The sequence below is a fragment of the Megalobrama amblycephala genome, linkage group LG12, assembly GCF_018812025.1.
Source record: "Megalobrama amblycephala isolate DHTTF-2021 linkage group LG12, ASM1881202v1, whole genome shotgun sequence".
In the NCBI taxonomy this organism is placed as follows: domain Eukaryota; kingdom Metazoa; phylum Chordata; class Actinopteri; order Cypriniformes; family Xenocyprididae; genus Megalobrama; species Megalobrama amblycephala.
Genome location: NC_063055.1, coordinates 37,810,986 through 37,921,271, shown reverse-complemented (window position 1 = coordinate 37,921,271; position 110,286 = coordinate 37,810,986). Strand labels below are relative to the sequence as shown.

The 110,286-nt window shown below is 38.6% G+C and overlaps 5 protein-coding genes and 1 long non-coding RNA gene across 10 annotated transcripts in view; 2 read left to right on the top strand and 4 right to left on the bottom strand.

Annotated features, from left to right (window-relative positions):
* Positions 1–2,562: 2,562 nt before the first annotated feature.
* LOC125280465 (cytosolic sulfotransferase 3-like) lies at positions 2,563–60,529 on the bottom strand. 2 transcript variants are annotated; one of them, XM_048211021.1, is made up of 8 exons: positions 60,406–60,529; positions 7,670–7,808; positions 6,726–6,845; positions 5,797–5,903; positions 3,952–4,078; positions 3,665–3,762; positions 3,415–3,589; positions 2,563–3,322 (listed from the first exon to the last, which is right to left on the bottom strand). In XM_048211021.1, exons 1-8 carry the CDS (start codon positions 60,427–60,429, stop codon positions 3,210–3,212), a joined length of 903 nt encoding a protein of 300 aa, XP_048066978.1. In that variant the 5' UTR covers positions 60,430–60,529; the 3' UTR covers positions 2,563–3,209. The 2 variants fall into 2 exon arrangements, with proteins under 2 accessions (XP_048066978.1, XP_048066979.1); XM_048211022.1 differs by lacking the exon at positions 60,406–60,529 and adding an exon at positions 8,331–9,145.
* On the top strand, positions 10,125–11,216 carry LOC125280467. Its single transcript, XR_007187615.1, has 2 exons — positions 10,125–10,530; positions 10,752–11,216. It is a non-coding gene; the product is annotated as an uncharacterized LOC125280467 (long non-coding RNA).
* Positions 33,387–46,464, bottom strand: LOC125280466. Of its 2 annotated transcripts, none has more exons than XM_048211023.1 (6): positions 44,929–46,464; positions 44,398–44,438; positions 34,446–34,733; positions 34,037–34,300; positions 33,882–33,926; positions 33,387–33,795 (listed from the first exon to the last, which is right to left on the bottom strand). In XM_048211023.1, coding segments are annotated over exons 1-6 (741 nt in total). In that variant the 5' UTR covers positions 44,931–46,464; the 3' UTR covers positions 33,387–33,694. The 2 variants fall into 2 exon arrangements, with proteins under 2 accessions (XP_048066980.1, XP_048066981.1); XM_048211024.1 differs by having other exon boundaries at positions 34,446–34,574.
* Positions 54,280–60,544, bottom strand: LOC125280464 (cytosolic sulfotransferase 3-like). The gene is made up of 8 exons (XM_048211020.1): positions 60,406–60,544; positions 59,857–59,995; positions 59,552–59,677; positions 56,189–56,295; positions 55,673–55,799; positions 55,388–55,485; positions 55,138–55,312; positions 54,280–55,045 (listed from the first exon to the last, which is right to left on the bottom strand). Exons 1-8 carry the CDS (start codon positions 60,427–60,429, stop codon positions 54,933–54,935), a joined length of 909 nt encoding a protein of 302 aa, XP_048066977.1. The 5' UTR covers positions 60,430–60,544; the 3' UTR covers positions 54,280–54,932.
* An 11,809-nt stretch (positions 60,545–72,353) lies between these two features.
* On the bottom strand, positions 72,354–88,289 carry gabrd (gamma-aminobutyric acid type A receptor subunit delta). The gene is made up of 9 exons (XM_048211018.1): positions 87,933–88,289; positions 85,886–86,001; positions 82,272–82,339; positions 79,230–79,450; positions 78,673–78,755; positions 77,433–77,570; positions 77,114–77,269; positions 76,284–76,492; positions 72,354–73,641 (listed from the first exon to the last, which is right to left on the bottom strand). Exons 1-9 carry the CDS (start codon positions 87,998–88,000, stop codon positions 73,330–73,332), a joined length of 1,371 nt encoding a protein of 456 aa, XP_048066975.1. The 5' UTR covers positions 88,001–88,289; the 3' UTR covers positions 72,354–73,329.
* Positions 88,290–92,167: 3,878 nt separating this feature from the next.
* LOC125280460 (cilia- and flagella-associated protein 74-like) overlaps positions 92,168–110,286 on the top strand; it is a 34,309-nt gene continuing 16,190 nt past the window's right edge. For 2 of the 3 annotated variants that reach the window (XR_007187614.1, XM_048211014.1), the window contains exons 1-12: positions 92,168–92,265; positions 93,121–93,204; positions 95,375–95,453; positions 95,992–96,135; positions 100,290–100,388; positions 100,464–100,568; positions 102,948–103,121; positions 103,859–103,969; positions 104,104–104,206; positions 106,747–106,904; positions 107,004–107,175; positions 109,246–109,440. Coding sequence is in view for 2 of the 3 variants with exons in the window: in XM_048211014.1 (XP_048066971.1) it covers positions 93,132–93,204; positions 95,375–95,453; positions 95,992–96,135; positions 100,290–100,388; positions 100,464–100,568; positions 102,948–103,121; positions 103,859–103,969; positions 104,104–104,206; positions 106,747–106,904; positions 107,004–107,175; positions 109,246–109,440 (1,413 nt within the window). In the remaining variant the exon portion in view is untranslated. The remainder of the gene's footprint in view (positions 92,266–93,120; positions 93,205–95,374; positions 95,454–95,991; positions 96,136–100,289; positions 100,389–100,463; positions 100,569–102,947; positions 103,122–103,858; positions 103,970–104,103; positions 104,207–106,746; positions 106,905–107,003; positions 107,176–109,245; positions 109,441–110,286) is intronic. The other variant, XM_048211015.1, reaches the window with a different exon arrangement.

Sequence of the window (110,286 nt, the reverse complement as noted above, 5' to 3'; positions counted from 1 at the left end):
TTGGGAAGTTCTTTTTGTAACAGTAATAATTATTTTTGTTTTACATTAAGCAAAGATATAAATGTTTCTTACACATACTGTATAGCCTGGTAATCAGAATCAGGCTATTGATCCCTGTTGGGAAAGTCCTGTTACATAAAGCAAAGATGTGATTGTTTCTGTCCTTGCTTTTATTTGTATCTGCCAGTATCTGCTTCCCCAGTAACTGTTTTGTTTGCAATAAATGTACACCTTATGCCAAATATAATTGCAAAATTAAACAGAATTGTTGTGCAACTCAAAATGTTAACTGTACTGTTATTAGTCTATGCACATTATATAATTAGTAACATTAAATATAAGTCTTTCTGATAGTTTTCTACAGGCCGGTTTACTACACCAGTAGAATAAAATTCTGAAATTATGGTTTCTAGTTTTGGTGTGCCACCCCAAGATTTTAAGTGGCCCCATCTGGCCACCCCTATGAAAAATTTCTGGAGGCGCCACTGTTCCCTTCTCAGAGACATCATCTTCCAAGAAGTCACTATTACCCCCTTTACACCAGCACGAACCGGGTGCTAGTTCAGGACTAGTGCTAGTGCCGGTTCGGAGTTGGTTCAACTGACGAGCCTTCTAAGAACCGGTTTGCCTTTCCACGGGCTAGAGAGCAGCACAGAGCCAGGTCTTACGTCACTGTATACGTCTTATATTTCACAGCAAAGCTAGCGCCGCAGCGCCAAATTCAACCACACCAGGCTCGTTTGAGATGCATCGGCTTCCCGCAGAGCGATCGGCGCATGACATCAAAGCTCCGCGAGAACGATCCAAAAGCACAAGGAGTCGTATGCTCTACAAACGCTCCCGTGGATCCGCGGCACCCGCCGAATCGGCCCGCGCTAGCTGCTCCGATGCATCTCAAACAAGCTTTTATCAACAATCGCGGATGTTTCACTACTGTTGATGCTCATGGCTTTGCGAACCTACATCGTCATAGACGGAGATTACAATCGAGCTGCATTAGCTCGATTAGCTGCTACTTCAAAAATGGTGGTCATAAGTTTCTTGTTGTTCACGGTAACCCCGCCCGCAGCCCCTGACGCAAGCGGTTCTTACTTCTAGCCCAGCAATGTTTTGGTGCTACTTACGAACCACTTTTCCTGTTTCGGAGCTGGTGCTTTGTGTGTGGAAAGACAAAGAACTGGTTTGAAACTAGGCTCTGGCTCCGAACCAGCACTCAAACCGCCTTGGTGGAAAAGGGGTATATGGTGTCTTTATTCCTGATAAGACTCTTCAAATTAGTGAGACTGCACTCTCTTGCTGGCATGTGCCATGTGTTGCAAGCAAAATCATTCAGTAGTGCCTAAAATCAGCAAGGGCATCATCAAGGAGACAATCTTGCAACCTGTACTTAATTGTCATGTTTATGACAATAAAAGCCTGATGATGCTAAATGTGTTCAGTTTTCTGATAATATAATTAACATATTAAAGTGTGGCAATAAATTAAATGAAATAACAACAAAGATCACATTACTCATAAATATTTTTTAATTTGGCTTTTGAGTAACCATAACTCATTGGGCATACTTTTTTGTGGTGGTGATCTATTAAACTTAAACTTTTAATAAATTTCATTGATTTCACAGCTTTAAATTGTACATGTACAAAATTGAGTACATCATAGCTTAAGTTTTCACAGTGTTTGTGTGCAAAAACATCTTAAATATCCTCTATATGAAAACAGAAGAGCAGCAATTAAGCTTATTCCAGACAACTGTGTGACCAGCAGGGCGGGCGAGAGCCATGAGGGAACGGCGCGAGGCCGGTGACGCGAGTGTTAATGATCTTCACCTGTGAGGCGCACCGGCCTTGAGTCTCTCATGGAGGAGCTCCGGGAGCATAAAGGAGGAGCGACGACCGTGAAGGACGAGAGAGGACCAGGCCTGGATATTATTTTATGTTTTATTATGTTTGTGTGGCCGGTAGACGTCAGCGAGGGTCTGCCGGCATTACTTTTGTTTTGTTCTTTGTTTATTTTATATTAAAGTTTTGTTGAATGTTCACCGGTTCCCGCCTCCTCCTTCCCGTACATACGAACTGTGTTACATTGGTGCCGAAACCCGGGAGGAAGGAGGGACATGCTGTCGGAGAGCCCTCGCTGCTGAGGGGGATCGCGGTGCTGCGGAGGTCGGGCAGTGCGGGAGTGTGAAGACCGCGAGAGGCTGCCCAAGGCGGTGGTGCTTGAGCGTAGTGACAGGTGGGACGGAGAGCTCGAGGCCGTGCCCCTGGGACGAGGTGGGGTGGCTGCCGTCCAAGAGGGAGCGGAGGAGTCACCGGCGTTCGCCGTGGGCCAGAGCCTGCTGCCGTCCGCCATAAAGGGGAGGAGCAGGGAACGGGGAACTCGCTTTCAGCTGCCCTCAGTCGGAGGAGCCATCGCCGGCCGCCAGGAGGCGGTCGAGGATCGGGCCGTCCACCGAGCGTCCAGTGCCATCGCATGGCACCGCGAGAAAGAGCCTCTCGGCTGGCTGAGGACCGAGCGGCAGTGTGTCTGGGAACCGGACCAATAATTTTTTTTCTCTCTTTTTTTCCTCTCTCCCCTCTATCATTCTATCGCTCCCCTTGCTTCCGTCTCCTTTCTCTCGTCTCGTCTCGTCTGTCCTTACCCCCAGGTGCTGCGGCCGCCGAGACAGGCCCCGGGGGGGAGTAAGCGCAGTCGCGGGAGTACCCCCTGGCCTGCGAGGGGAGATGGGGGTATGTGACGAGCAGGGCGGGCGAGAGCCGCGAGGCCGGTGACACGAGTGTTAATGATCTTCACCTGTGAGGTGCATCGGCCTTGAGTCTCTCACGGAGGAGCTCCGGGAGCTTGAAAGGAGGAGCGACGACAGTGAAGGATGAGAGAGGACCAGGCCTGGATATTATTTTATGTTTTATTATGTTTGTGTGGCCGGCAGACGTCCGCAAGGGTCTGCCGGCATTACTTTTGTTTTGTTCTTTGTTTATTTTATATTAAAGTTATGTTGAATGTTTGCCGGTTCCCGCCTCCTTCTTCCCATATTTACGAACTACGTTACAGCAGACGTCTGCGAGGGTCTGCCGGCATTACTTTCGTTTTGTATTTGTTTATTTTGGTATTAAAGTTATGTTGAATGTTCTCCGGTTCCCGCCTCCTTCTTCCCGTACATACGAACTGTGTTAAATACTGATTCTGGTGTAAGATCTAGAACTGTAATATTAAATCTCAGTGCGGAACTTGACAGTAGTATTCTTCATCTTCTCTTTGTAGACCTCATCAAACTCTTCATTTTGTGCCACTGTGAAGTGACATTTCCAGTCTCCAACTTTACCTTTTGGAACACAAATAACAAGAAGATAATAAAATCAAGTGAAAGGACAGATCTCAGAAGGACATCATTAGATGATTCAGCGGTTTATTAACCTTTCCGCATGAAGGGTGAGATCTTGAAGTCCATGAAAGGGACTGTGATATAGTTGGTCATGTTGTTCTGTTTCATGGCATCAAACTGAACCCCTTTGGTTATTTTCTCCCTTTCTTCGACTGAGGTGGACAAACCCAAGAAGGAGCACAAACGTTCAACCTCACGTCCAGTGTCCTGAAGATAAGGAAAACACACACTTTAGACACATTTTACACTTTATCAAATGGTTACTTAGTGAATTTAACTTACTTCAACCAAATCCTCATAGAACAAGTACAGTAGGTTAGAATACGTCTGTTTTTTCTCCCACCATCCACTGACATGATCGTACCAAGGACCGAACACATCTGGCGAGAAATTGCTGATGTTAAAACGAAACCTCCATACCAAAGTTCTTGATTGATAACGTAGGGATTTGTGATTGAGAAATGAATTATATTTACATTCTCAGTGTTTTAATATCTATAAAATCCCTTTTAAATCATGACATTAAAATTATGGATTGCACCCAAGCTGTGATTGATAAATCGACTTACTTTTCCCTTTCATAAATTTCTCTAAGAAGTTGTTCCAATCTCCGGGTTCAGGCTGTACCTTGTTCATTCGGTCAAAATGAAAATAGGAAACGGCATTGTCCTTTGCATTACGTGCTACATACACAATCTGCAAAAAGTGAAAATAAAAAAAAATTACGACATAATAAAGGACTTGCTATGTTATATGATTATGTTATATGAATCATGCAATATTATTCAGAGTTACAATTTCATTATTTTTTTCAGAACTATAGTAGAATAATTCACTTTTATTAAAGCGGCACTGCACAGTTTCTGTTCTACTAGCAGGACCATAATTCTATGCATAGTGACTATTTCCAAACAGGCTTCGCAAACATGTCCCACACCTGCCAATTGAATTTAGGGTAGGTAGTATTTAAAGTGGCCTATTGGTTAAGCCTATGTTGACACTCAACAAAACAGAGCATTTACACTTTTCAAATTTTTAAACTCGTTTCAAATTAGTTGCTTGTTGTCTTTGAACATTAAACTGGGATATGATAAAGTATTTTAATATTAATTTCCTGTAGGAAATTGTTAGCAACCTCAAGATGCAAACAAGGCTCTCATACCCCTTTTCCACTAAGGCAGTGCTGGTTCAGAGAGCCTAGTTTCAAATTATTTTTGTCTTTCGACAGCCAAAGGACCAGCTCTGAACCAGGAAATGTGGTTCGTAAGTAGCACCAAAACATTGCTGGTCTAGAGGTAAGAACCACTTACTTCAGGGGCTGGGGGCGGGTGACCAAAAGAAACCATTTTTGAAATAGCAGCTAATAAAGCTAATAGCAGCTCGATTGTAATCTCCATCTATACAAATTGGATTCACTGTGTTTGGATGCCGATGTAGTTTGCAAAGCCATGAGCATCAATAGTAATGCAGTATCCGCCATTGTTGATAGAAGGCTTGTTCGAGATGAATCTGAGCTGCGTGGACTGATCAGCATGTGACATCAGAGGTCTGCGGGAGCATTTGTAAAGCATGCAACATACGACTCCTTGTGCTTTTGGATCGCTCTTACAGTGCTTTGTTGTCGTGCACTGATCAGACCGATTGTGGCTTGGATGCATCTCGAACAAGCTTGGTGTGTTTGTGTTTGGCGCTGCCGCGGTAGCGTTGCTGTGAAAGATGAGGTGTATACAGTGACATAAGACCTGGCTTTGTGCTGGCTCTCTAGCCCGTGGAAAGGCAAACTGGTTCTTAAGGCAGGAACACACCAAGCTGACGGTCGGCCGACTAAGTTTTCTCAGTGTGTTCCGCACCGTCTGGCGAAGTTGGCCTGCTCGTCTTTTTTTCTGGCCGATTCAACATGTTGAATCAGCGTTGGAGCTCGTCGGTTCGCCGGGCCATCTGATCAATCTGATTGGCTGTTCAGCTACTGCCACCTGCTGGTTCGGAAAGGCATTTCATCTTGCGCAGGCGCAAAACGGACGTGCTACTTGGCCGTCAGCTGTCGACCGTTGGTTTGGTGTGTCAGGACAACGTTGGACACAGATGCTGCCAATGTTAGCCAACCCCACAGTCTGCTTTCGTCGCCACTAGTTCATCGGCGTCTGCTTGGTGTGTTCCTGCCTTTAGAAGGCTTGTCAGTTGAACCAACTCAAAACTGGCAATAGCACTAGCTCTGAACTAGCACCCAGTTCGTACTGGTGGAAAAGGGGTATGATTGATAATTGATCACATTTATTGAAAAGGCAGTTTCAAAAGCTTATCCTTTAAATATAAATTAGCAAACAGTGAAGTCAATATCCAAATAGAATGTTAGACTTTGGCAAATTTGATTACATTTTATCATCACACAGTCAAAAGAATCCGCAGTACTTTACCCTTGAGTTCTGCTCCCAGAAGGACTTTGGTATAAGCTGAACAGGTAAATGAGTTTTGATGAGACGAGGAGAGGTGGGCAGATGATTAGCCATTTCTGTCCCTGTAACTGATAATTAGAATGTTGTGTAAAGCGTCCCTTTTCTAGCTTTACAAATTTTGCCTTACAAAAAAGGCAAAAGTTCTGAAAATTAATAAAAAAAAAATAAATAAATTAAAAAAACTGGAATAACATGGTTGGAAAAGTCATCGGTCCCCTGATTTAATACTTCATAGAGCCACCTTTGCTTTAATTACAGCCATTAATCTCTTTGGATATGTCTGTACTAGCTTTTGCACCCCATTCAGACGGGATTAGTTTTACGTGGGGAGGTGGGGGTAAAGTAATTATTACCAGAGCTTCTCAGTGATTTTAGTCCCGTCCAAATGTGCCATCTCAGTAATCATTACGGACAATGTCAGTAAAGATTACAGCGACTTTTACCTTCTGTAAAAAGTTCTGGAAAAATTACCTCAGGTAATACTAATCACGTTCGAATAGACCTGCTGTAAATATGTACGGTAAAATTCTGTCATTTCCTGTTTAAATGTAGTTTTCTGCACATTTTTCAAGCATGGAAGCACTTTAAGAAACATTCATTTGTGTTGTAGGTGGTGGGACAAGTCTGTGGCAAACCTCAAGTATTTTCCACATACCATTAAGAGCAAAAAGAAGATCGAAGCAATTGTCAGAGGCGCAAAACAAATTTTATCTTTAGCTAAGTGACTATCACAATCCAATCAGAATTTAATTAATAAATTGTTTGACTAGACCTAACTGTTATATATATATACTAACTATATATATAGATTATATATTTAGATTATATGTGTTTGCGCCAGGTTTGCGCACATGGTATCAGAAAGTTAACTTGATTTGTAAGTCACTGACCTGTTGAAAAGCATGCTTCCAGGCATGGGATTCGTGTATATATTGGCTTGGAAGTCTGACGCTCTAGATCATCCTTACCAAAATACAGAAGGTCCAGTATATAAGAAATCCATGTGCTACCTAGCAAAATAATGGAAAGGAAATTTTAAAATGCATTTTTGAAAGGTAAGTTTAGAAAGACAATACATGGTCCTGTTTCATAGTGGGTTAGTGGGTTAGTAATGGTTAACTTAGCAGTATGCAATTAAGAGTGTACTCAGACTAGGTGCTCTGAACCATGCCCAAGCGCATTTGACCCCTAAAGCCCGGTTCGTCTGACAAGTGTGATCACATTTCGTGCCTGGGCACGGTTCGTTTAGCCAGCCCTGGGCCGCTTGGAAGAGGTGGGCCAGAACGCGGTTCTGTTGGACTCGAGCGCGGTTCGCATGCAGTGTGAGTGCTAACCATGCCGGAGCACGGAAAAGCTACTACTTTTGTGAGTGCTACTGTTATCATTACGACGGCATTACATCTATATTACTACTTTGATAGTACACTTTTCAATTCTTGTAATTCAAGTGTATTTGGGTTTGCAACAGGTCTGATTCTCATCTTATTGATTCCTCCATTAACATCAGCTGCCTTCATGATAATCCTCTGATACGTGTTTTGAAAATTGCTGCGCGGCATAAATTATAATTAGCCTACGTATTAGGCAGTATCTTAGTGAAAGTGCATTTCTTCCTGTTTTCTTTCATTCAAAAAGTTGCATCGTATATAAAGTAAACATGCTCCGGCCTGGAATGTTAGTTGTAGTGTGAGTGCAGGCCACCGGGGGAGTGGAGAGGGGGGACAATCGCGCTCGGGCTCGGTTCATGGCAACCATGCCTAGTGTGAGTACACCTTAAGAGTAAAGTCAGCATGTTTGCAAATTTGAATTAAACAAAAATTTCATGCAGTCTCACCTGCTTTTGGATAAGTGGCGATAAGAATGTCATCAGGTCTTGCTTGAAAGTTTTTCACCTTTTCCCAGTTGTCAGTGAAAAAGTGAGTCATAGAAATACCCTCAAAATCAAACATCTCTGGCCGACTGTGTAGTTTCAGCTGCAGTATAGAAAAGTTTCAGTTTAACGCTAAAGTCTCACTGCACTGAACAATCATTAGAGATTCATCACTGACAGTAAACAAACATTGTCAAATACTGTTAATAGCAAGATTTCAGAAACATTTGCATTACCAGTGACAATATTATTTCAACTATGTAGAGAGTATGTACATACTGTAGTGTATTCACTTTTAGGAATAAATTTTTATTTAATGCAAAACATATAATGTTGAATATTGGTAAGGGTATTCCACAGATAAGCCATAATAATTGGAGAAATTTGCAAATACGTGTGGTCTACTTTGTCACAGCGCACTTGCAATTGTGTATCAAGACCTCACAGTTGTTCTTTAAAAAGTACAATACATTAATGTTTATGAATTTTAATTTACTGTATAACTTGCCAATCCTCATTCCTAACTGTTCACATCTTTAACTGGTATTAAACATTCATTATATTATATCATAGATATTCATTTTTATACTATTGTAAAACACTTCAAAGAGAATTATTTACTCACTGAAGGCATGTCAGGGATTGCCATTATGACGAAAAAGTGTTTTAATTTTCTGTCTTCTCTTCCACTGTCCTAGAATGTTTCTGGTAGCTCTCTTGTGTTCCTCAAAATGCAAAAAGGATATTTAGTGCTGTCTCTGATATTCTGTTCACAGCTTAGCCCCACCCTTTTCTCTGTGCTTTTCACTCAGCTGTAAAACATTACACATGTTCAAACCGCCCTCCTCAAATGAAAGAAATGTTCCTGAGGGGGAAAAACTCTCTGAAGTAATATCACATGTGTCTTTAGCATTCCAGAAGAGATCTCAACATTGCCCCAAACCCTGTTTGGTCATTTTGTTGATTATTTTTTAACTGTGACAGGAGCTATTATGTTACTATAACTTGATGTTGATTTATCTGTGTGATTAAAACTGGATTGGTTTGTCAGTGTACACTTTGTCTTTACTGAGGGAACATCTTGAATGCTGTGGTAACACTGTGTTCTTATGACAGGGATGTCTAATCCTGCTCTTGGTGGGTCAATGTCTTGCCTTAAACACACTTGCCTGGAAGTTTCTAGCGAAGCCTGCAAGGTTAGCAAAACAAGCATAATGCTTCAGTACAGGGAAGGAGACCAGAGTTTTTTGTTTGTTTGTTTTTGTTTTTTGAGAATGGATGTCAGTGGAGGAGAGGCTTAGTGATGCAAAAACTTGGGAAAATGAGATCCAGGCAGTAGATAAAGTTGATGAAAAATTATTTATTCATTACAATTAAATTTAGCCTCACACGCAAACTTTAATCGATAATGAAAATACTTAATAAAACCAAAAGGTAAAATAACCATCAGAAAGTATTAGTCAATAGTTAATAATAAATTTAGAGTATTGTAAAATCCAGAGTATTGTATCTAATAGATGAAAATCAAAAAGAATTAAAACATTACGACATTTGCAGATAAGAGAGAAGAAGCAGAAGCCCAGGAGAGCAAAAGGAGGGAAAAAGCTCTATTATCAACAACTCAGTCCATATTATACCATAAGCATACAGGGAGATTCCCAACCCACTCAAACTGATGTTTTTGTTAAAATGAAAAAGGTTAATTTCACCCATTACGTCGTCCACTGGTTCTGTGCAAAAGGCCATGTTCAAGTTAAATTTATGTTATTATAATAGTTGCACAGTGCTCTGTTTTAGTACTGCATCCGCTGAGTAGGCGGGGTTTAATTGAAAGTCTTGCGAGTTTGGCGAATCATAGCGCGAGATCAGATACACGGCAATAGAGTGCCTCAGGGATGACGCATTTTTGTAGGCAAAACCCGGAAACGAGTTAGCATTTTTGGACTTCCGGTTCCAACGCCGTAAAGTCTATGGGTTTTTTGAATGGGTTTTTGCTAAATCGCCTGAAATAAGGTCTGTGGTTAACAAAGCCTCTAAATACTTTCACGTTTTGATCTATGAAATAAAACACACCAGTTATAACCCACTTGTAATTTTTTAAACTTTTACTGTGTCTTAAAATCGGCGGTTGCTAACAAATTGCTAAAAGGGACTACTTCCTTTGGCGGGGACTTTAGACGTCATCATTAAAAACGGGACATTTGGACAGCATTTCTCAAGAAAAAGTGGATAAGTATTCATACACAGCGCATATAATCAGCTAGCATGTTTGTAAATAAAGTTGTTTTTTAAATACAGTTTGAGGAAGCTTGGTGGTGACGACGTTGATCCGCGACCATGGTGTGCTGTAGTCCGTTTATAGCCTACTGTTAGCCTTTTATATCTGACGACTTTATTTAGGCTTCAAAATCTATAAATGTTGAGTTAACTTGTAAAGATTATCTTGATAGACAAAACGTGTAAGTGTCATAACCCTTTGTTAAACACAGAGCTTATTTTCTGTGATTTTCCAAAAGTCTATGGGAAAAATGAATAGGCTTTCAGTCGAGGGAACCTGTGCGCTGCTAACTTCCGGGTTGGCCTACAAAAACGCGTCATCCCTGGGGCACTCTATGGAGAACGAGATGGAAGAAATGCTGTGCGTGTTAATACTGTAAATAAATGATTTAGTGCGGATTATAGACATTGTGATAAATCATCTATAGAGCACTCATATTGTGAGCAGTTTAGTATTCTCAGATGTGATGGGCGGCCGATGTTGTGTGATCGCTTCAGAGATATGTGGAATTGTATGGTGAATACCATTGCGTGCGTCATTGCAGACTGTAAGTGTTTGTGTCATTATTCAGTTTAATACTCGTTGTCTTGACGTGATATTAGTTGCATCAGTAAGATATTCAGTTGAAAAGGATCAGCTGCTATATTGTACATTTATCACACGTTTGTGATGTCGTGTATGTTCACTCGTGTGAAACGATAATGACGCAGCACTTTGATGTTAATATCATATCGGAAAACTAATTGAGTTTTTATTGTTTATTTGTAGAACCACGTTCATCCACGTTTGTCCAGCTGACGGCGCTTTGTACATATCACACACACCCATCACGCACACAGAACACCGCAGCACACGAAGCCTCTGTTAATATTGCATCACATTAAGCCTCGTAGGACCAGATGAGGATACATACTGAAATATAACCACCTGTTCGGGCACCAATGTGATGGCATCACGTGTGAGGATCGACGATTGAGAAGATCTGCACCCTCCTTTCATTAAGTGGACTTTCTGGAACACTTGGGACTTGCAGAGACTGAGTACTCCTATTTTCACAACTTCATTGCCTGATCTCACCATCATAATTGTATCTTTTGAGTCAAAGCACATTGTTATATTGTTTGGCTAATTTGCGTAGGCCTACGCTGTTTGATTTGAGACATATTTATGTTTGTTAACATTTTGAATCATTCATTCTTTTATTTGATCAATCAATACAATCAGTGAATCTGATTCATGACTCTGGCGTCTTTACTCCTCTCCTAGTCCCTGGACATTAATTGGTAAATAATCATCTAAGGTGATTTAGAACCGTAATAGTATCCAGTGCATAACACAGTCTTCAATACAGACTGTTCAGTGTCAAAAATAGTTGTTTTAACCCCTAGGGAATTTTGCAAATGTCAGCAGACATATTTTGATCAGATTCAAATGAGCAATAACTCTGAAAAACATCACTTCTGCAGTACTTGGCAGGCGTCCAATATCTAACCACAAACGTTTCAGTGTGACCTGTCACACTGGAACACTTGAAGAACAACTGAACATAACAAGCATACTCTTAAATATAAAATACGAATAACCATAAGGGTACAACAACAAGTAAATACTTGAAAATATAATAAGAATTAATATATGAGTACATAAATATATGAAATCAAAAGTAAAACTGATAAATCATAAGCCATAAACGATTAACATAAATATTAATAAAAGTGCATGAATATGAATATTGACCATTGGATGCATCACTTAGGTATGCTGAATAAATGTTTTGGTTACGACTATAACCATGGTTCCCTGAGAAGGGAATGAGACGCTGCATCTGAGGATGACGCTGTGGAAGGGGTTTCCAAACTCGATCCTGGAGGGCCACTGTCCTTCAAAGTTTAGCTCCAACTTGCCTCAACACACCTGCCTGGAAGGAGCCTTATTCTCTGAGTTCTAGATCCTTTTTATTCTTATGTTACATGATTCTTCCTTTACATGTTATTGATTTCTTTGAGTGTATTTTCCTTCAGACTTGATTGCATGATGTGCCATGGTACCAAAGTGTGTGTATCTGCAGACATGAGATTATGCAAGATCTGCTATAATACAAGAACATGGTGACCTAATCAGATCTGCTAGGTACATCTTGTCTTAATTTTTTTTTTTTTTACGAATATTAAATTTGTACCAAAGGGGCGTTTCCTACAGGTGATGTAAAATGCCCCCACTCTTAAAATAAAAAAAAATAAAAATACAGTAGATAAATATGAATGCTTATTTATAAACATGCTGAAAATCAGTCATTATTGTTAGCTGAGGCTAACTGTATAACTAGCTACTGTATAACTAAAAGTCATTATTAAAATATAATTATATTTTCCTTTAAATAAAATGTACTACCTAACTACAGGCCTTATTCTCTTATCATATATAACCGTGATGTTCTGCAAAACAACAAGCTTTAAAATGCTTACATTTCTGTTTTCTCTCAGGTACATTACCAATGTAAGCTTCATAGTGAATACTTCTACATTACTCTTGTCAACATATTCCATAGCAACAACAAAAATATATCTTGACACCATGTAGTGGTTAATTTTGCAAAAAAAACTGTTATTTTGAGCAGTAGGATTACACAAAATACTTAATATAAATTTTAATTAGGAAATTAACATTCATCAATCAGTACTTTTTACTTAAGTACATTAAAAAGCAAGTACTTTTGTACTTTTACTCAAGTAAAATTGAAAAGTACTTCATACTTTTACTGGAGTAATATTTTATTATACATATATGTACTTATACTCAAGTTCTTGATTTGTGTACTTCATCCACCACTGCCACTACACAGTACCATATAGAAATTCATAATATAAATATCTCTAATATATGCATATATACTAATTTTACATTAGGTATTTCATATGTGGTCTAAAACTATAAACATCGATATAAAATCCTATATAATCAAACTGAACATTTGCATATATTTTGTTTAAATAAACTTGCATATTGTATATAAATTTAATATAACATATGCTTAATATGCTTTTACTGAGTGCACTGCTCGTTGGAATGTGTTAGGTGTATTGTCATGCAGGCATTTTCGCAGCCTCTTTGCTGCTGTTGAAGTTCCTGTCTGCCCCAAATGGCAAGACAGATATTCAGAGTGGCCCCTCAAGGCCACTTTCTGAGTGTACTTCTGTTTCACACATTGCTACTATCATACTGTAGGCGCCCCTTCGGCCTCCATGAGTATGTGCCCATTGCATGGTCCACCTGTTAGGTGAGCTTTGTACTTCCCTTTTGGGGTTATGTACGTAATAGTGCTTAGCTCCCTAAGCTGATCATAGTGGTAGGCCTTAATCAGGCCTCCTCCTTAGATTCAGCCCTAGGCTTGTTTGTGCTCTCCTGTAGAAACAGGTGTTTAGCGCACAGCCTCCTCAGTGCGTTAATTAAGCACTGAGTAGATCCTAGGTTGAGCGGATTATACTCCCCTCGATAATGAGGGTTCAAGCTGAGTTCTGCTCTCCAGGATGCCCGTCTCTAGGCGTGGGTTTGAGCTGCTCCTGCCTTTCTGCAGTCACTCTTACCTGCTCTCTTCTTTGAAGAATGCGTTTTGGAGATTCTGTATTCAGACAAGGTTGGTCAAGACTAAGTTTGTCTTGTGACAGGACAGGTCGGCCTCCCTGGTGGCTTTGGGGGTGACTTCGTTCCCCTCTTCATTCCCTTCGGTTCCCTGGCCTCATTCCCTTAAAGGCACAATAATAATAATATAATAATAAGTTTTATTTATATAGCGCCTTTCCAGAGCTCAAGGATGCTTTACAGTGAACAATTAACAGGGAAGAGATAATACAAATAGACAATGATGAGAAACAATAATGGAAGTATACAGAAAAGAGTCAAAATTACAAAACAGGACTTGAGACATAACATTCAGAGAAATATTAGCAATAATGCAGAGTAATCAATTAATCAAATCAAGAGGTATAACATTCAGAAAATAGGTGAGTTTTGAGTAATGATTTAAATTCAGAGATATTATTGACACAACAGAGTGAGCGTGTGAGAGAATTCCAGAGTTTGGGTGCAATAATACTGAATGATCTGCCCCCCATTGAAGAGAGGCGATACCGAGGGACAACGAGAAGGCCAGAGTCAGAGGAACGTAGTGAGCGAGTCGGAATGTAGAGGACGAGCATATTACAGAGATAAGGGGGAGCCAAACCATGCAATGATTTAAAAGTGAGCAGAAGAATTTTGAATTTAATACGGTAGGCAACTGGAAGCCAGTGGAGATCATACAAAATTGGGATGATGTGCGCAGAATGCATGGTATGTAGGGGTGGGACAGAATATCGATATGGCGATATATCGTCATCCTTCTCTGTGCGATACGAGAATCGTATCGCTGCGCCAAATATCGATATTTTAATTAAAAAAAAAATAAAGCGACACATGAATGAGGGAAACGTGAACTTAAGTTAACTAGCCTAAGAAAAAGAGGTTATTAACAGGATGGCGGACAGCAGTGTGAGTAAAATAGATGCCCCAGCCACGTTTAAGTTCAAAGTCTTGACGCACTTTTATACCATTGATGTGACAGTCGTAGACATCTTTGACGTTCTTCACCGAGCGCTTAGATATACACGGGAACATTTGAAAGCATATATTAGGGATCCTCTGATAGACGCCTGCTTTCGAACGCTCCCGTGTATATCTAAGCGCTTGAAGAACATCAAAGGGTCTGTTTGCACCTGGTGACTTCATGCATTTTCTCTGATCGGATAGCTATCCGATCGTGAAAAGACCAGGTCTAAATGCCTAAATACGCATTTGAGACGGATTTAAATCCGATCGCTCAAACCACTTCAGGAGATGGTCTGTGACGCATTCCAGTCAAAACTGTCTATGCTCAGTCTAAATGCATCTGGTTGTTGAAACTACGTATGTAAATTTTACTTCTCCCAAAAATACTAAAACTGAAACATGTGAGAGTCAGATATGACAACGCTACTGCATCACACATCGCCGCAGATCTCTTCAGCAAGCTGACGCGCAAACGGCCGCATATGAAAGTGAAAGTAAGTCGCAGACGCATAACACACAATTATCTTCATTAAAAGTAATGAGACCTTATACCAGTGCTGTTGCCGCTCTCTCCTATTGCAGTCTTTGATTTTGAAATTAACTGATGGTCAATAAAATGCACCTCATATTTCTTGCTTTCGGTGACGTGAACTCTATTAAATGTACATATAAGATCGTATTTATCCGTTAACCTGCACTTAACCTTTTCACGTGCATTTTGTTTCCATATTAAGACCAATATCGCGATGTATCATTATAGGATTGTCTAGCGATATATCGATTATCGCAGAATCGCTGACTCACGATATTATCGTTATCGTGAGCCATTTATCGTGATCGTATCGTATTGTGAGGTACCCTCCGATTCCCACCCCTAATGGTATGTGTGAGTATTCTAGCAGCAGAGTTTTGAATGTATTGTAATCTGGAAATGGAGCTGGCAGGCAGACCAATGAAAAGGGCAGTAATCAAGGCATGATGAGACAAATGCATGGATGACAGTTTCAGCGTCTTTGGTACTGATGAAGGGACGGAGATGGGCAATGCGACGTAGGTGAAAGAATGCAGATTTGGTTACAGAGGAAATATGAGACTGAAAGGAAAGGGTGGAGTCATTGATTACACCTAAATTTTTAACAGTATTGGATGTTTTGATATGAGAACCATCTATTTCACAGGTGAGATTTGTAGAAATATGGCTAGTAAGTGAGGGAGTTCCAATGAAAATAATCTCAGTTTTGTCCATGTTGAGTTGTAGAAAATTTGAATTAAGCCAATTTTTTATTTCTTTAACACAAGCAGAGATTTTGTCTGTTTGGGGAGGTAGAGTAGGTATGCAGATTGAGTATAATTGAATGTCATCAGCGTAAAAATGATAGTTAAGACCGTGACTTTGTAAAATCTGACCAAGTGGTATGATGTAAATTATGAATAATAAAGGCCCGAGAACGGATCCCTGGGGAACACCTCTCTTCAGGGGGAGAGTCGGTGATCGAAAATCCTTAACTGAGATGTAAAATTGTCTGTCAGAGAGATAGGAAGAAAACCAAGAAAGAGCAGAACCAGAAATACCCAAATCAGAGAGACGAGAAACAAGTAATTCATGGGAGATGGTGTCAAATGCAGAGCTGAGATCAAGTAGCAGAAGTATAGACAGAAAACCAGAATAAGCAGAAAGCAGTAGATCATTCACAACCTTTATAAGTGTAGTTTCAGTACTATGGAGGGGGCGAAAACCAGATTGAAAGGGATCAAAGAGATTATTTTCAACTAGAAAAGACTGGAGTTGGGAGGCAACAGTGCTTTCCAGTAATTTTGCTATGAAGGGTAAATTTGAAATAGGACGGTAATTAGATAGAACAGAGGGTCAAGGCTGGGTTTCTTGAGAACAGGGGTAACTGCAGCAGTTTTGAGTGGCAGAGGAAATGAAGCAGAGGTAAGAGATGTATTGATGAAGTGAGAGATGGGTGCAGAGATGGAAGAATGGCAAAGTTTCAGGAGAGAAGTAGGAGCAGGATCAAGTTGACAGGAAGAAGAGTTGGATTTCAAGATTAACTTAAAGACAGAAGATGGGGTTGTCAAAGAAAAACAAGACAGAGTTTGACTGGATAGATTTGGTGGATAGTTGAGCTTTGTATCAGTAGAGAAGCATTGGTGGACGGCATCTGTCTTTTCAAGCAAATAGTCCAGAAAAGAACAGCAAAGCTCATTAGAAGCTAGGGAATCTTGAGGTGGAGGTTTAGTGAGCTTATTTATTGTATTGAATAATGCTTTTGGCCGGTTACTTGATTTATTAATTGTGGCAGAGACAAAACTAGAGCGAGCTGAGATAAGAGCAGATTTGTATATTTTGAGATGATCGAGAAAGACTAAATAATGTACAGTAAGAGCAGTTTTTCTATTCAAGCCGTCTACCAGTAGCTTTGAGAATACGGAGCTCAAGGGTATACCAAGGAGAAGAGTGTGTGGAAGGGACACATCTGGTCTTAATAGGAGCATGCTGCTGTAAGATTTCAAAAATTATGGAGTGATAGTTAGATAGTATCATGGAGGGAGAAGAAATATCAAAGACATCTGAGAGGTTTGAAGAAACGATAGAGGTACAGAATGATGCAGTATCAATAGCTTTCAGATTGCGGTATGAAATAACAGTTTTAAGGCTTTTCTTACGCATAGGCAGACTTAAGCTAAAAATCAAGAAGTTTGTGATCAGAGATACCAGTATCAAAAGAAGAGATGGAACAGATATCAACCCTTGATGTACATATCAGATCAAGGATATGACCACGAGTATGGCTAGGAAAATGAACTTGCTGAGTCAGATTAAAACATTCAAAAACAGACATTAATTGATTAGTGTTAGAGCAAACAGTATTGACATGAATATTGAAGTCACCAAGCAGGAGAATGGGAAATGACAATGAACAGGCAAGGGTTAACAGTTCACTGAGTTCAGAAAAAAAGTTGGACAGGGCTTTAGAAGGACGATAAAGCAGGATAATTATGAGAGAGTCAGCTTTTAATACCATATATTCAAATGAATTGGTATCATGAAAATGAAGTTGCGTGAGACGGAGATTGTCCCGGTAAATGACAGCGAGACCACCCCCTTTACCATGAAGTCGAGGTCTGGACAGATATTTATATCCTTCAGGTGCGAGAAGATTCAGCTGCAGAAAATGATCCGGAACTTGCCAAATTTCAGTGAGAAGAAAAATGTCAAGCTTATTGTCAGTGATAATTTCATTGAGATAAGGGGCTTTGTCCGATATTGATCGACTGTTCAGAAGTGCAAAATGACGATGCAGGGAATTCAAGTTAGCGGTACGTTGTTGGGCATCAGTGAGATAAATTAAAGAGCGATGTGTAGTATTGCCGGCGGGTACTTGTCTGGGCATGGACGACGATCTATGATTAGTCCAAATGCATGGAGGGGTATCAGGCTTAGAGAAGTAGGTACTCCTGAAGACACGCCGCAAGCGGTGTATGTATCGTGGGCGCCGGAGAATCCCTAGACTCCGACAGCATTCATACGTCAAAGAATCGAGACGCGGGTGGCAATTCAAGGCCCTTAGCTGCGATGGTAAATATCCAATATCCATTTTGGAAGTGAAAAAAATGAGGCAGATAAGAGAAGAAAAAAGAAAAAGTTTTGCCCGAGGCATGTTAGTACTAAGCAAATGCGAGCCGATCACAGGCAAAAACCACGTTAGCCAGACCCTGAACGCCAGTTCACCAAAAACAGCAAACTAAATAGGAGATAACACACCCAGATAGCAAGCGATTAAACGAACAGCGCAACCGACTGAGAGAGCGGTGACTCACCCAACAGAAGAGCCAAACGTGGTGGAGACGTTAGCAGGTAGAGGGCTCGCAGCAGCCCGGCGGCAAGCTCACGGACAACAGGAGTTTGATAATGACAATAGTCCAGTTTAAAGATCAGCAGTGAGAAATTGAGTAATCCAATACTGACAAAAATAATCTGAACAGAACAGTGGAAAAACATGTAGCAAAAACATACAAACAGTCCAGGTGCAAAGCGGCAGCACAGACGCGCACAGCGTTCTCGACCCGGAAGGGGTCCACTTTGTCTGCGGAAAAGTTGGTCTCAGATGCCTATAGCAGTCTTGGTAGGCCTTTTCTCTCTAAAAGGCCTTCTGTAGGCTCAGCTTGGGCTGTTGGTGTCACGGATGGCACAGAGACGAGAAGGTAAGATCCATTTGCAGCTTTAATGGGGTAATCCAGAAATGTAATCCAAACAGGCAAGGGTCAAAATCCACAGAAACAGTCCATACAAAAACAAGAAAAACACAAGGAAAACCAAAATGGAGAAAGCAGAAACCATACATGAAAACACCATAACAAAAGCAGAAACAAACCAGGTATAAATAGACAGACACTAATGAACAAACACAAAACAGCTGGGTGCAATGAAACGGGATAATGAGTCCGGGAAGTGTGTTATGGGAAATGAAGTCCAAGAGTGAAAACAAGAGTCTGGGTTGGAGTGCCCTCTAGTGGCTGATTAGGGCACTCCCACTAGTGATCATGACAGTTGGCCATAGGGAATGCTGTCACTGACAGCCTGGTGTGACCTGAGGGGGAGTTGCTATGCAGTTTCTACGAGAACTGCTTTTCTTGTCTCAGCCATTCATTTGGCATGCACTCTCCTCAAGCATGGCGGCGTGCGTATATCGTTCCCCATTGCGTAATCAACGCAGAGTTGAAGTTCCCTTTCGAAAGAGAACATCTCAGGTTACATATGTAACCATAGTTCCCTGAGAACCAGGGAACGAGACTTTGTGTTTCCTTGCCATGCTTCAGGCTGCCTGCGGAACAGTCCCTCAAGACGATGGATGTTGATTGCTTCCCTAGGTGCTCCTTTTATATGTCCGGGTCGCGCCATATGACGTCATAGGCTGTTGCCGGCCAATAACGATTGGAGTTATTGGATAGTTGGCTTTCGAACACCGAGTCACGTGAATGTTCCCCATTGCGTAATCAATGGGGAACTTCTCAGGGAACTATGGTTAAATACGTAATCTGAGACATTTTCCAAATAGTCATCTGGTCCAAAAAGCTTTGAGCAAACACGCCATTTCTTGATTGATTCTACCGGTGTTTTGAGATCTATGTTCAGAGCAGCCAGCCATTGATTCTTTCGTTCCTTGTTTTTCATTGGAATTTTATGAAACATGATGGTAGAGTACACCTTCGACTTACTATCACAGCCCTGTACAACGCACATAACCATGGTTAATCGCACACAGGTAAACTAGTACCCAATTTGCCGGCTGCAACTCTGCAACTACACAAACTTAGCTGGTCATGTTGGGACTATTTTCAGGCACTGCGTAATCATTGCACCTGCTGCACCCATGGTACGGCAGCAAAGTTCCTTGATTATTACGCCGGAATGAGAGTCCCAGTCATATCGGCCTAGAAAATCACAACTTTTCATTTTCCGTCGGTCTTAGTACATGATGTAACTACATAAGAATCTAGTTTTAAATAGGAAAAATATCGAAACTCTTTGGTCATTTTTTAGTAAGGTGCTAACGGTCTAATCAGATTCAATGAACCCGCATATCGGCTGAATGGATTCGAAAACAGTAAAACTCAACTGTTTAACTCTAGGGGAGTTGGAAAATGAGCCTATTTTCAAAAATAGTGGCATGTTCCTTTTAAGAGAAAACACCAAATTATCAAGAAATGGGATAAATAGCTTCTCTTCCCTGCAAATGATAGCATGAGGAATGTGAATATTTAACCAAGTCAAAAAACAAAAAAGCTAAGCAGGTATCCATATTCATTTCAGTATCAGCAGATGCAAACCGCTATTAAAGGCGACAACTTTTAAAGTTAAAAACGATAAAAGTTACGTAAATGATAAAAGCTCCTTGTGGTTTCTCGGTTTGATTGATTTAAGCAACCATAAATAATGCAAAACATATGAATTTTGAGTTTGCACTGCCAACCCGGTGGCTTCAGGGAAACTGTGCACAGTGGGCAATATGCATTTAAAGGGTTAGTTCACCCAAAAATGAAAATTATGTCATTAATGACTCACCCTCATGTCGTTCCACACCTGTAAGACCTCCATTCATCTTCGGAACACAGTTTAAGATATTTTAGATTTAGTCCGACAGCTTTCTGTCCCTCAATTGAAAGTATAGGTACGGTGCACTGTCCATGTCCAGAAAGGTAATAAAAACATCATCAAAGTAGTCCATGTGACATCAGTGGGTTAGTTAGAAGTTTTTGAAGCATCTAAAATACATTTTGGTCCAAAAATAACAAAAAATACGACTTTATTCAGCATTGTCTTCTCTTCCGGGTGTGTATATCCACAGTGACGCTGCTTCTTCTTCTACGGAGGTTGGCATCCAGCTTATTGGTGCTTATTCCTTCTGCTCTGGACTGTGACGCGATTAGGACATCTGCGACATGCACACCTACGCACCATTTTAAAAAATATAGCAATACCAAAATACAAACAATGTAGAATAGCTTGAATACAGCGTGCGTCTCCCTCAGACTGTAAACGAAGCTCGGGCGCACTACATAACACGTCATCAGCGTCACTGTCCGGAGCAGAAGGGGGCGGAGCAGAAGGGGAGGCCCCCCCTGCCATGCCCGGGTCCCATCCTTTGTGGCATCCTAATGGCCGCAGATTCCAATGTGTGTGCCAATTTTCAAGAGTTTTTGAGCATGTTAAGGCCCCCAAAAAGCCCCGGATGACGGAAAAAAAATAATTCTCCTTAGAAAAACAAAAGGGCCCTGTGCCTGAGTGGCTTGGGCCCTAATAAGATATGTACAGAATGCAAAGAGGAAGAAGAGAAGCAGCAGCAACATTTTATATGTTGTGCCTATGTAACATGGAAGAGACTATGGGCCCTATTTTAACGATCTGAAACGCAAGTGTCAAAGCGCGAAGCGCAAGTAACTTTGTGGGCGGGTCTCGGCGCTGTTGCTATTTTCCCGGCGGGATAAATGGCTCTTGCGCCCGGCGCAAATCTAAAATGGGTTGGTCTGAAGTAGCTTCATTATTCATAGGTGTGGTTTGGGCGTAACGTGAAATAAACCAATCAGAGTGTCATCTCCCATTCCCTTTAAGAGCGAGATGCGCTCGCGCCATGGCGGATTGCTATTTACATGGCGTACACGCGATGAGTCAGTTAATATATATGTGTGTGTGTGTATTGGCACGATTGTTCAATTAATTAGCCAATTTCGTTCATCATTATAAGTAGTAATAGGCTGAATTGAAAATAGGTAGCCTAATTCTAATACACGCAATGACTATTTATCATTACATTTTTATATTTATGTACACAATAATATTCTTTTACACTGTAATCCTTTTGTTTTTAATATTTGGCATGTTTGTGTGATGCACATCCCTGTGTGTAATAAGCAAAGTCAACGCGCACTGTGGACGCGCCCAGAGGTGCAATTTCTACCAACGCGCTCTAACAAAAAAATATTGCGCCATTGACTTTAGACCAGGTTTGAGTTGGTCTATGGCGCAGTCTATTTTCAGCTCCTTAAAATAGCAATGCGCGGGCAATGCGCCTGAACACACCTCCTTTTTTGCGCTGAACCACCCAGGGAGCGCAAGTTCATTCACTAGTTTAGCGACGTGCTTCTGTGGAGGGAAAAGCGCGCTTTGCGCGGGTGCAAAATAGGAATGACACATGCGTCGGTGTACAAAGTCAATTGCGCTGGGTGCAAGATAGGGCCCTATTAGTACTTGAATTGAATATTCTTTGTAATTCTCTTGCAACCATTTAAAGGTGGTGTATGTATTTTTTCAACAACACTGTTTGGAAGTTGGTCAGGCCGACACCAACAACAAACGTCTAGCATTAGTGGGTGTATGACGGTGGAGACAGAACGAGCAAGAGGGAGATTTGAAAAAAAAGAAAAAAAATGCAGAAAGACAGATGATGAAACACAATACAAAACAGCTAAAATATGTATTTATGTAATATAATTTTGTAATGCGTCACTCCCATCACTCCCAACACTGAAGTCTCAGTACATGAAAGAGCTCACAGTCTCACCATTCCCATTTCACACATTTTCTGTAAATTCCATAATGGGTGGCATAATGTGTGTGTGAAGATGAACTGTAATTTCTTTTTTTTCTCTCTCTCTGTCTTTTCACAACTATGTGTGTTTGTAGTAATGAAGAAATGAAGAAAACTGGTTCACCTGTGTAGGTGTTTTACAGAGACCAACATTTATTTTCATTTACGTGACATTTTCCTTTCTTAAATATAGTAAAATATATTTGAACCAGTTTTTGTGAGAAGGGAAACTCAGCAGACTGCATATTGTGAAAGGAAGAATATGAACAAAATCAGGAGAAAAGCTGTTTGTGAATCAGTTTGAGATGCTGTCATATATAAACTGAATGAAGATTGTTTTTGATGTTCTTCATTGTTGAGACAGGTAGGTTTAAACAAACACATTTCTAGATTCATTCTCATGCACTGTTAAACTCATATGGATTTGCAGGTGTAAATACAATGTAAGAGTATTTTCAGTGTATTTTGAGATGCTTTAGTCTCTACTGAGGGTTTTTCTTACTTTTAACAGCCTTTAAACAAAGTCCCAGCTTTCAAACTGTGTATTTTTTTAAGAAATTCGAACAATAAAAACTGTTTTGTGGCTTTTAATGTGTTGTAACAGATCGCTGTAGCGCCTCATTTTGTGAACCGATCATCTCTTCCTACTAGTTCATTTATAGCATCAAATAAACATAAATGAACACCAGAAGGAATGTTGTTTCAAATGCTGAAAGACGTCAGTACCATAGACTGTAAAAAAATATGGATGTCGTCACCACACGTCACTCCCAGATAACTGAAAATGGGCAAAGAGGCAGGACGTAGTTAGAGCCCATGCGACTTGTTGCTGAAACCACGCCTGCCTGGCATATCTGTCTTAGATACTATCTAAAATATTAATAAAGATAACAATATCATTAGAAAGTACTAAAGGTTTACTGTCAATCTACGGTGTTTTTTTAAGATAACGTTATAGATGCTCTAACACCAGTAACGTTAGGCTAATTAATTTGTGTGGGGTGTGCAAATAACACAAAAAAATCAAATGGGACTTCATACCTTTAATAAAATAGAGATCGCGAGATGAATCCAATCCTTTGCACTTGGGTAAAATGTCCATTTCAAAACATAAAAAAACCTACTTTTTGTTCATGAAATCATTGTTCATTTAAATCCATGAAATCTTTATATATTATCCATCGTTTGCATTATGGAATGATTTGCTCTCCATCATCGTTCTTCAAGAAAGGATGCAATATGAGCATCGTTTATAATGTAAAACTCTATACGTACATATAGGTACAGTACCAGATATCTGTATAACTCTCAAATGTTCTCTCAAACTAATGAGCACGTATCCAAAGTATAATTTTTCAAAATAGTGCAGCAGTTTTAGTTATATCCAAGCAGTGCTGTCGGAGTTGTATATCCTCCTGGTATTGTCATTGTAGTAAATCTCAGGAACAAAACTTTTAGCCAATGCCACGACGATCCAACAACGTGTGTTCCACATGCGAGCACATGTACACACACTGACATGTCTCGAGTATGCAGCAAGCCATATATTGTATAAAATAATCCAGAAAAAAGGCACAAATACGGCTGAGATGCCAAATTCAGTGTCTGAAATGAGCTGCTGAGGTAACATGACAGCTCACAGACAGCAGTGCCAATCCACCTGTCACTCAAGTGACCACGCCCTTAATTATGCAGAACTTTCAGGCTTAATATAATTTAAACGGATGAGTTATAAAAAAATTCACCCCCCTCTGAATTGTCATGAAGGGCAAAATTATGGCGGCATTTTAATGCCATTAATGATCGAGCGCACAACTGATGCTTGCGCGCGCAGTAAATCACTTCCGCGAGAGGATAACAGATCTGCACGCGAGGAAACGGGAGCCCGCGAGCTCATTTTAAACCCGCGCGCGCGCATGACATCTCTTCTGCGCGCAGATCAAGCCCTCGCGTGCTCGGACAAGACTCGCAGCACGCGCGTCATCATTCCCTACACTCGCGCTCAATCTTCTATTTTGCTCGCGCGAACACTTTTGATTTTTGTCAGTCGTGGGGCGGGACTTTACTTATTTCAGTGTAACCTCAAATGTCATTGGTCAATTCAGTTTTTCGGAAGTCTGTTGTGATTGGACGCCTGTTGTAAAACGATTAGACATGGCTTGGACCAGATGAAAAAATACTATAGTAATTTATAGTAAATACTATAGTGTTTTTGAACCATACTAAAGTAAAGTACTTTAATTTGCTGTGGTAATTCTGTAGTTGTTGAGGGTAATATAAACAAATTTAATTTACCCAAATACTGTAGTTTTCTACAACTATAGGGTATATTACCACAATATACACTAGGGTTTACTGTAGTAAAAACTAAAGTAGGATACAGTATTTATTACAGTTTATCAGTTCATCATAGTTAATACACTGTATACTGAAGCATTCATTAACAAAGTGTTGTAAATTATATAATGTATACAGTATACTACACTTTACTATAGTATGGTCCAAAACACTATAGTATTTACTATTATTATGCAAGTGAGTTAAACTTTATTTATTGACTGATTGATTGCTTTATTATTATATGTCCTTATTAGATACTATATTAACTTGATTTATTATTTTTATGGAGCTGTAGCTGCTGGGGTAAAATGAGAACACATAGTAGTTCACCGCTACATTATCATTATACTTCCACTAAACAGTATCTGTTTACCCATAATAGTATAAAAAAACAACAACAAAAAAACTAAATATGTCTTAGATATAAAGATTTCTAAATTGGGTTTCGGGGGTATGATCATTCATACTGTGTACTGTATCTTAACTTTAGCTGCAACCTTTCAACAGAGTGAAATGCTGAAACCATTTTATACTGTATTTAATGGAAAATATATTAACCTGATAATATATTCAACTGACAAAGAATGATAACAAAAAGCTTACACAACAACTCTTGCTGATATGAACAAGTGATTTCTCTTTCATCCAAAGCCACATGAAGCAATTCTGGATTTAGAATCATAGTTACAACTATTTAATGGACACTTTTGACATTTCTGTAGTTCTCAGAACTGATATAATTTTGGCTGGGTAAACAGATACTGTTTAGTGGAAGTATAGTGGTAATGTAGCAGTGAACTACAGCAAATATAATGTGTTCTCTTATTTCCCCAGCAGCTACACCTCCATAAAAATAATAATAAATCAAGTTAATGTATCTAGTAAGGCCATATTATAATAACAATGCAATCAATCAGTTATTAAATAAAGTTTAACTCACTTGCATCTGGTCCATTGATGAAGCCATGGATCGTTTTACAACAGGCGTCCAATCAAAACAGACTTCTGGAAAAACTGAATTGACCAATGACATTTGAGGTTACACTGAAATAAGTAAAGTCCCGCCCCACGACTGACAAAAATCAAAAGTGTTCGCGCGAGCAAAATAGAAGATTGAGCGCGAGTGTGGGGAATGATGACGCGCGTGCTGCGAGTCTTGTCCGAGCACGCGAGGGCTTGATCTGCGCGCAGAAGAGATGTCATGCGCGCGCGCGGGTTTAAAATGAGCTCGCGGGCTCCCGTTTCCTCGCGTGCAGATCTGTTATCCTCTCGCGGAAGTGATTTACTGCGCGCGCAAGCATCAATTGTGCGCTCGGTCATTAATGGCATTAAAATGCCGCCATACAAAATTAGCAGTATAGACCAAAACACAATTTGAACCAGAGTGTAACCATGTTTTTTTCTGCTGTAAACTTGGCTGTTTTAACATTATGGTCAATGAGATTCTGCTCTCTTTTGGAGCCTGTCCCTAGTGGCCAGTCAATGAATCGCAGTTAAAGTTACTTCCGTATTGGCTTCACGAGAAACTGGGGGAGGTTGCCGCTTGGTCAGTACACACCATTTTTCAAGTTCAAGTCCACCGAGGTTAATCTTCTAACTCCTGACTGCTTTGTCGGACAAAATGGCAAATTCTGCATTATGATTGGTTAGATCACGAAGACACGAGAGGTATCTAATCTTTCTGTAGAACAGACGTGATAAATGTGAGGTGACAAAAGAAAGAACGACTTGGATCGGGAGGTGAGGTGAGGTGAACTAACAGACTGCATAGCCTGAAGATTCAAAGATCCGAGTCAGTATAATGATCCGAACTTCCTGCTACTAGTCCAGATGTTGCAGGTGTCACTGCATCTTTTTGATGATAGCAGCAATCAGAACTGGCAGAGAAAACACAACCAACATAAACAGTCCCGTTGACCAGAACAAACCCCAGTGATCTAAAGCAGCAGGGGCGGATCTACCGGGGTTGCACGGGGTGGCAACTGCCACCCTAAGAAAAAGCTTTGCCACCCCATCTGCCACCCCAAAATGATCAGAGAATAAAATATAAATGTTAGCAGTGTTTCAAGTACTACTGCTTTTCAGCAGCGGCGCTTCAATGTGATGACATAAAAAAGGCAAGAAATAATGGCAAGAAAACACGTCTTTCAATAAGCTGCATGACGGTTGCACGCGCACGCAGCGCGCCCAATGTAGTCATTAACAAATGACTCTTATGGACCGGTTCTTTGGGAGTCAAAAACACAGCGCAGCCAAATTCACTTTTCGTTCGTGAATCGGAAAATTACTGCTTCTCGGCTAACTCAGAAGTCCTCGAATTTTCGTAATTTTTTAAAAGCTGATTCACCGACCGCCCACTCCACTTTCATCATGGATAAAGGTCTTTTTGCCATCCAACGAAACGGTAACATGAAATCAATAAGAAGATCCCAATCACAGAAACTAGTTAGGTAAGAATCTAAATGTATTTTAGCTTTTCTCGATTGCTAACACATTATAAGTGATTCAGTTGGCCCAGTTTCCCAAACCATTCGTTCAGTTCTCAAAACAAAGACACATTTCTCAAAACGTTTAACAATGACTACATTAGGTAGCAAAACTGATGACACACACCAGTCAATATCTGAGAGAGCTGAATGAATAATTTACAGGGGTTTTAAACTTACACATTACCAGTACTTTAGATGAGGGAAATTTCACTATGTACAGTAAACTGTAGAACGCTGTACACCCTCAAACTTGTGATTGTCAGCTCTCTCTGTAGCCATTTGTTATAATGTATTTTGCAGAAATGAGAAATGACTGTCTTGTGTCAGAAGACCAATACACTGCTATAGTACCTTTTATTCTGTAATAAAATTTGGCCAAATGTGCAGAGGATGCTGAGTTTAGTTTTACTGTAATTTACAGTATACTGTATTGTGGTGCATACCAAGTTCATACATATCTACTGCCAGATCAATTTACAATAGTAAAATGAAAAAAAGAAAGAAAAAAATCATTGCTGTATTTTACTGTATCTGTAAATTTATTTGTGTAGTAGAAAGTGAGCTGCAAAATAATTTCTGAATCCCAGTAAGCAGTATTTTTGTTACAGTGTTATATGAATTGATCTCACTAGTGTTCACTGGGCAGTGCAGTAGTCTGTGTATTTAAGTTTTGTGTGTCATCTGAGGCCAAAGTTTGATTTTGTCAGACAAGAATAAGTTTTTGACTAAAACATTTTATTTTGACCTGGAAGTTTGAGGTTTGTACAAGTTGCATAGTTTTGAGATTGTGTTTATAGTTGTGAGAAAATGTTGAATTGATTAATTTCAAGATTAAAAGTTTGAAAGACACATTTATGTTGGCTTGTCATAAAGCCAACTTAAAGTCTTGTTTAAAAAACATAAATAGTTTGGTCAGTTAGGCCAGAATATAGATGTTCTGGGTGATTGCTAAAGTGTTGCTAGGTGGTTGCTAGGAGATTCTGGGTGGTTGCTAGGCTCTTGCTGCAATTGCTGGGGTGTTGCTAGAGTATGTAGTTGATAGGGTGTTCTGGGTGAACACACACAGACATTCCCACCTCTGTTAATAACAGAAACTCAAAAATTGTTTGCAAAAAACAAGTTTTGGTTGTTCTTTAACTTGCACTAAAACATGTGATTTATGCCATCGAAGTAACCTGTGTAATATTAATAAAACTGCTACAAGCTCAGACTCATTTTAAATCTGTTGATGTTTTTCATATAGTGCCTTTACTTGGTGCCATGATGGATATTGAAATCTTGTTATTTATTTTGGTAATGCAATGTTTGTGAACACAATTGTGTATGTCAGGCCATAAATCTCCAAAAACTATGCATGGGCGCTTGCTTTGGTGTTGCCACCCCTCATAGACCTCATGCCACCCTATAAATAATTTTCTAGATCCGCCCCTGGTGTGACATCTCGTCAGGTGATCAAGCTGTACAATAAACTGTTTAAAACTTACAGTCACCCGATCAATACTGAGATTTCATATGTTGTTGTTGTTTTTTTATTTTTTATTTAAAAAGTCTAAAAAGAGGCGCTTATTAACTCAGGCTGCTTTAAGAGCCATGGCTGCCTCGCCTCCTATGTGTGTGCGCGCGTACAAGTGTGTGACATCTCGTCAGGTGATCAAGCTGCACAATAAACTGTTTAAAACATACAGTCACCCGATCAATACTGAGATTTCATGTTTTTTTTTTTTTTGTTTTTTTTTTTCATTTTTTTATTTAAAATGTCTTAAAAGAGGCGCTTATTAACTCGGGCTGCTTTAAGAGCCATGGCTGCCTCGCCTCCTATGTGTGTGCGCGCGTACAAGTGTGTGACATCTCGTCAGGTGATCAAGCTGTTCAATAAACTGTTTAAAACTTACAGTCACCCGATCAATACTGAGATTTCATGTTTTTTTTTTTTTGTTTGTTTTTTTTCATTTTTTTATTTAAAATGTCTTAAAAGAGGCGCTTATTAACTCGGGCTGCTTTAAGAGCCATGGCTGCCTCGCCTCCTATGTGTGTGCGCGCGTACAAGTGTGTGACATCTCGTCAGGTGATCAAGCTGTTCAATAAACTGTTTAAAACATACAGTCACCCGATCAATATTGAGATTCCATATGTTTTTTTAATTTAAAATGGCTAAAAAGAGGCGCTTATTAACTCAAGCTGCTTTAAGATGAAGTTCTCAAAGTGAACATGTACCTTCACTCTAGGGGTCAAACAACTAAAAATCAAGTCAGGAATCTTGGTGTGATTTTGGAGTCAGACCTGAGTTTCAGTAGCCATGTAAAGACAATAACTAAATCAGCATATTATCATCTCAAAAATATTGCAAGAGTTAGATGCTTTGTCTCCAGTCAAGACTTAGAGAAACTTGTTCATGCTTTCATCACCAGCCGGGTGGATTACTGTAATGGGCTCCTCACTGGTCTTCCCAAAAAGACCATAAGACAACTGCAGCTCGTACAGAACGCTGCTGCCAGGATTCTGAGCAGAACCCGAAAACATGAACACATCACACCAGTCCTCAGGTCCTTGCACTGGCTTCCAGTTGCATTTAGAATTGATTTTAAAGTACTGTTACTCGTTTATAAATCACTCAATGGCCTAGGACCCCAAGACATTGCAGATATGCTCATAGAATATAAACCTAACAGATCACTCAGATCATCAGGATCAAGTCATTTAGAAATACCAAGGGTTCACTCAAAGCAAGGAGAGTCTGCTTTTTGCTGTTATACCAGCTGCAGGGGGAAATTTCCAAAGGGGAAATTTGAACTGCGTTGCATAGATAAGATATCTCCAGAAGGGGGATTAGGGCTGTGTGGTGCAGTTTGAGGTGTCTTGGCAAAAGGGGAGATTGAAACTGTGTTTATCAGTTTGAAGTACCTTAACAGGTAGCAGTCCTGTCGTGTGAGGAAGATCCATTCTGATCCGCTCTGATGGATAGATCCGTTTAGATCCACTCTGATGGACAACAACAACAACAACAACAAACTCCCTAAGACTTCCTAGCTCTTCCATCCAGAGAGCAAAATTCTCTGTTTTTACTGTTATTTCTATTCCTTATGTTCTATTTTTATTATTCTTTTTTATATAAGGCACTTTGAATTACCATTGTGTATGAAATGAGCTATACAAATAAAATTGCCTTGCCTTGCCTAAGAGCCATGGCTGCCTCGCCTCCTATGTGTGTGCGTGCGCGTACAAGTGTGTGACATCTCGTCAGGTGATCAAGCTGTACAATAATCTGTTTAAAACATACAGTCACCCGATCAATACTAAGATTCCATATGTTTTTTTATTTAAAATGGCTAAAAAGAGGCGCTTATTAACTCGGGCTGCTTTAAGAGCCATGGCTGCCTCGCCTCCTATGTGTGTGCGTGCGCGTACAAGTGTGTGACATCACGTCAGGTGATCAAGCTGTACCAGGCGCGCCGTTGACACGGGGGACAGGGGGCTCAGGACCCCAGCTGTTTTGAAAAGACAGAAATCGACCCCCGCACTTTTGATAAGGGCTGCTTCAATCAGTCACACTATTTCATCTTTTAGCTTAGGATTTTCTTTCAAATGAGACCCTTTTCACGTTTCTGTGAGCTTTCGTTCGTAAATAATCAACTGTTTTGTCGCGGATGTGAACAGGAAATGCGCTCTCGAACGGAGAAACACGCGATCTCCAAACAATCGATCAAAGCGTGCTAACGTTTTAGGACAGGTTGATGGTATATAAATCTTGCCCAAAAGTTAGCGGGAACATGTCAATCAAGCCAAACCGTCCATTCAGAAACCGAGAAATTTAACAGGAGGCTGATCTCTCAGGTTGACGCGAGAGCTGGCTTGACTGAAGTTTTCGTGAGGATTTATAATTTATGGACTGTTTTGATTTCGGTAATTACATCTAAAAAGGTAAAAGCATTGATGGCATCTATAAAAGAGATATCTGAAAGCGAAACGAAAGTGATTATTGCCTCGACCAGCGACGCAGTGGGGAGGAAGCACGAGAGGAGCGTTTAATTGGTATGTGTATAGGCTACTGTAATACTGCAATGCTTATCAGCGGCATGCACTTTGATCGCGAAAGTGAAAGTGCCCATCGCAGTGCCCCCGTGTTCCCATTTCTCCCGATGTGAACCGTGAGTCCGATGTGCCCATGAGCACGGAAAGATGCACCGCCCGTGGTCATAACAAGCTGTACAATAAACTGTTTAAAACATACAGTCACCCGATCAATACTGAGATTCCATGTTTTTTTATTTAAAATGGCTAAAAAGAGGCGCTTATTAACTCGGGCTGCTTTAAGAGCCATGGCTGCCTCGCCTCCTATGTGTGTGCGCGCGTACAAGTGTGTGACATCTCGTCAGGTGATCAAGCTGTTCAATAAACTGCTTAAAACATACAGTCACCCGATCAATACTGAGATTCCATATGTTTTTTAATTTAAAATGGCTAAAAAGAGGCGCTTATTAACTCAGGCGCTTATTAAATGGCTGCCTCACCTCATGTTTAAAAAAAAAAAAAAGATCTATCTCATTCAAAAGATTATAATAAAGTCCCAAGTATTGTGTCTAATAGATGAAGCTTGTGAAGATCAGAATATATAGAAAGAAAAGCCAAAAAGAAATAAGAAGAGAAGCAGCAGCAGCAGCGAGTCTTCTAAAACTAAACATTTTATATGTTGTGCCTATGTAACATGGAAGTGACTATTAGTACTTATATTGAATATTCTTTGTTCTTCTCTTGCAACCATTTAAAGGTGGGGTATGTATTTTTTCAACAACACTGTTTGGAAGTTGGTCAGGCCGACACCAACAACAAACGTCTAGTTTCACAGTCTCACCATTCCCATTTCACACATTTTCTGTAAATTCCATAATGGGTGGCATAATGTGTGTGTGAGGATGAACTATAATTTCTTTTTTTCTCTCTCTCCCTGTCTTTTCACAACTATGTGTGTTTGTAGATGAGTTTTCTTCAGAAATGAAGAAAACTGGTTCACCTGTGTAGGTGTTTTACAAAGACCAACATTTATTTTCATTTACATGACATTTTCCTTTCTTACAAGTAAAATATATTTGAACCAGTTTTTGTGAGAAGTGAAACTCAGCAGACTGCATTTTGTGAAAGACAGGCAAGGGTCAAAATCCAGATAACAGTCCATACAAAATAAAGAAAACAAAAACAGTAGCCAGTGACATAAAAGGAAGCCGGTAACATGAAATGAAACCACGATAACAAAAGCAGAAACAAACCAAGTATAAATAGACAGACACTGATGAGCAAACACAAAACAGCTGGGTGCAATGAAACAGGATAATGAGTCCGGGAAGTGAGTTATGGGAAATGCAGTCCAAGGGGTGAAAACAAGAGTCCGGGTAGGAGTGCCCTCTAGTGGCCGATTAGGGCACTCTCACTACTAGTAATCATGACAAATATGAACAAAATCAGTAGAAAAGCTGTTTGTGAATCAGTTTGAGATGCTGTCATATATAAACTGAATGAAGATTGTTTTTGATGTTCTTCATTGTTGAGACAGGTAGGTTTAAACAAACACATTTCTAGATTCATTCTCATGCACTGTTAAACTCATATGAATTTGCAGGTGTAAATACATTTACTGCAATGTAAGAGTATTTTCAGTGTATTTTGAGATGCTTTAGTCTCTACTGAGAGTTTTTCTTACTTTAAACAGCCTTTAAACAAAGTCCCAGCTTTTAAACTGTGTATTTTTTAAAGAAATTCAAACAATAAAAACTGTTTTGTGGCTCTTTAATATGTTGTGACAGATCGCTGTAGCGCCTCAGTTTGTGAACCGATCATCTCTTCCTACTAGTTAATTTATAGCATCAAATAAACATGAATGAACATCAGAAGGAATGTTGTTTAAAACACATGAAGATGTAAATACACACCATGTTTCAAGTTCAAGTCCACCGAGGTTAATCTTCTAACTCCTGACTGCTTTGTCGGACAAAATGGCAAATTCTGCATTATGATTGGTTAGATCACGAAGACACGAGAGGTATCTAATCTTTCTGTAGAACAGACGTGATAAATGTGAGGTGACAAAAGAAAGAACGACTTGGATCGGGAGGTGAGGTGAGGTGAACTAACAGACTGCATAGCCTGAAGATTCAAAGATCCGAGTCAGTATAATGATCTGAACTTCCTGCTACTAGTCCAGATGTTGCAGGTGTCACTGCATCTTTTTGATGATAGCAGCAATCAGAATCAGAACTGGCAGAGAAAACACAACCAACACAAACAGTCCCGCAGACCAGAACAAACCCCAATGATCTATAGCAGGAAGGAGGAAGAAACATTTGTTAATTTATTTTTAAGCTCACAGTTTAAAGATTTTATAAAGTTCCTGCTTTCCTTACTATTTTTTTTGTTATCATCCGTATTCTTCAGTTTTCCTTTTGATTCTGTAAAAGATATTGAATGGTTTAGCGTTTGCTGTTCAAAACATGATGAATAAACCTCAACTGTCTACTTCAAAAATAATATTTCTAAGCCTCTACTGAGTTTCTCTCACCTGTGACTGTCACTGTAATCAAGATTTCACCATCAAAGTCCAGAACTCTGTATGTTCCTTCATCATCGGACGTAAACTCTTTAATGGTCAGAGTCCCATAACGGTTATTAGGTCGATCGTGGTTTACATTAACTCTTGACTTGCTTTCTCTTATCCATACCTCCTTCCATTCTGTGCTGCTTTTGTTTTGATGCATAACTTGATGAGCATCTGGCAACAGAACATCCAACTTTAGCCTTTCACCTATTTTCACAGAAATATCACCTGAGGAAAAACAGAGTTATAGTGAATCATTGTTATAATAGTATTGTAATGATTGGAAAAAGATTTAAAGATTAAGCCTGTCCCATTCAGTGTCTCTGCAGGTTACATGCAATATCACACAGTTATTACTAAAGGAAAACTTTACCATAAATATGAAGTTGGTATGTCCTGATTTGTGGCTCCAGCACTGACTTGGCATTAATGTCATAAACATTCAAAATGTATTTCCCAGCGTCACTCAGTCTCAGATCCTTGATGATGACGTCACATGCTCCTTTTAAACATACTCGTTTATTACAGTATTTCCTTTGATGAACAAGGATGTTTTTTGACCGTCTGCTTAAATTAATATGAAAAAGCTCATCGGCCTTATATTCACATGGCAGGATGACGTTGCCTCCCTTTTTTCCCATCACATATATAGGGATAGTTCCTGCTTATACAGACAATAGTCAATTAATACAGAGCATGGATATTAAAAATAGTTATTTCTGGACTCCATTTCCTAGAACTGTCTGCTCATTATTAGTTAAAGGTGCCCTAGAATAAAAAATTGAATTTATCTTGGCATAGTTGAATAACAAGAGTTCAGTACATGGAAAAGACATACGTTGAGTTTCAAACTCCATTGTTTCCTCCTTCTTATATAAATCTCATTTGTTTAAAAGACCTCCGAAGAACAGGCGAATCTCAACATAACACCGGCTGTTACGTAACAGTCGGGATCATTAATATGTATGCCCCCAATATTTGCATATGCCAGCCCATGATCAAGGCATTAGACAAGGGCAGCCAGTATTAACGTCTGGATCTGTGCACAGCTGAATCATCAGACTAGGTAAGCAAGCAAGGACAAAAGCGAAAAATGGCAGATGGAGCAATAATAACACATGATCAATGATAACATGATATTTTTAGTGATATTTGTAAATTGTCTTTCTAAATGTTTCGTTAGCATGTTGCTAATGTACTGTTAAATGTGGTTAAATTTACCATCGTTTCTTACTGTATTCACGGAGACAAGAGCCGTCGCTATTTTCATTATTAAACACTTGCAGTCTGTATAATTCATAAACACAACTTCATTCTTTATAAATCTCTCCAACAGTGTAGCATTAGCCGTTAGCCATGGAGCACAGCCTCAAACTCATTCAGAATCAAATGTAAACATCCAAATAAATACTATACTCACATGATCTGATGCATGCATGCAGCATGCATGACGAACATCTTGTAAAGATCCATTTGAGGGTTATATTAGCTGTGTGAACTTTGTTTATGCACTGTATAACTGCACTTATAGTCGAGAGCTCGGGGGACAGGGAGCGAGAGATTTAAAGGGGCCGCGCAGCCTGAATCGGTGCATAGTTAATGATGCCCCAAAATAGGCAGTTAAAAAAATTAATTAAAAAAAATCTATGGGGTATTTTGAGCTGAAACTTCACAGACACATTCAGGGGACACCTTAGACTTATATTACTTTGAAAAGACGTTCTACGGCACCTTTAACTTGTTACAGCTGTTTACTGTTTCAACATGTCATTACCTCTGTCTATTTGTACGCCTTTTGGCTTCGTATATTGAGGAAGTCTTGTTCTGTGCTACTAACAGATTTTCTGAGCAGTCTCGTTGTGCATGGTGTTTATCTTTGCCTTGTCTTGGATGTTCTTGCACACGTCTCGCCAATGGAGTTTTATGTTTGTTTGGACTGATAACTTGTGCTCTGACCCTCTGCCTGGTTCTGGACAATGACTTTGGATTGTATTTTTCACGGGATCGGAAAAAGTCCACGAGCGGGGACTCGAACTCAGGACGCCCGAAGTACAACTGCATTATATGTCGGTGCACTTCCCACAAGGCTATTGGCATCGATATGTTTTTCAGTTTGTTCCCATGAGAGCACCTGGAATTTTGGTTTGGTGTGACCCATTAAATACAACTATAAAAAAAATTAAATAATAGAATTATTGCACTTTACGAAGAAAATAATCAATTTTGATAATACTATTATATTTTAAAATTAAAAGTAAAAAAAAAATGCAATTATTTTATAGTACACAAAATAGAATGCTAATATTTATATTTTAAATTTATTATATTTCTTTTTTACATTTTATATAAATTTTCATCATTTTCAAACCTAAAATCAGCAAGCTTTATTTTGTCAGGTTGCTGGCAAGTAAGTCTATGCGCTGACGGTTTTAGCATTGCCAAGTGAAACGTGTCAGTGAATAAAAGTGTTTTGCTCTTGCAGCATGTAGCCTAGACTTATACGTTCAGTTTGAATGGAAATCTTTCAACCTGTATGAATTGGATTTCAACCTGTATGAAAAGGATGAATTTCCTGCTTCGCTACTGTTCGGACGCTCTTGCTTCTTGCTTACAGCTCCGCGCTTTGCTCTATTGCTTTTATATTTTATCTCCTAATTTTAACTACAGCAAATCGGCACAGTGCTCAAACGACAAATCTTGGCAACAACAATCTTTTTAACTGGAAGAATTGCTACAAAAAAAGGGGAATTTTTATCCAACCAGCCTCCCACTGACCGCCATCAGCTTACATTCCGGAGAAGGGAAAACACAGCTGCCTACATCCAAAAGGATTATAAATAATATGCCTCTTCTGGTTGAAGAATCTACCTGCTGCACAAACTGCCACAGTCTTCTACAAAGGATTGCAGTTCTTGAAACAAAGTTACTTGCGGGACTACCAAACCAGATGGAACACACAACAGAGCTTCGTCATGGACGTCCTCAGCACAAAGCCAGTGAGTCCCATGAATCTAATGCCCCTAAACAGACCGTACTGAGTGCCGGAACTGATCAGCACATTAATCGATGGCACACACAGGGAGCGAGACCCAAAGGCACTCGAGACATTAGATTGTCACAAGTATCACATATTAATGCAGTAGCATCCTCTACCCCAAACACTAGCTCCCTACCACCGCCAATACATCTGGAGAACAGATTTGAAGTGTTAATGAATGTGGGTGAGGAATCTCCAGACTTGATGAATGTGGGTGAGGAATCCCCAAACATGATCGGACACAGATCAAATCAGCCAGCAGCTAACACCGATGCTAACTGCCGCTCAAGGTTGAACAGTCAGCGGCACTCAGCTCTTAGAGCAGCCGAGCCCAGGACTCTGATAGTGGGTGACTCTATTATCAGAAACATTAGCAGCAGGGATACAACTACATGCTGCCTTCCACAAGCAACAGTTTCTGATGTAAACAGGGAACTTAAGAGCATTCTGATGAAATATAAGACTGCAAATCGACTAATCATTCATGTGGGGAAGAATGATATTCAGAAGGAGCAGTCAGAACTCCTTAAGAGGGATTTCAATGAACTTTTTGAAATGCTTAAAAGACTAAAAGTTCAGTCGTTCATCAGTGGACCACTCCCAGCAAGAGGAACAAATAGATTTACACGGTTGCTTGGACTTAACACATGGCTGCAAAAAACCTGCAACTTAAAAGGACTGAACTTCATCGACAACTTCAATCTGTTCTGGAGTCAGAGACAATTGTTCACTCATGATGGCCTGCACCCAAACAAACTGGGCTCAAGAGTGCTAAAGGACAATATCTACTTCTGCCTCCATCATCCTTCAGCAGTGTGTGCAAATCCACTCAACCTGAATGGCACAAACACACCTGGACAGAGTACAACTGACCACAGGACTTCACTTCAGCAGCTGAATGGACATGCGGTTGACACTTCCCACAAGGTCAACTGCTCCAAGATTCAGCACCCAAGGACGACTTTTGGGAAAACAGCCAGGGAAGCCAGGACAGCATATTACAGCCTCCGGTAACACCAGAGCAACAGCCCCTCTTACCGGACATGTTATCTCTCTCTCCAGCATCCCCTCTTCTGTGCTTTTCAGAGAAGATGGAGGAACTGGTGTATGCTGGAACCAAACTCTCCCACTCTTTTGCTGCGAGTCCCCAGATATCAACAAAAAAGCGTCAAGCCCCGAAACCACCAAAGCCTGTGGGCCCAGCTCGGCCACCCCCTCCTCCTGCGAGAGCTCTTCGGCCCCTGCCACAACGCCAGGGCCCTCACCCTCCTCCATCTGTTCTAGGTGAATCAAAAACAACCGATAACAGCTCTCAGTGATGTGTGTCGGGTCCCCGCTACGATAACAGTGACTTTATCAATTGTTTACAGAACAAGCGGGAACCCAGTGTGCCTGTAGCTTTCTCTATTTCTGTTTTATTACGTTATAGAAAGCCTAAGGCCTTTTCAAACCGTTTGGCAAACCCATTTAATCTGCTACCTATTACACGTCAAACTAAGATTACTGTAGAGACAGAAAGTAAGACTGTTAAGTTAGCACTTTTAAACATCCGCTCACTTAAAAATAAATCACTTCTAGTCAATGACTTAATAACCACAAACAACCTAGATTTTATGCTTCTAAATGAAACATGGCTTGAAGACAGCTGCAGTGCAACAATCCTGAAACAGCCCCTCCTAACTTTACTTTTATGAGTGTCTGCAGAGCTGTTAGGAGAGGTGGAGGTGTTGCTGCTCTATTTAAAGATGTCTATCAATGCAAGCAAGTGTCATTTGGGGATTACTTGTCTTTCGAATATTTAGGTATTGTGTTAAAAGGTGCTCCTCGCATTCTACTTATAGTTATTTACAGGCCTCCAAAATACTCTCCAGCCTTTGTGGAGGATTTTACAGAACTGTTATCAGCAATTTCCTCAGAGTTTGACTGTTTTGTTATTACTGGGGACTTTAACATCCACATAGAAAATGCAGAATCCAGTATGACAAAAGAAATCATAACTGTTCTGAATACTTTTGATCTGACTCAGCATGTACATGGACCTACACACAATCATGGACACACTCTAGATTTAATTATTAGTAAGGGTCTAAACATTTCATCCATTGTCATTAAGGATGTAGCGCTATCTGATCATTTCTGTATTTTCTTTGAAATATTGATCTGTCCGACTGTTGAAGCTAGATCTGTCTCGGGCAAAAAGCGATGCTTAAATGAGAATACTAGTGCACTGTTTATGAAGGCTATATCTTTAACACCAAGCATATCTGCAGACTCTGTTGATTTTCTCCTTGATTCTTTTAACTCAAAAGTACAGAATATTATTGATAACATTGCTCCTGTGAAAGTCAGGAAGAAAAGTGGCAGACAAAAAGCACCGTGGAGAAACTCAACAGCAGTGCAAAATATGAAAAGACAATGCAGAAAAGCTGAGTGCATGTGGTGAAAGACAAAACTTGAAATTCATTATAACATCTATAAAGATATTCTTCATGCTTTCAATGTGGAATTAGGCAAAGCTAGACAGACCTTCTTCTCAAATATAATAAACAGAAACTTAAACAACACCCGCACTCTTTTTGCTACTGTAGAGAGACTAACAAACCCCCCAAGTCAGATTCCTAGTGAAATGCTCTCAGACAGCAAATGTTGTGAGTTTGCTTCCTTCTTCTCTGAGAAAATTAATAATATCAGAAAGGCGATCAGCACATCCTTGAGCTGCACTGGGGTAAAACAGATCAGATCACAACCTCAGAAAGTAGCTATTATGTCTGATTTCGAAGCAATTGATGGTAAAATTTTGGAAGAAACAGTACAGCACCTTAAAACATCAACCTGCGCCCTTGACACACTTCCCACATCTTTTTTCAAAAGAGTGTTTAACTGTTTAGAAGCAGATCTCCTAGAAGTGGTAAATGCCTCACTTCTCTCTGGGACTTTTCCAAAAATCCCTGAAAACTGCAGTTGTTAAGCCCCTCCTGAAAAAGAGCAATCTGGATAACACCATATTGAGCAACTACAGGCCAATCTCAAATCTTCCTTTCATAGGCTAGATCATTGAAAAAGTTGTTTTCAATCAGCTGAACAAGTTCTTAAGCTTGAATGGATACTTTGACAACTTTCAATCTGGTTTCCGACCGCATCACAGCACAGAGACAGCACTCATAAAGATAATAAATGATATTCGCCTAAACACAGATTCAGGTAAATTATCAGTGCTGGTTCTACTCGACCTCAGTGCTGCGTTTGACACTGTTGATCACAACATTCTTCTTGACAGGCTCAAAAACTGGGTTGGGCTTTCTGGGATGGTCCTTAAATGGTTCAGGTCATACTTAGAAGGGAGAGGTTATTATGTGAGTATCGGTGACTATAAGTCTGAGTGGACATCCATGACATGCGGAGTCCCTCAAGGTTCAATACTTGCACCCCTCCTGTTCAACCTATATATGCTGCCACTGAGCCAAATAATGAGAAAGAACCAAATTGCATACCACAGCTATGCAGATGACACCCAGATTTACCTAGCCCTCTCACCTAACGACTACAGCCCCATTGACTCCCTGTGCCAATGCATTGATGAAATTAAAAATTGGATGTGCCTAAACTTCCTTCAGTTAAACAAAGACAAAACTGAAGTCATTGCTTTTGGAAACAAAGATGAAGTTCTCAAAGTGAACACGTACCTTCACTCTAGGGGTCAAACAACTAAAAATCAAGTCAGGAATCTTGGTGTGATTCTGGAGTCAGACCTGAGTTTCAGTAGCCATGTAAAGACAATAACTAAATCAGCATATTATCATCTCAAAAATATTGCAAGAATTAGATGCTTTGTCTCCAGTCAAGACTTAGAGAAACTTGTTCATGCTTTCATCACCAGCAGGGTGGATTACTGTAATGGGCTCCTCACTGGCCTTCCCAAAAAGACCATAAGACAACTGCAGCTCGTACAGAACGCTGCTGCCAGGATACTGAGCAGAACCCGAAAACATGAACACATCACACCAGTCCTCAGGTCCTTGCACTGGCTTCCAGTTGCATTTAGAATTGATTTTAAAGTACTGTTACTCGTTTATAAATCACTCAATGGCCTAGGACCCCAAGACATTGCAGATATGCTCATAGAATATAAACCTAACAGATCACTCAGATCATCAGGATCAACACACTTAAAAATACCAAGGGTTCACTCAAAGCAGGGAGAGTCTGCTTTTAGCTGTTACGCCAGCCGCAGCTGGAACCAGCTTCCAGAAGAGATCAGGTGTGCTCCTACAGTAGCCACATTCAAATCCAGACTCAAAACACATCTTTTTATCTATGCATTTGCTGATTGAGCACTGTGCTATGTCCGAACTGTTTGCACTTTATTTTATACGTATTATCTTTTTATTCTTTAAATTCCTTTTCCTGTTTTTATTTCATTTTTAATGTATTTTATATCTTTTATGTATCATCTTGATTCTGACTTTTAAAGCATTTTAAATATTGCGGTAAAATTCTCTGTTTTTACTGTTATTTCTATTCCTTATGTTCTATTTTTATTATTATTCTTTATGTAAAGCACTTTGAATTACCATTGTGTATGAAATGTGCTATACAAATAAAATTGCCTTGCCTTGCCTTGCCTGTACTGTAATACAGGAAGTATTACAGTTAGTTGACCTTGTCGGTCAACCATGTCGGTAAACAAATGAGCAGTCTGAATTTATTTACCCAGCACATGTTTTTATGTTGGCCGCACTTGTGCACCGGCGCACCACATATGCATCACTGGTGAAGACAACATTCTGGAGAAGGGGTGGGCGATATGACCAAAATCTTATATCACAATATGAGTAATTTATTTCAAAAAAGCTTCAAAGATTCACTGATGCTCCAGAAGAAAACACGATGCATTAAGAGTCGGGGGTGAAAACTTTTGAATTTGAAGATCAATGTAAATTGTACTTATTTTTTCTTCCGGGAAACATGCAAGTATCTTCTGTTGCTTCCGGAGGGCAGTACTAAATAAAAAGCAATGATATTTAAACAAAATAAGAAACATTTGGACATCTTCACCCTGTTCAAAAGTTTTCAAAAAGTTTTCTCGTCTCCTATGTGTGTGCGCGCGTACAAGTGTGTGACATCACGTCAGGTGATCAAGCTGTTCAATAAACTGTTTTAAATTCCATATGTTGTTGTTTTTTTTTTTTTAATTTATAATGGCTATATATTTTTTTAATTTATAATGGCACACAGGCAATGAGACAGAGTACAAAGCTGCAAAGTATGGACTGAGAAAAGCCATTACAGCGGCCAAGAGGCAGTACAGAGAGAAGCTGGACAGCCTCTATTCTACTGCTGACTCGGAGCGGATGTGGCAAGGCCTACAGCATATCACAGACTACAGGACCACCATCAACAACATCACCTCGACAGACAGCCTGCCGGACGACCTTAACACATTTTAAACCCGCTTTGAGGCCTCCAGCTATGCTGCAGAGAGGAGGCTCACACACACCTGGACCACCTGGCCTACCGGTCTAACAGGTCCACTTCAGATGCCATTGCTGCTGCCATTCACTATTCCCTCTCTCACCTGGAAAATAAAGACTCATACCTTACGATACTTTTCATCGACTACAGCTCCGCCTTTAACACGGTCATTCCCCATAAACTCACCCACAAACTGTCTATACTTGGTCTGCATCCTATTCTCTGTGACTGGCTCCTAGACTTCCTGACTGGCAGGCCTCAGTCTGTCAGGATTGGTAATAGGACTTCAGCCAGTATCATCACAAACATCGGCACTCCACAGGGTTGTGTACTCAGTCCCATTCTCTACACCCTGTTCACCTACGACTGTGTCGCATCCCACAAGGATAACATCATCCTGAAGTTCGCGGACGACACCGCAGTGACAGGACGCATCACTGGCGGGGACGAGGCAGCCTACAGGAAGGAGGTGGCCAGTCTGGTGTCATGGTGTGGAGACAACAACCTCACCCTTAACATGGACAAGACAAAGGAGATGATAGTGGACATGAGAAAGGAGAGGAGAACGCATCAACCACTATTCATCCGCGAGCTTGAAGTGGAGAGGGTGAGCAACTTTAAATACCTGGGTGTCCACATTAGTGAGGACTTTACTTGGACACCTTACATCACGCAGCTGGTCAAAAAGGCCCAACAGCGGCTGTATTTTCTCAGGAGGCTGAGGAAGTTTGGCATGTCGCCCAAGATCCTCAGCAACTTCTACATCTGCGTCGTTGAGAGTGTCCTGACCAATTGCATCACTGTGTGGTACGGCAGCACTACTGTCATGGACCGAAAACGCCTGCAGAGAGTGGTTAAGACTGCGCAGAAGATCACTAGGACTCCACTGCCCTCTCTGCAGAGCATCTACCATCGTAGAGTATACAGGAGAGCTGCTTCCATCCTTAAAGACCCCTCCCACCCCCAGCACGGACTGGTTACACTCCTGCCCTCAGGACGGAGGTACAGAAGTGTGAAATGTAGGACTTCAAGACTAAAGAACTCTTTCTTCCCCTCTGCTATCAGACTCCTAAACAGCTGATAGGAGTTTGCAATCATGGACATTACTGTTTACATGGACATAATTGTTTATATTGATTTATACTTGTTTTTGCACATTTATTATTTTTAGAACTGCACTACCTCTTTTTAATTGTTATTTAGGAATGCACTACCTCACTTTTATGCTTTTATGCAGAATTGCACTTTTTTACTTGTATTGCTTTTAAATTTTATTATTATTTTTTTTTAATTTATTTTATTTTTTATACGGCATTTATTGTGGACGGCAAGTAAGAATTTCATTGTGCAGGGAAACATGCTTTCTGTCTGTGCATATGACAATAATCACTTTGACTTGACTTTGACTACAAAGAGGCGCTTATTAACTCGGGCTGCTTTAAGAGCCATGGCTGCTTCGCCTCCTATGTGTGTGTGTGCGCGTACAAGTGTGTGACATCTCGTCAGGTGATCAAGCTGTACAATAAACTGTTTAAAACATACAGTCACCCGATCAATACTGAGATTCCATATGTTTTTTTTTTAAATATAAAATGGCTAAAAAGAGGCGCTTATTAACTCGGGCTGCTTTAAGAGCCATGGCTGCCTCGCCTCCTATGTGTGTGCGCGCGTACAAGTGTGTGCGTCCCTTTAGGGGCTCCGTAAAATACAGTCACTTGGCTGTGGTTCAACAGAAAAGCAATCAACTAGAATAACTCTACCTGGAACTGAAATCAAAATTTGTTACAACTTATAAACAAAAAAATACTATACTGACCACTGTAATTGAAAACCGATAACAGCAGCAGAAGTTTCAACCTGATGGGAACACAGAAGAGCTGGTTATGGTACAGCCTACTGTAGACAGTGTTACACAAAATACATTTATAAGAATAAATGCTTTCCTTTCCTGAGATAATAATAATAATAATAATAATAATAATAATAATAATAATAAAAACTTTCGCTTTCGTTTTGCCTGAATATTTAACACATGGATGTTGCATGATAAAAATGTCCGATTAAAAAATATATGTCTAACTATAATTAGCCTATTAAATTATTCCAGTGTAATCCTCTGTCTCAAATGTTCATTCAAACCCACAAACAACAGGTTTGCTACCACCAATGTCACAATCTAACAGACAAACCACGAATGAAAACCTTTCATAATCATCGCTGATCATAACCACATTAATGTATACCTTAGCAGGTTTATTTTTTTCCACAAAACGAAACAAAACTATTGGTAGGCTATAATAACACAAAATTGAATGAGATTGATCTATATTCAAAAATGAGAACTTACATGGTAAAACGTATGTTGTTGAAGCAAGCGTCACATGTTTAACAGATTATGCTCCTTTCACGTGCTCTCGGAATTATCATATGGGTTTAAAAAAAATGCACATGAACGCACTCACATACCGAAATCTGAATGCGATGAGCTCATAATCACAACTTCAGAAGTGGGAATTATCATATTTCCAATAGCACGTGAAGGCAGCATTAAACACACACTCACTGATTTGAATAATAACTTTAACTGACTTTGTTTTTGAAAGAACGTCAGCTCCTGTAGCAAAGCCTGTATTTCAGGCTGGTTGAGCTTATACTAAACAAATACATGAAAACGAGAGTTGCGGTTCTTCTGGGTAAAACACAAACGTGTACATTTATCAACTCATTTCAGTGGTTTGTGCAACAGTGAGTACAAAAAAATAAAAAAAATAAAATCTGTCTTCAGTTAGGCTTAAAATCGGACACTTTAACAATATCAATAAACATTTTCATAAATTTTTAATTTATTTATTTTTTGTTAATTTATAAGTTTTTTGCCTCAAGGCAACATTGTACCACAATGGAAAATTTAAACATTTGGCATTTTCATGTAGAAAAAATAAATATATTTATTGAAAACATAAATTTCTTCTAGACAACTAGACACTTGAACAAACAAATTAATCCAGTTTTTAATGTATTAAACGTTTTATATTTAATAAAAAGTAAATATCCTCAGGCAACATTGTACCATAGTGGAACACAAGTATTACCAAACCATCATATTATTATGTTATTATATCAAGTTATCATATTCATCTTCATCCTCATCTCCATCTTCTCTCTCACCCTCACTCTTTCCCTGACGGATTGTCACTATGATTTCATCTTCCTCATCACAGTATGACCCCTCATTAACTCCTCATCATCATCTTCATCAGCTGCCAGTGTTACCTGTGTTTTATACCTTTCTGAAGTGCTATAGAAAATGTGCAGATCATAATGTATGCAGATATAGTATGTGAATTAGTATTCTGATAAGTGCATTACAAAATCATGTGAAAATGCAAATATAACTCTTTTCCTTACAAATATAATACATTTGCATTCAAACCTTTTATGCTTGAATGGCCTTATGCAATTCCATTATGGTACTGTCACGATCACCATCTGTTCCTGTTACAATCCTGTCAGTTCCCGGACTACATTTCCCATCATCCCCCCCCTGTCAATCACATGCACTCACTCCACCAATCACCTGTTGCCACATACAGCCATGCACACTCCACACTAATCACCACACCCAGCTGATACGCATTACCTGGACTATAAAGGACTGTCACATACACCACCTCAGGGCGAAGTCTTGATTACCCAGTGTGTCATTTCCGAGCGTTTCCCTGTGTTTATTGTCTGCCTGTTTATTGTTACCGATCCTGCCTGTTTCCTGTTTATTGACCCGTTGCTGCCTGTCCTGACCCTTGCTTTGTATACCGACCTGTGAGTGATATCTGCCTGTCCTGATCTTTGCCTGTTCCTTGACCACGATTCTGCCTGTCCCTTGCTGTTCCTGTTTGCTCCTGTTTGACCCTGCCTGTACGACCACTCTCACTTTAATAAAAGCTGCAAATGGATCTCTGCCTCAGTCCCGCTCCGTTACAGAAGACTTCGCCTCCACTACGATCCAGCAGCTTCCCCGGAGAGCATCTGCACGGTATGGACATTACGCAATTGTTATTGTGGAGCTCGCAGGGCACACGCTCATTAGAGGAATATGTGAAGGAATACTTGGACATTGCTTACCTCTCTGATCTGCCTGACTGTGCACTGATTGACTTTTTTTGTGATGGCGTCAACCAACCTCTCCAGACTAAATTAAGACGAGAGGGACCGCGTTCTTCACTTAGCAGCTTTATGGACTTTGCTTTGTTATCTGTTGGTTCTCTGTTTACTGTGGGGGTTGCGGAGGAATGCGACACCGTGGTAGAACACGTAATGGCCGCCGCGCCAAAGGACATACACAAAATGGCGGCTACCACCATAACAGCACCGAGCCATGTCACCGCTGATCGCCCAGAGTCAAGTCACGTCTTCGTTGATCGCCCAGAGTCAAGTTATGTCTCCGCTGATCACCCAGAGCATCGTCACGTCCCTGCTGAGCGCCCAGAATCACGGCACGCCTCTGGATCTGTCCGAGTACGGAGAGGATTGCTTTCCAGTGTGGCTGATCCACCGCTGATTTCAGCACGAGCGGCTGGCATTCCCAAGCATCAGCCGGCCGCTTCACACTCCAGCCCGCCGGCCGCTACGCTCTCAAACCCGCCGGCCGCTACGCTCTCAAGCCAGCCGGCCGCTTCGCACTCAAGCCAGTCTGCCGCTTCGCTCTCAAGCCTGCCGGACGCTTCGCACGCAAGTTCGTCTGTTGCAACGCTCTCAGGTTCGCCGGTTGCAACGCTCTCAGGTTCGCCGGTTGCAACGCTCTCAGGTTCACCGGTTGCAACGCCCTCAAGTTCGCCGGTTGCAACGCTCTCTAATTCACCGGTTGCAACGCACTCAAGCGCCCTGGACGCGATGGACAAGATGGCCGCTCCAGCCAGTGAGTCCGCTCCAGAGCCTGCTCCAGCCAGTGAGTCCGCTCCAGAGCCTGCTCCAGCCAGTGAGTCCGCTCCAGAGCCTGCTCCAGCCAGTGAGTCCGCTCCAGAGCCTGCTCCAGCCAGTGAGTCCGCTCCAGAATCCGCTCCAGCCAGTGAGTCTGCTCCAGCCCCGCATGCGCTTCCTGTCAGTCCCGTCATGGCCAGAAGGGCTGTGCTCACATTCTATGTTCTGGCTGTTTTGCGGGCCTGGAGGATGCAATCAGGCTTCTTTGACCATGGACCAGTTTGCCAGCCTGAGCCCGCTGCCATCCCGGAGCAGCCCGAACCCGCTGCAGTCCCGGAGCAGCCCGAGCCCGCTGCAGTCCCGGAGCAGCCCGAGCCCGCTGCAGTCCCGGAGCAGCCCGAGCCCGCTGCAGTCCCGGAGCAGCCCGAGCCCGCTGCAGTCCCGGAGCAGCCCGAGCCCGCTGCCGTCCCGGAGCAGCCCGAGCCCGCTGCCGTCCCAGAGCTGTCTACTCTCCCTGATACGGCCATGGAGGCCATCACCGAACTGCCCGCTCTCCCTGATACGGCCACAGAGCAGCCTTGGTCGGCCATGCCACCACCGCCTGGACCATTTGCTCTACCGCTGCCGCTCAGGCCATCTGCCCTGCTGGCGCCACCCGAGCTCCTTGCCCATGAACCCGCCAATGCCTCTCTTGATTTCCCCAAGAACTTTTTTGGGGGGGGCAGTATACCTAGGGGTGGGGAGTTTATGGTTGGGAACCCTGCACGGCCGCGGTCATCAGCGGCCTCCGAACTGCCTGTGGCTCCTGACCAGCCGTGGCGGCCCAAGCCACCTGACCTGCCGTGGTTGCCCGAACCACCTGACCTGCCGTGGTTGCCCGAACCACCTGACCTGCCGTGGCTGCCTGAGCCACCTGACCCGCCGTGGTCGCCAGAGACTCTTGACCTGCCGTGGCCACCTGTGGCACCTGACCCGCCGTGGCTGCCCAGGCTACCTGACCCACCATGGCTATCTTGGAACTTGCATTGGAGACCCTGCTCCCGTCCAGACTCCAATGCACCCACCCCCCCTCCCTATTTGTGCCATTTACGGCGCGAGGACGCGCCTTCCGGGAGGGGGACATTCTGTCACGATCACCATCTGTTCCTGTTACAATCCTGTCAGTTCCCGGACTACATTTCCCATCATCCCCCCCCTGTCAATCACATGCACTCACTCCACCAATCACCTGTTGCCACATACAGCCATGCACACTCCACACTAATCACCACACCCAGCTGATACGCATTACCTGGACTATAAAGGACTGTCACATACACCACCTCAGGGCGAAGTCTTGATTACCCAGTGTGTCATTTCCGAGCGTTTCCCTGTGTTTATTGTCTGCCTGTTTATTGTTACCGATCCTGCCTGTTTCCTGTTTATTGACCCGTTGCTGCCTGTCCTGACCCTTGCTTTGTATACCGACCTGTGAGTGATATCTGCCTGTCCTGATCTTTGCCTGTTCCTTGACCACGATTCTGCCTGTCCCTTGCTGTTCCTGTTTGCTCCTGTTTGACCCTGCCTGTACGACCACTCTCACTTTAATAAAAGCTGCAAATGGATCTCTGCCTCAGTCCCGCTCCGTTACAGGTACAATGTTTTGAGGAAACACAGTTTTTTGTTATTTTCTCTAAAACATTTGATGATATATAATGTAAAGTTCTTAAAAATACTTCTTTACTTGCCAGTGAAGGTGACTCATATTTTTTGTGGGTGATTAAATGGATACAAACAAGTGAAAAAAGCACTTTTCATTGGAGAAAATATGTGACGTGCTGAAACAGGACACAAAATGGACCCCTGTTGGTCATGTTATGGTCTTTTTTGCACTTTTATTGATTAGTATTTGAGTTATTCTGTCCTGAGATATGCTTGATCAATCAATTGGTGCCTTATTTTATTAAAAACAAACTAAAATAGACCATGTTGCCTGGAGGCAACACCTTACCATAGAGGGTTAAATGCAAATGAACTCGTGCTCCCAAGCTCGCTCCTCATTTCAATATACTGAGGCATACATAATACAGAAGCTAACAGCAAATATAACTTGCAAAATGGATCATTACAAACTGTTCTTGATGCAGCATATATGCCATGCATTTTCTGGATGTTTGCTAAAATTCGATTCTGAATGATTATGATAGTGCTGCACGGCTAATGTGGCTAAAGCTACACTGTTGGAGAATTATACAGACCACTTGCGTTTTTGGGTTAAAAATGAAAATAATGACATGGGTCTGGTCTTTGTGAATACAGTAAGAAACAATGGTAACTTTAGCCACATTTAAAGGATTAGTTCATTTCAAATAAAACGTTCTGATAATTTACTCACCCCCATGTAATTCAAGATGTCCATGTCCTATATAAACAAATGATCGCCTTACAAGTGCTTCTGCCAAAACCGCACTTTCGTATTCTTCAAGAAGCTTACGCTGTATGTCTTACACCTTCCCTATTAAATGGCGCTGCGTTCATTCCGTAAGTTGAATAGGGAAGGTGTAGGACATACAGCGTAAGCTTTTTGAAGAATACGAAAGTGTGGTTTTGGCGGAAGCATGTGCAAGGCGATCATTTGTGTTTATAAAGCATATACAGTTATATTTTTTAGAAAATGACTGATTGTTTCTCTAGATAAGACTCTTATTCCTCGTCTGGTATCTAAAAGTTTTAAAAGGTTTTTGAAGCTTTCTTTCCATCAATTATCTTTTTAGATAAAAACAAGGGCTGTGAAAAGATTGCGATTAATTTACATTTTTAACTGTAGCACAAACAGTTTAATATAGGTAGCCCTTTTTACCCGTAGTAAAATACGTTTTCTGTTGTTAGATGAGACAGATTTATGCAACAGATGCTCTTTACTCGTCTCACTTGAACTAAATAAATGCAGTAATTAAAGGGGCTCTATGTAATAATGACACCCAGTGTTCAAAATAGGTACTGCAGTCCAAATTCAAAATATTGTTTGGCCCGCCCCCTCGTTCAAAGACGCGGGTTGCCAGCTTTTACAGCATAAGGTTGCCAGCAACAATAGGGAGTGCAATTGACAATGAAAGCTGAGGAGACTTACACACTGTAAGCTGATGAGTTGATTTATCTGTTTTGATATGCTGTTGTTCATAGAGATATTTAGATGGATTCAGAGGCTTTTTAGTAGAGATGCACCGATTGCAATTTTCTTGGCCGATTCCGATTTCCGATTGTTTTGTTAGTGTGATCGGCCGATACCTATTTTTTGCTGATTCTGATTTTCTTTCTAAGAACTATAAATTACAACATATATAAACAAAAAATCTGCTTTTCTTCAATGCAGAGTTTTATTTTCATAAAAAAAAAAAAAACAAGTAAAAGTCAGTAATAAAATATAAACAGCTCAAATAAATGCAATAGAATAAAGAGAGCTATGAAACTAAGTTTTTCGGGTTAACTGGGTTTTTATTCAGGTAAGAAATACTACAGAAATTAAAGTAATCAAATGTAAAATAACACATTGTGTTATTTTGCATTGGTTACCTTAATTTCTGTAGTCTTTATTGCAAATAATTCTTAGTATTAAAGTTATACAACATATTCAGTCAAGAGCAGAAAGTGATTTTCTTTGTCTTTTGTTCTTTGATTAACATGACAGACAGCAGCAGGAATATTGGACTGCTGTCCCTTTAAGAGTTTATGAATGGTGTTCAATGGACCCAATATTGTTACACACAACATGAGTTCACTTTCTTAGCTATTTAACGATTAAAAACTGACTGTGTTTATCTGAATACTCGCCCAGATTGCCTGTGCCGCTGGTTTTGACATACTTTTGTATGTATTTGACAGTTTAAGCGCAGGAATGCGCTTATTTTGGTACTTGTGACTCTGTTTGACTTCTGTCTCTGAAGACTGTGCGTGGCTTGTTCGCTTCACTTATATAGATCAGTGGTGCGCGCACTTTCGGTGTGAGCGCGAGACCTGCGGGAATGACTAAAATTATGCGCAATACAAGCACTATTTAACCGGAGTGAATGAGACGAGAGAGAGAGAGGAGGCGCCCGCGCGGGTGTGTGTCACTTCACCGTGACAGAGAAGAGAGTGAGAACGCGCAGCTGACGTTATTGCCTGGTTCTCTGACCCCGTTTGTTTGCTGGTTTCCATGGCTGCAGTATGCGGTGTTTTCCGCCAACTGGCAACCTGTGATGTCGAAATACTATTGGATAAACTGCAGCACGAGGTTTCGCACAGACCAAAACAAAAACAGACATTCCGACACGGAACGCACATCTTCAAAGTAGAATATCTGGCTGTAGCATTGTTTTACTGAGAAACAAGTAGGTGAACTTAGAATGTTTCTTAAATATCTGCAAACATATTGGGGTATTTTTATGATTTATTAAAGTAAAAATCTTACATAGAGCCCCTTTAATAGAAACGCACAGGGGAAATACAAACACTGAAAATTATGCATTTAAATTACATTGGCTACTAATAATACAGTTAGCGATAATAATGTTATCAAATAAAGTTACTAAAGCATGCACTGAGTCCATATCATATTCCCATGTTTATTTATATCTCTGATGAGGATTGGTGCTTCGGTTGACAATAGCAAACATTAGATCTTCATGAAGGTCCAGTGTTGTTCCATGCAGAAAGAGAAGGCAGTTTTTGAGCCATTTAGCCCCCCAGCTGTCAGAACAATATCAGGATATATTACATACTTGAGTGTTTTGTATGGATAAAGAGATCCCTGTGGATCACCGCTGAGCCTGAACCGCAGAATCAACAGGAGAAAGATTAAAAGTCAAAGATCACGTATCTCTGTGTATCTCGTTGAATTTCCACACAGAGGTTACGTTAAACAATAATATAACAAGAATTTATTTTGTCTCTGATAGACCACCATCTTCTCTTTAATAAAAAAAAAATCTATTATATCTAGCCAAGTTTCATATTTAAGTTTCTTCCAGCACCAAATGCAAGCGTCGCTAAAGATTTTAGCCCCCATTTTGGCTCGCCGAAAGGTTTTGAGAAATCGCCGACAAATGCCCGAAATCACAGGCAAATCGGAGCTCGTTCACGCGAGTGACAATCACGCAGTGTGAATGAGCAAAGACACGTGAGATATTTGGCATGCTAAATATCTGGACCTGTCGGCGGTTCAAAATCCTGCTGTGTGAAAAGTGTTCTGACTGAAAACTACATCGGCGATGACCGACAGCCAATGAGAGAGCAAGATACAGAGCAGCGGGGAGTTATAGACCACAATATCAGCAAGCATGGCTTCATTTCAGAAAAAGGCTTCTTCTCGGTCTATTTGGACCCAAGAAATGGAAGAAAAATTAGTAGAAATTTAGAAATCAGCGCACAGGCAATTCGTATTGCAAGCTTCTTGCGGGCTACCATTTTTAATAATAATCCCAGTCTCGCGTGAGAACTCCGGACTTGCACGCGTTGTTTCCTTGTCACATCTCGCGTGTGTTTGGTTGTGAAACATAGTTTGCTGCGTGCCAGACAGAGTTGTCGGCGATTCTTCCTATTGTAAAGTCATGCAGTGTGAAACCTTCTGTCGCCAAACCATCGTTCAGTTTGAACACTGCAGCGACTGAATGCTGGCCAAGATAGTCATGCAGTGTGAAAAGAACAGTGACCCGACTACTTTGAAAATTGTGCAGTCTGAACTCGGCTTACAGGGTTAGTTCACCCAAAAATGAAAATTATGTCATTAATGACTCACCCTCATGTCGTTCCACACCCGTAAGACCTCTGTTCATCTTCAGAACACAGTTTAAGATATTTTAGATTTAGTCCGAGAGATTTCTGTCCCTCCATTGAAAATGTATGTACGGTATACTGTCCATGTCCAGAAAGGTAATAAAAACATCATCAAAGTAGTCCATGTGACATCAGTGGGTTAGTTAGAAGTTTTTGAAGCATCTAAAATACATTTTGGTCCAAAAATAACAAAAACTACGACTTTATTCAGTATTGTATTCTCTTCCGGGTCTGTTGTTCATCCGGGTTCACGACTCTCTCAGTGACGCTGCTGACGTGTTATCCGGTGCGCCCGAGCTTCATTTACAGTCTGAGGGAGACGCACGCTGTATTCAAGCTATTCTACATTGTTTGTATTTTGGTATTGCTTTATTTTTTAAAATGGTGCGTAAGTGTGCATGTCGCGGATGTCCTAATCGCCAAAAACAACGACGTATAAGAGCATTACCAATGCCGACAGATGAAAGGATTCAATGGAATCAATTCAATGGAATCAATTCAATGGAAATGATTCCAGAAGAGAATACAATGCTGAATAAAGTCGTAGTTTTTGTTATTTTTGGACCAAAATGTATTTTTGATGCTTCAAAAACTTCAATTCCATAAATGCGCCGATGGGAGTGGTAACTTTTGCGCTTGATCTACTGTTGACGCACAAATTAAAGAACACAGACACAGTCAAATCATTTACATAATGACCAACACAATCTACCAAGAGCAGCGCAAATTAGCTTTGAGTCGCAAATAAGCAGAGCTGATGCTCATCAGGTGCGGGTCGACACAAGGGCAACTTGTCACATGTAATATATGGATAACATCTTCCTCTGGCATTCAAAAAAAAATAATACGAGGGGAAAATATTTTCCTCCTTCTACCACATGCTCTCTGTTCTCTGCGGTGTCTCCTCTTAGCAGCAACCATTGCAGCCATGTTGCAAAATGGGTTAAGACATGTGTTAGGAAGAGGTAGGAATGACTCCGTTAACTGGTTGTAAGTTGCATTCACTACAGAGATTTACTGAAGTAATTAGGATTCAGAATTAGCAATCGGCACGGTATGGCATACAGGGATTTCTTTCTTGTTTCCAAACTACACAATATGCGTTACAGGTGTGAAGGTGTGATTATGTTGTCACTGATGCACACCAACTAAAACCGCTCAGGTTGTAGCACTGAATTGATTGTTTGAATTGGACATCCAAAAATGTACATCTATTATTTAAGTTTTTTCATGAAAAGAAATTAGCATTTGACTTACAAATGATATTTTTACCATATATACCAGAAAGATATTTTGAATAATGTTTGTAACCGAACAGTTGATGAGCTCCATTGACTTCCACAGTATGGAGGGGGAAAAAATACTATGGAAGTCAATAGTGCCCCAAATTCATTTGGTTACAAACATTCTTCAAAATATCTTCATTTGTTTTCAGCAGAGCAAAGAAATTTCTACAGGTTTGGAACAACTTGAGGGTGAGTAATTGATGAACATTTTCATTTTTGGGGTGAACTATGTCTTTAAGTTTTCACAGTGTTTGTGTACAAAAACATCTTAAATATCCTCTATGTGAAAACAGAAGAGCAACAATTAACCTTCTGCCAGACAACTGATTCTGGTGTAAGATCTAGAACTGTAATATTAAATCTCAGTGCGGAACTTGACAGTAGTATTCTTCATCTTCTCTTTGTAGACCTCATCAAACTCTTCATTTTGTGCCACTGTGAAGTGACATTTCCAGTCTCCAACTTTACCTTTTGGAACACAAAAAACAAGAAGATAATAAAATCAAGTGAAAGGACAGAACTCAGAAGGACATCATTAGATGATTCAGCAGTTTATTAACCTTTCCGCATGAAGGGTGAGATCTTGAAGTCCATGACAGGGACTGTGACATGGTTGGTCATGTTGTTCTGTTTCATGGCATCAAACTGAACCTCTTTTGTTATTTTCTCCCTTTCTTCGACTGAGGTGGACAAACCCAAGAAAGAGCACAAACGTTCCACCTCACGTCCAGTGTCCTGAAGATAAGGAAAACACACATTTTAGACACATTTTACACTTGATTAAATGGTCACTTAGTGAATTTAACTTACTTCAACCAAATCCTCATAGAACAAGTACAGTAGGTTAGAATACGTCTGTTTTTTCTCCCACCATCCACTGACATGATCATACCAAGGACCAAACACATCTGATGGGAAATTGCTAATGTTAAAACGAAACCTCCATACCAAAGTTCTTGATTGATAATGTAGGGGTGGTAATTGGGAAATGAAATATATTTACATTCTCAGTGTTTTTATATTTATAACATACTTTTTAAATCATAACATTAAAATTATGGATTGCACCAAGCTGTGATTGATAAATCTACTTACTTTTCCCTTTCATAAATTTCTCTAAGAAGTTGTTCCAGTCTCCGGGTTCAGGCTGTACCTTGTTCATTCGGTCAAAATGAAAATAGGAAACAGCATTGTCTTTTGCATTACGTCCTACATACACAACCTGGAATAAGTGGAAGAAAAATAATATGACAATAAAAGCTTATGCAATATTATTCAGAGAGTTTCATTATTTATTTCAGAACTACAATAGAGTACTTCACTTTTATTAATGCTGCACTGTGCAATTTCTGGTCCATTAGCGGAACCAAACTTAATTCCATGCATAGTGACTATGTCCAAACAGGTTTCACAAACATGTCCCACACCTGCCAGAATTTAAAGTGGCCCATTTGTTAAGGCTATGTTGACAGTTGGATCACATTTACTTTTTCAAAAGCTCATCTTTTAAATATAAATTAGAAAATGTCAGTATTTAAATAGAATGTCAAACTTTATCAGATTTGATTATATTTTATCACCACACAGTCAAAAGGATCCGCAGTACTTTACCCTTGAGTTCTGCTCCCAGAAGGACTTGGGTACCAGCTGAACAGGTAAATGAGTTTTGATGAGACGAGGAGAGGTGGGCAGATGATCAGCCATTTCTGTCCCTATAACTGATAATTATGATGTTTTTTAAAGCATCATTATTAGCATTATTCTTATGCCAAAAGCCCATTTGAGGCCTTGGAATAATTAACAATTTACATTCCAACAATGCAGGAAAAGATGAATAGGAGAAATGTTTATATATATATATATATATATATATATATATATATATATATATATATATATATATATATATATAAAACCCCGTCCCTAAACTAACTCATCACTGGGGTCTAAACAAATCGTACAAAAACGTACAAGTGAGGATGAGCAAATTAGTATGAATTAGCCACCTTATAAAATTACTTACGAATTGGCGAAAATCTAACTTGGGGGCCAAGAGGCAAGGCATTGATGTAGGGTCATTGAAACTCACTACACATTAGTTAAAGCCTTTAAGGGTTAGCTCACCCAAAAATGAAAATTTGGTCATCATTTGCTCATACCTATGTGTGTCGAAACAAACATGAAGATATTTTTAATGAAACCTGAAAGATTTCTGACTTCCACTGAAAGTCCATTGCACCACAACTTTCAATCTGCAAAAATTCATAAAAACACTTTAAAATTAGTCTATGAAACAAGCGTTTTAATCCAAGTCTTCTAAAGAGACTCAATCACTTTATATGAACAGATTTAATTTAGGATTTTATTCACATATATATTGGATTTTGGTGGAATGAAAGGAATGAAATCACCACCCAAATCCATGAAGTAGCCACAAATGTGCTGGGAAAGACAAAGTCGGGAAGGTGATTCATCAATACGGCGACTTGGTGGTGGACAGAAGAAGTCCAAGTGGCAATTAAGGTCAAGAAGATGGCCTATAAGGCCTGGTTCCAATCATATCTGGCCACTGATCTCCAGCAATATAAGAGTCTCAAATCAGTGGCAGTAGCAATAGCTAAGGTGAGACACTACAATGACCTTTATGACCAACTGGATATGCTGGAAGGGGTGAACAAGATCTATTGCCTTGCCAGCTCTCGCCACAACACCTCCCAAGACATTATCCAGGTGATGCATGCCAAAGATGCAAACCATCAGCTCCTCATTGACATGCCAGTCATCCTCCAATGATGGTGCAACTACTTCTCGCAGATCTCCAATGAAGATCTGAAATTACCAGCCCTGAACCTGTATCTGGACCCGTCCTGACAATCACTGTAGCCGAAGTACTGGCATGAAGAATGGTAATCAGATGATTGCAGAAAACAAGCCACCCCGAGCCTGGGCGAGCTCTGGAAGGGAAAGGGCAACGTAAGTAAATGTACCAAATACAGACCAATACATCTCCTGTGCCATAAAATGAAGATCTTTAAAAGGATTCTCGACAGGCACCTCTGAAGCACCACCCCAAATTAATGCATTTTTTCCAAGGGATGCGGATTAACCAATGCTATCCACTCTGCGCAGCTACTCATGGAGAAACATCGAGAGAAAAACAAGAAAGTCCACATGGCGTTCCTGGACCTGGAGAATGCATTTGACCAGGTCCCCCATGAACTGATCTAAAGTGCCCTTCGATCGCACCAGGTCCCTGAGGCCTATGTCCGACGGCCCCAACTCCTCTACCAGGATACTACCAGCATAGTCCACTGCCTGGCAGGAATCTCGCCAGCTTTCAGCGTTAGCATTGGAGTTCACCAAGGATCGGCCCTCTCACCCCTTCTATTCATCATATGCATCGATACGGCAATGGTTGAGATCCAATCGCCAAGCCTGCGGACACTCCTGAACGCTGACAACATTCTACTCGCCAACGGAGAGCGCCAGACCCTCAATGACCAAGTGCAACAGTGGAAAGATCGGCTGAAAGAGAATGGACTGTGGCTCAATCTCATGAAGACGAAGTAAATGGAATGCGGCCCACAATCCATAGGCACCATCAATGTAGATAGTTAAGACCTGAAGAAAATGGATTGCTTTAAATACCTTGGCTCCACTCTCTTGGTAGACGGCGACAGCCTCCCAGACGCACGTTTGTGTGCTGACACTGCCTGGTTAAAGTGGCGCCAAGTCATGGGATTCCTATGTGATCTGCGATTACCCATCCATCTCAAGACGAAGATCTATAAGACCGTCATGTGGCCAGTCGCACTCTACGGATCATGTTGGCTTGCATCCACCAAACACCAGCAGGTCCTCTACACCAGTGGTTCCCAAACCTGTCCTGGAGGACCCCTAGCCCCGCACATTTTGTATGTCGCCCTCATATAACACACCTGATTCAACTCATGTGCTCATTAGTAGAGACAGCAAAACCTGAAATGGGTGTGTCAGAAATAGGGAGACATACAAAATGTGCAGGGCTGGGGGTCAGGTTTGGGAACCTGCGTATGCGTATGCGTATGCTCCAATGGTGGCTTTGGCTGACCCGACTGGACCAAGTCATGAATAAGGACGTGCAAAAAGTATTGGGAGTGGCCCCAATCATAGAGAAAATGAGGGAAGCATGTCTCCATTGGTACAACTATGTCATTCGCAGAGGAGAAGAATTAGTTGCCAGACGAGCATTGCGCCTTAGCCCTGATGGACGGCAGCCACGTGGTTGACCGAAGAATACATGGATGGACCAGATCAAAGAAGATATGAAACAAGTCAATGCTGCCCCCAAGGACGCCCTGGACCAGAAGAAGTGGAGAGTGAGGAAAGTGGGAAGAGAAAGCAGGAAAGTGAAACTCGCATATAAACATTTATCAGTGAACATACATAGAGCACATCAAACATGGTCAACGGCAGCTCAATCATACTTGCACAAGAACAAACCGAATTGGTTCTCGCTCAAATGTGCTGGTGTGACACACGAGAACAAATCTCATGTTTGAGCTTCTGTTTATATTATTCATTTTCAATGTGCTTTATGTGTTTATGTGTGTTTATATTTGAATAAAAGCTTAAATTAAAGCTGTTTATCTTAAAAAGCAATAATTTATCTTCAGAAGACTTGGATGATTCATATGGATTCATTTTACAATGTCTTTATGAACTGAAGCTTGAAAGGTTCAGAAATCTGTCAGATTTCATAAAAATAACTTCATTTGTGTTTCAGGAATGACATTAGGGTGAGAAATTGACAGCAGAGTTTTCATTTTTGGATGAACCCTTGTGTTTTCATTTTTTAACCTTTTAAAAGTCTGTAAAGTAGATGCATGCCAGTTTTGGCAGTTTTTGAGGAGTACCTTTGAAACCATAAAACCTTTGTTTTATGTACTGAATAGCAATAAAATGGTTGATTTTACTGAATTGTAAGTATCTGACCTTTCAAGTCTTGAAAGCATGACTCCAGGAATGGGACTCTCTCATAGATTGGCTGGGAAGTCTGACGCTCTAGATCATCCTTACCAAAATACAGAAGGTCCAGTATATAAGAAACCCATGTGGTACCTAGCAAAATAATGGAAAGGGAGATTTAAAATAAATGTTTTAAAGGTCAGCTTGGAAAGACAATACATGGTCCTGTTTTATAGTGTTATCTAATGGTTAACTTAGCAGTATGCAATTAAGAGTCAAGTCAGCATGCTGGCCAAATTGAATTAAACAAAAACTCCATGCAGTAGTCTCACCTGCTTTGGGATAAGTGGCGATAAGAATGTCATCAGGTCTTGCTTGAAAGTTTTTCACCTTTTCCCAGTTGTCAGTGAAAAAGTGGGTCATAGAAATACCCTCAAAATCAAACATCTCTGGCCGACTGTGTAGTTGCAGCTGCAGTACAGAAAAGTTTCAGTTTAATGCTGAAGTCTCACTGCATTACCAGTAACAATATTATTGTATTATGTATAGAATATGTTTTTATTTTCATCTACTGTATTCACTTTTAGGAATAAAAAATGTTATTTAATGCATTACATATAATGTTGAATATTGGTAAGGGTATTCCACAGATAAGCCATAATAATTGGAGAAATTTGCAAATACTTGTTGCGTGTGGTCTACTGTATGTCACAGTGCACCTGCAATTGTGTATCAAGACCTCACAATTGTTCTTTAAAAACTACAATATTTTAATGTTTATGAATTCTAATGTATAACTGTTCATATCTTTAATACATAACTGGAATGAAACAGACAAATTATACTATCGTAAAACACTTCAAAGAGAATTATTTACTCACTGAAGACATGTCAGGGATTTCCATTATGACGAAAAAGTCTTTTAATTATCTGTCTTCTCTTCCACTGTCCTAGAATGTTTCTGGTGGCTCTCTTGTGTTCCTCAAAATGCAAAACGGGCCTCTACTCAGTGCAATTCAGTGCTGTCATTGCTATTCTGTTCACCCTTTTCTCTGTGCTTTGCACTCAGCTTTAAAGCAACATGTTACGCAAGTTCAAACAGCCCTCCCCACAGCAAAGAACTGAGAAAAAAAACAACTTAGTTTTACATGTGTCTTCTTTAGCATTCCAGAAGAGATCCCAACATTGCCTCAAACCCTGTTTGGTCATTTTGTTGAGTTTTTTTTAAACTGTGTTAGAAGCTATCATGCTACTATACATTTTCTGTTAATTTATCTGTCAAACTTCATAAAACTGTTTGTCAGTGTGCACTTTGCCTTTACTAAAGGGAAATCTTCATAAATGCTGTGGTAACACTGTTCCTGGGTCAAAGTCCAGAGTTTATCTATACAACCCTGCTTAAACACACACGCCTAGAAGTTTCTAATTATCTGAAAACCTTGATTAGCTTGTTCAGGTGTTTTTAATTAGGATTAGACCTAACCTTTATAGGATATATGCATTCACTCCCTGTCGTAGTTACCATAAATATGAGATTCCTACTTGTAAAAAGCATTCATGTCCTTGTGGAACTTGTAATTACAATTTATAAACTCAGAATTTTCCAAGAGCTCCAACTTGTACCACCTGACCACTGCAGATTCATTTTGACATTGATATTGTTGCCATAGAAAGTTTTGAGTTTTGTTTGAGATGTGTTCTTGTTAGTTTTGTCTTTGTTCATCAGTTGCCATGGTTTTTGATTTTGAGTTTTGTTTTCAATAAAAACTGTTTTCAAAGAGAAATATCCTTTATTTTCCACCTTTTATTTCAAATTCTTGCTGACACTATTACATTATATAGTTATAATATCTTTATATACGATAGGTAGAGGAACGTTATAAGGTGTGCAATTATTTTCCTGTAAACGCACAGCTAAAGTATAGTTCAAGGCAGGTCTTGACTGCATTAAAGTTCCATATCACTTCACCAAATGATTTCAGTTATTTCAAAGGTGCTATTAAAGTATTATAGTTACACTTAAGTATGGGGAACAATTCTCACTTTTAACTAGTTGCTGATTAGCTTGCATAGTAAATATTAATATTAATTATGAATGAATTAAAAGTGTTTATTAATTAATTAGTCAATATTAATTAATAGTGAATATGTTTTCCCCATACCAAAGTGTTACCACAATTTTCATGTTTTTTCTACAAAATTATTTATTTTTGTTATTTTAATTTATCTTTACAAATTCTTACTTAAAATAGAATTCAAGTAAGAAACAATACAGAAACTGAATGATCAAATGTAAATATAAAACACTGCAAAGTCTTCACATGAAATAAATATACACTGATTCATAATAATGCTACAAAAGTTATTCAGTCAAGAGCAGTGAGTGAATTTCTCTTTATCTTTTGTTGTTTGACAGACAGCAGCAGGTTTACTTTAATAGGCTGCTGTCCCTTTAAGACCTGATGCACGGACACAGATCCTACTGAAATGCATCCGATTTCTTTCCCAACTGATAATGTTCACTTAAGACTGTTTAGATGAATACTCACCAAGACAGATATTTTGACATAACAGTGTGTGCATTTGACCGTTCAAGTGCAATAAGGCGCAAATGTTTTGTAGTAGTCTAATAAAATCATTCATATAGCTATTGCATACCGTTGCGATATGCATATCGCGATATGAACATTTGTGATGTTTTCGATATATGACTAATCATATTCGATAATTTCAATATATCTTTCAGCCCTAAGTCAGGGTACCAACAGACACAAAGAAATGTAGAAAAGCACTGGTGAAGATTCATTCATTAGTGACACTGATGGTTGTGTCATCCAGCGATCATTCCATAAAAAAGGCCACTGCCACAAGGGACTCAGCTTTGGTCATTTTGGTCTTTTTCATACCCTGAAGCAAGTGCTTCAAACTCCTCATGCCAAGAAAATGCTTTCAGAAAGTGGAAGCCCTGCAAAGAAAGAACTTCCTGCTGGTGAAACAAAACAATTGACAAAACAATAAGAAAGCTAATTAAACTATCTTATTATTATTATATTTTTCATTTTTATAAATATATACCTGTTTTTCCTACATTTACTGAAAAGCTGTAGAATAAATTGCAAAGAGTTTGAAGTTATCATCATCTACAGTGGGTAATATCATCCAAAGATTCAGAGAATCTGGAACAATCTCTGTGCGTAAGGGTCAAAGCCGGAAAACCATACTGGATGCCCGTGATCTTCAGGCCCTTCGGGACGGCACTGCATCACATACAGGAATGCTACTGTAATGGAAATCACATAATTAAAATCAACATCATAAAGGACAAAAGTAATAATTACCATTAGCAGACAGAGCTGGATATCCAATCCACTTAAAGCTCGTCCCATGTTCTGTATCGTCTTTTCATAAGATTCAATCCGAAATATCGGCTTGTCAAAATTTGTCATTTCACTTAACCCATCTGTAATGATAAAACACTAATTCCAGTGGTTAATGACATATACACACTGAGGACAGATTATTTCCCCAAACTAACACATACAAAACATAAAGTTCAGTCAACCTCACACACACACTCACACTAGACACATGAATATGAACCTGCTCATTGTCAAGGTTTGCTTTTTGTTTTAATTCTAAAAACACATTTAAATTTCCCATTTTCCTGTAGGTTTTAATCTTATGCAGTCTCAAATTATGTCTCTTCACTATAATTTGTTTTCAGAAAAATCAGCTGGGTTGTTTTGGTTCTAATCTCATTGCTTTGTTTAAGCTTTAGCAGGCTGATAACAGACAGACAGAGCTCCATCCTTTTCCTCACTCAAGCAGTCTCTCTCTCTTTCTGCGCAAATAAATCTTTTCAACAGAATCACAAATCTGTAACTTAGACAGATTTTAATATTAAGTTATTATATAGAACCCTTGGTCATTCACAAAGGTTAAAGTGTAAATGTTCAACTTTCAAATAAAGACCATTACCACCATCTAAAATATGTTATGCTAGTGGCCATTTTTGAGGTTATCTTTAGTTTAAATGCTGAATGCACTTATCTGTCTCCTGAATCTTCAAAATCAGTGTTCATCTTTAACCACCACCATGTCTACGAATTATACTCTGCCATGTCCCATGACCTGCAAGAGTAAAAACTATAGACACACATTAGTTCAAAATCAACACAGCCTCATTGATTTAGTGATTCATAGTACTGTTGAATCTAAAACGTCTATACAGTTCTTGCCAATAGGGCAACCAACATCATGTTAATTTTACTCTGGTCTCCCCAGAAATTACGGACAATCACCTCATGGTCTCAGTCGGCTCTTGAAAGCTCATTCCCATCAGCTCTTTATCAATAATCTTCTCCTCAGGGTCTTGTCCCCTGGCATAGTTGTGGACTTGTCACCATGAAAAACAAGCCATCTTAGGAATGCGGTTTTTGGTGAGTGGTATAGAGGAACATTTTTGGGGCAGACTGCTGTACCTCTGACAGCCTCCCCCTTTTGATGCTGCTGGCCTCACAGACATCCGCTCAACTCTTATACCCATCTCACATAAACACCTCCCTCCAGGGTAGATGCCCAGTGGCGGCGGCAACCCCCTGCCTTAGGTTGTCCTCTGTATGGCCAAAGAGGATCTTACCCGTCATTGAGAAATCACCTCGTGCACACTGGTTACCGCTCTTTCCCATTCCAGATCTTTGACAGTTTTCTTCAACAGAATCAGGTGTTTTCTGGAGCTTAGGGAAGTTGCATTCAAGAGCCACCAGAGCCATTGGACTGCCTAATAGTGTTAAAACATGGAGACAGGTTAATAACAGCAGTATTTAATCACTAAAATCATTAGACTGCATTCTCTCAGCAGTAATATATCCATGCAGAGATTGTTCTCAGTGAATTTAATTCTCACTGTCCATTCAGTGTAGTGGTTTGCCACATCTATAACCGGAGCCATCGGTGCACATGGTGGTGACAAAGATCAGACAAAAAGTTACTGGTCATAGAAAAAATTCATCAAAATAGTCACTTATATCATTCAAGGTCTGTATTACCATTTTAAAGACCTCTTTCGACTCTCATTAAGTTTTACTTTGACACATTTAACAACAAATGGCCCTCTTTATGGCAATCATTTCTTTTAACATCTCTGTGTCCATGATTTTCAACTTAGACACTGTGCTTCACTATAAACAGCTTGTTATCACTTATGACACAAGCTCAGATAGCAGCATTTAGCTGACTTTGAGTGAGAGAGACTCTTTTTTATCCACAATTTTTATTATACAGACAAAATGAAAGACAGGCAGAGTGAGAGAGACTCTGAGGATTTCAGGACTGGTAAACTGCCTTTTTATAACTTTTAACTTTACCTATATCTTGTAACTCTGGCCCAACTTAAGACTTTGCCAGAATTGACATCTGTTTTCAAATAAACATTATTTTTATATTTGTCTTTCACCCATATATCAAGGAACTGAGACATTACAAACTTCCGATCAGGTTGAGTCTCTGTGACACTGGCAGTCTCATTTTTGCCATTTAAACCCTCTATGTCATTTTGACCATCAAAAACCAAATATTTAGAACTTAGAGGTCCTACATCATTTTAGTTATTCACATTCACAGTATGTGCTCATCACAAGAAAACATACTTGAGACTGTTCAAATATTTTTCCATAAAGTGAAACATTCTTTCAGAAGATCCAATCATCCCTATTTTCATTCTCTACTTACTTTTTATATATTTTTGTAAATCACGTTTTAGATTTATTTTCAGTAATTTTACATTAACCTGTTTTTGTCCATTTAATATAAAACTTATTATTATAGTTTTCCCTTCAAAAGAAATGCTACGTTAAGACTACAATCTTTTGACCTTATTGTTATCTATTGTTCTTTCTCAGTTTCACAAGCCCATTCTCAGACAGAGTGGAATTTTTTTTTTTTTCCTTGCTTCTTTCTTTCCTTTCTTTTGTTTACAATATTTGCGAATATGGCCAAGTTTTCCACACTTGTGGCATTTAAAAAGCTTCACGTAGAAGTCACGAGCAATATGCCCTCTCTTATCGCACTGGTAACATTTTATGTCATCTTGTGGATGGGTTTCAGCTTTAACCACAGCAGCTGACAATTTGCCTATATTTTGATCTTTGTGAGCTTGTAAACGGCTCCAAGTTACAGCACACCATGATAGCAGCGAGTCCCATTTTGGAATGTGAACAGAGCCACTGATAAGCAGTTCTCTGTATTTGTTTGATAGTCCACCAGTGGCGGATTCAATCACAATACCCGAATCATAATCTTCATCATTATCATTGGCAGCACAGTAATTTTCATAAGCTGCACGGAAACGTTCAACATATTCTAAGGGGTTTTCGCCAGGTTTTTGTTTAACTTGCGTTACACTTGTCCAGGGAAATGATCCCCGACCCAGGATTTCTTTTACTTGTCTTTTATAGTCACTGTAAGCCATGCAAAATTGTTGCCAAGTTACTGGGACCCTAGGGCTAAACCGAATTCCCTGAATTTTTCGTAATTTGCTAGAGGGAACCAGACTTTCTACCAGAACCTGTACATCGGCTATCCCCAAATTTTGTTGCCTAGCAATGGATTCTATTTTATTCCATAGGAGTTTGTTTGGGTTAAACAATTTGAAAGTTTCCAACCCTGCAAGCAAACTGTTTTTCTCAGAGGCTGCAAGTCTGGTCCATTTCCCAAACTCATAAGAAGCCCCCATCTCTGTGTTTCTCACAGCATCATCAGAACATTTGATAGGAGCCGCTGATGTCATTCCTCTGGGAGTGACCATGTTAATTTCCATTGGGGTCAGTTTAAGATTTCTGACCTCTGGATCTAAATTAACATAAGGGTGAGGAGTGCTTGCAGCAGCAATATTCAACAATCTGTGCGCGTCACCGTAAGTGCCCTCAGTCTGGTTCTCAGTCTGTGAGGCAGTGCCTAAAGCAGCAGCTGCTTGGACAGTGTGAGAAGAGAGGGCAGGAGTTGAGGGGGCAGATAAACCTAGCAATGGATCACAATTAATGGCATTATCTGCTTTTTCAAAAACTATTTCAAGCCCTTTACTCAAACTACTCAGATCACATCCTATCTCAATCCCACTGATTTTAGCCATTTTCTCACGTTTGGCAGTCAGACTGTACCATCCCTCAGTTACTTCTGGGATTTTCCTTTCAGGAGTTAAGGGTACCCCACCCATTTTACAAATCCACGAATAAGCACAAACAGTAAGAAATTTGGATTTTTCAGGATCTTTCTTTGTTTGTAGCCAGTCAAGTTGTTGAACAACATTCCAATCAAAATCAAAGCCCTGACTAACCATTTTCTTGATTAGTTCAACAAATTTCTTTGAAGTGAGAGCTTCAGAGCAGAGCTGCTTACAGCGTTTACTCTCTTCTGTCTCATTATCTGTATCTGGACTGATCAAGTTTATCAATTTGTCGGCCATATTTTAGTCAAAGTTAATACTCACCTGAAAGAGATGGAGGCGGCGATCTTTAAACAACACAGCTTTGGCTTCTGCTTGATGAAACTGCAGAGTATACTCCAAAATCACAGTTACATATACTGGTCCAATCAAATTAGGGTCACAATTTTATTTTCGTTGGGATCGTTCCTGATGCATCCTTGACCAACCAACCCTATCTCTATTTCATCGTATTTAACTAAAATCTTAGTCTCTAACCTGAATCACTAAATTCGGGGCGCCCCTGTCTGAATGGAAGAGTCAGAGAACTTTGGTTCATGAGACACTAGTAGCAAACTGGCTTACTAGTGACCTCCTACCCTTCACTAGGAAGGAGTTATTTCAACACCTTCTGCCTCTGGCTTTCAGTGTTCCTCCAACCCCTCAATGGAGTGGAGTTATCACCCACCATCTCCCTCAGGTGGCGTGACACCAGTCTGTACCCAATGATCTGGTGCACCACACTCACGTCTGAGTGTGTATGTAAACTCACCGTCTCACTTCCCAGTTCTCTCAACCCTTCCAACCAGACAGCCCTAACAAAATAATAAAACAGCTTCCTACCTTGTTTTTTTGTTTAGCCAGGGATGTCACCAAAGAATGAATGCCCGCATCCTCCACCATAAACTGTTGGGGATAAACAGTTTAGGACCCTTGAGACCAGATATGTTGAATAAAGACCCGGAGTCAAAGTTTAAAAAAATTAATAAATTGAAGAAAAATGTAATGAAGAATAGTTTGCAGTTTCATCAGCAGAAGTCAGCTTCAAGTCTCCCAAGGAGTTTGTAGGCCGCTCTGCGTACATTCACATTTCCACAACAATTATACTCTAACAGAGTCAACTAACTACGTCATCACTTCAGGTTGGATGATTCTGATTGGCTAAGAAAAATAGACAAGATTAGAAATTTTCCACACGTGGACAGATAGTAAGAAGCATATCTCCCTTCGTCACGGTGATGACAAGGGGGACCCTGGATTTAGGTACCGGATGTCCTTTTGGGGTCATGATGTGGCGTCTGCTGGTCTCGAGCAGAATGCCAGTTGTCCAGTAAAAAGGGACCTGCACAAAACACTTAGCGCACATACACAGATACACATGATTCACAGCTTCTTCAAGGCTGAAGTTGATCTGAGCTCTGCTCTGAGCAGGAAACTTTCCCAAAACATACTGATAACATGTTTTTTTCTCTCAGTGAGAGGTACAGAGGAAAATAGATGCTTTAACATACATTGAAGAAGTCATTCAAATATTTTAACAGAAATATAAATGTTGATTAATAACTTAAAAGATATATATTGAAGCGGCAGTGGATTCCAGAATCCACCCCTTCAATTCCTATTCCTAAACTTGAGCAACTTGTCTCCTCAGTCCCCAGACGTTTGCAGACTGTTATAAAAAGAAGAGGGGATGCCACACAGTGGTAAACATGGCCTTGTCCCAACTTTTTTGAGATGTGTTGATGCCATGAAATTTAAAATCAACTTTTTGAAATTTTCTCAGTTTAAACATTTGATATGTCATCTATGGTGTATTCTGAATAAAATATTGAAATTTGAAACTTCCACATCATTGCATTCTGTTTTTATTCACAATTTGTACAGTGTCCCAACTTTTTGTATGTATACAGGGAGTGCAGAATTATTAGGCAAGTTGATTTTCTGATCATATTTTTTTCCCAAGCACATTTTACCAATTCCAATCCACATCAATCTTAATAACTACTATTAATATTGTTTTTAATCATTTATAAGTGATATATAATTGTTCATGAAGGCTGGAAATGAAAAATGCCTTATATTCAGGTGTGCAGAATTATTAGGCAAGTTTTCTTTTACAGGCAAAATGAGCCAAAAAAGAGATTTAACTCAGACTGAAAAGTCAAAAATTATTAAATACTGAGAAGGACGCAATACTAATGCAATACTAGAAATTGCAAAGTTAAAGCATGACCAAGGGACAGCAAAATGCTCATTGGGTCAGTGGGGTCAGACAACAACAGGTGGAAAAGAAAAGACACATGTTAACTGCAAAATAATTAAGAATTAAGGTGAAGAATTAAGTGTGAAACCATCAGGAACCCTTTAGTCTCCAGCGCCACCATTTTCCAGAGCTGCAACCTACCTGGAGTCTCCAGAAGTGCAAGGTGTTAGGATCTCAGAGACTTAGGTTAGCTAAAGAATCCTAAAAAATGACCTGCACTTGATAAGAATCACAAGCTGAAGTGTTATAAAATACATGAAGACTGGGTTTTAATAGGGCTTATAGACAGACAGATTGAGAGTGACTCCTGAAGGACCAGCACCACATCCTCTTGTACCACTGTTTGAAGAATTTATCCAGAATCTGGCAGTAAGGTGTGGGAGTTTACTTTTAGTCCATCTCTTATCCTGAAATGTCTGTCTTGCAGAGATGGACTAAAAATGATCTTCCAAAACTTACTGCCAGATTCTGGAAGATAAATTCTTCAAACAGTGGTACAAGAGGATGTGGTGCTGGTCCTTCAGGAGTCACTCTCAAGCTGTCTGTTTATAAGGCCTATAAAAACCCAGTCTTCATGTATTTTATAACACTTCAGCTTGTGATTCTTATCAAGTGCGGGTCATTTTTTAGGATTCTTTAGCTAACCTAAGTCTCTGAGATCCTGAGACCTTGCACTTCTGGAGACTCCAGGTAGGTTGCAGTTCTGGAAAATGGTGGCGCTGGAGACTAAAGGGTTCCTGATGGTTTCACACATAATTCTTAATTATTTTGCAGTTAACGTGTCTTTTCTTTTCCACCTGTTTTTGTCTGACCCCGCTGACCCAATGAGCATTTTGCTGTCCCTTGGTCATGCTTTAACTTTGCAATTTCTAGTATTGCATTAGTATTGCGTCCTTCTCATGAGTATTTAATAATTTTTGACTTTTCAGTCTGAGTTAAATCTCTTTTTTGGCTCATTTTGCCTGTAAAAGAAAACTTGCCTAATAATTCTGCACACCTGAATATAAGGCATTTTTCATTTCCAGCCTTCATGAACAATTATATATCACTTATAAATGATTAAAAACAATATTAATAGTAGTTATTAAGATTGATGTGGATTGGAATTGGTAAAATGTGCTTGGGAAAAAAATATGATCAGAAAATCAACTTGCCTAATAATTCTGCACTCCCTGTATATGTGTGTGTGTGTGTGTGTGTGTGTAATTCTATTTTTCTATGTATCTATGTACCTCTGGCCAGAGGTGATGAAACTTGTGCAATTGTGTGGGAAAAAAAAGGCAAGACAATATGGCCAGGGTTTGGTTCCTAAATGTCAGTGAACTGTTTGACACCACCAGATAATGTTCTACTCGTATTACCTGTAAAACATTGACTATCCACTGGAGTTCTTTAAGTATTCAGTATGCATTACACATTGCATAGAGAAAAGGCAGAGGTTAAGGGTTTGAAGATCATTTAGACAGGATGGGTAGCCCTGTTTATGAAGGGGCCTCCAAGGATGGTAAAACCAGTTTTTTTTTTTTATTAAGTTAAACTTGTTCTTGTTTTTAATATTTGGATAATAATCTCATTAAAAAATATAAAGCAACAATGCTGTTGTGAAAGTTTGGACAATGTTCACTTTTTATTCTCTAAAACATTTATTCCTTAAAGCTACATTAAACAATATTAAATGAATTTTGATGCTAGGGCTGTCACAATAACCACAATATTGTAATAGAGAGTGATTGACAAGGCAGCCACAGAGGAAGGAAAGTAACTGCAAAAACCGTGACAATTGCAATGCTCAAAGGATTAGTTCACTTGCAAATAAACTTTTCCTGATAATTTACTCACCCTCATGTCATCCAAGATGTTCATGTCTTTTTTTCTTCAGTCGAAAAGAAATGAAGGTTTTTGAGGAAAACATTCCAGGATTATTCTCCTTATAGTGGACTTCAATGGCCTCTAAACAGTTGAAGGTCAAAATTACAGTTTCAGTGCAGCTTCAAAGAGCTTTAAACGATACCAGACGAGGAATAAGAGTCTTATCTAGAGAAACCATCAGTCATTTTCGAAAAAAATTTAAATGTATATGCTTTATAAACACAAATGATTGTATTGCACGTGCTTCCGCCAAAAACACACTTTCGTGTTCTCCAAAAAAGCTTACGCTGTATGTCCTACACCTTCCCTATTCTACTTATGGAACGAACGCAGCGCTAGTTAAATTTTTTTTCCGTAAGTAGAAGAGGGAAGGTGTAGGACATACAGCGTAAGCTTTTTGGAGAATACGAAAGTGTGGTTTTGGCAGAACCACTTGGAAGGCGATCATTTGTTTATAAAAAGCATATATACATTTAAATTTTTTTCGAAAATGATAATCATGTTTGTGGCATGATCCAGGGGATTAAAACTTGCAATGTATTTTAAGACATAGTGGAGTAATAATAGTACATTAATCCACTAGGTCTGAAATATACGTGTTAATCTCCTGGATCACACTAAACATAATGATCTTATAGAGTATGATGCATTGCTGTCTAGTCTTGCTTTAACAGACATTAGACGACACTGCAAAAACAGTTTACTGTCAAGCTGTTATTTTCTGTTATATATTTATTGTCCAACATTCCCAATTTTTCTGATGCATGTCCTTAATTTAATTTCATATGTTGGTATTAATTCAGTGTTTATAATGCAAATAGTTGATAAACTGATTGGGTTTCTAGAGAGCAAAGGTTTTGTGAAAAAAGTGGAAGCCTTAAACACAAAGTGTGTAAAATAAACTGTTAGAAGGATTTAATGATCACTAGTGATAGTATTTTATTCTGTGTTGTCATCATTCAGATTTAGCTTTAGTGTACATTTTTGTTTTTTAACAAAGCAGCTGATATCATCATAGAGAAACTGGTGGACTTCCGAGTCGCTTTCACCCCAAAATGGTGGAAACATAGGGCTGCTGCTGGTGTTGCAATGGAACGTTCTATTGAGTTTCGCTTCTTGACAGTATAAGTTCTTTGATTCAGTTTAGCACCACATATTAGGCCTGTTATTTACCTATTACATGTCACGAGCCAATCGGTGGGCGGGTGATGTGATGAAGTAGGCGTTCATCTTCTGGGCCTGGTGTCAATAAAAGCTTTTATTGGACCAACAAGGAAGTTTTCAGTTCTGAAACTTACAGGATATTCTTAAAGTATGATGACCTGTTATATGTCAAAATTTGATTTCTTAGTTCATCACCCCTTTAAAACTTGCCATTTCATCTTTGGACAATGCATTACTCAACACATTTGAAAACTTATTTAAACATAACATTATAAAAATGTGTGAAACATATCACAAAAAAAATGTGCATTTCTTAATACAATATCAAGACATTTGGTGGCAAGAACAGTTTTATTTATCAACTTTGTCCCTAAGGACATTAATCATGTCATTATCCTACCCTACGGTACAGAGGCCCTCCTCTCAGACTTGGTTATTCCACATAGTAGTGGCATTAATGTATTTACAAAGAAATCAAAATGTCAGAAAACAATAAATCACATGCTAATGTATGTTTGTTTTAATGCACAAAAACTGCTGACTGATTGTTAAGTTTTGCAGCGGCGTAATTTCAGAAGAAAGGTAGCTTTAGAGCTGCCTCTAACAAAAGAAAAGGCAAAATAAAGAGAAAAGTTTCAAAAGAGGGATAAATCGCCAGAATAACATCACTATCTTCATCAGCGATACTGATATGAACTCTCATGCATAACAACATTACTTGTAAGCCGGATTCCCATGAATCGGGTAGTATTTTTCAACAACACAAAGTAGTAATTGCTCATATTTATATGCTGGGAGAATGATGCACAGAATGCATACTGAAACATTTCTGTTCATTTAGACTGCTCAGGTTTATTTGAGCACATTTTTAACAGCAATGCCTGCCACTGCAACAACAACAACAATAAAAAAACTTTTCAGCCAGGAAAGATTTAAAGATGGAGAAGATAAGATAGAAGACAATAATCATTCAGTAAAGTTGTGCTTTAGTTCCTTCATACCAGAAGGCTATTCTGGTGCAAATATGATTAAAAAGCAAATAATGCAACTTCATTGTAAAGCATCAAAGACTTAACTGTAAAAATGCAGAGGTATGTATCAGTCTTCTTCAAATGCAACGCACCCCTCTCCTTCCAAATAATTTAATTAAACATAATGCATTTCACACATTCTAAAAGCCTGCCTTATCATTGTATTGATAAGCATACAATAAATGATTCTTATCTTAATAATCCAGATATTCTAATAATAATCTTATAATTACATCGATCAGTTTATTGATTTATATACATGCAGAACTCAAATCATTTACATTGTGTATGCCACCCAGTAGATGACATTGACCACGGCGAAGGTGAAAGGGAAGACAGCGCGAGCGTAGATATCGATGGTGTCGGCGTCAATGGGTTTACACTTGCAGCATTTCTTCTCTTCACTGCTTTCCTTCTGCGCCCGACGGGATTGAGTGCCACGAACCTCGGTCTCTTCGCGCGGATCTCCAGAAGGGTCAGTGGTCCGCTGGGACCTGCTTTGCCTGTTTGAGATGAGCAGGCCCTGGTTCATGCCAGTCACAGATAGCGAAAAGAGAACCATGGCCTGCTTCCCATTTTTCACCATGGTCTAAAAAAGATGAGAGGAAAAATCACGTTGTTTTAAACAATTTAATAATTCATAAAAAGTCATAGATAGGAATTAATTTTGAACTGTATTCCACTCTAAACTTGTGAAGTTGAATACGGCCTGTTGTGGCCTTTCACCTTGACTCCAGACCTACATAGGTCATCTGACATTTCATACAGTTGATTGATGACGAACATGATGCAGGGCAACAACTCCCTGCATGATGGAGCCTATAGAATGCAGTTAGAATGCGTTTTCAAAAGATGTAATATAAGTAATAGTAATTTTGGGGCATCATTAAATATGCGCCGATTCAGGCTGCGGCCCCCCTATAAATTCTCATGCTTCCCGCCCCCCGAGCTCGCGACTGCCTTAAACAGCATAAACAAAGTTCACACAGCTAATATAACCCTCAAAATGAATCTTTACAAAGTGTTCGTCATGCAGCATGTCTAATCGTGTAAGTATGGTATTTATTTGGATGTTTACATTTGATTCTGAATGAATTTGAGGCTGTGATCCGTGGCTAACGGCTAATGCTACACTGTTGGAGAGATTTATAAAGAATGAAGTTGTGTTTATGAATTATACAGACTGCAAGTGTTTAAAAATGAAAATAGCAACGCCTTTCTTGTCTCCGTGAATTCAGTAAGAAACGATGGTAACTTTAACCACATTTAACAGTACATTAGCAACATGCTAACGAGACATTTAGAAAGACAATTTACAAATATCACTAAAAATATCATGATATCACGGATCATGTCAGTTATTATCGCTCCATCTGCCATTTTTCGCTATTGTTCTTGCTTGCTTACCTAGTCTGATGATTCAGCTGTGCACAGATCCAGACGTTAATACTGGCTGCCCTTGTGTAATGCCTTGAACATGAGCTGGCATATGCAAATATTGGGGGCGTACATATTAATGATCCTGACTGTTACGTAACAGTCAGTGTTATGTTGAGATTCACCTGTTCTTCTGAGGTCTTTTAAACAAATGAGATTTATATAAGAAGGAGGAAACAATGGTGTTTGAGACTCACTGTATGTCATTTCCATGTACTGAACTCTTGTTATTCAACTATGCCAAGATAAATTTATTTTTCCATTCTACGGCACCTTTAAGTAATATCACACGAGTAACGACCGCAATATCACATGAGTGCTGTTTTTGTCCTGAATAGCTTGAGTACAAATGTGATATTGATTTTAAGTTAATATTGTGTTTTTACTCAATGTTGCCCATTAAAACATTACCTATAAGCAGAACTATTGTGCATCTCCGAGCAACACACAATGGTGTTTCTTTTCTGAATGAATCCATGTTTTGAGCGAATGAATTCAGTGAACCAATGATTAAATGGCCCATTCATAAAGAGAGCCATTTACTTAATTTCTTAATAAATCAGCCATTTGAACAAATCTAATGAATAATTGACTCAATGACTTACTCATTTAGACATTTACTGCCACCTACTGGTAGTTTTAGTTTCTTATTTAGAGTATCATTTCATTAAAAAAAAATTTCATATTTTGGGTAAAGTTTTCAGAAAAATGAAAATTCGGTGGTATGGGGAACACATTCACTATTAACTACGACTTTTGCGTAAATAAACTCTTAATTTACTGCTTATTAATAGTTAGTAAGGTATTTGTTGTAGTTGTTAAGTTCAGGTATTGGGTAGGATTAAGGGATGTAGAATAAGGTCATGCAGAATAAGGCATTAATATGTGCTTTATAAGTACTAATAAACAGCCAATATGCAAGCAAATTCACAACTAGTTAAAAGTGAGAATTGTTCCCCATACTAAAGAGTTACCGAAAAATCTGTTTATTTACATTTACTCGTGCTCATGTCGTTTCAGACCTGTATGACTTTGTTTCTTTTGTGGAACATAAAATAAGATATTTTGAAGAATGCTGGTAACCATACTATTTTGAAAAAAGAAAAAAAAAATCATGGCTGTTGTAACAAGCATTAATGTGTAATAAATTCTATATTGAATCAAATAAAATATTTTATTCTAAAGCTATAAAGTTTTTTTAATGTCTATTTAATGCTTTTCTCATTTAACACAATAATGACTTTAAATTATTTTGGGGTAATTTCTAAGCCAAATTTGATGTGCAGTTAATTTGTGATTAATTTGATTAATTAATCGGCACATCATGTAATTAATTGGATTAAAAATTTTAATTGCTTGAAAGCCCTATTTAAAATACTTGCTCGAAACTTGGGGCCAGATTTACTAAACAATGCCATAAAAGCGCAGACGGGAGTGGAAGTTTTTTTTTTAGGTATTAAATAATGGCACAAATACCGGTAAATTGACTAACGCAAACCATAGTAAATCATGTTGCGTGATTTATTTAAATACTCTCCTCCCATGAATTTGTGTCTGAAAGGGAAACTCCTACAAATGTATATGCAATAAGTTCAGCTACAATACTATGCCACGTATTTTCATCACTACTTTTTCACTTCATGTCTTTGGTAAATCCTGACAGTAGTTTTTTTTTTAATGCCAAAAGAGGGTTGTTAGTAAATCTGGCCTTTAGTGTTCTGAGATGAATCAATTATAGCACAGAGTTAGTACACAGTTTAACCCTTCTAAGCAAAATTAATGTTCTTCTTGTACCTCTGTGTTTTTATTCGTCTTGACTTTGGCTTTCTCCTTCTTGCTGTAGTCTGCATTATAGTGAGCAAAAGCGTATTCGATCAAGGCAGCGAAGACAAAGACGTAGCAGATCCAGAAATACACGTCCAGAGCTTTAATGGCAGAAGCGCGGGGCAATGATGAACGAGCACTGACCATCAGCGTTGTCATGGTGAGCACCGTTGTGATTCCTAATGGACACACAGAACACAATATTCATTTAACTTATCATGTTAATTTGTGTGTGTGTGTGATTGTGTTAAATGTTCTCATTTAATTTTACTGATTTTTAAAAAATATTTTAGTGAAGTTTACATTTTATAAACTGTAAATTTTATAAAATTCCCAGCTAACAAAAATATGTTCTAAGAATGTTTTGCTAACATTCCTATTAAGTTATGAAAATGTAACTTCTGCATGTTCTCTGAACGTTTAAAGTTTTTTTTAATGTTTTAAAAATGTTTTGTCTTGGTAATGAGAACGTTAAGGGACCATTCCATTTGATCATTCTTCAAACGTTATCGGAACGTTACATTTTAGAATGTTCACTGAATGTTCTGAAACAAGTAGTAACATTTAAACGAACATTCTACTTTTAAATGATTAAATGTTTAAAAAAAACATTCCATGGACGACGTATAAATAATGTTTTTGTGCTAACGTTTTGAGTACATTATTAAAGATCAGATATTGTCATTGAATGAATATTCTATTAATGTTTCTGGAAGAATGTTTGTTTAACAATAAGAGAATTAATTAACTAAAGTTCTGAGAACATTCCCCGTTAGCTGGGTTAACACTTCAACACAGACCTAAAGACACTCTTGCGGGCACAGCTGATTGGCTGATCCAGAATGAAACCCATGACATGGCAACCAGTAGGATGGAGGGCATGTAGGACTGGATGATGTAAACTCCTCGGTTTCGCCTTAGTTGGAATCGTAAGCTGAGTCGAGGAAATCTCCCGGCTGTTTCAAGAATGACAAAACTTGTCTTTTAAATATTAGATAACTTTTGAGTTAACAAAACTGATTAAAACCATTAAAAATGATCACGACAGTTGCCACAGCATTAGCAATTCATATTTTGGTAGAGTTTAGTGATATCAGATGAAAAGCCTCAAAGCCTCACCGGATTTAAAGTTCAACAGCTCCGTGACAAAGCGATAATCTGTGATGGTGAACTGAGACAGCTCCAGTTTGTCCAGCCCATGAATGATTTTTTGACTCTCTGACCAGTGATACACAATGTCCTCTGAAGAGTAGCCGTCTGCAAACCCAACAACAGGAAAAAAAAACATCTCAGTTTGCCTACAGCTGTATATGACATTTCTATTTGCCTCTCAAACATGCTGCTCTTATAAGGTTATGTTCATATGAGAACAGGAATGAAAGAAATATGTAAGAAAATATACAATTTTAGTCAAAAGCATCATCACAGTTTGTTTTTGTGCAGGGAAATATTTTGCTGTTGTGGACACTTGCATGATCATTGTAAATGTAGCTTATGAGGTCAAAATGTAATTGTATCGTGTGAAACAAGAAAAGGCAGGTGGAGATGAGGATCTAAATGTTACGTTTTAATGAAAAGAGCAAAACAATACCAGTAACACGAGGAGCATGACAAACAGAAGCACAAGCAAACAAGAAACCATTACATACACAAGAGGTAAAGACTAACAAGACACACCTGGTAACAATCAGGGACTAAAAAAGTAAGAAAACTACAAGGGGACTACAAAACAATGCACAGGAAACGGACAATGCACAACTTCAACATAAGAGTACTGGGATGACACAGGAAACATATGACAGAGCCCCCACCCCCCTAAAAGAGAAGAAAAAAAACATTTACACTGAAACGCAATCCAGTTTTCAACTAAAACGGAGACTGCAGTGTTTTCAAAAGTCACCGTTTTTGAGGGTCGAAAATGGCAGAGTAGTGTAGAAGACATGCGTAACCTTAGCAAAAGTTATGTGTTTTAAAACAAAAATGCACTAGTGTAAACAGGGCCTTAGAGTCCATGAAAACGTCAGATTCATCATCACATCTGCTTTAAAAACAATTATTTAGAAAAACAATTGTCTTTTATGAGTTCAATGAAAAACTCTTATCTTCAGTCCAAACATACCGCGCCCTCTTTAAAGAATGATCGACTTTGACATTACAGCAGGTTTCCGTTGCAGTTTTGCGAAATATTCCTTTTTTGAATTGCCTGAAAAACCATCTCGTGTAAGTGTAAAAAATTATATATGGGAGTTTTTGTAAATTTGACGTGTTTCCATTGGGTGTATTTTCAATTCGCAATTTCAATTTGCGTAATTTCTGGCCACTGATGATAAACAAACACTATAAATTAAGATGAACTCACAGCTTTCCAAGTCCAGCATGCATTCCTGTTCATCCATGGGGTATTTGGTGAGGTCCATATCACATGCAACTGTAGATGTAATTCTGAAAGGGAAAACATCGTGATAATCATTTCGAACATGGAGCGGGTCACAGAGGAGAAATATACCATCTGTTAAGACACTGGAAAGCTTATAAAATAAATGATCCTTTTAAATCCTCTCTCTTCGAGGGAATTGTTGGATAAATTCAATTTTTATTGATGTATTTTTACATATTTTGTCATGCTGTTGTTGCAGTTCATACACAGCTCTTAGAAATACCTGATTGTGATTGGTCAATGGTGGCCTTTATTTAAATATTTATTAAGTAGATAGGTGGATAGGTAGATTTATTTGGTAATAAAATAATGAAAAGACCACTTTGCACATTATGGCTGTCATAATAACCATTAGTGTTGTGAATGTGATTGTTTTACTTGAATTTTCTTCCCCTTTACAGTAAACTGTCAACATTCTAGCTTTGCTGTTCTGCCCATTATTGCCAGTACAAAAACACAAACTAATCTGAAACACGAACCGACTGCTGTAGAGAATGACTCCATCAGGCTGCAGGCGTATGAGTTTGTTCTCCACAGTAACATCATGAAACCAGGCTGATTTGGCGTTAACAATGAATGTGTCTGGCACCCAGAGTTTGTCTACGAAGCGGCTGTCCAGGCCCAGCGTTTTGTTGGTGTGGTTGTAGGACAGACGGTCATCTCTCCAACTCTGCCGCAGAAATACTGTCATGGTGTATTCCTGTCAACACAAATGCACACAAGCAAAACATCTACGGTTTTATGTTGTTGACTTATTGTTGTGCATTGTCCTTATTTACAGACAAGTTTACTTTAAATCAAAAGATAAATAAGCCACTATGCATTACAATGATTTTACCATGAATATGGGGTGTACATGTTCTTCCTAAAACCCCCTTAAAAGTGGTAAAATCAATCATTAATATCTATGATAACAGTAATTATCTTTATTATAATTATTAGGGCCAAGTACACCAACTGCAGAAATAACCAATTAAAAAAATTGGAGATGATTTTGGGCCAAATGGTTGAAAAACTATAAATACAATAGAGTGCCCCAGGGATGACGCATTTTTGTAGGCAAAACCCGGAAGCGAGTTAGCATTTTAGGACTTCCGGTTCCAACGCCGTAAAGTCTATGGGTTTTTTGAATGGGTTTTTGCTAAATCGCCTGAAATAAGGTCTGTGGTTAACAAAGCCTCTAAATACTTTCACGTTTTGATCTATGACATAAAACACACCAGTTATAACCCACTTGTAATTTTTTAAACTTTTACTGTGTCTTAAAATCGACGGTTGCTAACAAATTGCTAAAAGGGACTACTTCCTTTGGCGGGGACTTTAGACGTCATCATTAAAAACGGGACATTTGGACAGCATTTCTCATGAAAAAGTGGATAAGTATTCATAACAGCGTAGATCATAATCAGCGAGCATGTTTGTAAATAACGTTGTTTTTTAAATAAAGTTTGAGGAAGTTTGGTGGTGACGTTGATCTGCAACCATGGTGTGCTGTAGTCTGTTTATAGCCTACTGTTAGCCTTTTATATCTGACCACTTTATTTAGGCTTCAAAATCTATAAATGTTGTGCTAACTTGTAAAGATTATCTTGATAGACAAAACGTGTAAGTGTCATAACCCTTTGTTAAGCACAGAGCTTATTTTCTGCGATTTTCCAAAAGTCTATGGGAAAAATGAATAGGCTTTCAGTCGAGGGAACCTGTGCGCTGCTAACTTCCGGGTTGGCCTACAAAAACGCGTCATCCCTGGGGCACTCTATAAGCTTATTACTTTAAAAATGGGTGTGGCTTAGACAAAATTGATGTGGTCACACAGAGTTTGGTGTCAATATGCCAGAACACTGCAGAGATACAGCTTCAGATTCAGTTTGGTATCATGACATCAATTTAGTTGATGCTTTAAATGATAATGGTTTGATCTAGCAACACAAAATAACTTTTGCTGGCATGATCTGAAGATGGATTGACTAAGCAACTTGAATTCCTTATCTTTTTAACAGTGTAGACATCTGCTGATATTTGATAATGCGATCTATCACGATAATGAATATACACTATATTGTTATCAGGCACCTTGAAATACCGTGAATAATTATTTATTACGAATTATTCAAATTTTTATATTACATTTTTCAGAATACTTTACCTATCAGCCGTATAAAATCCACAACATCACTGTATGTGGCGACAAAGAGGCCTGCGCACAATGTAAACAAACCCAACGTGCACGAGAAGCACATGGCAGAACGAGTGAAGGAGACGCGCTGAATGAAAGTGCACATTCACTCTCTGACAGCAGAGGGCGCTGATGGAACAGCAGAAATGCAGCGATTACCCCGGAAACCCCGCAAGCAAAGCAGCTGTGGTACTACAGTATTTAAAATGCTTCAAACAGCCATTCATTTTTTTTTGTAATCTCAATGTTGTTCATCACAGCACCAAATACTTAATACTTAAAGACTTAATAGGCTATTTATTTTCAAATTTAAACATTTTTATATTTTAATATGGACTACAACATGCCCTTTAATGATTGAAAATGTTCTGATTATTTGTTATTGTTCGGAAACATAAGGCTTCATTAGTTAACATGTTAATTCATTATTAATGAAACTGACAATGAAAAAATACTTTTATTATAGCATTTATTAGCATTTAAAATAGCATTTATTAATCTTAGTTAATGTTAATTTCTAGTTAATGGACCTAAAACTAACAATAATCAGTTGTATTTTTTAACTAACATTAACACAAATAATACCTTCTGTAACTAATGTAGCTATTGCTCATTCTTAATCTTAGTTAATGCATTAACTAACGTTAAATAATGAGACCTTATTGTAAAGTGTTACCTGTTGTTCTTTATAATTCTTTTGCACTTTAATCTGTTTGAAACTTTTTCCTTTACAATTTGTGTACTGTGGAGTTCTTAAACCTGTTAAATACTAAATACTATGACAACACTTTTTTGTAACCTATAACAGTGTGATTTTAAGTTTGTGTTTTGTTTTGTAGATTTTTTGTTGTTGTTGTTGTTGTAATAATTAAAAGGAAATGTCACATTTTAATCACGTGTACACATTTTTGTGTCAGTGATCACAGGTTTTGTAACTTGTGTGTCAGTGATAACAGGTGTATTCATTTTTGTTGCTTCGAGTTTCTATCTTAGGGTCTGTATTTTCATCATAGTCTGAAGTATTTGCTTTTAACTGTTCAGAAGAAGAAATGCTGTACTTGTCATCTAGAAATAATGCAATTAATAAGAAGTGATAAAATGTTGAATCATTTGACATTTTTATTATATTGCACCGGACTCGCTCCTACTGTTAATTTTACTTTTCATTCTGGAATTGAATCCACTCCATTTGACAAAGAAAATATATATTCAATTATAATTTTAGCAAATGCAAAACTTGAGATTAGTTACATTAATGACAAAAATATAATTGTCAAATACAATAACCATACAAATCCAATATAATAAACCATAAATGTGAAATAGGGTGATTTTCAAACATTACCATGTTGGCTTCTGAGATATGGTCGATACTGGCTACTTCAATAGCCATGGAGACATTCACTGGGGGTCCTGTGAAGAGACGTGTGAGGAAATAAAATAAATTATCCATCTTCATCTAAATCAGTGGTTCTCACATTTTTCTCAAAAACGTCCCCCTCTACCCCTAAAAAATAAATCCTTTCCCCCTCCTTCACCGTGTCTATACTTGATGCGAGTGGCGCAACATGACGTGACTAAATACAACAGTACCCATTATAATCAGTGACTCCGTTTACATTGGATGCAGTGCGATGCAACATGACAAATCCCAGACAGGAAACTGATTTCCGTTCTATTTATGGCAGACTGTCCTTCTGACACAAAGAACAAATGGATCTGCAACGGTTGCTTTGTCATGTCTAGTCTAGACAGCTTATAAATATCTGAGTCTTTTCCTTGTCTGGACGGGACTGTGTGAGAGGAGAGAAGATGCAAGAGCTGAACAGGGTCAGGAAAGGACCTTGAGTCAGGACTCGAACTCAGATCACCTCAGGCAATATATGGCTCTGACATGAATGTCACGACTGAAGGTGCCTCAATATACAAATTTGGTATGTAGCTCCCAAAGCGACAGAGGAACTTTAATGCCTGGATTTTGCTTGATGCACATGGATATTTAGTTGCATATTAATATTTCACATTTATTGTTCTGGTTTGACTGATGAGCTGTTGCGATAATAAACTAGTCTTCAGTTTGAACGATATTGCATAGGCAATATTAAGTGCTAATTCGAATAATTTATAATTATAGTTTAATAATAAATAGCCAGCAAAATAAAGGCTAAAAGGCCATGTTGAGTATATTGTGAAGAGTCTGTCTGCTTTCTGGACTACAACAGTACAAAGCACAGCCCTAGAAGTCACACTAATCTTTTCAAGTACATTCATTTTATGGTTTATGTATGAAATGTTTGTAAGGCAAAATCACATTCATGTTATGAAATAACAGCTATTAGTGACACATACAATATATCATACAATCAAATACAAACCTATTGTATGATACGAAGCCCCGTACATGACATGCAAGAAAAAAAATTTAATCGTGCACACGATTTACTATTTCGTTCCCTGGATTTGTAAATCATGCGCATGATTTATAAATCGAGGGAAGTAAATAGTAAATCATTTGCACGATTTAGTAAATTGAGGGAACGAATTAGTAAATCATGCGCACGATTTAGCCTACTATTTTTTTCCTGCATGTCATGTCCAGGGCTCCGTACTCAGTAGTATGGTAAATATAGTTACAAAACCTGCCCCAACCCTAAATATAACCATTCCCCTTCAATAAAATTAAAATGACTGTATACACTTTTAAAAATAAACGTTCCAAAAAGTGTTTTCACAGAAATGCAATAAAATAATTTTGGTTTCCCAAAGAATCTTTCAGTAAACACATTTTTATCTTCATGTAAAGAACATTTTAATAATCTAAAGAACCTTTTTCCACTATAACGAACCTTTTTCATGGATTTTAAAGGTTCTTCATGTCATGTAAGAGTGTAGTTTCATGCGTAAAATACATTAGGGTTAAGATTAAGGTTCAAATCCCTGACTCAAAACTAGGCAGTTGACAGTTGACAAAACTAAGACAGACCGGCAGGCAGTTGCATAAACATAGACACTATGCTAAGACTGTGTTTTCAGAACTAGTCTGACCAACTAGCAGTTAACCAGCATTTTGGATTGAAATTGGACCAATCTATCTTTTTATGTTACCGACTTTAAAAAGTTGTGACCAGTCTTGAAGAAAAAAAAGAGACTTGTAACTTGTAAGACTAGTCTAAGCAGTTTTTGCAGCTGGCCACAGATGAGTTCGACCATCTGTGATCTCTTGCACCGGTTCTCAACTACAGTCTTATCTGACACACTCATGCCCTATCCAAATACACACACTTGCGGTCTTGGCCACTTGAGAGACAGGAAGTAAGTGTGCAAGACTGTTCCATGCAGTGCCCTTAATGCACACTAAACACACACTATCTTGAATACCGCTTCTGAGCAGTATTCGAGGCTAACCGTATCCCATCATGCATTATGTTCGGGAACTTATATGCCTCGAAATTGCGAGATATCAAGGAAAACATTCGACTGTAGGTTAAATTAATTATATATTACATATAATTTGGTAGTAAAATATAAAGTGTTGCACATTTAATTGATGCAAAGATGAGTAGGTTATGTGCATGTTGTACATCATTTGCAACTGCTTTTTATCACTTAAAGGTGCAATATGTAAGATTTCTGTCCGCTAGAGGCCTATTCAAAACAAAGGCATAGCTTGATGAAGGCAAGTTTGAGCGTGGAATCTTGGGTCTTCACTTCACATGCCACAGTCGCCGGCGCCGCTTCCGCTTTTCCGGTCATGAGTATGAGGTAACGCAGCTCTGTTGATCATATTAGATACATTTGAGAGTGTTGAAAATGATGTTATAACGTTACTCTGTGCGTTCGCTCGGCGGCTGCTGTGAGACACTGTTACACGCTGCAGTAAGATAGATCGATTTTACAATATCATATTAAATGCTGGATGATTGTGTTGATAAATGGCATGCAATTCATTTTAAAACTTATTGTATGATGGAGAAAATGCTGTATTACTGTTACTAAAAATAAAGCTGCATCTGATTATGCTATGTTAGCTACTTCACAAAATAGTGTTTCTCTCTGAGGCATGGTAAAGCATGGTACTCGCAAAAAATCAGTAAGACTAAATGTGTTGAGCTATATAACAATAATTAGTTTTCTGTCTATAAATATATCAAAACAGTTGTTCCCTTTTCTATTAAAACGTAAAAATTAAAGCATCTTTGGTGTTTCCATGGTTTCTACAAAATATAACCGGAAACCGAGGGTAACGCGGGTGTGACGCAATTGACAGGCGACTCCTCACATGTCCCGGAGCCTTGGTTAAAATTGCAATTTTCTCACGAATTACAAATAGTTGGAAACATTTGTACTCAAGTACTCAAGTTAACAAATATATAACACTGGCCTAGTGGTTTTGGGATATTTTACTGCAAAATTCTTACATATTGCACCTTTAAAGAAGCACCACAATTTTAAAATTGTGTCTTCTGTTAATTACATAGCAACAACTGAACAGATATTTTGAAGTGTATTTTAAAATGCAAAGCACTGAAAATAATAATTTAAAATAAAAAAAGAAGAAGCTGTAAACGCTTGCATTTTTTGCAAGAGTGTGATCAAAAGTTCTACACACACTTGAACACTTGAACCAAATACAGGAAATACGTCATGCAAGTAGACAAGTGATCAAGTGCAAACACCGCAAGTGTGAGTATTTGGACAGAGCATCAGTTTAGTTTAAGGATCTCTCTCCCAAAGAGCCGATGATCTGAATCAGGTGTGAACAGCGCAGCTGAGAACCACTGATCTATTTAATATAACCGGTACGCCTTCTCACTAAAAATAGACTGTAGAAATTAGGGCACTGTTTTGGCAGGAACGCTTAGCGTGAGGTTTGTTCTGCAGAGAACAAAAAAGGCTAAATACTGATGGTTGAGCGGTGTAGTGCAATCCAACGCGATGATCTGTAGATGTCAAACTCACCTCCGATCCCTGGCCGAAAGTTTCGAGCATAACCTTTCATCAGATCATCCAGATTGGGCAACCAGGATATTTCAATGTCTGTACCAACATAGTCACCGATATCACTCAGCATGGCCCTGTAGGACAAAACATAAACACGTGTTCTTCACTTTCTCTTGAAAACAGTTGGGTACAAATTACTTTCAGGATTCTTTGATGAATATCCTTCGTTCCCCACGTGCATCAATGATCTCGGCCGCCCATGATCACCGCTGTTCCTTCCTTGGAGCACTTTTGATAGATACTGACCACTGCAGACCGGGAACACCCCACAAGAGCTGCAGTTTTGGAGATGCTCTGACCCAGTCGTCTAGCCATCACAATTTGGCTCTTGTCAGACTCGCTCAAATCCTTACACTTGCCCATTTTTCCTGCTTCTAACACATCAACTTTGAGGAGAAAATGTTCACTTTCTGCCTAATATATCCCACCCACTAACAGGTGCTGTGATGAAGAGATGATCATAATGTGATGCCTGATCGGTGTATAGTGTGGTTTCATTCAACAATATTAAACAAGATTAAACATACTACATTTGAAAAAGAAAGCTGCACCAACACACTCAAATAAGAAGGATGCAATGAAACATTTGGAGCCAAGTGTAATTCTCCCTGAAAAATTTAATAAATAATGATATCATATATTTAAACAAAGAACATCATATGTATTGCTTGCCCAACACTATGTAAAGTATGCACTACTACAATAGCTAAGATGCAAACTACTCTACATTAAAAAATGATTGAAGATATATATATTTTTATTATTTCTTGGATGAAACAGCAATGTAAGAGATAATCAAAGATTAATTACCAGCATTGAGAACATAAAGCTGTCACTGCAGCGCAATATTCACACTTATTTGCAGCATATTCATTTGGTTAAACTTGAAAAAAAAAAGATGTGAAACCCTGTGAAGTTAAATAAAAGGCAATGACTCCTGTAGTATCAGTAAGCCTTTAGTTATTCATAGGAAAACATTCAATTTATTGAAGATTTCTTTTATTGGTGTATTTTATGGTAATTATTTTGAATCACAGCATATTGATAAAATGCCAAATGAAGTTGAAAGGGATTTTTTTTATTTTTTTTTAAGTGTAAAGGTTCCTTCAGAAGCCAGATCACATCATGTTTGAGTGTTTTGATGACAGCGTACAGTATGTAGTGTGATGCACAAATATATAGCCTGGAAAAACAATCTGTCTCATTAGGTACACTAAATAAAAACATCAACATAATTTCTTTACAACATAGCTGTGTTTGTTGGGATGATCCTAAAACAGGCATGTATAGATTAGGCCTAAATCACATTTTTGATGTGAAGATGTGAACTACAGTCATGTTTTTGTTAGATTCATCCCCAAAAAAAGAACAGAAAAGCTCCTAGTAACAAGTGAACTGAACACAAGGGGGCAAAAGAGCCTATAATGTGTTGACATGTATGATCTACAAGTGAGATGAACTGTGAACTGCACATCAGAGACGGGTGTGTGTGTAAATAAATACATGCACACTTTAGTCTGTAAAAGAGCACCTCACTGAAATGTGCATATTAAATATATGCATAACCACAACGATCTATAAATAAACCAGGACGCGCACGTGAACAACTGCCCCATTTCCAAGCAACAGCGAGATATAAGCTTACTGTATGTGAATATATAATGATAAGATACAATAACCTATTAGCTACTCAATATTTTTTATGATGTCCACGAGAATGAAGACTGTTAGCTAAAATCTACATGAAGATTGTAATTTAACAGCGGGTATGCTCGTTTCTGTGTCAAGTTGGAGGCTTGTGCACATGATGATCTCTGAGCCTCACTGTAAAAGATGGATGTTCACAGATCAGATGCGTTAAAGCCTTTTGATAAAGATTTTACTCAATGAGCAATATATTGAAAATCAATTAAACTGCACTCAGAGATATGTGTGTGTGCGCGTGCATGGATGTGTCTGCAGCATCCTCATCCTCATCCTGACGTGAAGGACACGCGCATCTCACCTGCTCATTCTGTTCCCCCCGATGAACACAAACCAGAAGATCGTCACGGAGAAACTCAATGCATCCATTTTGCGCAAAGATGGTTCGGACTGAAAGCAGATCAGACAGATTCAAACAGGTTTTCACCGCCTCCTGGGAGAATCGCATGATCCAAAACATTATCCATATTTTAGCATGTGTCTTATCCCGACTGCGGAGAAAACGACACGCAAATCTCGCTCTCAGAGATCTCTCTCACCCTCTGTAAAGTCTGAACCATCACGAGGTCCGTTAAACCATCGACCGAATCGTTCTAATGAGTCGGTTCGTTTGAATGATTCTGTCGATTCGCCAAGCGTTCGTGAATCTCTCGACTGCTTAGTACTTACTGAATGCTGTACAGCTACGGTATACTGGCTACTATATATAAAAACTTCTCTTCTCTTCTCTGATGACAGTAACCTCTCCTCAAGCAACCTACCTGTCACATGACATCGCTGCATTAACTATATGGGCCATTCTACAGAACCGGTGCAAACTGCTGTCCCACAGCCATTTTAGTATTCAAATTTTAGATATTTACTAAGATCCTTCTATTATCTACTGAATCGCACAATAATATTTAAAATATCAGTACGCTTAATATTTATAAAATCATCATTTATTGGTAATTTCAACTTGTGAAAATGATATTGAAACAATTTCTGAATTTTTTCCATTGTTGTTTTTAAAAACATATTTTAGATTTTTTTTTTTTTAAAAAAGTGAAGTTATTAAAAAAATATTATTTTTGTATTTTATTTTTTAATCATGAAACTATATTTAAACAAATGTGTTCATGTCATTACCGAAACAGTGTGTGTTTGAGTCATTGTCTGAGACTGATTTTAACTCACTTCTACATTTTTGATCAGGAAATATTCCTCTGACAGCCTCTCTTTCACAGTAGATAGATCATCATTCTGAGTTAAATGTGTTCAGAAGTCTGAAAATCTGTGTGCAACTTTAAGGAACATCACTACCAAACACCTTTTTCTGCAATTAAGCAAACTTTTTTGGGTGTTATTCCATAAAATGTAGTTTTTATGTGTGTACAACTGTTCAGAACTGTGCTAGATAACCATGTGCTGATTAGCATCTTTGAGCGGCTCAAAAATATTGAAAATTGTCACTACCGAAACAGTCACGACCGAAACGTGAAGTTTTGGTAGTGACATCATTGTTTCGGTGGTGACAAAAGGGAACACATAATCGTTTATTTGGGGGAAATAAACAAAATTTTAGTACAGTAATTCAAATCATTAGAATTTTAGTATGTTTTATTATGCAAATCATTAATGTTTTAGTATGTGAGTTAAATTGTGTCATGTGATGTGGTCACTACCAACACATTACTGTCAAAGATGTGCAGTCACGACCGAAACATGGGATGTTTTGTCAAAAATGAAGTATATTGAATGATCAACTAAAATGTTATTATAGTGTTTGGTTCAATGTTTATTCAAACTAATGAATCCTTCACTTTGAAATCAGTATGATAAACTTTATGACTTTTACAAAGAAAGTTTGGATTCAAAATACAACAAATCTCATAAATTACACTTGAAATATTGGTGAAATTGTAATTGTTATTGATTTTACCTGTGAAAACTTTTTTTTTTAAAATAGCAAAAAATATATTTACAAGGTAAACAAAATCTTAAGAAGTCAATGTAACTCTTCTTATTAAATTATTTATTATTGTGTTTCGGTAGTGACAAATTCTGGAAGAGGAAAAATATTTCAAAACTTTCTGAAAATACAATATGAGAATTAACTGCACAATCTACTAGAAATGTACCTTGGATATTATACAATTTGCATACATAAAACATTTGTGGAAAAAGACACATTTTTTTTCCAAGACGTTTCAACTCTGAGTTTGAACCAATTCTGTAGTATAGGATATAAAATACACGACAAAGAAAAATGTCAATGTACCAGCAAAAGAATGGAAATAACATGCAATGCCAGTCCAACAGTTTTGATCATTGATTTGAAAGAACCGGTTCAGCAAAACTAACCGTTCGAACGAACCGATTCATCTGAATGAATCAGATTCCCCAACATCACACTATAGCCGCGACTCCCTCCTCTTCTTCACATCAGATTAAATCCCCCGCACTCGCATGATAAAACAATGTTCTTATGTAACATCAACCCTGCTTTACAGTCATCTGTATCACTGTGAATGCTTCTCATGAGGAGGTTTGTAAGGCATCAAACACGCATATACCCACGTTTATAGTCTTTGTGCAGTCATTTGCACTCTTGTTTGTTAATATCCTGTCAGATGAGTTTTGTTGTGTTGTCTGACATATATAAAGGCCATGAGCTCACAGGACTGAAGTGATGTAATGGTGTGTTCAGTGACGCTGACGGCATAAGCTCTTCTAGTAAATGACTTACATGACTAAAGCTGAATATAGTCACATCACCATAAGAAACCCTTCATGCTATAGACATGTTCAGTCTGATTAAGAACAGTATAGTCAGCTGTATCAGCAAAACAGGCCAAGTGTTGAATAAGCTGTTGTTCTGGGAGTTTGTGCTGCCGAGGGAAGAGAGTAGAATAGAGATGGATTGAGATGGGTTAGTTAATGAAATGTGGTCTTCCGACACACACACACACACACACGCGCACAGGGTTTCCATGTTTTATGGGGACTTTCCATAGACATAATTGTTTGCATACTGTACAAACTATATATACAGTACCAGTCAAAAGTTTGGAAACATTACTATTTTTAATGTTTTTGAACAAAGTCTCTTATGCTCATTAAGGCTGCATTTATTTCATAATAAATACAGAAAAAACAATAATATTCTGAAATATTATTACAATTTAAAATAACTGTGTACTATTTAAATATATTTGACAAAGTAATTTATTCCTGTGATCAAAGCTGAATTTTCAGCATCATTACTCCAGTCTTCAGTGTCACATGATCCTTCAGAAATCATTCTGATATGAGGATTTGATACTCAGTTATGATCAGGTTGTCAACCTGTGATACTTTTTTTCAGGATTCATTGACGAATAAAAGGTTAAAAAGAACAGCATTTATTCAAAGTATAAATCTTTTCTAACAATATACATCTTTACTATCACTTTTTATCAATTGAACACATCCGTGCTGAATAAAAGTATTCATTTCTTTCAAAAAACTTTTGTATATTGTTACAAAAGATTTCTATTTTAAATAAATGCTGATATTTTTTTAACTTTTTATTCAAAGAATCCTGAAAAAGTATCACAGGTTATACAATAATATTAAGCAACACAACTGTTTCCAACATTGATAATAAATCATCATATTAGAATGATTTCTGAAGGATCATGTGACACTGAAGACTGGAGTAATGATGCTGAAAATTCAGCTTTGATCACAGAAATAAATTATATTTTAAAGTATATTAAAATAGAAAAACATCATTTTAAATTGTAATAATATTTCAGAATATTATTGTTTTTTCTGTATTTATTATGAAATAAATGCAGCCTTAATGAGCATAAGAGACTTTGTTCAAAAACATTAAAAATAGTAATGTTTCCAAAATTTTTGCTGGTAGTGTATTATATCCCCTAAATCTACCCATCACAGAAAAATTTCTGCATACTTACATTTTCAAAAAACATTGCTTAGCTGTTTTCCTCATGGGGACCAAATAAACAGAGATTTTGTTCTTTATATACCCCGTCCTACATTTGTTCTTGTTCCAGAAGTGTTTCACTCTGATATGTCAGAATAGGGAAGAACAATTTCTGTTTTATGCCGACTTTAAGCAACAGGCACAAGAGGCTGTGCTATATTATTAATATTCACAGCAGACAGTCTTTTCCCTGTTGTGACCTATAGTTCCAGGTGAAACGCTTCTCAAACAAGAACAAATGTAAGGTTTTGCCCATGGGGAATTGATTGTGGTTTGCTATTGGTGGATCTCATGTGAGTGACAGGTTGCCCCGCCCTCGTCATCAGAGAAGAGCTCCAGTTATTCTGTTTCAAGATTACAATCCACATAAATTTAAAACAATAAAGATGTGCACCGATAAATCATTTATAATAGACACTGCAATATTACATAAAAAAACAAGTATTATCTAATTTGATTTCATGATGACTTTAAGGAAACAGCTCTTTGACTCATAAAAGGTATTTAATTTGTGAATCGGATAACACAATGTTGTTTACTTACAGCCACTACATTTCCCAAGGTACAGCGCGAACCTGTTGTCATGGAAACACAACAACAGAAGGCTCGCGCTGGTTTGACACGCTGCGACTCCAGACAGAAAGCTGACAGGAAAAAGTAGGTAATGTTTGCAAATTCTGTAACACGAATATCTTTTCAGGCAGTGGATATGACTCGTGTGCATCCAATACTTTATTCTGAGACAGAGAAGCAGCCAGACAAACACTAACAAACACGACTCAACGTGAAAGTTTAGTATCAAATACGACGGCTAATCTTCATACAGCCCGTTTTAATATTTTTTATTTTCTGATCTGCATATGGCGATTGATTATTAGGCCTAATGAATATAAGTATATTCCCAGCTAACAGGAACGTTTAGGAAGGTTCTCTCAAAGTTATGAACAAACGTTCTTCTAATAACGTTAATAGAACGTTCTTTTTGAAATTATGGTATTTAATAATGTTCTGAAAACATTATTAAACAAAAACATTATTTATAATATACGTTTTTTCCTGAAATATTTTAGTTGGACGTTCATCTATTTTCCGAAACGTTCACATGATGTTTGCAAAATGGTCATTTTGTTCCTTTAAAGGGATAGTTCACCCAAAAATGAAAATTATCCCATAATTTACTCACCCTCAAGCCATCCTAGATGTATATGACTTTCTCCTTTCAGACGAACACAATCTGAGATATATTAAAAAATATCCTGGCTCTTCCAGGGTTTATAATGGTAGTGAATGGGGCTCGAGATTTTGAAGCCCAAAAAAGCATCATAAAAATAATCCATACGACTCCAGGGGGTTAATAAAACCCTTCTGAAGTGAAGCAATGTGTTTTTGTAAGAAAAATATCCATATTTAAAACTTTATGAACTATAATAACGGTCGTATACATCGAGTTACGGTGGAATGGAAGGTGAGCAAAACATTCTTAGATCATATTTTTGTTATCTGGATTCTCCTGCAGGTCACGTGGAGATGGCGAACAGTGCTGATCTCTCAACACCTACAACTGAACATGAGCCTCATAGTATTGGCACACACACAGAAGGTAAAGACATGCACACACACACACACACACACACACACACACACACACACACACACACACTTAAGACCACTACAGGTTATTATTAGCTTGGCCGTAACCACCATAGACCCCTAATAATTAGAAATGGACAAATTGTCCCACCAAACATTTGATATAGAGGGTATGCATGTGACGTCACCGACGACCGTTGTTACGCCCACTGAGTGGCAAAAGACTGAGCGGCAGCATTGGTTTTCAGCGTGAATGTCACGAAAAACACACAAAACACATCCAAAACGGGAAAGAGCTTTGTGATTGACTGTACAGATAGATTTGACACAAAACCTGAGGTATATTTTTACAGACTGCCGAAAGCTACAGAAAAAAGAAGCAAATGGATCAATGCAATTCACAGAAACAGCTGGACTCTAGCAGAGAAACATGTTTTAAAATTATCATTTTGTGTCAAATTGTTGGATTTTGAGGTAAAATCATACCGTATATAATGTATTGTTACATATTGTGTTGACAACTCATCAATTAAATATTTACCATCTTATATTCTGCATAAATGTGTGTTTTTCAATAAACACTGACAAAAACTATACAAGTTTTAGAGCTGGACGATATATATATAACATTGATATAAGTGATCACTCGGATTTAAACCTACTTATATTGTAGTTATATAAATATTCACAGGCAGATTTGCTTTATGTATTTCCCCGCCGTCGAAATCAGGCACATATAAATGTCAGGAAACACGACTCCTGGCTGCATGTCAATATCCATGGATTAGGTTTATTTGACAAGTTGTAAGGAACACTTTCGAGCCCAACCTTTAGTGTAATCATTAGTTTTACTCGTGTTTTCTCAGTTTCCTCTATTAAATCCAGTCATGCAGCAGGTTCTTCTGCCGCTCAGTCCAGCTGATGGAGCGCGTTCAGTGGGAAAGTGACGTTGATGCATACCCTCTACTCTTGATGCTGCTCTGCTGCACTCCATTACGCTCCGCTCTGTTTAATGTTAGGATGACAAAAAGTTTTTAAACCCACATTTTAGGCTGCAATGTCAAAATGATTGCAATAGCCAATCAAACCAATACTTACTGTTGACAGAAGACGAGGGTGAATTACAACGCGATGCTTTAGTTTTAACTGTAAAAGAGTGCATGGTAAGATGTAAGTAGCTAAACATGTATATTTGACAACTTGATTATGACAGAAATGTAATGATGCAAACTACTATGCAACTTTTTTGAATGGAAAATTTACATTGTACATGTATGTTAATTCATAACTGAATGTGACGAGACACAATATTTTGCATATTTTAAAGGTGCCGAAGAACATGTTTTCAAATTATGTAATATAAGTCTAAGGTGTCCCCTGAATGTGTCTGTGAAGTTTCAGCTCAAAATATCCCATAGTTTTTTTTTTTAATTAAATTTTTTAACTGCCTATCATTATAAATGCGGCGATTCAGGGTAAATCTCGTGCTCCACGCCCCAAGAGCTTGCGCTTGCCTTAAACACCATAAACAAAGTTTACACAGCTAATATAACTCTCAAAATGGATCTTTACAAAGTGTTCGTCATGCACCATGTCCAATCGCGTAAGTATAGTATTTATTTGGATGTTTACATTTGATTCTGAATGAGTTTGATAGTGCTCCGTGGCTAAAGCTCAAAAAATCAACATGCTAATGAAACATTTAGAAAGACAGTTTACAAATATCACTAAAAATATCATGATATCATGGATCATGTCAGTTATTATTGCTCCATCTGCCATTTTTCACTATTGTTCTTGCTTGCTTACCTAGTCTGATGATTCAGCTGTGCACAGATCCAGATGTTAATACTGGCTGCCCTTGTGTAATGCCTTGAACATGGGCTGGCATATGCAAATATTGGGGGCGTACATATTAATGATCCCGACTGTTACGTAACAGTCGGTGTTATGTTGAGATTTGCCTGTTCTTCGGAGGTCAAATAGTTTATATTAGCAAATAGTTTACATTGATTACCCCCCCCCCCCCCCAAAAAAAAAGATCCCCCCAAAAATTGGGCCCCCTAATGTTCAAAACATGGTTACAGCCTTGATTATTAGCAGTAGTATATCATAACTCAAATATCAAATGTTTACTGTATTTTACAAGTTGTGTATGCCTGATGTTATATTTCCTCTAGAGGAAGGCACTATGGATGACATCTTCAGGTTTGAGGATGACTTCCCTGATTGGTCCACAGGGTTTGACAGCTCTGAGTGGTAGGTGTTAAAATGCATGTTTGTTATTTATTTTGACGTCTTTTTCATCACAGAAGCTACAACTGGACATGGAGACATTAATGCATGTTTAAATTAATGAATTGAATCTAATGCATCCATCAACTTGATTTCATTTTTTTTTTTTACTTATTTGTTTTACATTGATTTTTAAACACATTTTATCACAAATTAATTTTCACCACAAAGATGAATGATATATAATATTCAAGTTCAAATATGGCAATATCAGGTTAACTGATGCATGCTGACATCCCTAAAGTAAATATGACGTACACAATCACTCAAATGTTTGTGGTTGGTAAGAATATTTAATATTATTTTAAAAAAATCTCTTCTGCTGACCAAGGCTGCACTTTGAGTAAAAATACAGGTCCTCTTTAATGTTAATTTTGCTATTTAATGCGTCTTTGATGAATAAAATAATTAATTCTTTCTTTAAAAAAAACCTTACTTTTAATAAATATACAAACCTTTGAACAGTAGTGTTTATCCGTTACTGGCTCTTGTCTACTTTAAGGGAAGTGAGTGACGGTGAAGATGGAACTGACACAGGTGAGGAGAAGCCATACACCGACAAGAAACGCATGTTCAAACTGAAAGGGTTTCTGGGTCAACTGGACACCTTTTACCAGCAGAAGAAACTGAATTTGCTACAAGCCAGGTCTGTATCCTCATTTAATGTTATAACGTGGCTCTTCTCATAACCGTTAGCAGATAAATCTGCGTCAGCCTCTCAGGGTGTGAAGGTTTTTACACTGAATCTCTGCCTCCCACTGTGTTTTCAAATGTACATCATGGTGTGAGCACATGCCATAGAAAAGCTGTTGGGTAGGTGAACTGAGCAGTTCAGAGCTGTAAACACAGGCTGAACGCCTTCTCCACTGAAAACAGTGCATTTGGGTAAACCTTAGAAAAACTGAATGAAATGTTTAGGTTATATTATGCTCAAAAACAGAAGAAACCAATCAGAAATTCTATTTTGTATAAAGAATGAAAGTTTAATAACACAAAGCACCCCCTCCTTCCCCAAATTCTCATTACTGTAATGAAAAAAAGATTACAACTTTACAATTGTAAGTGCATACATGATAGTGTTTGCTGTATTGATACGCTGTTTTACAGTTATGAGAATGAGGTGTTTTTTTGTAATTCAGGGATGCAAACCGCTCACTCCTCAGAGAAATAATTTCACTTTCAAATAAATTTTTACTCACCCTCAAGCCATCCTAGGTGTATATTACCTTCTGATGAACATAATCAGAGTTATATTAATAAATATCCTGATGTGTCCGAGCTTTATAATGGCAGTGAACGGGATCAACGAGTTTGAGCTGAAGAAAGTGCATCCATCAATCATAATCATACTCCGATCATACTACCGCGATGCGTTTGTGTGAGAAAAATATCCATATTTAACAATTTATGAAGTAAAATATTTAGCTTCTCCCAGACCGCCTTCCGTATTCAACTTACGAAGAAAATGTAAAACTCTCGCAGTTCAAAACGGCCATTTCACACCGGAAGCATTTGTACAGTGTCACAGCAGTGGCTCCAAGCTACATATAAAGTGAGCATTTCTTTACAAAGACAAATATAAATTTGTTTTTATAAGTTGGTTATTTATAAACTTGATAGTCTGGGAAGTTTGTTAACACAGGGAGGTGTACAACATCCACATGTAAATGGTAAACAAACAAAAAAAACTTTGCTGGAAACGAATGAGGTGTGTTTATATCATCTGTCGTGTGTACAGCAAACGGCTGCAAGCTCAGGTTTGGTTTGGGTAGTGGAAGAGCCTGTCTGTGTAGTAACTAACAGAATATTTATATCATATTTTCTGGCTAGTTTACTTTAGTTTTTTATAATACACCATACTTTCACCCAAACTGAATAATTAAAAATAAGTTTAAATGGGTAAATCTTCCATAAATATTTTTGATTCTTAATTTTCTTTTCTGTCATACTCCAATTCTTGTGAAAACACACTAGAAATGCTTATTCTGTGCATTTTGAACACTTTTTGTGTGAAATCATATTTATTTTGTAGATCAAAAGTGTGCTTTCACTTTAATTGAGTGTCAGCAGCGCAGCAAAAATAGACTCAGTTGGAACATAACAACTAACTCAGAACTGATCAAGAATAGACTGGAACACAGGGCTTAAAAACACTGAACAAACAAAGGAACTAATAAACTAGGCACACCTGAACATAACTCAGTAAGTAACCATAGCAACCAACAGGGGGAGAGCAGAGGAATACAGGACTGATTAACTCTCTGGAGTCGGGTAACACGCCGGCGCGTTTTCAGGATTTTTTTCACATTGCAGCAAAACAGACTTAAAATACTCCCGTCATTTCTTGTCATAGAGACATAAGTAATACCGGTATATCAATTTAAACTATAGAATATCTTCTTTTATTTGCGTACACTCAGTGTAAAAACAAAATGTTGTGCTTTTTTGTAAAATAAAGAAAACAAACATGATGCATGATCTCTCGTCTCCCTCTGAACGAAGTCCAATCTGATAGTTCTCAGAAAATGAACTGTAACTTAGTGAATACTAATCACAAAAAAATTAGACTTATGTCTAAAAAAACGTTAAAATGTCAGGTTTTAAATCGTGTAAGTCAAATCGAAAACAAACATTCTGTGTTTATGTAATCTGTATGAAAAGAGAGCCATGTCAGAAGTCCGTGATTCAGCTCATTATCCGCTAATGCGGCCACGCCCACGGAGCCAGCGCTGTTCAGAGGCAAATTCAGTCAATACATGCATACATCGTCTCAATTGTGTATTTATTGTCTTGAAAAGTGTTTATCTGGATGTTATAGCGATCTCTGGAAGCCTGTTAGTTCCTGGATTGTCACATGGCCTCTTCTTCTTTAGGAGGCATTTGTGGACTAAAAATGCACAGAGCACCCTCCGGCTGCAAGTATGAATTGAAAACACAGTATCCAGCGCTCATAGTGATGACAATAAATATTGAATAAATATTACTCCTCTGTATAGAAAATTGACAAGCATATCAGAATTCATCAATATTTCTCCAAATGTGCATGCTTTTAAGCTAAAAGCCTATATGAAATGCATAATTGTTCAGACACTTTGCATCACAGAAATACATTATATTTTAACGTATATAATAGAATACCATTATTTTAAATTGTGATAATATTTCACAGTATTGCTGTTTTTTCTGTATGTTTGATATATACCATGATGAGCTTGAGACATGATCACAGAGGGTTTTTTCACAGCCTACCTGACTGAAAGGCCTCATTATTTATGCAGGTCATTACAGGTCATTATGCAGGTCTTTGTCTTCTCAGTTGTGAATCACAACATTATTCATGATGATTCACGCCTCCATGCATGCTGTGTTTCTTGACAAAAAGTGTCTTACAAAAACTAAATCAATATATTATTTTAAACGAGTAGGAAGGATAATTTTTACCTCATTTTGAAGCAAAAACTCTAGTCTACAACCTCCAATACCCAGAAGTCTTGTGAACACAGATTTAATATACATTTTTGGCCTTATTTCAGTGACTTAAGTTTTTTGTTTTTTCAATAACCACGCATAAACATTATTCCTTCAAAAATACAAACATGTACATACATGTTCCTCACATATTATAGTAGCCTAGTTTGTGCTGAATACAGTGTAATGACACTTTTTCCATTAATATGTTTATGAACAACTGAAAAAAGCACAAATGTCAGGGCATGTCAAAACTTCTCCAGGCCCCAAATCAGCCTCAGACTCCAGAGGGTTAAGTAAACACAGCTGAACTCAAACACTAATCAAAACAGAAACCATGGATACAAACAAGTGGCGGGAAAAACTGAACAAAGAGAACATGTGACCAATGAAAAACAAATTCTAGACATGAACTACTAAACAGAACAAAACTCAAACGTCACACACTGCTGCTCACGCGCTGCTCCTGCTCCCACTCCCGATGTGAATGCAGTCATTGGTTAACATGTATGGCAGAAAAAATATGTGCTGCTCACACGCCGCTGACGCTTGTGGTGTGAAATGGCCGTTACACTACGTCCTACGCCTTTTGTATTCAGCTTAAAAAAAAAACGTAACTGACGCGTCGGAAAGAGGCGGTCTGGCGGAAGCTAGATATTTTACTTCATAACTTGTTAAATATGGATATTTTTCACACAAACGCATCTCTTCAGAAGGCCTTTCTTCAGCTCATAGTCGTTGGTATCACTGCCATTATAAAGCTCGGATGCATCAGGATATTTATTAATATTTCTCTGATTGTGTTCATCAGAAAGAAGAAAGTCATGTAGGATGGCTTGAGAGTGAGTAAAGCTTATTTTCATTTGTAAGTGAACTAATCCTTTAATACAACAGACATAACAATATAAAGCTGAATGTTAACTGCAGTTGGTTACATGAAGCAAGAAACTGTGGAAAAAGCAAAATGTGAGTTCTTTAAAGACCAGTGAATTCAGAACATTAATGTTGTGATAAAAAATATTATGTAATGCTATTATAAATGTCATTTAATTTTACACTTGATATGTGAATTACTTTGAACACTTTCAGTTCAATAAATAGTTCTTTAAATTCTCCCAGCCTGACCAGCTGAAGAGTGTTGCAAACCCCTCTAAACTTGACCAACAGACCAACAGATTCAGCCTGTTCAATTAGAGAAAAAAAGTTGAACAAGTATGAATACATTATTTTCATTGACTTGTAAAATGAAGATAGTATTTCATTTTTTATCTTCTGAAATAACACAAAAATGTATTGGAAATCTGAATTTGTACAAAATGTATTTTCTTCAAGGGAGGAACTAAAAGCATTTCACCTTCATGTGACTGAGCTAGAGGAAAATAGAGACAAGATTGAGTTGGATATAGAAAGAGAGAAACAAGCTGAGAACAGGTAAAAAACATTCAAATTTTGTGGACGAAGGTCCCTGAAGAAGAGAAGTCTCTAATTCTGCATTGTTGTGTGCAGCGTGGCTCTTCTCCGGCTACGTGCTCAGCACAAGCGCGTGTGCGCCGAGCTGCAGGCGGAGGAAGATCTGGGCGCTCATTTAGCCATGATCGTGAAAGAGCATGAGTGAGTTTCATATCTACAATAATGTTACACTTAATACTTGTTGATTTTATCTTGATACTGTAACTTGCATTCTTGTCTTGATATTTGTTTTTATTGTAATCTTTTTTTTATTTGTTTATTTTCTTTAACTCTGCTTTAAACTTCTGCAGATATAGTGGTTGTTTTGCTCATCAGCAAGCAATAGTGGAAATTCTCCTGTTCATTGTGTAATTTCTAAATTGTTTACAATTTTACATTCTTTTAAATCGCCTCTATTTTAAAGTTTTTTTGTTTTGTTTTGTAGTCTCTTACAATAGGTTTACATGCATCCAAGGTCAAAAAACACTTTAATTTTCTCTAGGGCTGTCAATCGATTAAAAATTTTAATCTAATTAATTACATACTCTGTGATTAATTAATCTAAATTAATCGCTTACATAATTTTTGCTGTGAAAGTATTAAATATTTCAATTCGTCTTCGGTGGTGACAGACATGGTCATCCAAACAAACAGTAAAAAGTGCCCTACCCACATGATTTGCAAGCCCGATACTGACAATAAAGTACCCGTCACTCTCACTGTAATTCTTTCTTGCCCTCTTTGCAAAAAAAAAAAAAAAAAGTAGTGATTATATAGCTTTGTAAGAGAAGATGCTTTTTTGCTAAACCTGAAAAGTATTAAAAAGTAGCATTTAGAAGTTATATTAACTAATAATATAATTTTCTACCATATACAATTGAATGCACCTAGCTAACAACAACTTGCTTTGTTCTGGTTTCACCTCACTCCAGACTAAATGAACTGATTTTATAGGTAGGCCTAATTTACTACACATTGTCATTTAAATAACCTGAAAATATTGTGGATTATTAAGGCTAATTTTACTAACCACTCTTGCTAAATGGGGTAAGCACACTTATGTTCTCATTTCAGAGTTGTTCGGGTAAATGATTCATTATAGACCGTGTGGACAGATCAGTTGTTGTCATGATTCATTAAAATGAATCTGTTCAAATGAGTCATTAGGTTGCGAATCGGACATTAGCGGACGTTGACGCGTTACGTGCGAATCGCGACTGTTATTAGGACATCGCAAAAGATTTGTCAACACAGAAAACACTTCACCACTGGATAGGATTTTCTTTTTGTTTACTGAAAGTGTGGTTTATGTCAGCTGCACGTGCAGGGCACCTGTCAGAGAAGATGAGGTGACGTTCTTTTGAGCACTATTCACACCCAGCGGTTATTCAGGAAAAACATTCTCCGAATGAAACATGGATTCGGTCTTACGAACTTTTAGCATTGTGTCAGTTGATTAAGATTATTATGTGTGAGGTAGAGAGAGTGCAAAGACAGTGCTTACTTTGAAGACAAAGAGAGCTCGCGCGCACGAGGGAGGAGCTCTGCTCATTCTGTCCGTCAGCGCAACAGTCGTCTCCCTCCTTCATACTAGAACGGCTCCAGGTTCAAAGGTCATTACGGAATGGATTAATCTGGGTTATTTTTTTAACGCGTTATTTTTTCTCAGATTAATTAATCGAAATTAACGCGTTATTTTGACAGCCCTAATTTTCTCATAATATACATTGCACATCACCTCGTTTCTCAGAGTCTGAAAATGGTTTGCTTGAAGATTCGTGGTCAGGTGGCCCAGTCTGTTGTGATTGGTCGACCGCTTACAGCGCCTGTCAGAAACGAAACGCCCATTACCATATATGAATTTCAGCTCCGGATCTTCCTCAGCGCTTGATACACAGTGATACGAACAGTAATGATGGCGTCGGTCTTACCGTATCACTTCCAGCACGAGTCCTCATCCTTTGGAAGTTCAGCAAAGTGGATTTGCAGCGTCTTCTCAACATTTTGACAACACAAACTAAACTCTTCCAGTCTCAGCTACAACTACAGTGTTTGAGGGCGGGGAAAAGTAGACGTTGTTCGCAGGTAGCCAATGAAGACCATAGGCTGGCATTATGCAAATTCGTAACAAACCTGTATGCCACCCCTGCACAATACTTGCCAATTTGTTTTTGCAAGAGACCCTCTTGACATTTTTAATCATTTGTCTCCTTGACTCTTTTTTTTAGTCAAGTGGCTCTAAAACTTACTACACCTCAGTACCTGCCAATACGGTAGTTCATGTTGTTCATCCTGACGCGTTGAATACTGAATTGATATGTTTGTGTGGTCATGATTTGATGTTTTGTTTCAGTAAATGTTCTGGATGGATTGGGGAGGAAGTCTTGAGTTTTTATGCAATGTTCATCAAACTCTCTTATTTAATTCAAACAAGAAATCCTGTTTTAGCCAGCATGATTTAATCTACAAACCATGGTTGTCTAACAGAAAGTCTTTAATATGTTGTTGGGGATGTAGAGTGTAATTGGCCCTTCTTTTCAGGCTGGAGCTGTGTCAGGTGGAGGTCGAGCTGGGTCACTTCTTGGCTCTGCGTCAGGAGCTTGAGCTGGAGGAGAAGAACGTCCAATCTCAGGACAAGAAGAAACAAAAGCTCAGATTCCAGAGAGAGAAGAGCATTATCAAACAACGTAGACACAAAGCACAACACGACAAAATGTACGAGTTTCATGTGAAATGTGTCACACAATTGCACAACGCTTTTATCACATCCACTGCAGTTTTCCTGGAACAGAGAGCCATTTAATGGTGCAGTAAACGCTTTCTGACAACTGGTGTTGAAAATTTAAACCAACATCCAAACATACAATTTTGGGAATATTTTTAGATGTCTGTTCTGTGTGTGTGCTAAAAAAAATGTGTTTGATAATTGACAGGGAAGGCCTGAAGGTCTTGCTTTGTTTTTGTTTGATACATGATATTAAAATTGGTATTTGCTATGTTTCAAAGAAGCAAGATTTGCTGTTGTTTGCTGTTCAGCCATATTTGGGCTACCAGTTAGAGGTTGCTTGTGTTGCATAGCTTGTTCTTTATATTGGGGGTGGAGCAGTGAAGGGAGGGGTGCGTATGTTTGGGTATTGATTTCAAATATCAACATTGTTTCTCAGAAATTGCATGCACATTTAACAGTCTAAATCATGTCACAATTAGACTTATTGCTGATTTTTTACCTGACGGATGGTAAAATGAGTAAAAAAAATCACAGATTTTCAAAGGAAGAAATGCAACACATTTGAACATATTTAAATTTAGTTGACGTTGTATGCATAGTGACTTGCCAAAAGAACAATTTAAGTAAAATCTCAACTGACTCAAAATGATTTATTGAAAATCTCCTAATGTTTGTTCAGATTTTTCAGACAACAGTGTTATTTGTGTAATCTTCTATGTGACAGTGAACGTGAAAAGGTTTTGCAACAGCAGGCAGAAGTCCACAGGAAACAACAGGAACAGGCTCTTGCTAGCCATCTCAAAGCAGCTGTCTACCTCAAACAGACTCTACAGAGGTGATATACACACATGCAAGTTTTTAGTTGAATTACAACTTTCAATTTTCTGCTTTCATAATAGCTCCCAGTCTAATAAACTGTATTTAAAAGAAGATAATAAAGAACTTATTCTTAGAGCTCTTGTGTTGTAGGATGAAACAGAAAGAGGCTGAGGCTGAAGAGAGGAGGAAGGAGCTTATAAAGAAGAGGCAGACAGCAGTGATGACACTTAAAGCCAGTTTCGCTGCCAGTCAGGTACAGTTAATCAGTCGTAAGTGTTATGAGTTGAGGTGTGACTTGTGGAAATCTGCGCTATGAATAAAGTGTAATATGTGTGTATTGCTTCATGAGGCATTGTTTGACTCAGCCCAAACAATCAACATGGGGCCACCCCTCTGTGGGCTCACCACCTGCAACGAGAAGCTTAGGTGACTGGTGCGATGCACAGCTAACAGATATAGAGAGAGGCTCATGCGGACAGGACCTTGGTTGAGGAAACAAGTTTTTGATGCATAGAATGAGGGGAAGGAGCCAGAGATGGTGTGAGAGGTTGAGAGATACTTGCTATAGTTTGCTTCACTTTCACACACAGCTCAGGTTCTGGAACCAAACTCCTGGATAAATGAAAAGGCTCTGATTATATTACTCATATGTTATGAGTATTCAGACTTATTCTAAATTCCAAATGGTCAGCAGCACGAGAGCTATCCGAAACCAGTGAATTCTGGAGAGGAACTGGAAACCGCAACACAACTGGGCAGAGAAAAAAATAAGATATAAAAAAGAAACAAACCAAATTAAATGACAAAACTAAACAAGGAAAAACAGGCAGCTGAACAGCAAAACAGCACAGAACACACTAGCAGAAAACAAAAGGAAAAGGAAGGATAGATATAGCAGAGAAATCAAGCAATAAAGGGAGACAGGTGAGTGCAAACGAGCGAATGCGCTGATTGTGAAACACTTACAGCCGTGCGTAAACGCACATGAAAAAGAAGAAAACAGAAGGAAGATCAAACACTTTTGGATGGAAGTCCAGATGGAAACTTACTGACTTTGGAGGTGGAAGGAAAACTTTGAGGATCTTCTGAACCTGGAGGACATGCCCCTCTTCACAAGAAGATGCAGATTTAGTGGATTTGAGGAAGTCATCGCTCATTTTCTTGGCGGAAGTCACTGGGGTAGTTAAAAAGCTCAGAAGTGGCAAGGCGTCAGGGGTGGATGAAATTCACACTGAGATACTGAAGACCCTGGATGTAGTCAGGCTGTCTTGGCTGACATGCCAACATTACATGGGAATCAAGGACAGCGTCTGATGATTGGCAGATGGGTGTGGTGGTTCCCTTTTTTTGTTTTTTTTTTCTTTAAATTACAATTCTGACATTACACTATCGCATATCATTCCACCTCAAATGATTTCTTTCTTCTGAAGAACAAAGTTGTAAATATGTAAAGAATGTTTCAGCTGCTTGTGTTGTCTGGACCCCAGTGTTCTCCAGAATATTTTCTTTTATGTTCTGTAGAAGAAACAAAGTAATTCAGGATGACAGATTTTTCTTTTTTTTGGATGAAATATCCCTTTAGTAAGAAAGAATTTAAAGGAGAATAAGATTTAAATATTACTGTAGTGGAAGAATGTTGATGGAGCAAACTGATTCAGGTAAGTGTAAATATGTACAGAATAAAGACAAAATAATATTGATGGTGATAATTGTATGTCTCAGACAGGGCAAACGTTTGATTGATACGATTGTATCCGCTGTAGCACTGGACAAGTGACCCGAAGAACTTTATTGCTATGCTAATTAGGGCTGGATATTATCACAATTTTCACGATTCGATTCGATTACTATTCTCATGCTTTCGATTCGATTCGATTCGATTTGAAATCGATTATTTTGGATGTAGTATTTCAGTTACAGCACATGGCAAATTTTCTAGAGGAAAAAAATCTCTCAACTAATGCTGTAAACTACACGAGAGTCAGCTGGTGCTACTATAATAATATTGAAGGTTAAATGAACTTTTTAGAATTACATAATCATATTTCTACTCCAATTCATTTTTAAAAAAAATATAAACATTTAAATCGCGGCTGTCAGAACTGATTTATTCAAACATGAATTAAATATTGAAGAACATTATAATGAATATGTAACGGTGCATAGCTATATTTATCAGAATGCTGCTCTCTAGAGTTCATTTTCTAGCTGACTAATGAGTTTATGGTCACTGAATATGTTTTTCTGAGGTAAATGTGACGTTACGTGACATTGAAGCAGTTTTATTGAGTCTTTCCGAGGTTGAAACACTGATTGAGCGATTACACGAGACATGATACGGATTTCAGTAAGTTGTACTGTATATTTTAACATACCTTCAGATGTTCATGTTTATTTCGCTGTAACTGGTATTAAAGCGGAGGAGAGGATGATCACATGCTTCTCTTTAACTGAGGCGCTAAAGCGATCTGTCACGCCACATTAAACGGCGCCAAAACGGTATTTATTTTCTGAATCTCATAATAAGATGGACGTCGTTTGAAATCTGAGACTTTGCTTCATATCAAAAGTACCAAAGCACAAAGATTATTGTGATTTATTGGATGGGAGGCGCTACATATTCTGCTCATTCATCAACTGAAAACAGACTAGACTAATCGATTCTTGGGATTTAAGAATCGATATTGGTTCGTAAAAATGAGAATCGATATTAAAATCGATATTTTTTACCCAGCCCTAATGCTAATGTTTGCATCTGTATAAGCCATTGATGGTTCTTCTCCATGTACTTAGGAAACTATGTTCACTAGAAAACAACGACAGAAAGCCTATGAACAGAAACAGAGAGAGCAAGAGCAACACATGAAAGAGTCTCTGGAGGCCAAAGGACTGAACAGTATTGAATACATCCACAGACTGAGACTGCAGGAGCGCTTCAACAAGAAAAAAGCGTGAGAATTTCCCATAAACATTTATTGTGAATGCTCAAAAGGTTTAAGGACAGCTATTATACTGTATGTTTTTCATATCTTCTGTCTTTTTTATTGAAGGGAATTTGAAGATACACAGAGAGTTGGGAAAATGGAGATTGTGGCTAAATTGCTCTCGGAAAGAAACATGAAGGAGGGGCGTAGAAAATCTCCTGTACTGAGCCGTGAGAAAAAACGTGATGAGAAACTCTTTCAGAACATACTGCCTCCAACTGCACACACAAGGAGAGAGGTACGAGTGATTGCTTAGTGTGACACTCACATGTATCATTAAAACAATGAATGAAATGATTGTATGTTCTGCGCTCCTCAAAGAGAAAGTGCAGTAAGCTTATGAATGTAATATGAAAATGAAAATTTAGTTCAATTTACATTTATTTGAATAGTGTTTTTTTACAAAACAGATCGCTTCCAAGCATGTTGAGCTTCGTTTGTAAAAATCTTTCACTGATACAATGTCATTTGGCCCTAATGAACAGGGAAACTAGCATGAAATCAAAAAAATTCCTTAAGAGTTGAATCTGTGTGAATAGAGTGTGTCTGAGCCCAGAACAAAGACTACATCTTTGTATTTCATCGATCATGTATCACAATACAGTCCATCATGCTCATATAGATCATAATATCTACTATTGATAGTACCTGAGATATCAAATTCCACAAAAGGAGTTAAAGACTTTTTCTGTTTGGCTCCTAAACTCTCATGTAGCCTTCCTGAAAATGTTCTGGGCTCAGAAATGATAAAGGCTGTTCCAATTCGAAGGCTTCTTCAAATGTGGCCTACAAATGCGTCCTTCGTTTCTTAAAGGGATAGTTCACCCAAAAATGAAAATGTGATGTTTATCTGCTTACCCCAGCGCATCCAAGATGAAGGTGACTTTGTTTCTTCAGTAGAACACAAATGATGATTTTTAACTCCAACCGCTGCCGTCTGTCAGTCTTATAATGTGGGTCAATAGGAACTTCGTCTATAAGAGTCAAAGAAACATGCACAGACAAATCCAAATTAAACCCTGCGGCTCGTGACGACACATTGATGTCCTAAGACACGAAATGTATCGTCGCAAGCCGCATGGTTTAATCTGGATTTGTCTGTGCATGTTTTATTTACTCTTATAGATGAAGTTCCTATTGACCCACATCTTGAATGCGCTGGGGGTAAGCAGATAAACATCACATTTTCATTTTTGGGTAAACTATCCCTTTAAGCCACAAATAATAGAATCAATGGATCCTTCGCAGTCTAGCCTATCCCAAGATTCACTGCTCGCTGGTGACGACTGGATTTTTTTAAGAGAAAATGCTGGATTACCCTTTTAACTTACTCAAATATCTAACGATACAAATGTAAAAATGAACAAACTGACAGTTTTAGACAGTTGAATATAACTTTCAAAAGTCAAAAGTAACTCTTTTTTAATTTTGTCAGTTCAAATACATTTGACAAATCAATGAGACAAACATAGTAAATTAAGTTTATTCAATTTTATTAAATTAAAGTTTGTTTAGTTTACTAAAATCAAAAAAGTTTCTTTTACAGTGTACTAGTGCATTCCAGTCTTGAGGTCATGAATGCAGCTTTTCTACATCAGAAACAGGTCAAATATTTTGTAACTTGGAATTGTTTCTAATTAAGGTGGAAGAATGCATTTTTTGTAACATACAAAATATGATTTTCAAGAGACAAGTTGCTGTCTAATAAACACCCAGGTCTTTAATTGTAGAGGCTGGAGTAACAGAACATAGATGCAAAATGTACTGTTAAGATGTTACATGAACAGGTTTTTGTTCCAATGAATAAAATCATTGTTTCATCAGGATTTGATAGAAGGAAAGAAAGGAATGAATTAGCAAAACATACTTGTGTCATGGACGGGGTGTATCGTAACCCCTGTACTGTTAAACGCCTTTAGCTCTGGTTTCGATTTTATGCTAATCAACCAAAACAGCATACTAACTGAACAGAGATTTGTCGTCATTTTCTCTGTGACATACTATTTTGTGTACATCTAGACAATGTCCACATGCAACTGGTTAAATAAAGTTCCACAGCTGTCAGACTCATGGCTTGCTCTGTAAGCCTCTACCTCAGAAAGTGCTGAATGTTCACTATTTGAAGTTTTCAAAGCCATCCTTAATGAACTATTTCTGTGTGCATAACATCATGGAGTCTGTACTACAGTCATAGAGTCATATTGTTTATAACTAAATATACAACTCACCCCAAATCAAAAGATGTCGATGGAAGCGACATACTGGTTCACTAACATTCACTTTTTTCCACTTGTTGTGTTTAATTCAGGAAAAGCATGTAATGTCAAGTCCCAGAGCATCTTGCGTCAGGTCCTACAGTGACAGTGATGTCAGTTCCTCTTCAGACTCTGCAGAGCTGAAGTTGGGCGAGTGTGTAGAAATGGAGGTTGAAGATAAAATAGAGATGAGCCTGGCCCAGCCCGAGTTCACCGGTCTTTGGGAACACAAACACAAAGATGATATGGTAACAATTTCAGTCAAATTACAGAGCACGTTTTTTCATCTCTTTGTACTGCTTTTCCATTGTTTCTCTGTGCTAGATGGACGTGCTTGACCATTGTGCTCGAGTCTTTTGCAACACCTTGTTCATGACACTTTGTTCTAACAATGGGCCACTAAAGTTAAAAGAAGTTACTCTTTTATACAGCACAAAAAAAAATTTTCATTCCACTGACCTGCATCTCACGTTTTTAACATATTGTGTGTGAATGACCCCTAATTCATTTATTTTCTTCAGAACTAATTTTACTATCTTTAAGACTGGTGTGAGTTGTTTTTTCAGTATGTAATGCTTTTGGGAAATGCAGCCCAGTTCATCACACAATGGCTCAACCAATGGAGTGGGCTTTGGTTGGGACTATCTGTTAAGACGAGATGAGACAGCCACTCAATGCTGAGTGTTGCAGTTTCTACCATTGGCATATCTCAAAAGCACACTGTCTTTGCTCCAAGATTGCAACTGTGATCTACTGCAGACTACATTTGAAAACAGTTGAAAAAGCAGTAGGTATGCTGGAGTGGAGCAAGGGCAGTCTGATAATAACAATCAATAGTAGTTGCATAAACTGCTTAGACTAGTCTTACAAGTTAGTCTTATTTTTTTATTTATTTATACGGGTCTTGACTTTAAATCAGTTACATAAAATTTGAATCTGAAAAAGTAAGACAGATTACCTCTTGGCTAACTGCTAGCTGGTCAGACCAGTTCTTAGGACATAATCTTAACATAGTGGCTATGTTTACACTACTGCCCCTAGTTTGCTACACATAGTAATCACTCATTTTTATTTTACTCTCCCCTCAATGCTGC

Bases quoted from the DNA above. Each gene is read 5' to 3' on its own strand.
- LOC125280466 (XM_048211023.1), bottom strand. The intron at 33,927-34,036 runs GTGAGAGAAACT...TATCTTTTACAG, and splicing joins GATTACAGTGACAGTCACAG to AATCAAAAGGAAAACTGAAG. The intron at 33,796-33,881 runs GTAAGGAAAGCA...TTCCTGCTATAG, and splicing joins GGATGATAACAAAAAAAATA to ATCATTGGGGTTTGTTCTGG.
- LOC125280464 (XM_048211020.1), bottom strand. From the start codon at position 60,429: ATGGAAATCCCTGACATGTCTTCA. The intron at 55,800-56,188 runs GTAAAGTACTGC...CACTTATTCCAG, and splicing joins TCTGGGAGCAGAACTCAAGG to GTTGTGTATGTAGGACGTAA. The intron at 55,486-55,672 runs GTAAGTAGATTT...ATTTCCCATCAG, and splicing joins GAAATTTATGAAAGGGAAAA to ATGTGTTTGGTCCTTGGTAT.
- LOC125280465 (XM_048211021.1), bottom strand. From the start codon at position 60,429: ATGGAAATCCCTGACATGTCTTCA. The intron at 6,846-7,669 runs GTGAGACTGCAT...TTATTTTGCTAG, and splicing joins CGCCACTTATCCAAAAGCAG to GTAGCACATGGATTTCTTAT. The intron at 3,590-3,664 runs GTAAGTTAAATT...CCTTATCTTCAG, and splicing joins TCTATGAGGATTTGGTTGAA to GACACTGGACGTGAGGTTGA.
- gabrd (XM_048211018.1), bottom strand. From the start codon at position 88,000: ATGGATGCATTGAGTTTCTCCGTGACGATCTTCTGGTTTGTGTTCATC. The intron at 86,002-87,932 runs GTGAGATGCGCG...TTTGTCCTACAG, and splicing joins GGGGGGAACAGAATGAGCAG to GGCCATGCTGAGTGATATCG. The intron at 73,642-76,283 runs GTACAAGAAGAA...CATCTTTTTTAG, and splicing joins AGACGAATAAAAACACAGAG to ACCATGGTGAAAAATGGGAA.